The following is a 144179-nucleotide window of genomic DNA, read 5'->3' as shown; positions in this document are numbered from 1 at the left end:
TGTTACTGGCGTCTTACTGTACTGCTGCTACTGAAATATTACAAAAACTGTGCCCTCCCTAAACTGCTGCTACTGAAATGTTAATGTGCTGCTCTGCCTACACTGCTGCTACGAAAATGTTAAAGGGGTCTGTCTATACTGTTACTACTACTGAAATGTTACTGGGTTCTGTCAATACTGCTGTAAATGAAATGTTACTGGGGTCTGTCTATATTGTTACTACTGAAATGTTACTGGGCTCTGCCTAGACTGCTGCTACTGAAATGTTACTGGAGTCTGTCTAAACTACTGCAAATGAAATGTTACTGGGGTCAGCCTACACTGCTGCTACAGAAATGTTAAAGGGGTCTGTCCATACTGTTACTACTACTGAAATGTTACTGGGGTCTGTCTATACTGCTGCAAATGAAATGTTACTGGGGTCTGTCTATATTGTTACTACTGAAATGTTACTGGGCTCTGCCTATACTGCTGCTACTGAAATGTTACTGGAGTCTGTCTAAACTACTGCAAATGAAATGTTACTGGGGTCAGCCTACACTGCTGCTACAGAAATGTTAAAGGGGTCTGTCCATACTGTTACTACTACTGAAATTTTACTGGGGTCTGTCTGCACTGCTGGAACTGAAATTTTACTGGGGCCTCTCCCTACTGTTAGTACTGAAATGTTACTGGGGTCTGTCCCTACTAATACTAATGAAATCTTACTGTGGTCTGTCTGCACTGCTGGAATTGAAATGTAACTGGGGCCTGTCCCTACTGTTACTACTGAAATGTTACTGGGGTCTGTACCTACTGCTGCCAATGAAATGTACGGGGGCCTGTCTGCATTGCTGGAACTGAAATGTTACTGGGGCCTGTCTCTACTGATACTACTGAAATGTTACCGGGGGTCTGTCCCTAAACTGCTGCCAATGAAATGTTATTGGGGTCTGTCTGCACTGCTGGAACTGAAATGTTACAGGGGCCTGTCCTACTGATACTACTGAAATGTTACTGGGTTCTGTCCGTAAACTGCTGCCAATGAAATGTTACTGGGGTCTCTCCCTCCTGTTAGTACTGGACTGTTACTGGGGTCTGTCTATACTTATACTGGAAAATGTTACAGGGGTCTGTCTATACAACTGCAAATGAAATGTTACTGGCTTCTGTCTATACTGCTGCAAATGAAATGTTACTGGCGTCTGTCTCATACTTTTACTACTGAACTGTTACTGGGGCCTGTATATACTTATACTACTGAAATCTTACTGGGGTCTGTCTGCACTGCTGGAATTGAAATGTTACTGAGGCCTGTCCCTACTGATACTAATGAAGTGTTACTGGGGTCTGTCCCTACTGCTGCCAATGAAATGTTACTGGGGTCAGTCTGCACTGCTGGAACTGAAATGTTACAGGTCTCTCCCTACTGTTAGCACCGAAATGTTACTGGGGTCTGTCCCTACTAATACTACTGAAATCTAACTGTGGTCTGTCTGCACTGCTGGAACTGAAATGTTACTTGGGTCTGTAGCTACTGCTGCCAATGAAATGTTACTGGGGTCTCTCCCTACTATTAGTACTGAACTGTTTCTGGGGTCTGTCTATACTGTTACTACGAAATGTTACAGGGGTCTGTCTATACAGCTGCAAATGAAATGTTACTGGGGTCTGTCTATACTGCTGCAAATGAAATGTTACAAGGGTCTGTCCCTATTGTTAATACTGAACTGTTACTGGGGTCTGTGTATACTTACACTACTGAAATGATACAGGGGGCTGTCTATACTGCTGCACTTGAAATGTTACTGGGGTCTGTCTTTACTGCTGCCAATGGCAAAAAAGTTGTCAGCAGCACTATATGACTACCATATGGTTTGAGCAGGTATCCTGCACGCATACTGTGTTTGAGATCCAAGCCAAGCCGCTCTTTAGTACAAATGTTGATGAAGTAGTGGAAACAGCACATCAAGGAGCAAAGCAATGAAGTTTCTTTATTTCTTTCCTTCTAGACAGAAAAACATGACGTTTCGACTTGACAAAGACTCTTGTGGTCGAAACGTCGTGTTTTTCTGTCTGGGAGGAAGGAAATAAAGAAACGTCATTGCTTTGCAACTTGATCTGCTGTTTCCACTACTTCATCAACATTTTTACTGCTGCCAATGAAATGTTAGTGGTGTCTCTCCCTACTGTTAGTACTGAAATGTTACTGGGGTCTGTCCACACTGCTGCATATGAAATGTTACTGGGGTCTGTACCTACTGCTGCCAATGAAATGTTACTGGGCTCTCTCCCTACTGTTAGTACGTAAATGTTACTGGGGTCTGTCTATACTATTGCTACTGAAATGTTACTGGGGTCTGTCCCTACTGTTAGTACTGAAATGTTACTGGGGTCTGTCGCTACTAATACTACTGAAATTGTATTGGGGTCTGTCTGCACTGCTGGAACTAAAATGTTAGTGGGGTCTGTCTTACTGCTGATACTACTAAAATGTTACTGGGGTCTGTCCCTACTGCTGCCAATGAAATGTAACTGGGGTCTGTCTGCACTGCTGGAACTGAAATGTTACTGGGGTCTCTCCCTACTGTTGGTACTGAAATGTAACTGGGGTCTGTCCCTACTAATACTACTGAAATCTTACTGTGGTCGGTCTGCACTGCTGCAACTGAAATGTTACTGTGTCTGTCTCTACTGATACTACTGCAGTGTAACTGGGGTCTGTCCCTACTGAAGCCAATGAAACGTTACTGGGGTCTGTCCCTACTGCTGCCAATGAAATGTTACTGGGCTCTCTCCCTACTGGTTGTACTGAAATGTTACTGGGGTCTGTCTATGCTATTGCTACTGAAATGTTACTGGGGTCTGTCCCTACTAATACTACTGAAATCTTACTGGGGACTGTCTGCACTGCTGGAACTGAAATGTTACTGGGGTCTGTACCTACTGCTGCCAATGAAATGTTACTGGGGTCTGTCCCTACTGATAGTACTGAAATGTTACAGGGGTCTGTCTGCACTGCTGCAACTGAAATGTTACTGGGGTCTGTCTTACTGCTGCCAATTAAATGTTACTGGGGTCTCTCCCTACTGTTAGTATTGAAATGTTACTGTGGTCTGTCCCTACTGTTACTACTGAAATGTTACTGGGGTCTGTCCCTACTAATACTACCTACATCTTACTGTGGTCTGCCTGCACTGCTGCAACTGAAATGTTACTGGGATTTGTCCCTACTGATACTACTGAAGTCTGTCTCAACAACTGCTACAGAAATGTTACTGGGTACAGCCTCCACTGCTGCTACGGACCTGTTAAAGGGGTCTATCTATACTGTTACTACGAAATGTTACTGGGGTTTGTCTATACAGCTGCAAATGAAATGTTACTGGGGTCTGTCTATACTGCTGCATATGAAATGTTACTGGGGTCTGTCTATACTGTTACTACAGAACTGTTCCTGGGGTCTGGGAATACTTACACTACTGAAATGTTACAGGGGGCTGTCTATAATGCTGCAAATGAAAGTTTACAAGGGTATGTCCCTACTGCTGCCAATGAAATGTTACTGGTGTCTCTCCCTACTGTTAGTACTGAAATGTTACTGGAGTCTGTATACACTTCTGTAAATGAAATGTTACTGGGGTCTGTCCCTACTAATACTACTGAAATCCTACTGGGGAATGTCCGCACTGCTTGAACTGAAATGTTACTGGGGTCTGTCCCTACTGTGAGTACTGAAATGTTACTGGTGTCTGTCCCTACCGATAGTACTGAAATGCTACAGTGGTCTGTCTGCACTGCTGCAACTGAAATGTTACTGGGGACTGTCTCTACTGTTACTACTGAAATGTTACTGGGGTCTGTCTGCACTGCTGGAACTGAAATGTTACAGGGGTGTCTTCCTACTGTTATTACTGAAATGTTCTTGGGGTCTGTCCCTACTAATACTACTGAAATCTTACTGGGGTCTGTCTGCACTGCTGGAACTGAAATGTTACTGGAGTCTGTCCCTACTGATACTACTGACGTATGTCTCTACTGCTGCAACTGAAATGTTACTGGGGTCTTTCCCGACTGATACAACTGGAAAGGTACTGGGGTCTGTCCCTACTGCTGCAACTCAATTGTTACTGGGGTCTGTACCTACTGTTACTACTGAAATGCTACTGGGGTCTGTCTCTACTGATTCTACTGAAATGTTACTGGGGTCTGTGTATATTGTTGCTACTGAAATGTTACTGTGGTCTGTCTACACTACTGCAAATGAAATGTTACTGGGGTCAGCCTACATTGCTACTACGGAAATGTTAAAGGGGTCTGTTTATACTGTTACTACTACTGAAATGTTACTGCGGTCTGTCTGCACTGTTGGAGCTGAAATGTTACTGGGGTCTCTCCTTACTGTTAGTACTGAACTGTTACTGGGGTCTGTCGCTACTAATACTACTGAAATGTTACTGGTGTCTGTCTGCACTGCTGGAACTGAAATGTTACTGGGGCCTGTCCCTACTAATACTACTGAAATGTTACTGGGGTCTGTCCCTACTGCTGCCAATGAAATGTTATTGGGGTCTTTCTGCACTGCTTGAACTGAAATGTTACTGGGGCCTGTCCCTACTGATACTACTGAAATGATACTGGGATTTGTCCCTATACTGCTGCCAATGAAATGTTACTGGGGTCTGTCTGCACTGCTGGAACTGAAATGTTACTAGGGCCTGTCTCTACTAATACTACTGAAATGTTACTGGGGTTTGTCCCTACTGCTGCCAATGAAATGTTATTGGGGTCTGTCTGCACTGCTGGAACTAAAATGTTACTGCGGCCTGTCCCTACTGATACTACTGAAATGTTACTGGAGTATGTCCCTATACTGCTGCCAATGAAATGTTACTGGGGTCTCTCCCTACTGTTACTACTGAACTGTTACTGGGGTCTTTCTATACTTCTGCTACTGAAATGTTACCGGGGTCTGTCTATACTGCTGCAAATGAAATGTTACTGGGATCTGTCCCATACTTTTACTACTGAACTGTTACTGGGGCATGTGTATACTTATACTACCGAAATCTTACTGGGGTCTGTCTGCACTGCTGTAACTGAAATGTTACTGGAGCCTGACCTGCTGATACTACTGAAGTGTTACTAGGGGGGTGTCCCTACTGCTGCCAATGAAATGTTACTGGGGTCTGTCTGCACTACTGGAATTGAAATGTTACTGGGGTCTCTCCCTACTGTTAGTACTGAAATGTTACTGGGATTTGTCCCTACTAATATTACTGAAATCCTACTGTTGTCTGTCTGCACTGCTGGAACTAAAATGTTACTGGGGCTTGTCCCTACTGATAATACTGAAATGTTACTTGGGTCTGTATCTACTGCTGCCAATGAAATGTTACTGGGGTCTCTCCCTACTATTAGTACTGAACTGTTACTGGGGTCTGTCTATACTGTTACTAAGAAATGTTACAGGGGTCTGTCTATACAGCTGCAAATGAAATGTTACTGGGGTCTGTCTTTACTGCTGGATATGAAATGTTACTGGGGTCTGTCCCTACTAATACTACTGAACTGTTACTGGAGTTTGTGTATACTTACACTACTGAAATGTTACAGGGGTCTGTCGCTACTGCTGCCAATGAAATGTTACTGGTGTCTCTCCCTACTGTTAGTACTGAAATGTTACTGGGGTCTGTCTACACTACTGCAAATGAAATGCTATTGGGGTCTGTTCCTACTGGTAGTACTGAAATGTTACTGGGGTCTGTCTATGCTATTGCTACTGAAATGTTACTGGGGTCTGTCCTACTAATACTACTGAAATCTTACTGGGGTCTGTCTGCACTGCTGGAACTGAAATGTTACTGGGGTCTGTACCTACTGCTGCCAATGAAATGTTACTGGGGTATCTCTCTACTGTGAGTACTGAAATGTTACTGGGGTCTGTCCCTACCGATAGTACTGAAATGCTACAGGGGTCTGTCTGCACTGCTGCAACTGAAATATTACTGGGGTCTGTCTTACTGCTGCCAATGAAATGTTACTGGGGTCTGTCTCTACTGTTACTACTGAAATGTTACTGTGGTCTGTCCCTACTATTACTACTGAAATGTTACTGGGGTCTGTCCCTACTATTACTACTGAAATCTTACTGGGGTCTGTCTGTTGTGCTGCAACTGAAGTGTTACTGGGGTCTTTCCCGACTGATACTACTGGAAAGGTACTGGGGTCTGTCCCTACTGCTGCAACTTAATTGTTACTGGGGTTTGTACCTACTGTTACTACTGAAATGCTACTGGGGTCTGTCTCTACTGATACTACTGAAATGTTACTGGGGCCTGTCTCTACTGCTACTACTGAAATGTTACTAATACTGGGCTCTCCCTATACTGCTGCTACGGAAAATTTACTGGGGCCTGTCTATACTGCTACAACTGAAACGTTACTAATACTGGGCTCTCCCTATACTGCTTCTATGGAAATGTTACTGGGGTCTGTCCATACTCCTACCACTAAAATGTTACTAAATGTTACAGTATAGGCAGCTAATATAGTAGCTGCCTATACTGCTGCAACTGCTATGTTACAGGGTTGTGGAAACGGAGGCCTCTCAAAGACATGATGGTGGCAAGGCCGCGCTACTAGGTACCCAGTCGCGACAATTTTCCACCAACGCGGTTACTGGGAAGGTGCATATAACCACCAACACGTGGACAGGCCACGTACTGCCTCAAAAACATCCCCCTCCTTCTCCTCCTCCAACAATAAAAACATTCTTGGCAAATGCTTTCGCAGTGGACCGTCTGGCGGCGGTCCAAGAATTTCACCTAAAACGACACAATAAGAAGGCCCACCACCACCCCCCTGCCACGGCCCACTTAATCCTGGCCACATTCCGAAAACTAACTAACTACAACCGTGCTACTAGGTCGACACTCCACAACTTCATCCTGGCCACATTCCGAAAACCAACTAAATAAAACCGCGGTACTAGTCCGTTATCCCTAGTTGAAGCTTTCAGCCGACTAGTAGAGCAATGGTGGTTTCCAACTTGTTGGTACTGCTAAGTGCAAAGATAAGCTTATAGCTGAGGTCGGAATACAGGTGACTATAGAATACAGCATCCCTGCAGGACAAGGGACAGAGTAGCAGCAGCCACCGATCCTTGGTGGAAGCAGGCCAGCTGAGAACCACATGCTCCCTGAATGATTTTGGACTGTCTGATGATGAGGCCTTTACTTGTGATCATCTTTGGTAATTCCTAAGAAAGATGCGTGGTAGTAACCGGAAACTTGGATTGCTAACACTTTTAAATGGACAACAGAAACATATGAATGAAGCCTTTCCATATTTCAGCTTGAGATGAGGAGGAGTGCAGACTTTCAGTACCTTGAATATCCTTTTCATTGCAATCAAATGCCCCTCTCTTGTCTCAGAAAATACTAGCTTTTCCCCATAGGTGTTGTCTATCTGTCTATACTGTTACTACTGAAATCCCACTAATACTGGGCTATGCCTATACCGCCGTTACGGAAATGTTACAGAGGTCTGTCGATACTGTTACTACTGAAATGTAACTGATACTGGGCTCTGCCTATACGGCAGCTACTGAAATGTTATGGGGTCCGTCTATACTGTTACTACAGAAGTGTTAATAGGGCCTCCCTAGACTTCTGAAACATAACTGTTAGTGGGGTCAGCTTATACCTTTGCTACAGGAGTATTACAGGGGTCTGTGCATACTATGGGTGCACTAAGTGTTCCCATCGCAGTGTTTAACATGCATGGCCCCCCAAAAAATAACCCAGACTGACTAGGGCATGCACTGTGGGCCGAAGCCCACCTGTATTTAATGTGACGCTAGCTCTGCTGTCCAGGGCACTGCAATGGTATTTATTTATGTACCGCCGGTGGCTTCCAGGGAGCCACCCATGCTGTGGGTGCACACAGAATTCCCATTGCGGAGTTGTACCTGCCTGTGACTATTTATAGAAAACCCCAGTCTGACTGGGACATGCAGTGTGGGCCGAAGCCCACCTGTATTTAATACGACGTTAGCTCAGCTGTGCAGGGCACTGCAATGGGATTTATTTATGTACCGCCGGTGGCTTCCTGGGACCCACCCATGCTGTGGGTCCACACGGAATTCCCATTGCGGAGTTGTACCTGCCTGTGTCTATTTATAAAAACCTGAGTCTGACTAGGACATGCAGTGTGGGCCGAAGCCCACCTGTATTTAATCTGACGTCAGCTCAGCTGTGGAGGGCACTGCAATGGGATTTATTTATGTACCGTCAGTGGCTTCCTGGGACCCACCCATGCTGTGGGTGCAGACGGAATTCCCATTGCGGAGTTGTACCTGCCTGTGACTATTTATAAAAAAAACCCAGTCTGACTGGGGCATGCAGTGTGGGCCAAAAGCCACCTGTATTTAATCTGACGCTAGCTCTACTATCCGGGGCACTGCATTGGGACAAACTACAGGAGCAATACAGCGCTAATGAGACGTTCACAGCTACGCTAGCATTGGAGTCTGCTCTTGGCCCACAATTGCTGACGGTTTGTGCAGAGGCCTATGTCCTGGGTGCAGTGAAAGTCCGCTTCCTGCCTACGATTGCTGAAGCTGTGGGCCGAGGCCTATGTCGTGGGCGCGGTGCAAGTCTGACTTGTTTGACTGCTCAGATTTATTAATTGTTCATGTCTTGGGTTGCTTAGGACCCACCTATGCTGTTGGTGCCCACTTAGTTCCCATTGCGGTGTTTGACCTGGCTGGCACAAAGACAATGACTGACTTGCTTGGGTAGGGGGCAGAGTGCAGATGGCTTTCCCCTTGCGGTGTCGATTGAGCTATGTGACACCTTGACAGAATTAATACTGTGTGGGCACTTGGATTCCCCATTGCTATGCCCACGCTTGCAGCTCCAGATGGAGGTGGCACAGGATTGGATTTCTCATTGCTTCTGTACAGCATTGTGGGCTATCGCCCTGACCCTTTTAAAGAGGGTCGCTGCATGGCCCTGCCAAACCTCTGCAGTGTGTGCCTCCGGTTCCTCCTCATCGCTGACGCACTTATAAATAGACATGAGGGTGGTGTGGCCATGCAGCCAGCGTGTGGCATGAGGGCAGCTGAACGCTGCGCAGGGAGTGTGCGCTACGTCTCAGGGTTGTGTGTGTGTGTGTGTGGGGGGGGGCAGCATGTAACCCAGGAGAAGAGACAGTGGTGTGTCCTGCAGGCAGTGAATGTGCTTAGTTGGAGGTAGTGTGGTGCTTAGCTAAGGTGTGCCTCGCTAATGAGGGTTTGTCCGAAGTAAAAATTGTTGGGGGGGGGGGGTCTCACTCTTGCCGCTATTGTGGCTTAATAGTGGGACCTGGGAACCTGAGATGCAGCCCAGCATGTTGCCCCTCGCCTGCCCTATCCGTTTCTGTGTCGTTTCCATCACTTTCTTGTGTTTTCCAGATTTTCACAAATGAAAACCTTAGCGGAGCATCGGCGATATACAAAAATGCTCGAGTCGCCCATTGACTTCAATGGTGTTTGTTACTCGAAACGAACCCTCGAACATCACGGAAAGTTCAACTCGAGCAACGAGCACCCGAGCATTTTGGTGCTCGCTCATCTCTAGTAGGGAGACATTTTAAAAAAATGTAATTGCACAATTTTTGATGGGTTTAGTTTTTGCAGCATTCGAAGTGAAGTAAAATTGACATATTACCGTTGTTCTCAGTCTGATTATGGTGATTTCATATTTACATGTTGTGGTTATTTTTTAGGTTTTTGTATTTTTAAAAAGTATTTTTTTTTCTTAGACATGTTGCTTTTCGTCGTTGTTTCTGGGACCCATAACTTTATTTTTCCATTGATTGCGCTAAGTGAGGGATAGTTTTTTTGTGCGGTGAACTCTACTTTTTAATTACCATTTTGGTGTGCAGATATCTTTTTGATCAATCTTTATTACAGATGAGCGAGCACCAAAATGCTCGGGTGCTCGTTACTCGAGTCGAACTTTCCGCGATGCTCGAGGGTTCGTTTCGAGTAACGAACCCCATTGAAGTCAATGGGCGACCCGAGCATTTTTCTAAGGGACCTATGCTCCGCTAAGGTTTTCATTTGTGAAAATCTGGGAAATTCAAGAAAGTGATGGGAACGACACAGAAACGGATAGGGCAGGCGAGGGCCTACATGTTGGGCTGCATCTCAAGTTCACAGGTCCCACTAGTAAGCCACAATAGCGGCAAGAGTGCCCCCCCCCCCAACAATTTTTACTTCTGAAAAACCCTCATTAGCAAGGCATACCTTTGCTAAGCACCACACTACCTCCAACAAAGCACAATCACTGCCTGCATGACACTCCACTGCCACTTCTCCTGGGTAACATGCTGCCCAACCGCCCATTTCAGTAATAGTAGCAGTCAAGACAGGCCCCAGTAACATATCACTAGCAGCAGTATAGGGGGAGCACAGTATAGGGGGATCATGTAACGGACACAGCAGAGCCAGGAAACAATTATGCGCAAGCCTGTAGTCAGACCTAGGTGCGTATGACTGAGCTACTGGAATTCACAGGGCAGAACCAGTCAAGTGGCCAAAGGCCGGTGGTAGGCCTTAAGTATTTTGCTTCAATTTTTTAAAATGGTGAGGTGAAAAACCAGACAGACACCGTATGCAGTGTATATATGTATACCCTTTTTCCTCTGGCGGGATGACGGCAATCATGTAACGGACACAGCAGAACCAGGAAACAATTATGCGCAAGCCTGCTGTAACGCTTAGCTGGGTAATAATGAGCGACTACTACCCCCAGCAGACATGCAGTAAACTGAAGACGGTCACAGGCAGCCCAAAAATAGTTTTTTTTTTCCAATTTTTGGGAAAAAGCCCACTGCCTATATAGCCTGTATATGGATTTCCCTGTTGGAGGATGACTGTGGTTATTGAAAGCTCAGTGCAGCCAGAAAAAATTATGTGCAAGGCTGGGTATTAATGAGTGACTACTACCCCCAGCAGACACGCAGTAAACTGAACACGGTCACAGGCAGCCCAAAGATTTTTTTTTCCAATTTTTTTGAAAAAGCCCACTGCCTATATAGCCAGTATATCTCTTGTATCCCTGTACCACTGTCCCTGCCTCACCAGTGCTGGCCCTATACTCTGTACAATGACTGCAGACTGAGGGCGCTATGGTCTGCACGCCCGATTTACAAAAAAAAAAAAAAAGTGCAACACTGCTAAAAGCAGCCTCAACAGTACTGCACACGGTCAGATGTGGCCCTAAGAAGGACTGTTGGGGTTCCTGAAGATGAAGATAACAGCCTAACACTCTCCCTATAGCAGCTACAGCAGGACGGCACTTTCCCTATTGTCTCTCAGCGTGCATCTGTGGCGAGCCGTGGGCGGCCCCAGTTTATATACTCGGGTGTCACCTGATCTCCCCAGCCACTCACTGCAGGGGGGTGGGATAGGGCTGGAACTTCACAGGAGGAAGTTGTAATGCCTTCCCTGTGTTTCTATTGGCCAGAAAACGGGGCAAACTTTTCTGGGAAGAAAATGAAAGTGACTCGAACACCGCGTGGTGCTCGTCTCGAGTAACGAGCATCTCGAGTACCCTAATACTCGAACGAGCATCAAGCTCGGACGAATACGCTCGCTCATCTCTAATCTTTATTTAAATTTCTTGGGAGCCAAAATTCCAAAAATTAAATCTAAATTCTGACATCCATGTTTTTTTTGTTTTTTTTTTAAATTTGTTTGGATGTTGATGTACATGGGGACACCAGACGTGTTTTTTTAATAATTTTGTGTTCTTTTATAGGCAAACTAGGAAAAGGAGTCTTTTTTAATCAACATATTTTTTATTTAGTTTAACAGAATAAATGCATTCATTACATAGTAACTTGTACAATAGATTACATTGACTAATGAGAGATTAATAGACCTTGAGCCCGATTAACAGAGTGTTGCAGTCTCCTGTACATATTTTACTTATTATCAACAAGTATATAGTTGCAGGAAATTCTGAAATATAACATGGAATACAGGAAGCTAAACAAAAACTAGCATAATTTTAGCAGGTAACGCAGCCAGGGGGTCCACATGGAGTTAAATCCAGGAAGGTTATCATTAGCTCTAGCACCGATCTTCTGGTAGGTGCAATGGTCTGCTACCATGTCGTGGAATTCTTTGATACTAGGGAAAAGATGGATTTCCATTTCATTGGTTAAAGTAAGTTTGGCAGCTAACAAAAAGTGACAAGTCCACTTTCGGAACCGCAGAGGTATTCTATTGCAATCCAAAAGCAGCAAAGCAAGTTTTGGGCTTTTAGGCCCTACTACACCAGTTACATCCTGGAGGGTCTAGAATACATCTTCCTAGTAGGATTGAATTGAAAGGCAATTACAGAAAATATGAAAGATTGTGCCCTCTTGCCCACACCCTCTCTAGCACTTATTACTGGTGTTAGGAAAACTATGTGCCAGTGTAATACCATCTTGTTAAGACCTTAAAATTGGTTTGCAGGATGTTAGCACATATAGTAGACTTGTTTGCCTAATCGAAAGACTTAATTCATTGTTCCGGGTAAAAGCGCTTCCCGAAGACACATTCCAAATTCAATAAGTGTGCTTTCTTTGTGGGCCCCATATTTCTAGAAAAGAGGCTATAGCATCTCCTTGTGAGAGAGCTCTGTGCAGGGTCTTAAAGAGGAGATGTAGTAGAGTGTTCGGGAAAGTGTATTCTTCTAAGCATCGGGTACTTAAAAAGGATTGTATCTGATAATATGGCTAAAATTCGCTAGTGGAGAGATTAAATCTCTCCCTAAGGCTTAATTCCCACGAGCACATATACGGCACTTTTTCACGGCCGGGCGCATATATGCTACCCATGTGAAGCATTGGTTTCCAATGCAGCCATTCACAGGGTGAATATACGGTGCGTAAATAAACCGTCAGCATGAAAAATAGAACATATATGCGTCCGGCGTATATACGCTCGGTCAAACATAGTTCTGGAACTAAGTTTGGCCAATATACGCTGGCAGGTCCTATAGACTCCTATGGGAGCAGGGAAAGAGAAGGGAGGGGGAGGCATTTTGCAGCGTCCAGTGCTGCAAAAAGCTTACAGGTGCCTCTGTATAGGCACTGGAAGGCATTCTGAGAATTTTGGCAGAGCGAGGATTTTTCAGGGTGCGGCGTATTTTTTCGCTGAAAATGACGCTCGCGGTCGTGTGAATGGGTGAGAAAACGTTGGCCGTGATTGCAGAAAAAAAAAGCCCATTCAGGCACTTATATGGAGTGAAAACAGAAAAATGCCGTTGCTGTATATGCGCTCGTGGGAAAGAGCCCTAAGAGTGTGGAATGGAATCATCTTATTGCCAATTATGAGATCAGAAACAAAACCAATACCCTCCCAGATCCACTTCACAATCTTTAGATTAGGAATAAAATATGTGAGTATTTCTAGGGCCGGTTTGAGGGGTTTCCTTTCTGGGGCATGTTTAAGCTTGTAGACACATAGGTTCCAGGGCTGCAAGATCGCAAACATGAGATGCGACAAGCCCTGTATATTTAAGGCAATGGAAGGCAATAGTAATAATATACTGAGCATTGAGGCCTTGAGAAGGGAATCTAAGAGTCTATGACCATTAAGGTGCCTCACTATGTGACTCCAGGCTGCTGTTTGGGATTTACCCAACCAATGAGCAGATTGGTTCATATTTATTGCTTGCCGGTAAAACAATAGATTGGGAACGCCCAGCCTTCCTCGATGAAGGTATAAGATTGAAGCGGAAACCCTGTGTCTTGCTATTCCAAATGAAATTGATTAGCCGCCTCTGGAAGTATGGTATGGCAGAGTGTGGAATCAGAAAGGCTAGAGTACGGAAGACATAAAGAATTTTTGCAAATAGAGTGTTTACATTTTTTGAAACCATATCCAAAAGTGGATGGCATAATTTTCCTATCAATGGCCTTCCACAATACCAAGATAGGGTACTGTGCAGGGACATTGATAGGAAAATTCTCTTTGAATATCTCTCCTCGGAGATGAGTTAACATTTATAACTAGTATTTTGGATTTATTAATATTTAGATTGTAATAGGAAGCCTTACTAAATAGTAGACTGCGGAGAGAGCCCCAAAAATCAGGCATCACAACTCAGAGCAGAGTCCTTGTTCTTTTTCTTCTTGACGATTTAGGATTACTCGCTTTCTGCCAAACCTCTGGGGCAATCAGCCTTGGAAATTTAGGGAGTTCTTCGAGTGGAAGCCAGCAGGGGAGGTCTATTGGACCCAAGTCCAGATGGACCCAGTAGTTTCGCAGATCCTCTGGTGAGTGCATATTAATTCTGCGCCCATTGTGGGTAATTCCCAGGTCAAAGGGAAATAGCCAAGCATACTTTATGTCTTTAGCTCTCAGGGGATCCAGTAGAGGGCGCAAGAGGTGGCGTTTGGCCAGGGTAGATGGGGCTAGATCTTGAAAAACTTGTAAGGGGGCATCCTCATATCTGAGATTTCTGTGATTTGTTGCAGCCTTTAAGATGGAAAAGGCATCCCAGAAGGAAAGCAGTTTGCAGATAATGTCTCTTGGCAGTTCCATGGCAGAAGGTGGGGGTCGAAGCACTCTATGAATGCGCTCAATAGAAATGGAAACCGCTCTATTAGATTCCAGCAGAAGCTCGAAAATCTCACTAGCCACTTTAGATAAAGAGTCTGCAGCCCAGGACTCATGCAAACCCTTCAGGCGCCTATTATGGTTTTCTAAATCCTCCTGCATGATCAGGGCCCTATTCAGGTGGTCATGTTCGTCACTGATTGCCTGAGCCATAGCCAGAGAGTGTGAGGTAGTAGAGGCAGAGGAGGATTCCAGATCTTCAACCCTGCAACCCATGTGCTTAATGTTTTCTTTGATCTCTGCTAAATCAGCCATTACCAGGTGGAGTGCAGTCATTATGAGTTCTTTCATGAACCCCTTAGAGATTTGCTCCCTGTCATCCCCATCAGAGGAGACCTCCTCCCGCTCCTTACTGTGTGATGAAGCAGTCTCGATGTTCGGTGCCATCTTAGAGGCAGCATGCGGTGACCGGGTGCTGCGCTCCTTCAGTTACCGCTGCATGTCCACTTGTCCTTTGTTCGGTCGCAAGGTTCCCAGCTGCTCTGCCCCCCTCTCTCTGCCACTCTTCCTCAATGTAAGCCGCTGTTAACTGCAGAAAAGATCCACTGAATGTGCCGTGCTGATGAAGCTTCCTGCTCAAGCATCCATCAAGCTCAGCGGTCAGACTCCACCCCTCTCAACATACACATTTGAGCAGGAATTATTACCCGCATATTAAGGGAAATGTAATAAAAAGTTTGCCGGACATTCATATAATCATAGACTGGCAGAGTTGGAAGGGACCTCCAGGGTTCTCGGGTCCAACCCCCTGCTCAGTGCAGCATCACTAAATCATCCCAGACAGATATTTGTCCAGCCTTTGTTTGAACACTTCCATTTAAGAAGAACTCCCCACCTCCCGTGGTAACCCACGGGTAATTGGAATAACCCAAGCCAATAGAAGCTTCCCTCCTTCTCTTGGGGATGAGATCACATGGAGAGAGTTGTTCTTATGGACGAGCAGTTTTGTAGGAAATCCCCATCTGTAAGGAACCTTCACAGAACAAAGCACCATAGTGATGGAGAAGGCTCTCCTAGCTTTGATAGTGGCTGAGGATAGATCCGCATATAGCTGAACATCGGAGTATGGGCTAGGCAGGGTATTATGTTTATGTGCGGAAACCATCTGTTACGTTCATGTGGGCAAATAAGCACAAGGCCCACAGAAGGAAATATGACTGCTCACCCTGAACACCAAACAGATACTGACAGGAGCTGGGTATATATGTGAGCAAAGATCCAGGGGATTGGCTAGCAGGAGAACAGCACACCCAGCCAGCACCATCATACCACACCTGTGGAAATGTGTTCCAAGAAACCATAGTACTACTGGTCCCAGCAGCACAACCTAACAACATCAGAGCTTTCTTCACATGAAATAAATGCGGTGAAGACTCTAGGAGCAACTTAGACTTGGGTAACCTTTCAGGGCTGTTAGGAATTAATATGGACACAAGCTTAGTCAGGTAAAATTTTTAACTCCACTTACGTTACATCCTCAGGTATCCCCTGGAATTTTATATTATTGCACGTGCTTCTATCTTTTAAGTTGGCCATCTTGTTTTTTATGGAAGCTCTTTAGTCTTTAAGCGCATAATGGCCATCAATTAAACTATTGTGGGAGGCAGTAAGTTCCCCCATTTTGTACTCAATATGGTTTGTTCGGCCTAGTAACTCTTGTAGGGTTGAGTCCAAGGCTAAAGATATTTGGCTTATTTCACTTTGAATTGAGCCCCTTAGTGCCAGCTCCATATTTTTTAACAAAGTCCTCAGATGCTGGTTGGTTTGAGGAAGGGACTTTAGCAATTGTGTCCTCTTCTACTGTGCTGCAGTATTGCAAGGGGATGGGTGTGGAGAGCCTGGGCCTCTGCTTCTCCGGACTGGCTGAGGGAGAAGGCTGTGCAGGACTGGGACCCCTCTTCGGCTTCACTCACTCTCACATGCTGGGCATTCTCTGCAGTGTGGCTCCATGGAGGATCACTGTATTCTGTGGTAAGTGCTGTGTTCTTTGACAGGCATTGTGAGAGAGGAGTGCAACGAGCTGAAGATAGCAGAACTAACTCGAGTGGATATTCCATCTCAGGCCTAGTCACTGTGGGGGCTACTCTGCAATGATTCATGCAGCAGGCAGATTTCACAAAGGTGATTGATAACAGCAAATGGTACAAGTTCAACGTGACACCAGTGCCTCTGAGTATGGTGCAGAATTAAATAAAGTTAACAGCTGACACCCACCTGCAACAGTTTTAATAAGCAGTGCTGCTGATCAGAAGTGTTGACCCTTTAAATGCCACTGTCAATTCTGATAGCAGAATTTAAATGCTCCAATCAATGTTTTAGAGGTCCCGCACTGCCCCCCGCGATAAGATTGCGGGTTGCCATACAGTTGCCTATCAGGCTGGGGCCTTCTGAAAGACCCCAGGGCTGACAATGCAGCTGCCTATCAAGCAATGCTTGTGGCATGGCTAGATAGATCACTTGTCAGATCGCAGTATGATGTAATGCCTGTCATTACATCATACTGGAGAAGTGATCAAAGCATCGTAAGTTCTTGTCCCCTCTAATGACTAAAAAAAACTGTAAAAATTAGTTTAAAAGTTTTTTAATTATTAAAAAAAAGTAACAAAAGTTTAATAAAAGCCCTTAGACAACTCCGACAATGGTTAAATAAAAGAGTTATGATTTTTTAAATGGGTGGAAGAAAAACTGAAAATGGGGGAAATGGCCATATCCTTAAGGTTTTAAAGACTTTAAAGGGAAGACTTTCAGTAAAAGAACATTTAATAGCCTCCACAGGGGACTTGAACTTGTGCTCATTTGATCGCTTGTACTGTATACTGTAATACTTCCATTTTGCAGTATATAGTGACTTTAGATGTTGCTACAGGCATGGCTTGATAGTCATCTATGTGTGGCAGCCCAGGGATCATTTAGTAGACTCCGGACTGCCATGTGGACCTTTCAGAACCCTCTGATTGTGCTACAAGTGGTGCCGATGGGATGTGGGAAGGGGATGCCCACACTGACTATATAGATGCACGGTCAGCTTTGAAGATGGCCCTTAAACAGTTAGCTGCAGCAATGAGGGCTAATACCAATCACAGCAGTAATTGGCAGCTGTCAGCTATCAGAAACAGCAGATAGCCGTCAGGTAAGGAGTGGACTTGGCTCCCAAGTCGGCTCCACACTTCACAAATGCAGGACGTGTAATCTTTCGGCAGTCATGAAGTGGTTAATCTTCCTATTAGAGGCTCAGAACTGAATGCTCCCCAGGACGGAAGGTGTTAATTCTCAGATGGAAGTCAGATTCTTGTTGATGAGTCTTGTCTGTGACTATCAGCCATCACGTTCTGTTAATGTTAGGATGATATTTGCGGTTTTCCAGGAAGGATGATAGGTTCTTGCCAGAAACGGATTACTCTAATGTCTGTGTAAACCTTCTCATTTACCTTGGCGGTGGCTGCAGGAAATCTAATGCAATTAGTAAAAAGTCAAATTTCTGCACAAATGGCAGCCTGACAGGTGCTGAAGGGTGAACCGCACCCCTGAGACAGGATATTAACTAAAAAAACACAAAAAAGGGGACAAAAATTACAACAAATAGCCATATACTTACCAATGTACTAATACAAGAGAGCAGGTAAATGCACCCCAACCCTCAACATAGAGACAGCCAAACTGCTATATGGAGGAGAAATAGTAGTGATGAACAACCACTCACACACTTGTAATATGGAGGTCGTGGCTGCTTAGTACTATTCTTGCACAAAAAGAGGGCATATACAGGTTGCCAGGCCACAAAGTACATGCAGTGCACCATGCAGGATCACATCCTATGGTACTAGTAACGCCATATTTCAGTCCAGCGGGCTGCCCTGCACCTCATAGGTGAACTGCACTGGCCCCGTGGGCTCCGCAGCGTTCAAAGTGCACTGCATGTTACTCATATGAACCAAACTTTTCTGGCACACAAGTATGATCTGAATCAAATGTGTTATGCAGTTATACAAGGCAGTTCAACAGGGCAGGAGACATACAGCCCACATTTTTTGCTTAAACACCTCCCCTGATTACTGCAACCTGGCTCAGAGACCCATCCAACTGGCCTAAGCCCTGCAGCCACCTCAACCTTCACCTGCTCACCACAAGGGTCCCCTGAACACCAATAGAAGAACAACACCAGCTCTGCTGATCTGCCAACCTTCGAATGGCACCACAGCCTCCCCACAAACTCCTCCACTTTGAACCTCTACTAAGGCTGGATGCCAGGGTAAGAGCCTGCCTCACCATTCAACCTGCATAAACTGCTTCATTTCTCCACTGCTTCCCCATCTGCACCTATACTCCATTGTCTTTGCTTCTGCATGTGCCTCATCACCATTCGCAAAGACTGTCTAGCTCACATCCATGCTTTGCTTTGTCTATGATGTCTATGCTCACCTATAGGGCCTTGTGTGGTGCAGAGTGATAGAGCTCTCACTCATGACCTGCAGGTTCAATCCCTGCATGGTTCAGGTAGCCGGCTCAAGTTTGACTGCAATCCTTCTGAGGTCAGTAAAATGATCTTGCTGGGGGTAATAAACAAATCCACTGAGAGCACTGTGGAAAAAGTTGGTGCTATAGAAATAACAAACCCCTTCCTCCCTATGCTTCATGTTGCCCATGCCATCCTCCGTTAATGCTCATGTTTTATCTTGCTCATGTTCTGTTCTGTCTCTATGCCTAAGCTATGCTCCTCTGTCTGCACCGACTGCTCCCCTCCTCCTTCGTCTCTGCCTTACCACCTGCCAGGAACTGCTCCACACACACCCCACCTCACCTGGCATTCGAGTGTGCCGCGTTCCTTGACATGGCCGCTTGATGGAGCAGGAGGCCTGTACATTAGCAACCTTACTGCCTGCCTCCACCCCTTCTTCCCATACCCAGCCCCAGCACACTATCTACACCATGTCACCTGCTATCCTCACCCATGCACAGCTCTCACATACTTCTCACCTTCCTCAAATGCCTCCATCCCACCTCACCACCAAGAAACACCAGAGCTACCCTCACAAATCCCCCAACCATCTGCTCACCGTTGCTACCCCGTTACTTTTAGCTGTGGGAGACATCTGCCCTAACCCCGGCTCACCCTGTACCACTCACAGCCAATACCCTGCTCAAACTAAAGCCACACACCCCTCAAGCCCACATGAACTCCCATGCCGCCTTCAAATATGCCCTCTTGAACTCCCAATCCACATGCAACAAATATCTATGACTTCTTCACCACCAAGTGCCTAAATTTACTCGCCCCCACTGAAACCTGGACTCAGCAGTCCAATTCTGCCTCCCCCGCTGCATTGTCCTATGATAGCCTGCAGTTCTCCCACACCCCCAGATCAGATGACAGGTGCGGCTGAGGAGTAGGCATTCTCCTCTTGCCAAACTGCACCTTCCAGGTTATTCCCCTGGCTCCCTCCCTCTCCTTCTCATTTTTCGCAATACATACCCTGTGACTCTTCTGTTAACTCCGTCTATGTGCCACACTTATCTACAAGCCCTCGGGCTCCACCCACCTGTTCCTAGAACATTTCACTGCCTGGCTCCCCCATTTTCTGTCCTGCAAACTTCCAACCCTCATCCTCTGTGACTTCAACATCCCCACTAATGTCTCTATCTCCCCATCTGCCTCTCAGCTTCTACCGCTCACCTCCTCCCTTGGCCTAGCACAACTCTGACTCCTCCACTCACAGATATGGTAACATTCTCGACCTAATCTTCCTCCACTTCTGCTCTGCCTCCCACTTTACTAACTCCACCTCCCACTCTCGGACCATAATCTCCTCTCCCTTTCCATTTGGCACCTTAACATCTCCAAAAACCCTCCTCCCATCTATCTCACCTCCAGATCATCCGCACCCAACAGTTTGCCAAGACCCTACAGTTCTCACTGTCCCCCATCTCTCTCCTCTCATGCCCCAAACTGGCTGCCAAACATTACTCCACCACCCTCAGACATGCCCTAAATGAAGCTGCATCCCCTGTGACCAGAGCCATTAACTGCAGACCACGACAACCCTGGCTCATGCCCCAAATGCGCTTCATCTGACGGTGCTCCAGACGTGCTCATCGGCAGTGGCGTAAATCTAAACAGCCTGTGGACTTCATCCACTTTAAATTTATGCTTAAAACCTACAATCTCGCCATCCATCATGCCAAACAAGTCTAATTCACCTCCCTCGTCTCCTCACTATCCCACAACCCCAAAAGACTCTTCAACACTTTCCATTCCCTCCTTAGCCCAATAGAACAGGACCCCATGATGGACATCAGTGCTGGAGAGCTAGTCACACATTTCAAGTGTTGAATTCATCCGCAAAGAATTCCCCAAAGATTGCAAAGCTAGCCCTGTTACTGGCCTTTTCAGCACTGCATCCTCTAGACAGCTTTCCGCTGCTCGAACCACCACCTGCGCTAGCAACCCTCTTCACTCACACCTCTTCCGGTCCCTTTGCCCGGCTGTCATTACCCACTTCACCACCATTTTCAACCTCTCCCTAACCTCTAGTAATTTCTCCTCCTCTTTCAAACATTTTATTATATCCCCTCTTCTAAAGAAACTGACCATTGACCTGACTGATGCTACCAACTACCGACCTATCTCTAATCTCCCTTTCATCTCCAAACTTGAATGCCTGGTCGATTCCTGCCTTACTCACTTTTTCTCTGACAACTCTCTCCTCAACCCCCTCCAATCTGCCCCAACAGAGTCAGACTAGACATCCCCCTAGTATGAACCTCACATGCTTGCCTCCAGGACTTCACTAGAGCAGCACCGACCCTCTGGAACGCTCTACCCCAAGACGTCCAGACAATCCCTTCAAATAATTAGCTGCAACACTCAGGAACTCAATCAGAAGTCCATGTAAATAAAAGTTATACACGTTATTTATTCCATCATTAAAAAAGTGCGACGTTTTGATCTAAACAGGTCTTTGTCGAGCATGAGTCCATGTACACTGCATCAAATATAAATACACAAACCAAATACCCACTAATCAATTACAATAACACCCCCCTCCGCCTATTCCTCCATCATCTTTCCCATTAGCACAGCGGGTGTCACGGCAGATGCATCAACTTCAGCAGCATCACAAATGTGCAAGGCATAAGGACACAATAGGCAACTCACTAGCATCCTGTTAGATCATGAGCGCATGCGCTAAAATAGTAACTCATAGAACCATGAGTCACCTATGTAGAACGTTAGAGACTACCGCGCATGCCCCAACCTCTGGCAATACCACGAGATCTCATGACAAATAGTCCCTTAATTGTGCATGCGCCACTGCCACGACAATAAACCACCATCCTGGTCGCAGACATAAAAAACAGCACAAGGTGCCTACATTATAGAAGCCAGGTAAATCTCATCCACACATAGTGCTAACAGAGACATGCTACCCAACACACAAATTGGACTTAATGCACTGTTACTAAAGTTTCTACCAATAATTAATGGGCCAATAGGTGCTAGCTACTACTACAGCAGCTCTCCACATGTACTCCCTGTTTGTGATAACACACATCCGCATACCATGCACACAATTAAATGTCCATGTATTTTAAGTGCAAATGCTAAGAGCACCACAAAAGAGAGTGATAATTTACCTGTAAAATGATGTCTGTAAACAATGGGTAATACCATATAGGTACACTAGATCATATATCTAAACACTAAGCGCCAAAACCCATGTGCACTCTATATGTGTATCTAGATCGACCTTTGAACCAACTTGTGTATCACATAGATCTGAATACCGAGCTATGACACAATAAAGCCATTAGCAGTCCAAATCATAACGTCCAATCTTTATTTCATCAAGTATTTAAATACATAAGCAATATTATATACTCCAAAGAGTGACTAAAATGACCACATGCCGTCCATAATATAATATAGAGCCATGCAATAAGACCATCTTCCAGCTCAATGGGCCTGTACATGATGGTCCAATATAGCGATAAATGTACGTAAAACAAATGCTGCCATGAGTGCACCCACCACGGGACACGCCATCCTGCCAAGAGAAAAAGAAAAGGGAGGAGAGCATAATTAATCAATCAATAAATAGTACAAAAAAAATAAATCAGAAAAGCATAAAACAATTATGTACAAATATACAGACCGACCGACAAGCTTCCATACACAATATATTGTTACTAGTAAGACCAGGATGTACATCTATTCTCACAATTAATTACACAATGCATACACTTGATAATGTATAAACACAGCTAATACCCTAAAGAAATGACAGACCCAAACAAAGGGCCCGGACTGTACTCTAGATTTAAGCCTCGAGGATACATGGAGTCCAAATTAAATATACATTGTAATTCTAGCCGCTTGAGTTTATTTTCTCTGTCACCACCGATACAGTTTTGGAACTCCATCAATAATTCTATATGTCAGTTGACTTACAGTGTGTCCTGCCTCAATGAAATGCTTAGCCATGGGGAAATCAACATTTTCCATCCTGATGGTGCTTTTATGTTTGGCAATGTGTAATTTATCCTTAGTTGTAGTTCCCCTGATTTTAGTGAGTCCACACGGACACCGAATCATATAAATTACAAACAAGGAAAGGAAAGAGAACCTGTTGTTAATGTGATATATCCGCCCCATACTAGGATGTGTAAATTTATCTTCCCTGATTAGATTGCTGCAGCAAGCACAACTCATAGTTGGAATGAACGTATTCTGTGTCAGCCTACCCGTTTGGTAGGCCATTAGTGGGGGCATTTTGAACTCGGAACGGGCGGAGGAGAGTGAGCGGTTGCGGATGGGCGGAGGTGAGAGAGCTGTTGTGCACGGATGGAGGAATGTGAGCGGTTACACATGGGTGGAGAAGAGTGAGCAGTTGCACACGGGTGGATAAGAGTGAGCAGTTGCACACTGGCAGAGGAGAGTGAGCAGTTGCGAACAGGCGGAGGCATGCTTGGAGTGTGATCTAGCCAATCTTTTCTACTTCCACAAGTGAATTGTAAATCTCCATTAGGATGAGCTCCATGCCTGACAATGCCATCCAGTGTGCTACTGGTGCAATGTATGCAGTCCTTGATCAGCCAATCGAGGGTCCATATTGTTGCGCAGGATGCATGCTCGGCGCACATTTGGAAGACCAAATCCAGGATCTAAATAAGCGACTGGCAACACTGAGATATATTGACAACATGGAAAGGAGTTTGCTGCTTACTGAGCAGTCACTCGCTGGGGTAGAGGCGGCTGGGATTGTAGTATGGAGGAGCAGGGGAGCAGGCAGCTAGCTGGGTGACAGATGGAAGGAGGGGTAGAGGGAAGAGAACAAGGGAGACTAGTCCTGATCTGGCACAACCCAACAAGTTAGCAAAATTGGTAGATGAGGGGATTGCCATTACAGAGCCAGCACCGCTGCAGCACATGTCCTCTGAACACCAAGGGGATGATCCTAGTGGTGGGGGACTCAATTATAAGGGGGACAGATAGAGCTATCTGCCATAAAGACCGGGATCATCGAATGGTGAGTTATCCTCACGGCGTTCAAGTTCAACACATCGCGGATCAGATTGAAAGATTACTGGGAGGGGCTGGTGAGGATCCAGCAGTCATGGTGCACATTGGTGCAAATAAAAGAAATTAGAGGTCAATGGAGGGCCCTCAAAAATGATTTTAGGGAGCTAGGATTTAAGCTTAGGGCGAGGACCTCCTGGGTAGTTTTCTCAGAGATACTACCTGCACCCGAAGCCACAATAGAAAGGCAGCAGAATCTTAGGGAGGTAAAGAAGTGGCTCTGGAGTTGGTGTAAGAAGGAGCGGTTCGGGTTCCTGGAGAACTGAGCTGACTTTGCTGTTGGCTACAGGATCGACTGTAGGGACGGACTGCATCGTAATGGGGAGGGGGCAGCTGTGCTGGGGGAGAAGATGGTTAGAAGGCTGGTGGAGTGTTTAAACTAGGGACTGGGGGGAGGGCAAAAAGACAAACAGTGGAGTAGATTGTGTAGATTCCCAAGTAATGGGAATAGGGGTTGAGCAGGGGGTGGGGTTAGTACAGTTAGAACTGTCAGATCAGCCAATAGTACCATTAGTAACAAAATGAAAATAAAGAACAAAAACAAACATAAATTGCATGGCAACAAATGCAAGAAGTCTGATCGGTAAAGTGGGTGAGCTTGAAGTGGGAACGACTGATGAAAATTACAATATAGTTGGAATAACAAAAACATGGTGTAATGATAAATGCGATTAGGCGGTGAATTTACAGGGTTACAATCTCTTCAAAAGAGACCATGGGGAACAGAAAGGGGGAGGGGTATCTCTGTACGTTAAATCCTACTTAATTCCGAGGCTACGGGAGGATAAAGGGGCAGAAGATGAACACGTGGAATCTCTGTGGGTAGAAATACAGGGAAAAAAATAACAAAATCCTGATAGGGGTTTTCTATAGACCACCAAAAGCAACAGAAGAAACTGAAATCTTATAATTAAGGCAGATAGAAGGGGTGTCAAACCACAATAAAGTAATTATTATGGGGGACCTTAATTATCCAGATATAATTTGGGAAAACGAAACCTACAAATCTCACAAGGGTGATAAGTTCTTGAAAATAATTAAAGATAACTACCTTACCCAACTAGTGCGGGAGCCAACTAGAGGGAGGGCCACTCTGGACTTAGTATTTACTAACAAACTGGACCGAATAATGGGGGTGCAGGTTGAGGAACACTTGGGAAATAGTGACCACAATTTAATTAATTTCCAGCTGTGATTCAATAAGAAGCCTTATCAGGTAGCGACAAAGAAACTAAACTTTAGTAAAGCAAAATTTGATCAGCTCAGAACTACTATCGGTAACATTAATTGGGACAACATCCTCAAAAATAGCAGTACAGATAACAAATAGGAAAGTTTAAAAACATCCTAATTACCTCATGTGAGCAGTTCATACCCTTTAAAAAAAAAAGCTACAAGTAAAAGAAAACCAATGTGGCTCGACAAGACTGTAAGGGGGGCAATAAAGAAAAAAGAAAGTGTTTAAACTACTAAAGAAAGAAGGCGCCGAAGAAGCGCTAAAATCGTACAGGGAAAAAACTAAATAAGTAAAGGAAAGATCAAAATTGCTAAGGAGGCAGAAAGACTGATTGCCAATTATATTAACAGCAAAAGGATTTGCACTGAGAGCACTGGCCCTTTAACAAGTAATGCAGGATAAATCATAGAAGACAATGGGGGAAAGGCAAATCTCATAAATAGTTTCTTTTCAAGTGTATTCACGAACGAAAAATAAATTTCATACGAGATGTAGGGGAATAAAATGAACCCCCTGATAAATATTGCATACCTAACACAGGAGGAACTGCAGAGCTAGTTAAACAGGATTAAAATTGATACATCGCCAGGCCCAGATGGAATACACCCAAAGGTTCTAAGGGAGCTAAGTGATGTGATCGTTAGACCACTATTTCTAATATTTATAGACACTATCAATATTGGGGTTGTACCATTGGATTGGCGCATTTCCAATGTGGCTTCAATATACAAAAAGGGGTCCAAAAGAGAAGCTGGTAACTACAGGCCGGTAAGTCTTTTTTTTTTTTTTTCAAATCCAGATTTTTATTGTATTTTAAACAGGTAAGTGTACAATAATATATTGCCGAAAACATGTATCAAGTAACAGATGATCCTGGCAGGGACAATACCACAAATTAGGCAATAACCTATCTAATGAGAGCCAATCTGTCTTGGCGTGGCATAATCCATCAAAAAGACAGAGAAGGGGGGAAACAGACATCAACAGACAGGTGGGGTAGGGGGGGGGTCGGGAGAGGGGGGTAGGGGTGGGGGGGGGTACCTTGAGAGAGTATCTATTAAAGGTGAGGGGGGGCAGGGGTCCGACGCCGGGAATACTCCCCACGCCGTGAGCTCTCCCAGACTCCCGGTCACCGCAGACACGTCGCAGTCGCGTACCACCAGGTCCCGAGGGAACTCAGGGGCCTATCGAGCCTCGTATTTCGCTCCAAGGGCCCCAGACCTCCACGAATTTTTCATGGGAGCCCATGGCCCATCCGGAGAGTTCCTCCAGGTTGTAGGTCAGATCTATTCTGTCCCTCCATTGGCTCAAGAGGGGAGGGTTCTTCTGCAGCCATAGAAGAGGGATAAGTGCTTTAGCAGCATCAATCGCGTGAGCCAGCAATTTTTGCTTAAAAGGGTTAAAGCTGCTCGAGGGCTTCCACAGAAATAGTATCTCAGGTGAGAGTATGAAGTTCGGGGCTATTTTTTGAAGTGACTCTGTTACCCTTTGCCAGAAGGTGCTCAGTACCGGGCAGCTCCACCAGATATGCAAAAAAGTACCCGTATATCCCTCACACCTCCAGCATTTGTTGCAGGTCGAGAGTTTATGATCAGCGAGCAACTGATGGTTTCTATACCATCTGGCAAGAAGCTTATAGTGAGCTTCTTGTGTGGCGATGCAAGGGGAGAGTCCGTAGGCGAGTTTTAAGATTAGGTGTGTCTCTTGAGATGTACACTACCGTTCAAAAGTTTGGGGTCACCCAAACAATTTTGTGTTTTCCATGAAAAGTCACACTTATTCACCACCATGCGTTGTGAAATGAATAGAAAATAGAGTCAAGACATTGACAAGGTTAGAAATAATGATTTGTATTTGAAATAACATTGTTTTTACATCAAACTTTGCTTTCATCAAAGAATCCTCCTTTTGCAGCAATTACAGCATTGCACACCTTTGACATTCTAGCTGTTAATTTGTTGAGGTAAGCTTGTGAAATTGCACCCCACGCTTCTAGAAGCATCTCCCACAAGTTGGATTGGTTGGATGGGCACTTCTGGCGTACCATACGGTCAAGCTGCTCCCACAACAGCTCAATGGGGTTCAGATCTGGTGACTGCGCTGGCCACTCCATTACCGATAGAATACCAGCTGCCTGCTTCTGCTGTAAATAGTTCTTGCACAATTTGGAGGTGTGTTTAGGGTCATTGTCCTGTTGTAGGATGAAATTGGTTCCAATCAAGCGCTGTCCACTGGGTATGGCATGGCGTTGCAAAATGGAGTGATAGCCTTCCTTATTCAGAATCCCTTTTACCCTGTACAAATCTCCCACCTTACCAGCACCAAAGCAACCCCAGACCATCACATTACCTCCACCATGCTTAACAGATGGCGTCAGGCATTCTTCCAGCATCTTTTCATTTGTTCTGCGTCTCACAAACGTTCTTCTTTGTGATCCAAACACCTCAAACTTGGATTCATCCGTCCACAACACTTTTTTCCAGTCTTCCTCTGTCCAATGTCTGTGTTCTTTTGGCCATCTTAATCTTTTTCTTTTATTGGCCAGTCTCAGATATGGCTTTTTCTTTGCCACTCTGCCCTGAAGCCCAAAATCCCGCAGCCGCCTCTTCACTGTAGATGTGGACACTGGTGTTTTGCGGGTACTATTTAATGAAGATGCCAGTTGGGTACCTGTGAGGCGTCTGTTTCTCAAACTAGAGACTCTAATGTGCTTATCTTCTTCCTTAGTTGTGCAACGCGGCCTCCCACTTCTTTTTCTACTCTGGTTAGAGCCTGTTTGTGCTGTCCTCTGAAGGGAGTAGTACACACTGTTGTAGGAAATCTTCAATTTCTTAGCAATTTCTCGCATGGAATAGCCTTCATTTCTCAGAACAAGAATAGACTGTCGAGTTTCAGATGAAAGTTCTCTTTTTTTGGCCATTTTGAGCGTTTAATTGACCCCACAAATGTGATGCTCCAGAAACTCAATCTGCTCACAGGAAGGTCAGTTTTGTAGCTTCTGTAACGAGCTAGACTGTTTTCAGATGTGTGAACATGATTGCACAAGGGTTTTCTAATCATCAATTAGCCTTCTGAGCCAATGAGCAAACACATTGTACCATTAGAACACTGGAGTGATAGTTGCTGGAAATGGGCCTCTATTCACCTTTGTAGATATTGCACAAAAAACCAGGCATTTGCAGCTAGAATAGTCATTTACCACATTAGCAATGTATAGAGTGCATTTGTTTAAAGTTAGGACTAGTTTAAAGTTATCTTCATTGAAAAGTACAGTGCTTTTCCTTCAAAAATAAGGACATTTCAATGTGACCCCAAACTTTTGAACGGTAGTGTAAGTGTGATGTGTAGCTCTTTTTCCCATGAATACAGGAAGGCTGGTTTTGCGTCTGATGGGGGAGGGAAGCAGGATTTGCAGATGAACGCAATTTTCCTGCTGTGTGGTCTATTTTCTTTCACGGCTCTGTCAAAGACTGTGGGGGGTCTGGTGGAGACAAATGTCTTAGTGAATTCCCCAATCACCCCCTCTATCTGTGCTTGTTGGAGAAACGTCAGTGGCCGGCCGGGCAGCAGGGACCCCACTATCTCTCTAGGGCTTCGGTGTCTTATAGCCTGAAGCTCGCTGAGAGGCTTGTTTCTGAGTGTCATCCATAGTTTCTTTGTGCATGGGTCCGGCGGTAATCCCCGAAGGGCCGGGAGAGAGCTTAGGGGGGTAATCGGGGAGGGCGTAGGAGCCAGTGTCTCCCTCCGCGAGTCCCACGCCTCGCAGGGTCCCCTTAACAAGGGGTTAAACTTTTTGCTTCTATATGTAGCTCTCCTGGTGAACCACAAGTCCTCCGCTGCTGAGGTTCCATACATTTCTGTTATCATCTGATATAGGAGGGGGTCCCCTCCGGGTAAGGTTAATCTCTGCCAGTTGCTAATGTGAGCGGCTATATAGTAGTCGTATATGTTTGGCATTCCTATTCCACCCTCCTCTCTTCTTCTCATCAGTAGGCTATACGGCAACCTGGGGCTCTTCTGCCTCCAGATAAACTTTATAAACAACGAGCGCAGAGTGTTGAAGAAGCTGGAGGGAAGGTGAATTGGGAGAGATCTAATCTGATATAAGATTATGGGGAATATGTAAGTTTTTATTAGATTTTTCCTCCCGAACCAGGAGATGTACGGGACATCATAGTTCTGGAGCAAGGTTCTTATTTTAGCTAGCAGTGGGGGGAAATTTGCAGCATAAAGGTCTCCAACCCTCTTAGTCAATTTTACACCTAGAAAGACGATTGACGAGCTGGACCAGGAGAAAGGGGAGCCCAACATCAAGTGCTCACACCTGGCTCTCGGGATCGAGACGTTCAGGACAGTTGATTTATTAAAATTAATTTTGAAGTTTGAAAGTGTTCCAAACTGTTCCAGACATGCGGTCAGTTTAGGTAAACCTCTCTCGGGATTTGTGATTAGAAAGATGATATCATCCGCGAACGCTGTCGCAGAGAGTGCACAGTCTCCAACGTTTAGTCCCTAGATCTCCTGGTCCATCCTGACGCTCTGAAGAAGAGGTTCCAGGGCCAGTATAAACAGGGTGGGGGATAGTGGGCACCCCTGGCGCGTGCCATTTTTTATCTCAAAGGGGGGAGAGAGGATATTATTAATTTTTAGCCTAGCGTGAGGCTCTGCATACAGGGAAAATATGGCCTTGACAAAGGAGGGAGGGAAGTTAAAGTGCAGCAGAACGGATCTCATATATACCCAGTCGACTCTGTCGAAAGCCTTTTCGGCATCGGTGCTTACCAGAGCGAGTGGGATTCTTTTAACATTGGCATAGTGTATTGCATGGAGAATACGCATGCAGTTGTCCCTTCCCTCCCTGCCCTTCACGAAACCCGCCTGCTCCCTATCTACCAGGAGCGGGATATAGCTCTCCATTCGTTTGGCGAGTAGCTTTGCCCATAGCTCCACATCCAGATTTATCAAATAGATGGGCCTATAACTGCCACACATCTCCGGGTCCTTGCCCTCTTTGTGTATCAACGTGATGTGGGCCTCTTGAGCCTGTTTTGGGAGAGAGACGCCTTTCAGGAGGTTATTGAACATTTCCGTTAGGCGCGGGACAAGGACGGAGCGAAGGGATTTATAATATATGAGAGGAAGGCCATCCGGACCGGGACTCTTTCCGGGAGGAGAAGAGTTGAGAGTTCTGCTCACCTCCGTCACTGGAGCTAAAAGTGTATTGGCTGATTCTGTCTCTAGACAGGGAAGGTGGAGCTTTTTTAAGAAGTCTGCTATCTGGCCATTGGCTTTTGTAGTGTCATCTTGTTCCTTCTGGGGTCGCAGATTATATAGTTGGGAGTAGAATTGCTGAAATTCCGCCGCAATATCGGAGGAGGAGGTGACCTTCGTCCCCGTGCGGGTTTTTATAGCATCTATCTGATTTTTAGTGCAGGCTTTTTTTTATCAATGCTGACATATATTTGCTGCCCCTGTTACCTTGGACAAACACTATATGTTTAAGATGGAGGCATCTTTTGTTAAATCTGGACTTCAAGCATAAATTTAGTTCCTTTCTAAGGGTAGTCAACTTATTTAGGTTCTCTTTGCAGAACTTGAGTTTGGTGTAGTACTCTAATTTGGCGATTTGCCTCAGTAGGCCGTCTATTTCTCTCTGTTGGCTCTTTTTCTTCCTGGTACCCAAAGCTATTAGTAGGCCTCTAATGAACGCTTTGTGCGTTTCCCACACTAGGGCTGCCGACTGGCCCCTCCTGTATTTAACCTGAGGAATTCCTCCAGTTGTTTGGAGAGCAACGCCTTGTCTTCCTCGGAGTCTAATAGAGCGGGATTTAGCTGCCATCTCCACTCCCTGGGGGTGTTGGAGAGCATTTTTGAGTCTACATGCAATGGGGCATGATCAGAGATGGTGGTAGCGGCGATAGTTGAATCCACCAGGAAGGGTAGGAGCTCTGAAGCTATTAGGACGTAGTCCAGCCTCTGAAATGAGGCGTGAACTTGGGAGAAATAGGTGTAGTCCTTAGCGGAGGGGAAACACTGGCGCCAGGCGTCCACCAATCCCATCTCAGAGAGGGCCCGGTGCAGTCGCCTCAGATTGTCTTGTGAGATCTGAGAGCGACCCGCCGACGAATCCATTAGGGGATTCATTGTAAGATTCAGGTCGCCACCCAGTATGATGGGGCCCACCGCAAATTCTCTGAGGGTCTCCAGCTGCCCGACCAGCCACGGAACCTGACCGGAGTTTGGCGTGTAAAAGTTGGCCAGGGTAATCTTAAAAATTGTTGATGTGTCCTCTTAGGAGGATGACCCTGCCCTCCTCGTCTGTATGTTGTGCTTCGCATGTAAAGGGAACAGAGCTATGAAAAAGGATGGAAACCCCCTTGGATGCTGAAGTTGGATGTGAGTTGTGGAAGCTCAGCAAAAAACTGTTTGCCCGGTAGGGCTAAGCACTTACCCCTCTTGTAGTGCGTTTCCTGAAGAAAGGTGATTTTTGTACCGTATTTTCGGAGAAGTTGGGCTACGTTGTGTCGCTTGAAGGGAGAGTTGATCCCTCTCACATTAAAAGAGGAGATGCGGAGGCGCTCTTCCGCAGCTGGCCGTAGAGGCGGAGGCATATCGTGCTACAGAAATAACCTAGAGAAGGGAAGGCTGATACGTCAATAGTTCCTTAAATACTATACAGAAAATTTTGAGGATGCGGTGGGAGAGAAATGGGAAAGAGTAGACACTCAGGGAGGGGGGAAGATACACAGGGGAAGGGTAACACAAACTCTAAATAAAAAAACAAGTTATCAAAAAGACCAATTAGTCCTAAGACAGTCAGTGGGGGTGGTGTGCAAGGCGGTATAACCCTCTAGGGGTGGGAAACTGGTATCAAATGATACCAGGCAGAGATACCGTGTTGCACGAAACCTGCCCTGACAGACACCCTAGAAGGTCTAGAGAGATGCAAAGATATAACATAGAAGAAATATGACTTCAGTGAGTCGGGATGGAAGGGCAAGCAAAGTCCTCCACGGGTTACGAGAAAGTAAATAATAAACAGTGAGTCCAACAAGACCAACGATGTGCTCCCCGCGAGCCCGCGGGGTCCTGTCGTGAAAAATTCCGAACAAAGTCAGCGACCGGCCACTGTCCCATAGCGTTCCTAAATGTGCTGGGACAAATTAGGTCGAACAGGCCCCCAAACCTTCTCTGGGGGTACTGAGGATGATCAGCCAACTGGCGAAACTGTAGGCGAAATTTCAGTCTCCTGACGGCGTGTTGTCGCGGCTTTTCTTTTTTTTGTTCCTGGGTGACTTTGCCGGCCCAGCAGAATTCCAGGTTGTCGGGGATGGGAGCTTAGGCAGGTCGGGCAGCTCCGGGAGCGGCAACCAGCACGGGAGATCTATCGGCTCCATCTCTAGAAGCTGCCAGCACGCCGGCAGGTCCCCGGGGTCTCTGATGTTAATCCTGCGGCCTTTGTGAGAGAAGCCCAAGCCGAACGGGAACAGCCAGGCGTATTTAATGCCTTTTTCCTTGAGTGCCTCCAGGAGTGGTCGGAGCAAGCGGCGCTTGGCTAGGGTAGTGGGAGCAAGGTCTTGAAAGATCTGCAGGGGGGCCTCTGAATATTTTAAGTTTCTATGGTTTCTTGCGGCTCTTAAGATGGCGAACGCATCTTGAAATGACAGCAATTTACAAATTACGTCCCTTGGTGGCTCAGTGCTCGCCGGGAGGGGTCTGAGGGCTCTGTGGATCCGTTCGATCGTGATCGGGGCGGCTCTCTCTGGACCGAGCAAGGATGAGAAAATTTCTTTGGCCACCTTGGGGAGGCAGTCTGTGGCCCACGATTCCGGTAGCCCCTTGATGCGTATATTGCATCTCCTGTTTCTGTTTTCTAAGTCCTCCTGCATCAAGAGGGCTCTGTTAAGGTGGTTATGATGCTCCTGCAATATCTGCGCCATTTCAGTGGCGTGACTGGTTATGGAGGTCGTGGATGTTTCTAATTCTTCCACCCGCCGTCCCAGGTGCCTTATATCCTCCTTAATCTCCCCCAGCTCGGTCATTATGGGGTGCAGGGCTTTCATTATGAGGTCTTTCATAAAGCCTCTTGAAACTGCTTCCCCATCTTCGCTGTCTGAGATGGCCCCCTCCTCCCCCTCCTTACTTTGAGCTGCAGCGGTGGTCTGTGCCGGCGCCATCTTGGCTGGAAACAGCGGTGAGCGGGAACTCTTCTCTTTTAGGAAGCGCTGCATATCGGCTTGTCCTCTGTTCACCCGCGGGGTCCCCGTGTGTTCCGCAGCCTTCTCCCTCCCGACTCTTCTCATATCGGCGCTTCTAGTAGCAGCTGTGACCTTCTGAGGGTGCCTTGCCGTCGGAGCTCTGCACTCACACGGCCATACAGCACAGCAGTCAGGCTCCGCCCCAGGCCGGTAAGTCTTACTTCAATAACCAGAAAAATATTTAATGGGTTTCTGAGAGATGCCATTGTAGAATACCTCAAGGTGAACAACAGAATAACTCCTCAGCAGCATGGGTTCATGGACTGCACAGTAAAATATCAGTATTTGCAGATGACACAAAATTATACAATATAATCAATGCAACTGGGGACAATGTACGGATACAAACAGACCGAGATAAGCTGGGGGCTTGGGCAGAAAAATGAGAAATGTAGTTCAATGTTGATAAATGTAAAGTTATGCATATGGGCAGGAGAAATGGATGTCACCATTATACACTAAATGGGGTACTGCTAGGGAAAAGTGAGATGGAAAAAGAGCTGGGGTGCATTAAAAGAGGCATGGGTGCAAGGGACGATAGCATTATCCTCCCACTATATAAGACACTTGTCAGGCCTCATATGGAATACTGCGCACAGTCCTGGTCACCAGTGCTCAAGAAAGATGTTGCAGCACTGGAGGGGGTTCAAAGAAGGGCAACTAAATTGATAAATGGAATGAGAGGACTGGAATACCCAGAGAGGTTATCAAAATTGGGATTATTCATCCGGGAAAAAAGACGGCTAAGGGGCGACTAAATAACTGTGTATATATACAGGAGGGGACAATACAAGGATCTCCCCCATGATCTGTTTATACCCATGACTGCATCGGTAACAAGAGGGCATCCGCTACATCTAGAAGAAAGTAGGTTTCATTAACAACACAGAAGAGGGTTCTTTACTATAAGAGCAGTAAGACTGTGGAACTCTCTGCCTGAGGACGTGGTGATGGCAAAATCCATATAGGACTTTAAGAGGGGACTAGATGTCTTTTCTAGAGTGCTTTGATTGTTCCGGGTCTTTCATTTAGGTAGGAACTATCAAACATTGATCCAGGGATTATTCTGACTGTCATTATGGAGTCGGGAAGAAATTTTTTCTCCTGAATGGTCTAATTGGCTTCTGCCTCTTTGGGTTTTTTGCCTTCCTCTGGATCAACAAGGGGATTTAAACAGGCTTAACTAGATGGAAATTGTCTTCATTCATCCTAACATACTATGTTACTTTTGAGACAAAAAGATCATCATGTGGTACTGCATGTGCTTTAGAGCAAAGATCACTAATGAGTTGCGTGGTATAACCCCATACCAAAAACTTCTTGCATATCTGGTCTAGGCAATAATCGAGATGATCATCATCAACTATCCTTTTCATTTTGAGCAGTTGGTTCCAGGGCAATGATTTGAAGATACTGAGTGGATGGTAGCTCTTAAAACCAAGCACATTATTACGATCTATTGGCTTTTGGTACAAATCCGTTTTTAGCTGACCATCAGACACCGATACCAATACGTCTAAAAACTGTATCTGGTTCTGTGAGAATTTGACGGTGAACTTAATGTCAGTCAAGATATTAAGTTTTAAATGAAAAGCCAGCAGTTTGTTCTCTGTCCCTTTCCAAATAAAAACATATGTCATCTATATACCTTCACCACACCTGGACATGCATCCAGGCCGGGGACATACATATATTTAATCCCTGAAGTAGACTTGAAGATATGATTGTTCAATCGCTAGGATAGTACACTGCATTACTTAGTGCATTCTAATAAGCCTATGACAGCACTCTATGAGACTGTGGAAGGTGGGGCTTAGTAAACTGAGCTACATGGAAGATATAGAGGCCCTTGTTAGGCTTCTGGTTGCCATGGGAACCCATTGGTACTTTACATTCATACTGGTGAGTGCCAATAAATGACAGAATGAGCCCCCTCCCCTACCATCTGTTTACTTGCTACAATGGCTATTGATTGTGGCATGTAAGCAGTTATACTGCCAGGATCTTATATTTCTCTGTTCCTGGTGGTTAGAGCAGGGGCCTGGCTGTAGGTCGTCAGCCAAGACACCACCTTACAAAGATGTATGTGCAGGTTTTAAGCCCATTAGTAACTACTGTAAAAAGGAGTATTGGATGTTATTATGATCCCCAGCACAATACTGAAAGAAGCGACCTAGAACTTGTGACCTGACATAAGGGCTTCCCTATTGTTCAGGAAAGAAAGCGAAGGGTTAACTGACAAAAGTACAGCCAAGTCTACCAATGTGTACATGTAAGACATGTGACCCTCAAAATATCATGAACAACAAGGTTCCGTTCTCCTCATATGTAATCCCTAAACAAACTGTTATCTAATGATTCAAGGAATATTGGACAACTGCCACGGGGGCATTTACTTAATGGGTTTGAACTTCAGGAATTATCAACACTCTGTAAATACTAAATGACATTCACTCCACAATGTGCAGGAACTCTTCCCATTGTCTTCTGTTACAGCAGCAATGAACTGAATACTATGAAATAGATATTAATCTACACTAATGTCCAACCATCACCAACAATAACCTCCAGATATAACCTATACCAACAGTCACTGTGTATATACATTATTTATCCATGAATCGATCTTCTATTAGAAAAGTAGAAAACATAACAAAAATACCAAAGTAACAATAACATAACTGTATACAGCAATATAAGGCCCTTCACCCATGATCCATAAACTAAAAGTGGAAATCAGTTTATACCCATGTCCGGAGTTCTTCCCACCATTGAACACTCACACATCCACGCATAATCAACATATAAACATATATAACACAATATATCTAAAAGAACATGAAGCTATATGTCCAGCCGAACCATACTGAGACCAAACATAAATAAAATTAAGCAATAGCATAAATACGAACATACATACCCAAAAAGTAGTAACACAAAGACTAAGTCCACCGGCATATAACCAAACTACCTGAAATTTCTCCTTTTTTGGGGATCCTCAGTGCAGCTTGGGGGTCATGCCTGCTACCCAACTGTGACCAAAGATCTAAGTTCAGGATGTGTCAAGCCACACCATTTTGTTTTCTTAAATATAAACCACACTGTGTCCACTGTAGCCTAGGAGCCATGCCCACTCCACCAGTCCATGCCCAGAGTTCAATGTTCAGGATGTGCCAGGCTATGGCTGAAGACATGAATCCCACTGTAATGTCATTCAGAGACATGAGTACTCAGCAGAGTCTTGCCGGCACGTGAACTGTTGAACTATGAACTGGACTCGGAAAGTCGATATAGCTGAGCACAGACATAAAACACTGACTGACACACGCTCAAAACACTCACCAGCACACCCGCACGAATAAACAGATGGAATTGCTACAAGTAGACAAGCAAATATCCGAATCAGAGGTATGCCAGAGACAATCACCAACCTCCGTGAAGCAGCAACCAACTTATTCTCTGTGCTGCTACCATAAGTCTCTCAAGAAAGCCTACGTATAATCCGTATCCATCGGGCCCTGAGTAGACCCAACAACCCAGATCTACCAAAGGACATCATTTTCAAACTCCACTATAATGAGATGCGCGGCCAGATACTAGCAGCCACAAGAAACCTAACAGTACTTTCAGGGGTATCGCCAACTGTCCAGATTTATGCAGATATCGCCCCAATCACCCTGGCTAAAAGAAGGAGCCTGAGACCTCTTACCCCGGCGCTACAAAGAGCAAATATCCGCTATAGATGGAACTTCCCCTTTGCACTGAACGTCAGGATCAATCAACATACATATAATCTCCGAACATTGGAAGAAGGAAGACATGTCCTGGAGGAAGAAAGAATCCCTTTCGACACACCGAATGTCGCGACTCCCAGAGCCCAAAGGCTGACAAGGAACTGGTCAACGACTGAAACTCCGCGTCGAGCCCAGCCTCCTCAATAGAACAGTATCTCCCTCAACAATGAGATTATATGGTACACCTACATGCACCTCGCTGAACCACCAGGGATAGGGAGGGGGTTATATTAACAGACTCTAAACAACTAAAGAGATTTTAAGACTCATCTCTCTGACCCTCCAAACAAAAGAGTCATGACGTTCTGCTCCTCTTCACAAGGGCTCGCATGTAGGGCTCTACGTGCCATGACTGTTCTGTTTAGCAACCCTCAGAATCTACATGACACATAGTTTGGTCAATGTTAAATATAGTTAATGTTTGAGGCCTGTGGATGTGATCGAATTTCTAACCTTTTATTTTCTAGTTATATTTAGCTGCAGGATGGAATGGAGGTATTTGTTGTCCACCTTGGGCCTACAAGCCGAATACATTGTTGTTATGTTACTGTTAATTACAAGTTCTTCCAAACATATATCTTTATCTAAGGCAACACCCACAAATCCCCACTGTGCATACCTATCATATTATGTAGCTTGCTGTAGACCAGCAACCCTCAAGTCGGGACCCCCACAGCCCCAAATAGGCAGAAGCTATGGGGATGTTTACCCAATGTTTGGGCTCTCAATAGCACCTAAAAAACAACAAGATGGTATTTATCCTTTCCCATAACGTCAAGGGTTTCAATTTACCCATAAAATGATGTAAAGCACTGGCAGAATACCTGAAATTCAAACCTGATATTATATGCCTACCGGAGACCCACTTCTCCTCCACCTCCGCACCAACATACTTTCATCCCCAATACTCTAAAATATACTTTTCAACAGCCTTCAAGAAACATCAGGGAGTGACCATTCTTTTGCATGATGCCCTGCCCTCCCGCTAAATGTCACCCATGTAGAAGCTGACCTACAGGGCAGATATCTTATCCTGCAGGGTACCCTCTTTGATAATAAAATAACAATAGTTAACTCCTACGCCCTTGTCACAAACCCAAACAAAATTTTTACTATGGTGGCTAGCAAACTCCAAAATATCCCAGACTCCCACGTATACTGGATGGGAGATTTTAACATGGTGCAGTATCCCCTCCTTAGATCGTTCTCATTCAGGCCCGGATAGACTAAGCCCACCATAGCGAGCCTCATTAAAATCTGCACTAGCAGAACTACCAATAGCAGAAGTGTGGAGGGAGAAACATGGAGCACAAAGAGGTTACACCTTCTTTTCCCCACCCCATAAATCCTACTCGCACATAGACTGGACCCTGGTATCCACCTCGATCCTTCCGGCGTTGGTCCAAGCCCGACACATCCCATGCGCCTGGTCAGACAATGATATAGTCATGACCCATCTCCTAGATCACCTCCTACGCACACACTCGGGAAGATGGAGACTTAAAGAAGCCCTCCTTAAAAATCCAGTGTCTCATTCTAAAATTAATGATCAACTCAAAACCTATTTAACTACCAATGTCACCCCCGATTCACAACCTATCTGGGTTTAGCTACCACACAGAGCATTCATGAGGGCACAGATCATTAAAATTGCGTCACATATTAAGCGAGAGAAAGCTGGAAAAATAGCTGACCTAGATAGACGGATAGACACCCTGGAACAAGCTAATCAACAGCTTCCAAGCCTAGCCTTAATTAAAGAAATAAGAGACATAAAGCTCCAATTAAACCTACTCTATACATCCCAAGCTGAGAGAGCCCTCCAGTGGATGAATGCTCACTATTACCGGCTGGCTAATAAACCTGATAAACTACTGGCCGCCAAGGTCAGGCAAAGAGAGAGGCTCAACACAGTCTACTCTATACGATCCAGCAACGGGGCGTGCACCTCAAACCCCTACACAATAGCCCAGACATTCCGGGAGTTCTATAGCTCCCTTTATAAACATAAGCCACAAAGACACCCATCGGCACCACAATCCTTCTTGGATAGAATCCCCCTCCCCAAGCTAGACCCTAATCAACAATCTGATCTAAACCAGCCTGTTGTGACGGAGGAGGTGGAAGAAACCATAAAAGAACTAAAATTGGGCAAAGCTCCGGGGACGGACGGGTTGACTGCCCTCTACTATAAAAAGTTTGCAGAATCCCTTTCCGACCCCTTAGTCCGTCTATACAACGTCATCCCATCGGGAAAACACATACCCAAAGAATTCCTAGACGCTCACATAGTAGTAATTCCTAAACCCAATAAAGATCACACCACCCCGAAGAACTACCGCCCCATCTCTCTCTTAAACCTTGACTATAAAATATTTACTAGCATCCTTGCCACCCGGCTAAATAAATTCCTCTCCACCCTGATCCACAAGGATCAAGTTGGTTTTATACCCATGCGTCAAGCCCCAGATAATGTCAGAAAAATGTTGAACCTAGTCCACATCTCACAAACTCAAAAGTCCCCACTGCTCCTCCTAGCACTTGACAAAGAAAAAACATTCGATAGCTTGTCATGGGAATATCTATTTGCGGTCTTAGATAGGATGGGTGTGAGAGGCCCATGTGTGGCGGCCCCAAGATCCCTGTACTCCCATCCGTCTGCGAGACTGAAGCTCCCTGGTTCAGAGAACGACTCGATTCCTATCCAGGGAGGGACAAGGCAAGGCTGCCTACTATCTCTAGCCCTATTCGCACTTGCGATGGAACCTCTGGCCTGCCTAATTAGACAAAATTTGAATATATTGGGTCTTAGATGTGGGGAAAAGGAATCCAAACTGAGCCTTTTTGCAGATGACATTCTAATATCTCTTACTAGACCCCTAACCTCTTTACCCAACCTGATTAGATCTCTTGACTCCTTTGCAGAGGTGTGAGGCTTAACGGTCGATATGGACAAGACTTAGGCTCTTTATATTAATATCCCCAATCAGATGAAAAAGCTGAAAGACCTCAATTTTGGGTTCCACATTCCCTCCTATCTTACTTACTTGGGTATAAAACTAACCCCCGATCTAGCCTCGTTATACAGGTGGAACTACCCCCTATTATTTAAATCCTTTAAGGCAGATTTGAGGAGATGGGACCAGCCCACCCTGTCCTAAATTGGACGCATAAATGCTATCAAAATGACAATACTACCACAAATGCTCTATCTTTTCCGATGCCTCTCCATTAACATCCCCGCGGCAGATTGGAAAGAAATCCAAAAGGCGGTCTCCCAATTTATCTGGAGGGGGAAGAGACCAAGAATCAGGCCAAATGTTATGCACTACCACAGACAGGTGGGCGGGTTATCTGTGCCTAAGTTTCAAAAATATTTCACGGCGGCCCAACTGTCTCAGATCCCCCCGATATTCACAGCGTCGGGATCACCAATTTGTCTCAGATCCCCCCGATATTCGCAGGGTCGGGATCACCAATTTGGGCAGAAATAGAGGCCTCTATGATAGCTCCAGTGGACCTCCATACAGTTTTTTGGGATAGGGGCTTCAGGGTCTCGGCCTTGCGATTACTATCCCCATTAACAGTTCATCTTTTAGATATCTGGAGAAAAACTAGATTTAAATATTCCTTGATGACAGATTTCCCGCCCCTATTACCCGTTATCCCTAACCAGGATTTCCCTTTGAGTACCCAACAGGGGGCTTTCTGGTGGTGGAGGAACAAGGGTATAACACACCTACACCGATTCCTACACTTCCAAAATCTCCTTAGCATTCCCCAGATTACTGAGAAATATAACATCCCCAACAATCGATGGCTCGAACTTCACCAGTTCTGATCTACAGTTTTGTTAGAGCATTGCTACCTAGAACTACATCTATACCCAATAACACCACATTCAAAAGGATTTGCCTATGGACCCCCCTTCAACCGGGGACTATCTCCTGTCCATATGCATCTATGAACCAACCCCCTTTAGACAGAAAACATCCGTATATGATTAGATGGGAAAGAGACCTCAATATTTCTCTCTTTCTTCCACGTTGGCATCATTGTTGCACATTTGCATCTAAAAGCAGCCACCAGGTGACATTGGCAGAGACCTCAATTAAGATCCTTCACAGATCATACTTGGTTCCCGAAATAATTAGCAAATACGATTAGAACCGCACATCATCTTGCTTTCGAGGCTGTGCGGAATTAGGCTCTACTGTGCACACCTGGTGGACCAGTCCGAGGGTGACATCCCTCTGGAGACAGGTTGCTGACGTCATCTTATCAGTGATTGGTAAGCGCTTTGACCAATCCCCAGCGACATGTTTGCTGGTGGATAAACAGCTAGGCTACAACAACCAACAGCATAAATTGGCTCAAAACATTTGTATGGCAACCAGAGTATATATAGCCTCACAATGGTTATCGCCCGTACTGCAGATAGGCCCAGTCAAAGCTAGAATCTTGCTAATGATGGCATACGAGAAGCTTTCAGCTATCAGAGAAGACAGAATGGAGTCGTTCTTGAAAACATGGCAGCCGTGGTCGGACTACTTAGGAGCCCCAGGTCTCACAGAGGCCCTTCAGCGATAAGTTCGGGAGAGGAGGGAGATATAAAGTAGCCCTACGGAAGGTATGGATGGCAGCAGAACTAACCCAAAAAATACATTACAAGGTTTGCGGAAGTTGTTGCCTGGATACTTGACTAAGCTTTATTATGTTATGTTTTGTTCTACAAATCTTTTCATTTTGAAATCCCCCTGCGAGGGGTATATCTATAGTTACTACATTGTAATAATTTGAGAAAAATTAATAAAACTATTTGAAACTAGAAAGGTCTCCCCATTCTTTCCCTAATTTGCCTTGGACTGTACTTAATCTACCCCTCAGTCTGACCCTTCATAAAAACTGTCCCTATCCCATCCCTTCTCTCCTTATCTGTTCCTACTCTCTCCATACTCGAGAAATTTTGAAAAAAGACTGTCCATAACGAAAAACAAACCCTTTCCATAGGAGAGAAGCCTTGGACACGCCCAGCCTCTCGTACCCCACAGAACATACCTGCACCAGGTCACCCAAGATGTTCCTACATAACTAATCAATGGGGAAGATTTTCTGTTCCATCAAGATTAAGGACTGTGCATTCTAGATGTGGAATCTAACCACTAAGCTAACTAGAAATAAAGTGCAGCGGTCCCTGCCATCAAGACTTCTGAATGCTGCATAAGCCCACTCTGCATAGGAGAGTAGGAGAGCAGGAGAGGTGCGCCAGCTGAGGCCAGCTTATGGAACCCCCCACCTGTTAGCATACCTCTGTATTAAAGGGGCACCGAAGCAAGAAATTCTCCATCCTTTCCAGCACGTTGCAGCACTCCTGACAGGGGCAACCTCTATCAGTGAGAGGCCTATATTTCAGATTACCTTTTACATACAGTCTGTTGAGGAAGCAGTGCTAACTCAAGTCCCAAAACTTCAAGCGGACCCGGGTTGAATTCTGTAATCATAACCCTCCCTCCAGTGCCCAACTTGGGCAGTCCTTGAGTGCCAGGGGCTTCTGAAAATGGTTCAACAGGGCTCTATCATCGAGGAGCCTCCTCATCAGAATCCTGATCTCCCACATCCCCAGACCCCACTGGCATATCACCATCAGAGCCAAGGTAGTGTGAGCTAGGAGATATCTGCATTTGAAGATCCTTCATTTGCCCTCCTGTCTCCCATTCCTGGAAGAAGGTCCAAAACCATCCCCGGCAGGAGTAGACCCACCAAGGACCCCTCTCTTGCAAGAGGTTACCTGTATTGATCTTTAAAAAAAAGGTGTTTACAAGAAACACCACAGGGTTCACCATAGATCACCCCCCTAGTCTCCTTATGCGGTACATAACATCTCTCCTGATTATGTCCAAACTATATCCCCACAACATTAGGAAGATCAGATTGTAGACCAGGGTCCAGAAAGGTTCTTGCAAAATTCATAACATTGCCCAGGTAGATGAATTAAAGAAGAATGTATTTTTTGAACAGGCTAACTTTTTCCTGAAGGATCAAAGACCATCCAGCCTGCCTACCTAATTTTGCATGGACTAATTCCCCTGGTCAAATTTGATTCTGCAAATTTTACTGAAGACTAGGGCACCCAGGATATCAAACATAGGATCTTCCCTTCCTAACAAGAGACTCTCACACTTATACTTGTTGATCGTGGACCCAGATGCCTCCAAGTAGCGGTCCACCTCCGACACCACAAACTCTGCTTCTCCTCTCGAGGACATGAAGAGCGTGACATTGGCAGCTGAGACTATTCACCTCAGAGTGGCCTGGTCTATCCTGAACCCTGCTATAGCTTCACGATCAAACACACACACACACACACACACGCCTTGAATCTTTAAACTTTGATAGAATGATCAAGGCTGTCATCCTCATTGACCTAGGGAGAGTGAAAAATGAAAGACACTCATTTAATAACTCCATCAAGAGAGGACTCAAAAGGTCCTTGAAGGTCTTATAATACTCAGATGTTAAGCAATCTGGACTTGGTGATTTTTTGAGCCAAAGCCCATCAATCGCCAGCTTAACTCCTCTTCAGTGATCTCTTCTGTCAAAACATCAAGTCTACCCCTGGCTCAGGGAGAGTTTCAGCCAGGAAAGCCAACATCCTGTCCGAAACTAGATCCCTCTTTCCCAAGAGTTGCGAGTAGCAGGATTGGACGACCGCTAGAATCCATGATCTGGATCGATTTAAGGACCCCATCACTCCACTGACCACTTTACTATTCACTGTCATCCTACAGTTTCTGTTAGAGTTGGGCAGTACTTCCCGAAACCCCTATCAAAAACTAAAGATACGTGAGTAAAGATTTCACTCCTCACAGAAACCTCCAGTCAAAACAAGATGTTTGAGTGTCCTTCTCAGGCCCTGATACAGGCAGTATCTGTCCAGGCACCTGAGGTTAGAGAGCTCTCAGAAGAACCTCGCGGTCCTCCTCTTGAACATCTTTCACGACACTGACTTACTACTACAGAGATCCAGTTTTAGTACCTGGCTCTGCAAAAAGTCTGACCGTCTTATTTCTGCTTCAGTCCAGGAGTGACTAATTCAGCCTTCACAGGACACTGCCCATTTGGGCGGTCTCTGTAACATTCAGAGAAAACAATATTAGACAGTGGTCAGAGAATTCCATCTCAATAATGGACCATAGTGAAGAGATGGCTTCCTCCTTCAAATAAAACCTGTATATTCTAGACCTGTTGCTGCCTCTATATATTAATGGTGAATCCCTCATCTCCTGGGGTGTGCTGGATGTGGACATCCACAAGGCAAGCTATGCTGTTAAATGTAACACTGTCAAAAACCCATCTGCTTCTGAAGCCTCCCCTATTCTCATGCACACCCTCAGAGTCCAGACCAGATTTTGGGTCAGGACTAGGTTTCAATTGGGCCTTAGTAGACCTACCAGACTACACTGTTGCCTCAGCTTGTGCAGCTGCAACTACTGCAGTGTCTCCCCATGATCAGCACTCTGTGCACGTTTTTTCTGTAGTTTTTGCTTTATGTTTTACCTTTGTCACAAGCCTCCACATCACTGGGTGTCTGGGACTCAGAGACCCCTGCAGACTGACCTGTCACACAGGAGACCTCCGATCCTGACTCCACAGCATCCTCTGCATCACTGGTCTTATTGCCATTCCATTTTTCACAGAGCCTGAATCAAATGGTCTCAGGGTGGGGATGCCCCTATCTGACTTTTCAGCTAAACTAGCGCTCCCCATCACATACACATATTTCACCTGCTCCTGAGGCTTCCTTTGTTTTCCTTTTTTGTTCCTTATTTTGATTTCCATTTCTGGAATTTCCACACTGAAATGCAGACCCTCAGGGGTTCGGCCACAGCACCTGAGCGCTTCAGGTCGATGGCGGAAAATTCAGTTTTTTTGTCTTTTTCTTCAGGTTGCCGTTCATAACAGTCGGTCAGGGACAGAAGACGGGAGAAGAGATGCCGCCATTCATGTAGGCGGAACAAGTATGGCGGATATCATCACTTGTCTTAACACCCTAAACGAAGATCCGTATGGTCCTCATTATCCTCTGATTTTCGATCAGTCAGCAGTAGAGATGAGCGAGCACCAAAATGCTCGGGTGCTCGTTACTCGGGATGAAATTATCGCGATGCTCGAGGGTTCGTTTCGAATAACGAAACCCATTGAAGTCAATGGGCGACCCGAGCATTTTTGTATTTCGCCGATGCTCGCTAAGGTTTCCTTGTGTGAAAATCTGGGCAATTCAAGAAAGTGATGGGAACGACACAGCAACGGATAGGGCAGGCGAGGGGCTACATGTTGGGCTGCATCTCAAGTTCACAGGTCCCACTATTAAGCCACAATAGCGGCAAGAGTGGGCCCCCCCCCCCCTCCCAACAACTTTTACTTCTGAAAAGCCCTCATTAGCATGGCATACCTTAGCTAAGCACCACACTACCTCCATCAAAGCACAATCACCGCCTGCATGACACTCCACTGCCACTTCTCCTGGGTTACATGCTGCCCAACCGCCCCCCCTCCCCCCCACAGTGCACACCAAACTGTCCCTGCGCAGCCTTCAGCTGCCCTCATGCCACACCACCCTCATGTCTATTTATAAGTGCGTCTGCCATGAGGAGGAACCGCAGGCACACACTGCACAGGGTTGGCACGGCTAGGCAGCGACCCTCTTTAAAAGGGGCGGGGCGATAGCCCACAATGCTGTACAGAAGCAATGAGAAATAGAATCCTGTGCCACCGCCATCTGGAGCTGCACACGTGGGCATAGCAATGGGGAACCTATGTGCCACACACTATTCATTCTGTCAAGGTGTCTGCATGCCCCAGTTAGACCGGGCTTTTTAATTCATAGACACGGGCAGGTACAACTCCCTATTGTGAAGTCCCTGTCGACCGACAGCATGGGTGGCTCCCTGGAACCCACCGGCGATACACAAAAATATCCCATTGCATTCCCCAACACAGCTGAGGTAGTAATGTTGTGCGTAATACAGGTGGGCTTCGGCCCACACTGCATGCCCCAGTCAGACTGGGGTTCTTTACAAGTGGAAACAGATGCATTTATAATTCCCTGTGGACCCACAGCATGGGTGGGTGCCAGGAAGCCACCGGCGGTACATAAAAATATCCCATTGCATTGCCCAACACAGCTGAGGTAGTAAAATGTCGTTCTTAATGCAGGTGGGCTTCGGCCCACACTGCATGCCCCAGTCTGACTGGGGTTCTTTAGAAGTGGAAACAGATGAATTTATAATTCTCTGTGGACCCACAGCATGGGTGGCTCCCTGGAACCCACCGGCGGTACACAAAAATATCCCATTGCATTGCCCAACACAGCTGAGGTAGTAATGTTGTGCTAAATGCAGGTGGGCTTCGGCCCACACTGCATGCCCCAGTCAGACTGGGGTTCTTTACAAGTGGACACATGTAGGTTCAACTCCGTGTGCACCCACAGCATGGGTGGCTCCTTGGAACCCAACGGCGGTACATAAATATATCCCATTGCATTGCCCAACACAGCTGAGGTAGTAATGTCGTGCTAAATGCAGGTGGGCTTCGGCCCACACTGCATGCCCCAGTCAGACTGGGGTTCTTTACAAGTGGAAACAGATGCATTTATAATTCCCTGTGGACCCACAGCATGGGTGGCTCCCTGGAACCCAACGGCGGTACATAAATATATCCCATTGCATTGCCCAACACAGCTGAGATAGTAATGTCGTGCTAAATGCAGGTGGGCTTCGGCCCACACTGCATGCTCCAGTCAGACTGGGGTTCTTTTGAAGTGGAAACAGATGCATTTATAATTCCCTGTGGACCCACAGCATGGGTGGGTGCCAGGAAGCCACCGGCGGTACATAAAAATATCCCATTGCATTGCCCAACACAGCTGAGGTAGTAAAATGTCGTTCTTAATGCAGGTGGGCTTCGGCCCACACTGCATGCCCCAGTCTGACTGGGGTTCTTTACAAATGGAAACAGATGCATTTATAATTCCCTGTGGACCCACAGCATGGGTGGGTGCCAGGAAGCCACCGGCGGTACATAAAAATATCCCATTGCATTGCCCAACACAGCTGAGGTAGTAATGTCGTGCTTAATGCAGGTGGGCTTCGGCCCACACTGCATGCCCCAGTCAGACTGGGGTGCTTTACAAGTGGACACATGTAGGTTCAACTCTGTGTGCACCCACAGCATGGGTGGCTCCCTGGAACCCAACGGCGGTACATAAATATATCCCATTGCATTGCCCAACACAGCTGAGGTAGTAATGTCGTGCTAAATGCAGGTGGGCTTCGGCCCACACTGCATGCCCCAGTCAGACTGGGGTTCTTTTGAAGTGGAAACAGATGCATTTATAATTCCCTGTGGACCCACAGCATGGGTGGGTGCCAGGAAGCCACCGGCGGTACATAAAAATATCCCATTGCATTGCCCAACACAGCTAAGGTAGTAATGTCGTGCTTAATGCAGGTGGGCTCCGGCCAACACTGCATGCCCCAGTCAGACTGGTAATATGTACCTTAACAGTAACCGCGTTGGTGGTAATGTGGTGGTGACTGCGGACCTAGTAGCGCGGTTTTATTTTGTTGGTTTTCGGAATGTGGCCAGGATTAAGTGGGCCGTGGCGGGGGATGTTTTGGAGGCACTACGTGTCCTCTCCACGTGTCCGTGGTTATATGCACCTTAACAGTAACATCCTTGGTAGGAAATGGCCTCGCCGCCATCATGTTTTTGGGAAGCCTCTGTTTCCACACCCCAGAGACATACCATTAGCAGCGGTATAGGCAGAGCCCAGAATTAGTAACATTTCAGCCGCAGCATTAGCGACAGGCCCCACTAACATATCACTAGCAGCATTATAGGGGGAGCACAGTCTTAGTTCCATTTCAGTAATAGTAGCAGCCTAGACAGGCCCCAGTAACAATTCAGAAGCAGCAGTATAGTGGGAGCGCAGTCTTCGTTCCATTTCAGTAATAGTAGCAGCCTACACAGGCCCCAGTAACAATTCCGAAGCAGTAGTATAGTGGGAGCGCAGTCTTAGTTCCATTTCATTAGCTGCAGTATAGCCAAGGCCCAAATTACATTTATGTAGCTAAAGTGCAGGCCAACCCCACACAACTTTTCTGTACCATGAGTGCAGGCGAAGAACATAGAAATTGCTATGATTACACTGTAGGTGAGGGCCCAAAAAAATTGGTGTACCAACAGTACTAATGTACCTCAGTAAAAATTGGCCATGCCCAACCAAGATGGCAGGTGAAACCCATTAATCGCTTTGGTTAATGTGGCTTAAGTGGTAACTAGGCCTGGAGGCAGCCCAGTTTAACAAAAAATTGTTTCAAGTTAAAGTTCCAACGCTTTTAAGAGCATTGAAACGTATAAAAAATTTTTAGAAAAATTATATGAGTGAGCCTTGTGGCCCTAAGAAAAATTGCCCGTTCAGCGTGATTATGTGAGGTTTCAGGAGGAGGAGGAGGAATATTATACACACATTGATGAAGCAGAAATGTCCCCGTTTTGGATGGTGAGAGAGAACGTAGCTTCCATCCGCGGTTGCAGCCTACGTATTGCTTACGTATCGCTGCTGTCCGCTGGTGGAGAAGAGAAGTCTGGGGAAATCCAGGCTCTGTTCATCTTGATGAGTGTTAGCCTGTCGGCAGTGTCGGTTGACAGGCGGGTACGCTTATCTGTGATGATTCCCCCAGCCGCACTAAACACCCTCTCCGACAAGACGCTAGCCGCAGGACAAGCAAGCACCTCCAGGGCATACAGCGCTAGTTCAGGCCACGTGTCCAGCTTCGACACCCAGTAGTTGTAGGGGGCAGAGGCGTCACGGAGGACGGTGGTGCGATCGGCTACGTACTCCCTCACCATCCTTTTACAGTGCTCCCGACGACTCAGCCTTGACTGGGGAGCGGTGACACAGTCTTGGTGGGGAGCCATAAAGCTGTCCAGGCCCTTAAAGACTGTTGCACTGCCTGGGCTGTACATGCTGCTCGATCTCCGCACCTCCCCTGCTACCTGGCCCTCGGAACTGTGCCTTCTGCCACTAGCGCTGTCGGATGGGAATTTTACCATCAGCTTGTCCGCAAGGGTCCTGTGATATAGCAACACTCTCGAACCCCTTTCCTCTTCGGGAATGAGAGTGGGCAGGTTCTCCTTATAGCGTGGGTCGAGCAGTGTGTACACCCAGTAATCCGTAGTGGCCAGAATGCGTGCAACGCGAGGGTCACGAGAAAGGCATCCTAACATGAAGTCAGCCATGTGTGCCAGGGTACCTGTACGCAACACATGGCTGTCTTCACTAGAAAGATCACTTTCAGGATCCTCCTCCTCCTCCTCAGGCCATGCACGCTGAAAGGATGACAGGCAAGCAGCATGTGTACCGTCAGCAGTGGGCCAAGCTGTCTCTTCCCCCTTCTCCTCATCCTCCTCATGCTCCTCCTCCTCCTCCTGTACGCGCTGAGATATAGACAGGAGGGTGCCCTGACTATCCAGCGACATACTGTCTTCCCCCGCCCCCGTTTCCGAGCGCAAAGCATCTGCCTTTATGCTTTGCAGGGAACTTCTCAAGATGCATAGCAGAGGAATGGTGACGCTAATGATTGCAGCATCGCCGCTCACCACCTGGGTAGACTGCTCAAAGTTTCCAAGGACCAGGCTGATGTCTGCCAACCAGGCCCACTCTTCTGAAAATAATTGAGGAGGCTGACTCCCACTGCGCCGCCCATGTTGGAGTTGGTATTCCACTATAGCTCTACGCTGCTCATAGAGCCTGGCCAACATGTGGAGCGTAGAGTTCCACCGTGTGGGCACATCGCACAGCAGTCGGTGCACTGGCAGATTAAAGCGATGTTGCAGGGTGCGCAGGGTGGCAGCGTCCGTGTGGGACTTGCGGAAATGTGCGCAGAGCCGGCGCACCTTTCCGAGCAGGTCTGACAAGCGTGGGTAGCTTTTCAGAAAGCGCTGAACCACCAAATTAAAGACGTGGGCCAGGCATGGCACGTGCGTGAGGCTGCCGAGCTGCAGAGCCGCCACCAGGTTACGGCCGTTGTCACACACGACCATGCCCGGTTGGAGGCTCTGCTCTGTCAGACCCTGCAGCAGTTCGTGGGCCGTGTGCCTCTTATCTCCTAAGCTGAGTAGTTTCAGCACGGCCTGCTGACGCTTGCCCACCGCTGTGCTGCCACGCCGCGCCACACCGACTGCTGGCGACGTGCTGCTGCTGACACATCTTGATTGCGAGACAGAGGTTGCGGAGGAGGAGGAGGAGGAGGGTGCTTTAGTGGAGGAAGCATACACCGCGGCAGATACCACCACCGAGCTGGGGCCCGCAATTCTGGGGGTGGGTAGGACGTGAGCGGTCCCAGGCTCTGACTCGGTCCCACCCTCCACTAAATTCACCCAATGTGCCGTCAGGGAGATATAGTGGCCCTGCCCGCCTGTGCTTGTCCACGTGTCCGTTGTTAAGTGGACCTTGGCAGTAACCGCGTTGGTGAGGGCGCGTACAATGTTGCGGGAGACGTGGTCGTGCAGGGCTGGGACGGCACATCGGGAAAAGTAGTGGCGACTGGGAACTGAGTAGCGCGGGACCGCCGCCTCCATCATACTTTTGAAGGACTCCGTTTCCACAACCCTATACGGCAGCATCTCAAGGCAGATAAATTTTGCTATGTGGACGGTTAACGCTTGAGCGTGCGGGTGCGTGGCGGCGTACTTGCGCTTGCGCTCCAACAGTTGCGCTAGTGACGGCTGGACGGTGCGCTGAACTACACTGGTGGATGGGGCCAAGGACAGCGGAGGTGAGGGTGTGGGTTTAGGCCATGAGACGGTAGTGCCCGTGTCCTGAGAGGGGGGTTGTATCTCAGTGGCAGGTTGGGGCACAGGGGAGAGGCAGGGGTGCAAACCGCAGGCGGTGAACGGCCTTCGTCCCACCTTGTGGGGTGCTTGGCCATCATATGTCTGCGCATGCTGGTGGTGGTGAGGCTGTTGGTGGTGGCTCCCCGGCTGATCTTGGCGCGACAAAGGTTGCACACCACTGTTCGTCGGTCGTCAGGCGTCTCTGTGAAAAACTGCCAGACCTTAGAGCACCTTGGCCTCTGCAGGGTGGCATGGCGCGAGGGTGCGCTTTGGGAAACAGTTGGTGGATTATTCGGTCTGGCCCTGCCTCTACCCCTGGCCACCACACTGCCTCTTGCAACCTGCCCTGCTGCTGCCCTTGCCTCCCCCTCTGAAGACCTGTCCTGAGTAGGCGTTGCAAACCAGGTGGGGTCAGTCACCTCATCGTCCTGCTGCTCTTCCTCAGAATCCTCTGTGCGCTCCTCCCTCGGACTTACTGCCCTCACTACTACCTGACTGCAAGACAACTGTGTCTCATCGTCATCGTCCTCCTCACCCACAGAAAGTTCTTGAGACTGTTGGCGGAAGTCCCCAGCCTCATCCCCCCGACCCCGGGAACTTTGCAATGGTTGGGCATCAGTGACGATAAACTCCTCTGGTGGGAGAGGAACCACTGCTGCCCAATCTGAGCATGGGCCCGAGAACAGTTCCTGGGAGTCTTCACGCAGCTGAGCATGTGTCATTGGAGTGGAGTGAGGAGGCTGGGAGGAAGGAGGAGCAGCACACAGAGGATTCTGATTTGCAGCAGTGGACGGCGCAGAACTGTGGGTGGACGATAGGTTGCTCGAAGCACTTTCTGCAATCCAGGACAGGACCTGCTCACACTGCTCATTTTCTAATAAAGGTCTCCCGCGTGGACCCATGAATTGTGCGATGAATGTCGGGACGCCAGAAACGTGCCTCTCTCCTAATCGCGCAGCAGTCGGCTGCGATACACCTGTATCAGGAGCTCGGCCAGTGCCCACACCCTGACTTGGGCCTCCGCGTCCTCGGCCACGTCCACGTCCTCTAGGCCTACCCCTACCCCTCAGCATGCTGTATTACCAGTGATTTGATTTCCCAGGCAGTAAAGAAATTGGCGCAAGCCTGCAGGCCAAATATACTTTTTTCCCTTTTGTTTAAAAGGAAAGGCACACTCTTATTATTCAATGAATAATAAGTTTAATAACTGTGTTGTGCCCCTGCAAATGTGTCACAGAACTTTTGGGTGTTAGAGTTATGAACTGTGGCAGAGCCGGTATTTCCCAGGCAGGAAAGAAATTGGCGCAAGCCTGCAGTCAACCGTAGGTGGTTGCGTCTGATTTTTTTGACGTTATCCACGCAGCACACACGTACCCAGAGCCCTTAGGACTGACAGAGGCAGGCCAAATAGAATTTTTTTCCCTTTTTTTAAAACAAAAGGCCCCACTGTGTATATTCAATGAATAATAACTGTGTTGTGCCCCTGCAAATGTGTCACAGAACTTTTGGGTGGCAGAGTTATGAACTGTGGCAGAGCCGGTATTTCCCAGGCAGGAAAGAAATTGGCGCAAGCCTGCAGTCAACCGTAGGTGGTTGCGTCTGATTTTTTGACGTTATCCACGCAGCACACACGTACCCAGAGCCCTTAGGACTGACAGAGGCAGGCCAAATAGAATTTTTTTCACTTTTTTTAAAACAAAAGGCCCCACTGCGTACATTCAATGAATAATAACTGTGTTGTGGCCCTGCCTACACAATTCTGTCCCTGTAGTATCAATGCAGGGTGCAATGCTCTGCACAGCCGATTTTGAGAAAAAAAAAAATTATGCAAAACTGCTAATAGCAGCCAGCACAGTACTGCACACGGTTAAATATGGCCCTAGAAAGGACCATTGGGGTTCTTGAAGCCTACACTCACTCCTAACACTCTCCCTGCCTAAGCACCACTTCTGTCCCTAATGCCGGGTGCAATGCTCTGCACAGCCGATTTTGAGAAAAAAAAAAAAAGCAACAGAGATAACTACAGCCTGCACACAGGTAGATGTGGCCCTAAGAAGGACCTTTGGGGTTCTTGAAGCCTACACTCACTACAAACACTCTCCCTACAGCAACTCCAATACAACTAGACTTTCCCTCAGCAAACTTACAAGGCATCTGAGGCGAGCCGCGGGAGGGGCCGACTTTTATACTCGGGTGACATCTGATCTCCCCAGCCACTCACAGCAGGGGGGTGGTATAGGGCTGGAATAACACAGGAGGAAGTTGTAATGCCTTCCCTGTCTTTCAATTGGCCAGAAAAGCGCGCTAACGTCTCAGAGATGAAACTGAAAGTAACCCGAACACCGCGTGGTGCTCGTTACGAGTAACGAGCATCCCGAACACCCTAATATTCGCCCGAGTATCGAGCTCGGACGAGTACGTTCGCTTATCTCTAGTCAGCAGTGATTCTCAGTGTTGGAGAACGAGACAAGCATGTAAGTTCAATTGGTTTGGGAGCGGCAGGAGTGACCACATCAGCAGTGACCATGGGCTATGGCTGGCACAGTCAATGTCATGGTTGAACAGCCCATGGGACCTTTTACTCATTTGACCTCAGGCCTGCTTCCACCATCAAGAGCAACAGAGGATGGAGGGGACTGTGGGTGGGGCTGCCAGCATGCTTGGTTGTCTGTCTCTTTGCAGGTTTCAAAGGAAAGTGATTGAGCTACAACTAAAGTATATTTTGACCAAATTTGAAGAAAATATTAAGGGTAGTTCCCCTTCAACTACACCTGGGGGTGCTCCACGTCCGCCTGACTAGGGGATGGGACACAAATGTTTTGTGGTGTAGCTCCTTTTGTCAGTGGTTTGCCGGAAGAAATAACAGAAAAAAATCGGACTAGGAGAGTACGTTGACATATGCCAAATGCAGGAATCTGGCTATTGTGAAAAACCTTGCTTTTATTTCAATGACTTTGTGCTCATACAGACAGACAGAGTACGCGTTTCGGTTCACAGAACCTTGCTCACCTCTAACTAACAGACATTGCATGGACTTTTAAAAAGCTTAACATTTAATTAGTGAATTAAAAACACATGTAGTTAACCCCTGCATTGATTATCTCAGCTTGATTGTCATGGTCCGTTCCTCCTGCAAGAACTGACACATGTCTATTCGCATATAGAGTATAAAGTATATACTATAGAACAAAAAATGAATATTTGAATGAACATGATGGAAACTGTGATGAAATGATCATAATCTTAAAGGATTTAAGGCAATTTACTTATTAATCCATATGTATGCCGCCGACAATTCATGTAGTAGCATATCAATAAATGCATGGATAATATATTTTGTAAGAAAGGACAATACTTATGGATCATCATATCAGCCACCGACTTAACATAACAGGACAAGGCTATTTGTTTAATATATTATACATATTGTTACATAAACATATAAGAGAAAAAAAAAAACGGAAAAACAAAGCAGTAAATTGTTACTAATTTCGTTAGAACTAATAAATATACATAAGATCTGTTCTATAGTTCATCCCTTTCGGGTATCTGGTATTTAAATTCAGGATCCAAAAGGCTTCCCTTTTAAAAACTTTTTCCGGACTAACTGCACCTTTCTTTTTATTCGTTACCTTTTCTATCCCAAAAAACGAAAAATTATCTATAATACCTGCATGTTTTTCACAAAAATGTTTAGCTGCACCTGAGCTGCTCATATTGCCTTTTTTAATATTGCGAATGTGTTCACTGATCCGAGTTTTTAATTTCCGTGTGGTGCATCCTATATAGTCTACATTGCATTCATTGCAGCGGATTATATAAACCACATTAGTAATACTGTAATTAATATAACTCCATATCTTATACTCTTTCATGTGATTACTGTCAAAAAAGCTTTCCTTTTTGACAGCTAGATGACAGACAGTACATCTTGAATTGCCGCATCTGTAGAAACCTTTGTATTTCAACCAGTGCGGTTTTTCTATATTAGAAGAAAAATTACTTGGAGCTAGTAAGTCTCCTAAATTTTTGTTCTTTTTTGCAACAAACTTAACCCCTTCACTTAAAGCTGTTGTCCCGCGCCGAAACGGTTTTTTTTTTTTTTTCAAACCCCCCCCCGTTCGGCGCGAGACAACCCCGATGCAGGGACTTAAAAAAAAAAATGCACAGCGCTTACCTGAATCCCCGCGCTCCGGTGACTTCTATACTTACCGGTTGAAGATGGCCGCTGGTATCCTCTACCTCCGTGGACCGCAGCTCTTCTGTGCAATCCATTGCCGATTCCAGCCTCCTGATTGGCTGGAATCGGCACGTGACGGGGCGGAGCTACACGGAGCTACATGGAGCCCCATTGAGAAGACAAGAAGACCCGGACTGCGCAAGCGCGTCTAATTTGGCCATTTGACCATTTTAGACGGCGAAAATTAGACGGCAACCATGGAGACGAGGACGCCAGCAGCGGAGCAGGTAAGTGAAAAACTTTTTATAACTTCTGTATGGCTCATAATTAATGCACAATGTACATTACAAAGTGCATTAATATGGCCATACAGAAGTGTATAGACCCACTTGCTGCCGCGGACAACCCCTTTAATATCTCATCAGCTACATCATCCTGTCTGAGTACAGGTAGAAATTTAAAGAAAATTTTTCTAATATTGTAAAAATCTCTACTGTAAGCTGTGGAAAAAACTAATCCTTTATTTTTCTTTTTTCTTTTATCCTTAAGTCTATCTGTAAGTAGCTCTTCTCTCTTTAGTGTTTCCATTTTTGTACAAGTTCTATCTAACAAAGTCTGCCTATACCCTCTTTGATGTAGTCTATTATTGATGTCCATTTCTGCTATATTAAATGTGGAACTGTCCGAACAGGATCTTTTTGCACGGATAAATTCTCCCATAGGGATGGCCTTTAAGGTATGTTTAGGATGGCCACTGCTCGCATGCAATATAGTATTGCCTGCCGTTTCCTTTCTGTACAATTTAGTTCCAATACCTGTGTTACAATTTCCCCTTAGGGTCAAATCCAAAAACGGCACTTCTTCCTTATTGTATGTAACAGTGAATTGCAGATTAACAGAGTTATTATTGATATATCTGCTGAACTGATTAATTTGTTCATGGCATTCGCCTTGTATCGCAGCTTCATCCCAATTTATTATTATATCGTCAATATATCTAGCATACCACACCATGCGGCCAGCAAAAGGATTATCATGGCTAAATATAAAACAATCTTCCCACCAACTCATAAAAAGGTTGGCTATCGCCGGAGAAAATTTGGAGCCCATCGGGGCTCCAGAAATCTGTAAAAAAAATTCCTGATCAAATGAAAAAAAATAATGTTTTAACAAAAATTCAGTAGATAAAAGAATAAATTCCTTTAATTCATTGCTATAGTTGCTGAAATTTTGCAAATGAAAACGAACTGCCTCCAAAGCCGCATGGTGTGGTATGCTAGAATAAAGATCCCTGACATCACACAAAATCCAAAGAAAATTCTCATCCCATTCCAAATGTTGCAATTTCTGTATTACATGTTTACTATCTTTTAGAAAACCTGGAGTTCTACACACTAACAGTTGCAGGGATCGGTCCACCCACGAACTTAAACGTTCACAGGGTGAACCGATCCCTGCAACTATCGGCCGCAACGGGGGTGGGAATACCCCCTTATGAATCTTAGGGAGACCATGAAATATAGCCATGGTTGGGTTTGTAGGAAGTAGATACGAAATTTCTTTATCATCCAAAATACCTAATTCTTTTCCTATATGTAGCAACTTGTCAAGTTCCTTCACACAATCCTGTAATGGATTCGTATTAATTTGTCTATAGATAACCGTTAGTATACAGAACTCCAGGTTTTCTAAAAGATAGTAAACATGTAATACAGAAATTGCAACATTTGGAATGGGATGAGAATTTTCTTTGGATTTTGTGTGATGTCAGGGATCTTTATTCTAGCATACCACACCATGCGGCTTTGGAGGCAGTTCGTTTTCATTTGCAAAATTTCAGCAACTATAGCAATGAATTAAAGGAATTTATTCTTTTATCTACTGAATTTTTGTTAAAACATAATTTTTTTTCATTTGATCAGGAATTTTTTTTACAGATTTCTGGAGCCCCGATGGGCTCCAAATTTTCTCCGGCGATAGCCAACCTTTTTATGAGTTGGTGGGAAGATTGTTTTATATTTAGCCATGATAATCCTTTTGCTGGCCGCATGGTGTGGTATGCTAGATATATTGACGATATAATAATAAATTGGGATGAAGCTGCGATACAAGGCGAATGCCATGAACAAATTAATCAGTTCAGCAGATATATCAATAATAACTCTGTTAATCTGCAATTCACTGTTACATACAATAAGGAAGAAGTGCCGTTTTTGGATTTGACCCTAAGGGGAAATTGTAACACAGGTATTGGAACTAAATTGTACAGAAAGGAAACGGCAGGCAATACTATATTGCATGCGAGCAGTGGCCATCCCAAACATACCATAAAGGCCATCCCTATGGGAGAATTTATCCGTGCAAAAAGATCCTGTTCGGACAGTTCCACATTTAATATAGCAGAAATGGACATCAATAATAGACTACATCAAAGAGGGTATAGGCAGACTTTGTTAGATAGAACTTGTACAAAAATGGAAACACTAAAGAGAGAAGAGCTACTTACAGATAGACTTAAGGATAAAAGAAAAAAGAAAAATAAAGGATTAGTTTTTTCCACAGCTTACAGTAGAGATTTTTACAATATTAGAAAAATTTTCTTTAAATTTCTACCTGTACTCAGACAGGATGATGTAGCTGATGAGATATTAAGTGAAGGGGTTAAGTTTGTTGCAAAAAAGAACAAAAATTTTGGAGACTTACTAGCTCCAAGTAATTTTTCTTCTAATATAGAAAAACCGCACTGGTTGAAATACAAAGGTTTCTACAGATGCGGCAATTCAAGATGTACTGTCTGTCATCTAGCTGTCAAGAAGGAAAGCTTTTTTGACAGTAATCACATGAAAGAGTACAAAATATGGAGTTACATTAATTACAGTACTACTAATGTGGTTTATATAATCCGCTGCAATGAATGCAATGTAGACTATATAGGATGCACCACACGGAAATTAAAAACTCGGATCAGTGAACACATTCGCAATATTAAAAAAGGCAATATGAGCAGCTCAGGTGCAGCTAAACATTTTTGTGAAAAACATGCAGGTATTATAGATAATTTTTCGTTTTTTGGGATAGAAAAGGTAACGAATAAAAAGAAAGGTGCAGTTAGTCCGGAAAAAGTTTTTAAAAGGGAAGCCTTTTGGATCCTGAATTTAAATACCAGATACCCGAAAGGGATGAACTATAGAACAGATCTTATGTATATTTATTAGTTCTAACGAAATTAGTAACAATTTACTGTTTTGTTTTTCCGTTTTTTTTTTTCTCTTATATGTTTATGTAACAATATGTATAATATATTAAACAAATAGCCTTGTCCTGTTATGTTAAGTCGGTGCCTGATATGATGATCCATAAGTATTGTCCTTTCTTACAAAATATATTATCCATGCATTTATTGATATGCTACTACATGAATTGTCGGCGGCATACATATGGATTAATAAGTAAATTGCCTTAAATCCTTTAAGATTATGATCATTTCATCACAGTTTCCATCATGTTCATTCAAATATTCATTTTTTGTTCTATAGTATATACTTTATACTCTATATGCGAATAGACATGTGTCAGTTCTTGCAGGAGGAACGGACCATGACAATCAAGCTGAGATAATCAATGCAGGGGTTAACTACATGTGTTTTTAATTCACTAATTAAATGTTAAGCTTTTTAAAAGTCCATGCAATGTCTGTTAGTTAGAGGTGAGCAAGGTTCTGTGAACCGAAACGCGTACTCTGTCTGTCTGTATGAGCACAAAGTCATTGAAATAAAAGCAAGGTTTTTCACAATAGCCAGATTCCTGCATTTGGAATATGTGTGTCTAACTAAAGCCAAAGTAGCCGGATGGCAATGTGAAGGCGTGTGAGTATACCTGCTTACGGGACCAAAGCTGCAGCGCAAGAAAGCAAGGTGGGACAGTTTATTTTTTGTTTCGTATATACGTTGACATATGGCCGCTTTTGTCGGTGGATCACATTACAGTAGGCAAAGAGAAGAATTTCGATAAGGGGTTCGAATTAAAAAGCCATATGTCGCAAAAATATTCGGTAATTGGCTTTGGGCCTTTTTTCTTTGCTGCATGTTTTATGCCAATGTTGTTTGGAGAAAGGCTCTGAATTATTGGTTATATGTAGACACAATCTTCAGGACCCGTAGGCTGTACGGAGGTACGGCTTGGTGGTGCTATGATGAGGAACTTGGGTGTCACGTTTCTGGCCACCCGGTATCAGCTGGACGTCCAAGGCAATGGACATCTGGATTCAGTTGATACTGGCACAATGTCCACAGCTGTAGCAGTTGGGCAGCAATCGACTATCACAGTTCGAAAGCCAAATGGCTCCTGTTGGTTTTACAATGAAGGTGATTGCTGATTTTGCAGAACCTATAAATTTTGCCATGAGTGATCCATCTGCAGAGGTGCACATGTAAAAATGTGGTGCTTCTGAAGGCAGACTATAGGTGTCCAACAGCATCCAATGAGCCTTCCAGTCCAAAGAGAACTTGCTTTATTTATCCCAAGACATCCATGTACAAAAAAGTACAGCAGCACCAACGTTTCAATCCCAAACTGGGATCTTTATCAAGCTAACTGCACAGTAAAATGTATCACCTTAAACACCAAACTCATTAAGAAACACCCACCTCATTAACCAATCATGCACCTAGGCCATTAGATAACACCTGTCAGAAGAATGGGTAACTGAGATGCTCACCTGGCATTCCACTGGGGCTATGTATGTGTATTGTAGTATAGCATTGTGTAGCGTCCTGTACGTCCTACTGCACATGTCATGGAAACGTAGAATGACCAAACCTAGTGACTAGAGATGAGCGAACGTACTCGTCCGAGGTTGATACTCGTTCGAGTATTAGCGTGTTCGAGATGCTCGTTACTCGTAACGAGTACCACGCGATGTTTGAGTTACTTTCACTTTCATCTCTGAGACGTTAACGCGCTTTTCTGGCCAAGAGAAAGACAGGGAAGGCATTACAACTTCCCCATGCGATGTTCAAGCCCTATACCACCCCCCTGCAGTGAGTGGCTGGCGAGATCAGGTGTCACCCGAGTATATAAATCGGCCCCTCCCGCGGCTCGCCACAGATGCGTTCTGACAGAGATCAGGGAAAGTGCTGTCTTGCTGGAGTTGCTGTAGGGAGAGTGTTAGGAGTTATTTTAGGCTTCAAGAACCCCAACGGTCCTTCTTAGGGCCACATCTAACCGTGTGCAGTAGTGTGGAGGCTGCTTTTTGCAGTGTTGCACATTTTTTTTTTTTTGTATATGGGCCGTGCAGAGCATTGCGCCCTGCAGTAATTATACATAGTGCAGGGCCAGTAGTGGTGGTGAGGCAGGGACAGAAGACATATTTCTTGAATATAGGCAGTGGGCCTTTCCAAAAACTTTTGGGAAAAAAATTCTATTTGGGCTGCCTGTGACCATCCTCAGTGTACTGGGTCTCTGGTGAGGGTAGTTGTCCAAATTCATACGCAGCCAGCTAAGTGTTACAGCAGGCTTGCGCTAAATTATTTCCTGGCTCTGTGTTGGCTGTTACATCAGCGCTGTATTCCAGTCCACAGTGCAACACTCTGCAGTTATTTTACATACTCCAGGGCCAGTAGTGCTGCTGAGGCAGAGAGAGAAGACATATTTCTTGAATATAGGCAGTGGGCCTTTCCAAAAACTTTTGGGAAAAAAATTCTATTTGGGCTGCCTGTGACCGTCCTCAGTGTACTGGGTCTCTGCTGAGGGTAGTTGTCCAAATTGATACGCAGCCAGCTAAGTGTTACAGCAGGCTTGCGCTAAATTATTTCCTGGCTCTGCTGTGCGTTCCGTAAGTGAAGTCAGCCTCCAACCACAGGCCAATAAGCGGCACATTTAATTACAGCGTTCTGTTTCAGCACTACTGGTAATACACCATGCTGAGGCGTAGGGGTTGGTCTAGAGGACGTGGACGTGGACGCGGGCGAGGACGCGGAGGCCCAAGTCAGGGTGTGGGCACAGGCCGAGCTCCTGATCCAGGTGTATCGCAGCCGACTGCTGCGGGATTAGGAGAGAAGCACGTTTCTGGCGTCCCCACTTTCATCTCACAATTAATAGGTCCACGCGGTAGACCTTTATTAGAAAATGAGCAGTGTGAGCAGATCATGTCGTGGATGGCACAAAGTGCATCCAGCAATGTATCGACCACCCAGAGTTCTGCGTCGTCCACTGCTGAAACTCTGAATCCTCTGGCTGCTGCTCCTCCTTCCTCCCAGCCTCCGTACTCCATGAAAATGACACATTCTGAGGAGCAGGCAGACTCCCAGGAACTGTTCTCGGGCCCCTGCCCAGAATGGGCAGCAATGGTTCCGAATCCTCTCCCACTGGAGGAGTTTGTCGTGACCGATGCCCAACCTTTTGAAAGTTCCCGGGGTCCTGGGGATGAGGCTGGGGACTTCTGGCAACTGTCTCAAGACCTTTCAGTGGGTGAGGAGGACGATGACGATGAGACACAGTTGTCTATCAGTGAAGTAGTAATAAGGGCAGTAAGTCCGAGGGAGGAGCGCACAGAGGATTCGGAGGAAGAGCAGCAGGATGATGAGGTGACTGACCCCACCTGGTTTGCTACGCCTACTGAGGACAGGTCTTCAGAGGGGGAGGCAAGGGCAGCAGCAGGGCAGGTTGGAAGAGGCAGTGTGGTGGCCAGGGGTAGAGGCAGGGCCAGACCGAATAATCCACCAACTGTTTCCTAAAGCGCCCCCTCACGCCATGCCACCCTGCAGAGGCCGAGGTGCTGAAAGGTCTGGCAGTTTTTCACTGAGAGTGCAGACGACCGACGAACTGTGGTGTGCAACCTGTGTCATGCCAAGATCAGCCGGGGAGCCACCACCACCAGCCTCACCACCACCAGCATGCGCAGACATATGATGGCCAAGCACCCCACAAGGTGGGACGAAGGCTGTTCACCGCCTCCGGTTTGCACCGCTGCCTCTCCCCCTGTGCCCCAACCTGCCACTGAGATCCAACCCCCCTCTCAGGACACAGGCACTACCGTCTCCTGGCCTGCACCCACACCCTCACCTCCGCTGTCCTCGGCCCCATCCACCAATGTCTCTCAGCGCACCGTCCAGCCGTCGCTAGCGCAACTGTTGGAGCGCAAGCGCAAGTACGCCGCCACGCACCCGCACGCTCAAGCGTTAAACGTGCACATAGCCAAATTGATAAGCCTGGAGATGCTGCCGTATAGGCTTGTGGAAACGGAGGCTTTCAAAAGTATGATGGCGGCAGCGGCCCCGCGCTACTCAGTTCCCAGTCGCCACTACTTTTCCCGATGTGCCGTCCAAGCCCTGCACGACCACGTCTCCCGCAACTTTGTACGCGCCCTCACCAACGCGGTTACTGCCAAGGTCCACTTAACAACGGACACGTGGACAAGCACAGGCGGGCAGGGCCACTATATCTCCCTGACGGCACATTGGGTGAATTTAGTGGAGGCTGGGACAGAGTCAGAGCCTGGGACCGCTCACGTCCTACCCACCCCCAGAATTGCGGGCCCCAGCTCGGTGCTGGTATCTGCGGCGGTGTATGCTTCATCCAGTAAACCACCCTCCTCCTCCTCCGCAACCTCTGTCTCGCAATCAAGATGTGTCAGCAGCAGCACGTCGGCAGCAGTCGGTGTCGCGCGGCGTGGCAGCACAGCGGTGGGCAAGCGTCAGCAGGTCGTGCTGAAACTACTCAGCTTAGGAGATAAGAGGCACACGGCCCACGAACTGCTGCAGGGTCTGACAGAGCAGACCGACCGCTGGCTTGCGCCGCTGAGCCTCCAACCGGGCATGGTCGTGTGTGACAACGGCCGTAACCTGGTGGCAGCTCTGCAGCTCGGCAGACTCACGCACGTGCCATGCCTGGCCCACGTCTTTAATTTGGTGGTTCAGCGCTTTCTGAAAAGCTACCCACGCTTGTCAGACCTGCTCGGAAAGGTGCGCCGGCTCTGCGCACATTTCCGCAAGTCCCACACGGACGCTGCCACCCTGCGGACCCTGCAACATCGGTTTAATCTGCCAGTGCACCGACTGCTGTGCGACGTGCCCACACGGTGGAACTCTACGCTTCACATGTTGGCCAGGCTCTATGAGCAGCATAGAGCTATAGTGGAATACCAACTCCAACATGGGCGGCGCAGTGGGAGTCAGCCTCCTCAATTATTTTCAGAAGAGTGGGCCTGGTTGGCAGACATCTGCCAGGTCCTTGGAAACTTTGAGGAGTCTACCCAGATGGTGAGCGGCGATGCTGCAATCATTAGCGTCACCATTCCTCTGCTATGCCTCTTGAGAAGTTCCCTGCAAAGCATAAAGGCAGACGCTTTGCGCTCGGAAACAGAGCCGGGGGAAGACAGTATGTCGCTGGATAGTCAGAGCACCCTCCTGTCTATATCTCAGCGCGTTGAGGAGGAGGAGGAGCATGAGGAGGATGAGGAGGAGAGGGAAGAGACAGCTTGGCCCACTGCTGAGGGTACCCATGCTGCTTGCCTGTCATCCTTTCAGCGTGTATGGCCTGAGGAGGAGGAGGAGGAGGATCCTGAAAGTGATCTTCCTAGTGAGGACAGCCATGTGTTGCGTACAGGTACTCTGGCACACATGGCGGACTTCATGTTAGGATGCCTTTCTCGTGACCCTCGCGTTACACGCATTCTGGCCACTACGGATTACTGGGTGTACACATTGGTCGACCCACGGTATAAGGAGAAATTTTCCATTCTGATACCCGAAGAGGAAAGGGGTTCGAGAGTGATGCTATAGCACAGGACCCTGGCGGACAAGTTGATGGTAAAATTCCCATCCGACAGCGCTAGTGGCAGAAGGCGCAGTTCCGAGGTCCAGGTAGCAGGGGAGGCGCGGAGATCGAGCAGCATGTACAGCACAGGCAGGGGAACACTCTCTAATGCCTTTGCCAGCTTTCTGGCTCCCCAGCAAGACTGTGTCACCGCTCCTCAGTCAAGGCTGAGTCGGCGGGAGCACTGTAAAAGGATGGTGAGGGAGTACGTAGCCGATCACATGACCGTCCTCCATGACGCCTCTGCCCCCTACAACTACTGGGTGTCGAAGCTGGACACGTGGCCTGAACTAGCGCTGTATGCCCTGGAGGTGCTTGCTTGTCCTGCGGCTAGCGTCTTGTCAGAGAGGGTGTTTAGTGCGGCTGGGGGAATCATCACAGATAAGCGTACCCGCCTGTCAACCGACAGTGCCGACAGGCTTACACTCATCAAGATGAACAAAGCCTGGATTTCCCCAGACTTCTCTTCTCCACCAGCGGACAGCAACGATACCTAAGCAATACGTAGGCTGCACCCGCGGATGGAAGCATCGTTCTCTATCCCCATCAAAAACGGGGACATTTTTGCTTCATCAATCTGTGTATAATATTCATCCTCCTCCTCCTGCTCCTCCTCCTCAAACCTCACGTATTCACGCCGAACGGGCAATTTTTCTTAGGCCCACAAGGCCAAGTCATAAAATTTTTCTAAACAATTTTTATACGTTTCAACGCTCATTAAAGCGTTGAAACTTCCACGTGAACCAATTTTTATTTAAACTGGGCTGCCTCCAGGCCTAGTTACCAATTAAGCCACATTAACCAAAGCGATTAATGGGTTTCACCTGCCCTCTTGGTTGGGCATGGGCAATTTTTCTGAGATACATTAGTACTGTTGGTACACCAATTTTTGGGGGCCCTCGCCTACACTGTAATCCAATTAATTTTTTGCCCACCTGCATTAGAGCTGACGTTACCTCAGCTGTGCTGGGCACTGCAATGGGATATATTTATGTACCGCCGGTGGGTTCCAGGGAGGCACCCATGCTGTGGGTCCACACGGAGTTGTAACTACATGTGTCCACTTCTAAAGAACCCCAGTCTGACTGGGGCATGCAGTGTGGGCCGAAGCCCACCTGCATTAAACATCACATTACCTCAGCTGTGATGGGCAATGCAATGGGATATATTCATGTACCGCCGGTGGGTTCCAGGGAGCCACCCATGCTGTGGGTCCACACGGAGTTGTAACTACATGTGTCCACTTCTAAAGAACCCCAGTCAGACTGGGGCATGCAGTGTGGGCCGAAGCCCACCTGCATTAAACATCACATTACCTCAGCTGTGATGGGCACTGCAATGGGATATATTTATGTACCGCCGGTGGCTTCCTGGCACCCACCCATGCTGTGGGTCCACACAGAGTTGTAACTACATGTGTCCACTTCTAAAGAACCCCAGTCTGACTGGGGCATGCAGTGTGGGCCGAAGCCCACCTGCATTAAACATCACATTACCTCAGCTGTGATGGGCACTGCAATGGGATATATTTATGTACCGCCGGTGGCTTCCTGGCACCCACCCATGCTGTGGGTCACACGGAGTTGTAACTACATGTGTCCACTTCTAAAGAACCCCAGTCTGACTGGGGCATGCAGTGTGGGCCAAAGCCCACCTGCATTAAACATCACATTACCTCAGCTGTGATGGGCAATGCAATAAGATATATTTATGTACCGCCGGTGGGTCCCAGGGAGCCACCCATGCTGTCGGTTCACAGGGACTTCACAATAGGGAGTTGTACCTGCCTGTGTCTATGAATTAAAAAGCCCGGTCAGGTTGGGGCACGAAGTGTGAGCCGAAGCCCACCTGCATTTCATCTGACGTTAGCTCTGCTGTCCAGGGCACTGCAATGGGATACATTTATGTACAGCCGGTGGGTTCCAGGGAGCCACCCATGCTGTGGGTGCACACGGAATTCCCATTGCGGAGTTGTACCTGCCTGTGACTATTTATAAAAAAACGCAGTCTGACTGGGGCATGCAGACACCTTGACAGAATGAATAGTGTGTGGCACATAGGTTCCCCATTGCTATGCCCACGTGTGCAGCTCCTGATGGCGGTGGCACAGGATTCTATTTCTCATTGCTTCTGTACAGCATTGTGGGCTATCGCCCCTCCCCTTTTAAAGAGGGTCGCTGCCTAGCCGTGCCAACCCTCTGCAGTGTGTGCCTGCAGTTCCTCCTCATGGCAGACGCACTTATAAATAGACATGAGGGTGGTGTGGCATGAGGCCAGCGTGTGGCATGAGGGCAGCTGAAGGCTGCGCAGGGACAATTTGGTGTGCGCTGTGGACACTGGGTCGTGCGGGGGGGGGGAGTTGGGCAGCATGTAACCCAGGAGAAGTGGCAGTGGAGTGTCATGCAGGCAGTGATTGTGCTTTGTTGGAGGTAGTGTGGTGCTTAGCTAAGGTATGCCTTGCTAATGAGGGCTTTTCAAAAGTAAAAATTGTTGGGGGGGGAGGCCCACTCTTGCCGCTATTGTGGCTTAATAGTGGGACCTGGGAACTTGAGATGCAGCCCAACATGTAGCCCCTCGCCTGCCCTATCCGTTGCTGTGTCGTTCCCATCACTTTCTTGAATTGCCCTGATTTTCACAAATGGAAACCTTAGCGAGCATCGGCGATATACAAAAATGCTCGGGTCGCCTATTGACTTCAATGGGGTTCGTTATTCGAAACGAACCCTCGAGTATCGCGAAATTTTCGTCCCGAGTAACGAGCACCCGAGCATTTTGGTGCTTGCTCATCTCTACTAGTGACGCCTCCCGTCATTGTTGTGTGCATGCGCGGGATCTCTCCGTTCTCGTGCAACCGACCTCGTTCCATTGCCATAACAATGTGACTACATATACTTGATGTGCATGAGCACAAGTCCAAAAATGTGTCAAAAAAAGGCCATAGAGCAGATGGTATATTGAGTTGGTCTAATAAAAAGCTATGCAATTGTATGTGAATAAAAGTTGATGCACTGAATATACATATTAGACTATATACATACATAAACGGTGTAAACACATGAAACAATAAGAGAGGAGCTGAAGGGCGCCAGAAAGATGTAGATAAATGGAGTAACAGAATAATCAAGATTCATCCCATGAGGACTAAGGGAATCGAGATCGAAAATCCATTGAAGTTCTTTCTTCTTTAGCATCTTATCAAGGTCTCCGCCTCTAACAGATTTGCATACCTGATCAATAACTCGAAATTTTAATTAACTCAGTGTGACCCATCAATGCAAAATTCTTAGTAAGGGGAAGATCAAGTTGATTCGTCCGGATTGCACTTTTATGAGTGGTCATGCGAATTCTCACTTCATTCGTGGTCTCACTGATATAGAGGAGGCCCCAGGGACTTGAGATGGCATGGACCACATAGGAAGATCTACATGTAAACCGATGGTTGAAAGTGTCACCACGGAAGAGATTATTGCAACAGGCACAATTGCCACCAGGGAAATGACCATTTCTCACAGGGGTGAGGTGCGTTTGTCTGGATCGCGGTGAGGTTTTTGTATATGCATGCACCAATTCATCCCTGAGATTTGGGGCTCTCCTAAACGACATAAGCGGTGATAAAAGGAATTTTTCAATCGGAGGGTGACCAATGGAAAGTATATGCCAATGTCCCTTGAGAGTCTTTGAAATGAATTCACTATTTGGACCATAAGTTGAAATGAAAGGAATTCATGGTTTATCTTTAGATTGTTCCCTAGGGGTCAACAATTCACCGAAGGGACAAAAGGTTTCAATAACGACTTATGGAACACCCTGTGAACCCTCCATGTGGCTGGCAAACCCAGTTCGTAGGCGAGCGGGTTTACCACACGTGTCATGGCAAACGGCCCCACGTAACGTGGCGCCAGCTTCAAGGATGGGACCCGTAATTTGAGATTTTTAGAAGACAGATATACCTTCTGTCCCACCCTGTAAGGTTTAGATACAGACAGACTCTTCTCACTACGCAACTGCATACAGGTCCCCGCTGCTTCCAAGTTTCTCTGTTCCTCTTTCAATACTCCCCGAAGCGTATCTGTGGCGACATCAGCTGCAGGACAGACCGGCGGAGTAGGGATTGCTGTAAGGAAGCGAGGATGCTGACCGTATACACAAAAAAATGGAGATACCCCAGTGGAAGAACAAGGGCGGTTTAGTGCAAACTCTGCCAACGGCAGGAACTCTGCCCACTGGTGAGCCTTTTCGCTAGCAAACAACCGTAAATATTGCACCAAATCTTGGTTCTTCCACTCAGTCTGACCATTAGTCTGCGGGTGGAATGCTGAAGAGAAGGAAAGCGACGTTCCCAGGTTTCTGCAGAAGGCACGCCAAAACTGCGACACAAACTGAACCCCGCGATCAGATACAATATTTTGGGGAACCCCATGTAGGCGAATTATTTCTTTTACAAAAATCATGGCAAATTCTTTTGCCGAAGGTAGCTTCTTTAACGCCAGAAAATGTGCCATCTTTGAGAACCGGTCGACCACCAATAAGATAGTGGTGCACTTCTGGGATTCTGGTAGATCAGTGATGAAATCTACCGATAAGTGTGACCATGGACTGGAAGGAACCGGTAGCGGTCTCAGAGGACCCTCCGGATGACGCTGCTGACTCTTATTGCGAGCACAGACTGAGCATCCCCTCACAAAGTTGCAGATCTCCTGAGACATGCCTGGCCACCAGAAGTGTCTGGAACAAAGCTCCTGTAGTTGCATCCTGTAGTTGTGGGACGAAGTTAGACTCTACAGCTGCCACTACCACGCCGGGGGCTAAGAAATTCTCGGGAGTCATGGTCTCACTATCGGGTACCCCGAAACTCCGTGACAGGGCGTCCGCCTTCACGTTCTTCTCTCCTGGGATATACGTCACGACGAAATTAAACCTGGCGAAGAACAACGCCCACCTGGCTTGACGAGCTGTGAGTCTTTTAGCATTGGCGAGATATACCAGATTCTTGTGATCAGTATATACGGTAATTGGGTGTCTAGCACCCTCTGGTGTCGCCACTCTTCCAGAGCCCATTTGATAGCCAATAATTCATGGTTACCCACGTCGTAGTTGCGCTCTGCTGAATTAAACTTCCGCGAAAAGAACGCACATGGGCTATACTCAGACCTCCCACTGACTTCCTGCGACAATACTGCTCCTGTCCCTACTTCAGACGCATCTACCTCAATGAAAAAGGGTAGTCGTGCGTCCGGCTGTATTAGCACCGGGGCAGTCGTAAATGCCCTTTTTAGATGGCTAAATGCCTCAAGGGCTGCAGGCGACCATTTTACCAAGTCAGCCCCCTTCTTAGTCAGATCGGTCAGGAGTTGAGCAATAACCGAGTAATTCCTAATGAATTTGCGGTAAAAATTTGCAAAACCTAAGAACCACTGGAGAGCTTTGAGGTTGTCTGGTCTGACCCATTGGGAGATTGCTGCTACTTTATCAGACTCCATCTAAATCTCCGTGGGTGAGATTACATAACCAAGGAAAGATACTTGTTTAGAACCAAATGTGCATTTTTCTAACTTGACAAAAAGTTGATACTCGCGCAAACGGGTCAGGACCAACCTCAGGTGTCGCACATGTGAATCCCAGTCAGGCGAGTACACCAGAATGTCGTCAAGATAGATGACCAGAAATACCCCCAGGAAGTCGTGAAAGACCGCGTTCATAAAACCCTGAAACACAGCAGGGGCGTTACAGAGTCCGAAAGGCATGACCAGACATTCAAAATGTCCTAACGGGGTGTTGAACGCCGTCTTCCATTCATCTCCCTCTCGAATGCGAATTAGATTGCAAGCCCCTCGCAAGTCCAGTTTGGAGAACCAGTGGGCCCCTACCACCTGATTCAACCAGTCAGGAATCAGGGGCAAGGAGCACTGGTTCTTCACTGTGATTTTATTCAAGGCCCGATAATCCACACAAGGCCTTAGCGTCCCGTCCTTCTCTACAAAAAAGAGACCTTGGCCGGCAGGTGACCTGGACGGCCGGATATGTCGGTTGGCCAGAGCCTCCGAGATATAGGACTTGAGGGCCTCGTGCTCGCGGCCTGACAAATTAAAAATGGCTCCCTTAGGGATGGGACTGTCGGGAATCAGGTTAATACCACAATCCCACTCACTATGCGGAGGCAGAGCCTCAGACAGTTTTTTGGAGAATACATCCTGAAAGTCTGACAAATACTCTGGAATGAGCACAGTATCTGTGGAGCACACAGCTATGGTAGACAGGTGACTATGACAGGATGATCCCCAATGAGTCAACTCCCGGATGGACCAATCAAATTGGGGATTGTGCAGTGCCAACCAGGGCATACCAAGCACCACATCAACCGACATTTTTTCCATAACCAGGAAAGACAGTTCTTCCGAGTGGAGAATCCCCACCGTGAACTGCAATCCTGGGCTCCTCCATCGCACCAGGCCTGTAGAGAGAGGGGTGGCATCAATGCTGGTAAAGTGAATTGGCGTCTTCAGCGCCACAAATTCCGCCATCAGGGAACGGACAAAACACAGACTTATCAAGTTAGCGGCTGCTCCGGAATCAATAAACGGCCGCCCTGATCGGGAAAAATCCCGGAATCTGACCTGACACAGTACCAAAAGTTTAGGAAGTACCTGCAGTCCTAGGCGATCCTCCCTACAATCGCCTAGGACTTGGAGTTTTCCGCCGGTTCCGGCTGCGAGCGTTGAGACCTCAGGGGGCAGGTTATTACCCGATGTCCAGCTTTCCCGCAGTAGAGGCAGAGACGATGCAACAAACGGAACCGGCGTCGCTCTTTGGGGTCCAGCGGATCCACCTCTATCGGCTCGGGAACAGAGACTGGTAAGGAGGAAGAGAGACCAGGGCAACCGACCTCCCTGACTCTACGGGCCTGCCTGTCCTGCTTCCTAGACCTGAGCCTCCTATCTGCCTTCACCGCTAGCTCCATAGCCTCCCTTAAAGACCCGGGAACGGGATGGGAAATTAACAGGTCTTTAACTGCGTCCGAGAAGCCCTGCAGGAAAACGTCTTTCAGCGCGCTATCGTTCCATGTCGTATCCCCCGCATAGTGTCTGAAGTTGGAGCAATAATCCTCCACACAAGACGACCCCTGCTGCAGCGCCAACAACCGCCAAACCACCAACCCCGCTCAGTCCGGTTCGTCGAAGATACCCCCGAGTTCCTGGAAAAAGGAGTCCACGGACTGCAGGCAGGAGGAACCCTCGGGGATGGAAAAAGCCCCGCAGCAGGGACATTATCAGCCCGACCCTCTGAGCCTCCGACCCGGAAGAACGGGGACGCATCCGAAAAAACAGGTGACACGCCTGTCGGAAAACAAAAAACTTGTTCCTCTCCCCAGAAAACACCTCGGGAAGAGGGCACTTAGGTTCTGGGCTGGTTGAGGCGTCCGGCCCCTGCGACACCCCCCCGCTGCTCCTGGGCCACCATGCGGGCGGATAAATCCTGGATCACAGGCACCAGGGCCTGCAGCTGGTTCGCGAGGGAACTGATCGCCTCCATGAAAAAACAGTTTTAAAGGGCCACTTATTATGTTACAGCACTCTGACCCCCGAGCTTCAGGTGGGGTGCCCTGAACTTCCCGCACCCCACTGTCCCTGCCTACTTGCCTCGGCCCTGGCTAACCCCAGGCGGACAACTGAGTGGCGGTCCCTGCTCTGGCTAGGGACCTGGCGACTACCTAGATGGAACTACTAACAGGGGACAGAGTGCCGACAGAAGAGGCAGGTGGAAAAAACGCTCGGCAGAACGACACGATTTTACTTTTGTTTTCAGAGGCAGATTCCTGCATCCGATAGCGGGTTTTAGCGTATCCCATCATTGAGATGGGTGATGAGATGTGCTAAATGTGGAAAAACAGAGCAGACAGTGCTTGAAAATTGCGATGCTAGAAAGCACCGTGATCGAGTGAAATCAATGGGAGCGTTATATAGGAATTATCTTGGTGTTCAAAACTTTATGGTAATCAAGGTAAAAAGCTTATGTGTGAAAGAGCCCTTAAACCGGCAAAAACGTTGTTCCAAACATCAGCCTTCTCCAAGATGCTTACATTAACTGTGACTGTCCCTAGAATCCTCTGCACTGCCCGGCTTTAATAGCGGGCATGTAGACCTCCAGTTCTTAATGCTAGAATGGAAAAACCACCAAGAAGGCCACCAATGTAACTCTACACTGTGCTCCGACCTACCCGGCCAGCCAGCACCAATGCCTTTTGGATGCCATCCTGCACCCTGGACAGAAATATATCCATTCCAATACGATTTAAATGAAGCCCACCCTGTAGTAACAAATAACTCCTTATGCTATATCGCCACCCAACTCAGTCACTCGACAAACTTTGAAATCCTCATGTTCAGCGGCCTTCTTGCCTTCTCTGTTGCAGAATGTCTTCTAGCTCCCCTCCACATCTGTCATGACACCACTTCTGACCATACCAAAATCACGTTTGTCAAAAAGTCCCCAAACATGCCATGTCTTGTTTTATGAGGGCAATTAACTCCCCAGCTTTTACCTTCCCCAAGTCATTACCTCCAGCATGCAGAAGTAATATGACTTTGCCCCACGAAAACCTATTAATTTGGATCACTTCGGGAAGCACTTTTGGCCAGAAACCCAATGACACAGTACATGGATGGACCTTAGTTCTCAGCTCGGCCCAATATATATATATGAGTGACCAAGCAGCCAAATAGTCAGCAGTGCCACAACTAAGAGAAAGAAAAACTAAACAATACATGTAATCTTACAGTCTACCTAACAAACGGAACTACTCCTAACCAGTCGTCAAATGTAGCCTGACACGTGATCTGTAACAGTCTGACTTCCATCTGCCTAATCGCTTGACCTCATATATCCACCATAATGGCAGCGCCAATTTGAGAAGAAAGCGTACCAAACTTCACTGGGTTCAGCCCAAGATGGCGTAATCAAGAATTTAAAATGCATAGTAAATTGTCGGTCCCCTTTCCACATCTTCACGTACTCCTCCACCAGACGGACCAGATGTTAAATATGTTAATAAAGCTGTGGCTTATCCAACTTCATCCCAAGTTAAAGGTGTGGAGTGAATGTGTCTGGGATGCAGCAAAGGTGATTTAGGAGCGCTCATACATGCAGTCTTCTCCAGAGCTGTACTCACTATTCTGCTGGTGGAGTCACTATGTACATACATTACTTATCCTGTACTGCTCCTGAGTTACATCCTGTGTTATACTCCAGAGCTGCACTCACTATTCTGCTGGTGCAGTCATGGTATACATACATTACCTCTGTATTACACTCCAGCTCCTTCTAATTGTTGTGTGACGCCATCACAGGTGACATATAGTAACAGTTGATCTGCGGGTTTAGTGGCAGGAACTCAGCCAAGGTTTTATGTTAAAGGGAAGAGTAAAGAAAGAAATCGCTTGTCATCACCTGATGAGAAATTATAAAGGCCGAGGCAGGAGGAAGACGGAGACAGATGAGCAGGAGCGGCGACATGGGACGAGGTGAGGAACGGTAGACACCATGATGATGTGTTTGCAGTAGAGGATTCACGTAGCGTCGCTTCATGTTCGCTTTCCTCTTATTTATTGTGATTTCTTCCCAAACAGACATCGCCGTATTTATGAACATTGTCTAATATGGCGCCATAGACAGGCAAATTGTGCTAAATTTACATAAGTGGCGCACAGACTTGTGAATTTGGTACGATTTACGCTGCACCAGAAATAGGAAAGATGGGCCAATTTTTGTACGGCAGTTCTGCGTGCGCCAAAAATGCGACAATTTGTTTTCTGAAATATATTTTGCACCAAAAACTAAATTCTGCATCATTTGCTGATAAAAAGAAAATAGTCCGCAGTCCAATTACTGATTTTATCACAAATGGGGACAAAAACGTAAAAAGCACCCCGTCCATGTAGTTTATTTTCCGCCACAAATGCACCAATTCCCATGTAACACCGCTACATGCGCCACTATTCTACCTTGTCATTGACACCAACTGTGATTAGGTTTTATTAGCGCCACTTTTTGCTGACACTTTCTTGTAGTAACGCTTCATAAATGTGTCGCAAAGGCAGACAGAAGCTGGCCACGCCTACAAATCAGGCGCAAAAGTTTGGCGCAAACTATCTGTAAATTTGTCTAAGACTCCCTGCGCCTTAATTTTGGCGCAGCTTTATACACGAATCTCATTCACTAATAACGGACTTTGTGATTCATTTCCCAATATTCTTAAAATCTCTGCTTGCCATCAGTGAATGGTAACACTTCTATTTAGATCTAGAGGCTGAAAGCCCTTCGTGTTCTAAGACCCAATGCATATGGATTTTTGCTGCAGAGTTTCTGGCCAGACGCCCCCTGCTGCGAATCCGGCAGCAATGTCCATCCATAGCACGCAATGTAAAATGATTCTGCCGCTCACACGAGCGGAAATCACTTTGGATCCCCGCTCATGGAGGAAGAATCGCAGCTTGCTCTATTTCTGTGTGAGCCTCGCACGGACGGCTTTCGTTGTAGTCAATGGAAGCCGTCCGTGCCGCAGAGATTCTGAAATGTCAATTTCGAAATCGCCGCAGATCTGTGTCATCGTCAGCGCGTCATTCTCTGCACTGTGTATGTACAGCGTCGCGTTGTCCGGAACATCCGCAGTGCATCTGAGACAGGTACGTGGGGGTCACTGGCCGGCACTGGGTCAGATTTAGCTGTGAGACCTGTGCATGCAGCCTGAATAGTTCTCACAGCTGAGGGTTTGTTACATTGTATCTAGTCTCCACAATGCTGTGTGATATAAACATCCTGGACTCCAGGCTGATACACGTTACCTGCACTGATACACTGTAACAAACTATCAGCACAGGAGATGTGTTGATGTGTTTACTTCATAGAAACCGGTATAAGGGCTTATTTACACTTTCTGCTTAACGCACAGAACTCCTGTGATGTATTAACCCGCTGTTTCCAAAGGGTTAATGTACACCGGCGTTCTTCCTCTCGCGGTGATGCTGGTAATTGGAAGAACTGAAGCAGGTTCCATTTTTTTGCGATATCACCGTAAACTCGGCCATTATTTGCTCTGTATATGGGACTGTGATGTGATTATTATTTTGCTACTATTGTAACAACATGCGATTTTCTTGCGCTTGTACCGCCAAGCCGTTTTCTCACAGAAATGCATCAATCGCAAAAAAATCGCCGGCTTAAGAGAGCGGTGTTGATCCAAGTTTCTTGGTCGGATAACGTGCTCAACAGTGTAAATATGGCCTAAACTGGATACAATTGTAACAAACCCTCAGCTGTGAGCAGTGGTAGGTCTGTACAGGTTGTAAGCCTATAACTACAAATGTTTCTATTCAGTGATAGCAAGCAGAGTTTTCAAGGAGGCGAGAATTTGAGACACGGGGATTGATCATTGGGATTTGTTGGTGGCTGTCCCTGTGATTATAGGATTTGTGCCTTAGACCCCGATCCCCACCCGGTGGGCGATTAAACATGGATGTTATAGATGACTGCTGGTGATGACATGTCAGAGGGACGGATCCGTCCTGGGAGGAGAGAATAAGCATCATGATGGGAGACGCGTGTGCAGGTTGTGATACGGGCAGGGAAGGGTTGGCATAAGGAGAGGAGTGTAATTTATAGACTGCAGGGGGCAGGAATGGTATATACCGGCTATTAGCTATTGGAATATATAGAAGCTAGCAGTAACACTCAGTGTGATAAAATGCCCGGCGCCCCAGAAAACTGTAGTGCAAAAGCGTCTGCAGAATGATAAGCCTTCCGGGCAGGAGACATAGAAGGGTCTGCAGGGGGATGATCCTATTGGGACAGGAGACTTGGAAGGGTCTGCAGGGGGATGATCCTCCTGGGGCAGAAGATGTAGAAGGGTCTGCAGGGGGATGATCCTATTGGGACAGGAGACTTGGAAGGGTCTGCAGGGGGATGAACCTCCTGGGGCAGAAGATGTGGAAGGGTCTGCAGGGGGATGAACCTCCTGGGGCAGAAGATGTGGAAGGGTCTGCAGGGGGATGAACCTCCTGGGGCAGAAGATGTAGAAGGGTGTGCAGGGGGATTATCTTTGGGGCAGGAGACGTGGAAGGGTCTGCAGGGGGATGAACCTCCTGGGGCAGAAGATGTGGAAGGATCTGCAGGGGGATGATCCTCCTGGGGCAGAAGATGTAGAAGGGTGTGCAGGGGGATTATCTTTGGGGCAGGAGACGTGGAAGGGTCTGCAGGGGGATAATCTTTGGGGCAGGAGACGTGGAAGGGTCTGCAGGAGGATGATCCTCCTGGTTCGAGGACCCCTTTCTGTGTGTTCCCTGTGGCTCTGCTCGGTGGGCAGTTTGAAGATTTACACCATTACAGGATACTTTCTTAGGGAAATACATACTTTATAAAGGGGCGGGAGGGAGGAATGCAACTATTTTTGTGGCGCACATACTGTTGGGGGGGGGCACAGACTTTTCATGAGGTGTGGGTACTTTTTGGGGGCGTACATTTTAGGAGTGACATACTTTTGGACAGTGAGCACATTCTTTGTGGGGGAATTTACTTGTAAGGGGGGGCCGTAGGCTTTTAGGAGGGAGGCAGACTAGATGCTTCCTTTTTTGTGAGGCACATGCTTATCTGGGGTGAATACCTTTTCCGGGCACACATACTTTTTGGGATGGGCACAAACTTTTGAGCGGAAGAGACAAACTTTTTGATGGATAACATGCTTCTTTATACTTTGTCAAGCGCTGAGAGCACACATCTTTCCAGGGGGGAACACTTTTAAAGAGGGACATACGCCTTTGGGCAGAATGGATATATTTTTTGAGGACACTTTTTTTTTTTTGCAGTACATACTATTTGAGGTGGGGGTGGATGTGTTTTCCTGGGGCATATCCTTTTCAGGGGGGTTAAATACATATTGGACAGGAGACATACCTATTGGGGGCATATACTTTTTAAAGGATGTGGCAGCTTTCTTTTGGGGGGGGGGGCAAACTATTTAGGAGAGACAATTTTGCAGTGGGGGACACACCTTTTGGGAGAGGGCAATTCTTTTGTGGAGGGTACGTCCTTTTGAAGTGAGTCGTTGCTAACAAGCCTTGTGTATATGAAGGATGTATTTTTGAGCTGACATGTATTTACCCCCCTTTACGTACCGCACCCCATTAAACATCACAATGTGCCGCACGCTCTTGTGTAGACGCCTCTCTTAGTGAGAACCCAGATGAGCCCGCACAGTCAGCGCCAATCGGTATTCTGGGAATTACGCTCTAATGACTTTACGGATGTGGTAACGCGTTTTGCATCCAGACTGCGACAGATTGTTATTCACCTGAAACGCGTCTTCTGCGAGAGGTTTCGGTAATATATATTTGTGTCTCTCCCCAGGAATGGGCTCCAGGATGTGGCTGCTGTGTCTGCTCCTCAGCATGGATGGAATTCTGGTACAGTCCAGCAAAATCCCGTAAGTGCAATCAGTGGCTTCAATATGTGTGAGCGCCTCTACTAAATAAACAAAATGAACCACTGTGTGATCGTTGCCTCAGCCATTTATTAGCTAGATCACACCCAATAGAGCGCCTCTCGCAGCACAGTGAAGAGTGTGAGCTCCTGCGGTTCCCTTAGTATATTCTGTGACCGCCATTCCTGTACATGCAGTGAGGTTGCCAGATAGTTCTGATATACAGGAGACTGCATCCCCACGCTGCACAGACTTGTTTAGGCTCCTCCCACTAAAGATTCCAGCAATATAAGGATGATCATGGATAAAAGGGGGAGAAGCATGCAGAGATAAGATTACAGTGTACAGGGCAGCAGGCTGAGGGGTCTGGTGCAAAGATGACTCTGTAATGTGCAGAGGGCTAAGGGGGTCTGGTGTGGAGATGACCCTGTGATGCAGAGGGCTGAGGGGGTCTGGTGCAGATATGACACTATAATGTGCAGAGGGCTGAGAGGGTCTGATGCAGAGATGGCACTGTTAGGGGAAGAGGGCTGAGGGGGTCTGGTACAGAGATGACACTATAATGTGCAGAGGGCTGAGAGGGTCTGGTGCAGAGATGGCACTGTTAGGGGAAGAGGGCTGAGGGGTCTGGTACAGAGATGACACTATAATGTGCAGAGGGCTGAGGGGGTATGGTGCAGATATGTCCCTGTAATGTGCAGAGGGCTGAGGGGGTATGATGAAGAGATGACACTGATGTGCATAGGGCTGAGGGGGTTTGGTGCAGAGATAACCCTGTTATGTGCAGAGGGCTGAGGGGGTCTGGTGCAGAGATGACACTGATGTGCAGAGGGTTAAGGGGGTATGGTGCAGAGACAACCCTGTTATGTGCAGTGCAGAGCACATGTCAGGGATGGCTGTGGTCACGGCCTCTCTATCCTGAGTCTCTGCTCTTGGTGACTGTCAGGGAATCGCTTGTGTTCTTGTCATTGCAGAAGCTTTGCGCTGTTCATCCCTCCTGACATGTATCACGGATTAAACAACCTCTTCTGCATGCACTCCTCCCCGGACCTGCAGGGGTTCACAAAGATGACAGTGGATCTGAAGACCTCATCTGGAAGTGAGACCCTGTATACAGTGCAGCCGGACAGCCCCACATGGCACTGCACGTCATTCCAGGTACGGAGCCCCATCTGCCCCTCACACTATTATCCTAGGAAATACACTGTAACGCATCACAGCAGTATATGGCGGCTTTATATGGATCTGTACAGTGTATCTGCTCTGTAGATACAATAGATAGACACATATAGACATGTATATAACTGGTGGTCTCACGTCTCTAACACTACTGAAGTAACACCATAATGTCCCGCAGCCTCCTGAACCTTCAGGCTCCACAGAGAAAGTCACCATCGCCGTCCACGGACATAGGAGCGATGGCGAGAAGGTGGAGCTGAGCTCAAAGGAGCTGACCGCACGGAAGAAAAAGATCGCGACCCTCATCCAAACCGACAAAGCTATGTATAAACCCGGGCAAAAAGGTGAGGAGGAAAGATTATAGATACATTATATATATATATATTCAGTGGAGGAGAGAATATTGATACATTATACTATATACAGGGAGGAGGGACTATAGATACATTACACTGTATACAGGGAGGAGGGACTATAGATACATTACACTGTATACAGGGGAGGAGGGACTGTAGATACATTACACTGTATACAGGGGAGGAGGGACTAAAAATACATTTCACTGTATACAGGGGAGGAGGGACTATAGATACATTACACTGTATACAGGGAGGAGGGACTATAGATACATTACACTGTATACAAGGGAGGAGGGACTATAGATACATTACACTGTATACAGGGAGGAGGGACTATAGATACATTACACTGTATACAGGGGAGGAGGGACTGTAGATACATTACACTGTATACAGGGGAGGAGGGACTGTAGATACATTACACTGTATACAGGGGAGGAGGGACTATAAATACATTACACTGTATACAGGGGAGGAGGGACTATTGATACATTACACTGTATACAGGGAAGGAGGGACTATAGATACATTACACTGTATACAGGGGAGGAGGGACTATAGATACATTACACTGTATACAGGGTAGGAGGGACTATAAATACATTACACTGTATACAGGGAAGGAGGGACTATAGATACATTAAACTGTATACAGGGAAGGAGGAGTTATAGATACATTACACTGTATACAGGGAGGAGGGACTATAGATACATTACACTGTATACAGGGGAGGAGGGACTATAGATACATTACACTGTATACAGGGGAGGAGGGACTATAAATACATTACACTGTATACAGGGAAGGAGGGACTATAGATACATTAAACTGTATACAGGGAAGGAGGAGTTATAGATACATTACACTGTATACAGGGTAGGAGGGACTATAAATACATTACACTGTATACAGGGAAGGAGGGACTATAGATACATTACACTGTATACAGGGTAGGAGGGACTATAGATACATTACACTGTATACAGGGAAGGAGGGACTATAGATACATTAAACTGTATACAGGGGAGGAGGGACTATAGATACATTACACTGTATACAGGGAAGGAGGAGTTATAGATACATTACACTGTATACAGGGTAGGAGGGACTATAAATACATTACACTGTATACAGGGAAGGAGGGACTATAGATACATTAAACTGTATACAGGGGAGGAGGGACTATAGATACATTACACTGTATACAGGGAGGAGGGACTATAGATACATTACACTGTATACAGGGGAGGAGGGGCTATAGATGCATTATCCTGTATACAGGGGAGGAGGAGTAATAGATACATTACATTGTATGCATGGAAGGAGATACTATTGATACATTACACTGTATACAGGGGAGGAGGGACTATAGATACATTACACTGTATACAGGGAAGGAGGGATTTTAGATTCATTAGACTTTATACAGGGGATAGGGGACTACAGATACATTTTTCTGTATACAGAGGATAGGGGACTATAGATACATTACACTGTATACAGGGGATAGGGGACTATATATACATTTTTCTGTATACAGAGGATAGGGGACTATAGATACATTATACTGTATACAGGGGAGGAGGGGTTATCGATACACTAGCTTGTCACCTGCAAATTTGTATTTTTTAAACTAATTCATGTTTTGCTGTATATTAAAACATAAAAAGTTTAGATGTGAGAGGAGTATGACTGTAATATTCTGTCAGCAGTTCTGTGTGTCTTTGCTCTTGTCATCTTTTGCTAGGATATAAAGGTTTTGTGGGCTGTATACATCTGACCCGCCACATACTGATGCCCAGGAGAAAAACATGTTTTTTCTAAATGTACACCTGCTACCTTAAGTGTTTGCCCTTGAGCCTTATTGATCATCAACGCAAATGCTGTTTTTAGAGGGAATTGCATCCTTTTGAATTGAAAAGGCACATCCGTTGGTATTATCGGAATGTGTGGAATTGAAATACTTGTTCCTTTTGCTATCCCGGTTATAACAGTGGCTCTTACAATGTTTCACCCCCAGTGTGAAATTTGTAATTGTGTGCTGTTGCACAGTTTTGGTGCATCAGGATTTCGCATTAATAGGACCAGAACGCTAACTTTTAACCTCAGCAATAAATCTGTCTTGTCGCACTCCCTACAGAACTCTTATCAATTTTCGGGATAGGTAGTTGATATACCCGACTTCACCCAAGTTAATTTGGTACTGGTGTTTACGTGTTCTTCGCATGGAAAATTTGATTAAGTCATAGTTACTATAGAAGAACCGAGTAATAAAATATGCATACACATAGAGGAGTGTTAGATTCTCCTCAGGCTGCATGTACCGATGTCCCTCTGCAGAATGTGCCACCCTTCCCACTCCCCTTACTTTTTACCCTTAAAGGTAACGCCCATTTTTAATTTAAATTTACACACAGACTGGAGGTTGCAGCCCCTTGTTAGCCTTAAAGGCTTCATCCCTGCAGTCCATGGCTGCTTCCTTATGTGCTTCACAGCCTTTCAGTATATACACAGAGAGGTCAGTTATATTCTTCTCAGTTTATACACACGGAGGTGAGGTAGATTCTCTCCAGTATATACACACAGAGGTGAGGTAGATTCTCCTCAGTATATACACAGAGGGGTGAGGTAGATTTTCCTCAGTATATACACATATAGGTGGGGTAGATTCTCCTCAGTATATAAACAATGAGGTGAGGTAGATTCTCCTCAGTATAAACATATAGAGGTGAGGTAGACTCTCCTCAGTATATACACATAGAGGTCAGTTATATTCTCTTCAGTATATACACATAGAGGTGAGGTAGATTCTCCTCAGTATATACACATAGAGGTCAGTTATATTCTCCTCAGTATATACACATAGAGGTGAGGTAGACTCTCCTCAGTATATTCACATAGAGGTGAGGTAGATTCTCCTCAGTATATACACAGAGAGGTGAGGTAGATTCTCCTCTGTATATACACACAGAGAGGTGAGGTAGATTTTCCTCGGTGTATACACACACAGAGGTGAGGTAGCTTTTCCTCCGTGTATACACATATAGGTGAGGTAGATTCTCCTCAGTATATACGCATAGAGGTGGGGTAGATTCTCCTCAGTATTTACACATAGAGGTGAGGTATATTCTCCTCAGTATATACACACAGAGGTGAGGTAGTTTCTCCTCAGTATATACACACAGAGGTGAGGTAGATTCTCCTCAGTATATACACACAGAGGTGAGGTAGATTCTCCTCAGTATATACACACAGATGTGAGGTAGATTCTCCTCAGTATATACACATAGAGGTGAGGTAGATTCTCCTCAGTATATACACATAGAGGTAAGGTAGATTCTCCTCAGTATATACACACAGAGGTAAGGTAGATTCTCCTCAGTATATACACATAGAGGTGAGGTAGATTCTCCTCAGTATATACACATAGAGGTGGAGTATATTCTCAGTATATACACATAGAGGTGAGGTAGATTCTCCTCAGTATATGCACATAGAGGTGAGCTAGATTCTCCTCAGTATATACACATAGTGGTGAGGTAGATTCTCCTCAGTATATACACACAGAGGTGAGGTAGATTTTCCTCAGTATATACACATAGAGGTAAGGTAGATTCTCCTCAGTATATACACATAGAGGTGAGGTAGATTATCCTCAGTATATACACACAGAGGTAAGGTAGATTCTCCTCAGTATATACACATAGAGGTGAGGTAGATTCTCCTCAGTATATACACATAGAGGTGAGGTATATTCTCCTCAGTATATACACACAGAGGTGAGGTAGATTCTCCTCAGTATATACACATAGAGGTAAGGTAGATTCTCCTCAATATACAAATCATTTCCCTCGGCTTTACGGTTTCTGAAAAAATTCCTATGTATAGCGGATTTTCACAGCTTTTCATGCTTAGAAATGAATAATCAAATTGTGGCCCCTTTACTTTTACTATTTAGGACCTAAAGAAAAGTTGTGCCAAATTTCACGCTTGTATGACACTGGGAAGTTAGAGAATTAAATTAGGTAAATAACATATGGGGGTCACTTACTTTTGCACTTAGAATTGAATAATCAAGTTGTGACCCTTTTACTTTTCCTATTTAGTATCTAAAGAATGGTTGTGCCAAATTTCAAGTTTGTTCGTCACCGGAAAATTAGAGAATTCGTGGCAAATCAGTCAGTGACGAACTGTAGCTGCATTATACTGTATATGGGGGAGGAGGAACTATAGATACATTACACTGTACACAGAGGAGTAGGAACTATAGATACATTACACTGTATACAGGGGAGGAGGAACTATAGATACATTACACTGTACACGGGGGAGGAGGGACTATAGATACATTACACTGTATACAGGGGAGGAGGAACTATAGATACATTACACTGTACATGGGGGAGGAAGGACTAGAGATATATATACTGTATACAGGGAAGGATGGACTATAGATACATTACACTGTACACGGGGGAGGAGGGACTATAGATACATTACACTGTATACAGGGGAGGAGGAACTATAGATGCATTACACTGTACATGGGGGAGGAAGGACTAGAGATATATATACTGTATACAGGGAAGGATGGACTATAGATTCATTAGACTGTTTACAGCAAAGAGGAGGCTATAGATACATTAGACTGTATACAGGGGATAAAGGACTAGATATACATTATACTGTACACAGGGGAGGGGGGACTAGAGATACCTTATACTGTACATGGGGGAGGGAGGACTAGAGATACATTATACTGTTCACAGGCTGATTCGATTTGCAGAATATGCGTGGAAGATCGGCAGTTCAAGCTGTCCATAGGGAAGCATGCGGTGTCCACACCTCAATTAAACACATGCAGATTTATTTTGCGGATGCCACATGTGGAAAAGAAATCACAGCATGCTCCATTTTACTGCGGATTCTGCGCAGATTGGCTTTATTAATCCCTATGAAAGTGAGCAATCTGCAATTCATCCGCAATTCAATTGCAGATTTGTAGGCAGATACCTCTCTGCTTGTAAACCAAACAGAGAGCTGGGGAGGAGGGGGAAGGCAATCACTTTGGGCTTGTGATTTTTCCCACGCAGATGATCCACGGCGCATCTGCGTACATTTTCACAGAAAAAAAATAAAAAACGGTATCCACGATCGCCGTCAAACATTTAAAAATCATTTCCCAACTGACTCATAGGGAAATCCGCATGTGCCGCGGACATGAGGCCTTACTGAGAACAATCACATATTGTTCTGCTGGCTAACACGATATTGAACGTTCGTTTTTCGATAATGCACTGTAACATGTCATACATACCTGACACACTTCTCATCTACTCCCTCAGTTAATATCCGTATGGTAACACTGGATCAGGACATGGAAGTACAAAAAAAAACGGTAAGTTTAATATATTATGTAAAACTGTTCTTTTGTATTACATTGTGACCTTATTATATCTATTGTATTACATCAAAACCAATTACATTAAAGAGGTATTCCATTTCAAGAATCTTATTTCAATGTATTTGAAATCACAAAATAATGCGCTCACCTATAAGATGTTGTTTTCCACCATTGAGGCATTCTTTATAAAATTACATTCAGATACTTAAATGTCTTCCCAACGTTGTTACAGAAGTTCCCACAAATGTGCTGCACTTGTCAATTTCTTTGCTTTCACCCTTCTGTCCAGTTCACCCCAAACAAGCTCAATGTGGTTTAAGTCTCGAGACCGTGCAGGCCATTCTATTCTTTGTAGCCTACTGGGTTCCTTTTATCTTCTTAAGAAGTTCTGGCATATCCTAGAAGTATGTTTGGTATCATTCACTGTAATATAAAGCCCCGACCAAGTAGATGAACACCAGAGGGTACTGCATGGCATATCAAACTCCATCATGCCTCCTCCTTCATGTTTGACAGTTGGTGTTGGTTATATACTTGATGGTATGAACCCTGATGATACAAAAACCCTGCATGATGTAGCAAAGATATCACATTTTTTGAACAATCTCATTTTTTATGGCAAGCGCGATCCTAGAATCACAGGATTTTGTAAGTTGACACTCAGTAAATAGCTAAATGAAGATAGTTAAGCATTAATGCGCTTAATACCCCTTTATATTCATTAAGTGTGACAGGAATTGCAGCTACTTATCTCGAGTACATACAACATTATTGTGAGTCCCCTGGGCCGTACTGCTCAGTCGGCAAACGTTGCATAGCAGCAGTGCAATATCTATTTTTGGGGGGGGGGGGGGAGGGGGGCCTTATTCTCACCTGTTCGGTGGTGTCTAGGTCCCTAGACCTGCAGATCTCCGGTGGCGATGCGGCAGGCTGCAGTGTCCTCGGTGTTCACACAGAACTCTCCTTCTGGTGACGGGGATTTAAATACCCCACCTCCAGCAAGCAAGTGCAGTGATTGTCTCACAAGCACTATGGCTCAGCCAATGAGAGCAGACGCTCGATTAACCAATCACAGCCATTCATTGAATGGCTGTGTTTGGTTAATCCATCGCCGACTTTCATCAGCTGACACAGTGTTGGATTAACCATTCAGAGCATTAGCTTGCTGGAAGCGGGGTATTCAAGCCCCGCTACCAGGAAGAGCTGCTCTGTCAGCATGCCGGAGGACATGGAAGCCTGCAGCAGTGCCGCAGCCCAGCGAGAGTGACCCGAACGCCGGCTGCTAGTTCAGTATTTATTTTTTTTTACATTTAGCCTATATTTCAAGCCTTCCCCTGAAAATAGGGATATATCTTATTATTGAGGTAGGGCTTATTATCAGGAAAACAAGGTAATAACAGTGAATCAGTGTGAGATAAGTTAGTAATCTTGGCCCCAAGGAATTGAGTTTTGTTCATGGGTTCACTGCTTTCAGTAGTTTGTTAGCCAAGATAGAGGGAACTAAAGATGCAGATGTCATCGGTGCCAGTTTATGGTGGTCGCTCCCTTCTGACCTAATGGAGCATAGAACTTTGATTGTGCCTTGTGTAATTGGGCTCAGTGCTTGTGTTCTACATAATGAGTTATTACTAGAGATGAGCGAGCACCAAAATGCTCGGGTGCTCGGTACTCGAGTCGAACTTTTCATAATGCTCGAGAGCTCGTTTCGAGTAATGAACCCCATTGGAGTCAATGGGCGACTCGAGCATATTTGTATGGGACCAATGCTCCACATAGGGGATGATTTGTGAAACACCTGAAAACATCAGAAAGTCATCGAAACACCACAGAAATGGATAGGGAATGGCAGGGGCAGCATGCATGGCTGCATCTGAGGCTCCCAGGTCCCACTATTAAGCCAAAATGGGGAAAAGAGCCTGGTGGTCACCCCCCTATTTACTTGGGACAGACCCTCATGAGCAAGGCACATGCGCTGGCACATCTTGGCTAAGCACCACACTAGCTACAACCAAGGACAATCACCGCCTGCGAGTGACACCGCTGCCTCCTCACCCGGGTTACATGCTGGCAACCCCCCGCACGATCCTGCATCCACAGTGCACACAAAATTTTCCCTGCACATCGTTCAGCTGACCTCATGCCACAGGCTCGCTTCATAGCCACACCACCCTCATGTTGATTTATAAGTGCATACTGGATGAGGAGGAGCTGGAGACACACACTGCAGAGGGTTGCCAGGGCCAGGCAGCGACCCTCTTTGAAAGTGTGGGCGATAGCCCGCAATGCTGATGAAAATGGATGATAAATTAACGTACAATCATCATTCCAATCCTGTGCCACCTCTGTCACAAAATTGTCTGGAGCCGCAAACGTGGGCATAAAGGGGACTCAGGTGCCAGCACTTCTACACATCTCCACAATGCAGCAGCACATACTAACACCAAAGATTGGTTTGAAGGAGAAGGTGTCGCAAAAGTAGCCACCACAGGTATACAGTGACCCTGTGAAAGTCTCACAAACGCTTCCTGTGAATGCTCCAATCCAGTATCTTGGATAACTGTGGTTACGCTGATCCCCAGACCAATAAGCCCGACAAACCATGACTGAGGTAGGACCCGCAATACTCTGTGTGGGAAGCACATGAGCGGGCCCTGGGTCAGGCTCGGTCCCAGCCTCCACCGTGTGTGACCCAAAGTGCCGTGAGTTAAATAGCTATGAAAAATCCATGTGTCCCCACACACTTCATTCTGTGTATGTGTCAGGCAGCTGAACACCGCAATGGGAAACCTTTGTTCACCCACAGTATAGGTGGACCAATGGAACTTTTCTGTTACAAGAGTATAGGCGAACCCCTCAAACCTTTCAGTAGCAAGTGTGTAGGCGGACCCCAGTAACATTACTGTAGCAAGAGTATAGGCGGACCCCTGTAACATTTATGTAGCAAGAGTATAGGAGTACCCCTGTAACATTTCTGTAGCAAGATTGTAGGCAAACCCCTGAAACATAGGTGTACCAAGAGTATAGGCGAAACCTGAAAACATTTGGTTACCAACAGTGTAGACGAAGGCCGGAAAAAGTAGTTAGATAACAGTCTAGGCAAGGGCCTGAAAAATTGCTGTACCAAGAGTACAAGTGTACCCCTGAAAAATTGCTCAACTGCGAGGGCAGGTGAAACCCATAAACCTTTTTTAAAGATACAGCTCGCTGTTGCTTAATTTGTAACAGAGCTTGGAGGCAGCCCTCCGAAAAAATTGGTTTCAGTTAAAGTTTAAAAATAGAGATGAGCGAATGTACTCGTCCGAGCTTGATACTCGTTCGAGTATTAGCGTGTTCGAGATGCTCGTTACTAGAGGCGAGCACCACGCGGTGTTCTGGTTACTTTCAGTTTCCTCTCTGAGACGTTAGCGCGCTTTTCTGGCCAATAGAAAGACAGGGAAGGCATTACAACTTCCCCCTGCGACGTTCAAGCCCTATACCGCCCCCTGCAGTGAGTGGCTGGTGAGATCAGGTGTCACCCGAGTATATAAATCGGCCCCTCCCGCGGCTCGCCACAGATGCATTCTGACAGAGATCAGGGAAAGTGCTGCTGGTCCCGGAGCTGCTATAGGGAGAGCGTTAGGAGTTATTTTAGGCTTCAAGAACCCCAACGGTCCTTCTTAGGGCCACATCTGACCGTGTGCAGTACTGTTGAGGCTGCTTTTAGCAGTGTTGCACAATTATTTTTTTTTTTTGTATATCGGGCGTGCAGAGCATGGCGTCCTCAGTCTGCAGTCATTGTACAGAGTATAGGGCCAGTACTGGTGAGGCAGGGAAAGAGATATCCAGGCTATATAGGCAGTGGGCTTTTTAAAAAAATTGGGGAAAAATACTATTTTTGGGCTGCCTGTGACCGTCTTCAGTTTACTGCGTGTCTGCTGAGGGTAGTAGTCCTAATTAATACGCAGCTAAGCGTTACAGCAGGCTTGCGCAAAATTGTTTCCTGGGTCTGCTGTCTCTGTTACATCACCGCCATCATCCCGCCAGAGGGAAACAGTATACATAATATTATACGCTGCCTACAGTATCTGTCTGCTGGGGGTAGTAGTCCTAATTAATACGCAGCTAAGCGTTACAGCAGGCTTGCGCAAAATTGTTTCCTGGGTCTGCTGTCTCTGTTACATCACCGCCGTCATCCCGCCAGAGGGAAACAGTATACATAATATTATACGCTGCCTACAGTATCTGTCTGCTGGGGGTAGTTGTCCTAATTAATACGCAGCTAAGCGTTTCAGCAGGCTTGCGCAAAATTGTTTCCTGGGTCTGCTGACTCTGTTACATCACCGCCGTCATCCCGCCAGAGGGAAACAGTATACATAATATTATACGCTGCCTACAGTATCTGTCTGCTGGGAGTAGTAGTCCTAATTAATACGCAGCTAAGCGTTACAGCGGGCTTGCACAAAATTGTTTCCTGAGTCTGCTGTCTCTGTTACATCACCGCCGTCATCCCGCCAGAGGGAAACAGTATACATAATATTATGCGCTGCCTACAGTATCTGTCTGCTGGGGGTAGTAGTCCTAATTAATACGCAGCTAAGCGTTTCAGCAGGCTTGCGCAAAATTGTTTCCTGGGTCTGCTGTCTCTGTTACATCACCGCCGTCATCCCGCCAGAGGGAAACAGCATACATAATATTATACGCTGCCTATAGTATCTGTCTGCTGTATCAGCTCAGCATTTTAAAAAAATAGAAGCAAAATACTTAAGGCCTACTACTGGCCTTAGGCCACTTGACTGCTTCTGCGCTGTGAATTCCACTAGCTCAGTCTTACGCACCTACATCTCACTACAGGCGTGCGCAAAATTGTTTCCTGGCTCTGCTGTGCGTTCCGTAAGGGAAGTCAGCCTCCAACCACAGGCCAATAAGCGGCACATTTAATTACTGCGTTCTGTTTCTGCACTACTGGTAATACAGCATGCTGAGGGGTAGGGGTAGGCCTAGAGGACGTGGACGCGGGCGAGGACGCGGAGGCCCAAGTCAGGGTGTGGGCACAGGCCGAGCTCCTGATCCAGGTGTATAGCAACCGACTGCTGCGGGATTAGGAGAGAGGCACGTTTCTGGCGTCCCCACATTCATCTCACAATTAATGGGTCCACGCCGTAGACCTTTATTAGAAAATGAGCAGTGTGAGCAGGTCCTGTCGTGGATGGCAGAAAGTGCATCCAGCAATCTATCGACCACCCAGAATTCTGCGCCGTCCACTGCTGCAACTCTGAATCCTCTGGCTGCTGCTCCTCCTTCCTCCCAGCCTCCTCACTCCATTACAATGACACATTCTGAGGAGCAGGCAGACTCCCAGGAACTGTTCCCGGGCCCCTGCCCAGAATGGCGAGCAATGGTTCCTCTCCCACCGGAGGAGTTTGTCGTGACCAATGCCCAACCTTTGGAAAGTTCCCGGAGTCCGGGGGATGAGGCTGGGGACTTCCGGCAACTGTCTCAAGAGCTTTCAGTGGGTGAGGAGGACGATGACGATGAGACACAGTTGTCTATCACTCAGGTAGTAGTAATTGGAGTAAGTCCGAGGGAGGAGCGCACAGAGGATTCGGAGGAAGAGCAGCATGACGATGAGGTGACTGACCCCACCTGGTTTGCTACGCCTACTGAGGACAGGTCTTCAGAGGGGGAGGCAAGTGCAGCAGCAGGGCAGGTTGGAAGAGGCAGTGCGGTGTCCAGGGGTAGAGGCAGGGCCAGACCGAATAATCCACCAACTGTTTCCCAAAGCGCCCCCTCGCGCCATGCCACCCTGCAGAGGCCGAGGTGCTCAAAGGTCTGGCAGTTTTTCACTGAGAGTGCAGACGACCGACGAACAGTGGTGTGCAACCTTTGTCGCGCCAAGATCAGCCGGGGAGCCACCACCACCAGCCTCACCACCACCAGCATGCGCAGACATAAGATGGCCAAGCACCCCACAAGGTGGGACGAAGGCCGTTCACGGCCTCCGGTTTGCACCGCTGCCTCTCCCCCTGTGCCCCAACCTGTCACTGAGATCCAACCCCCCTCTCAGGACACAGGCACTACCGTCTCCTGGCCTGCACCCACACCCTCACCTCCGCTGACCTCGGCCCCATCCACCAATGTCTGTCAGCGCAGCGTCCAGCCGTCGCTAGCGCAAGTGTTGGAGCACAAGCGCAAGTACGCCGCCACGCACCCGCCCGCTCAAGCGTTAAACGTGCACATAGCCAAATTTATCAGCCTGGAGATGCTGCCGTATAGGGTTGTGGAAACGGAGGCTTTTAAAGGTATGATGGCGGCCGCGGCCCCGCTCTACTCAGTTCCCAGTCACCACTACTTTTCCCGATGTGCCGTCCCAGCCAAGCACGACCACGTCTCCCGCAACATTGTACGCGCCCTCACCAACGCGGTTACTGCCAAGGTCCACTTAACAACGGACACGTGGACAAGCACAGGCGGGCAGGGCCACTATATCTCCCTGACGGCACATTGGGTGAATTTAGTGGAGGCTGGGACAGAGTCAGAGCCTGGGACCGCTCACGTCCTAGCCACCCCCAGAATTGCGGGCCCCATCTCGGTGGTGGTATCTGCGGCGGTGTATGCTTCCTCCGCTAAACCACCCTCCTCCTCCTCCTACGCAACCTCTGTCTCGCAATCAAGATGTGTCAGCAGCACGTCGCCAGCAGTCGGTGTCGCGCGGCACGGCAGCACAGCGGTGGGCAAGCCTCAGCAGGCTGTGCTGAAACTACTCAGCTTAGGAGAGAAGAAGCACATGGCCCACGAACTGCTGCAGGGTCTGACAGAGCAGACCGACCGCTGGCTTGCGCCGCTGAGCCTCCAACCGGGCATGGTCGTGTGTGACAACGGCCGTAACCTGGTGGCGGCTCTGCAGCTCGGCAGCCTCACGCACGTGCCATGCCTGGCCCACGTCTTTAATTTGGTGGTTCAGCGCTTTCTGAAAAGCTACCCACGCTTGTCAGACCTGCTCGGAAAGGTACGCCGGTTCTGCGCACATTTCCGCAAGTCCCACACGGACGCTGCCACCCTGCGGACCCTGCAACATCGGTTTAATCTGCCAGTGCACGACTGCTGTGCGACGTGCCCACACAGTGGAACTCTACGCTGCACATGTTGGCCAGGCTCTATGAGCAGCGTAGAGCTATAGTGGAATACCAACTCCACCATGGGCGGCGCAGTGGGAGTCAGCCTCCCCAATTCTTTACAGAAGAGTGGGCCTGGTTGGCAGACATCTGCCAGGTCCTTGGAAACTTTGAGGAGTCTACCCAGATGGTGAGCGGCGATGCTGCAATCATTAGCGTCACCATTCCTCTGCTATGCCTCTTGAGAAGTTCCCTGCAAAGCATAAAGGCAGACGCTTTGCACTCGGAAACAGAGGCGGGGGAAGACAGTATGTCGCTGGATAGTCAGAGCACCCTCCTGTCTATATCTCAGTGCATAGAGGAGGAGGAGGGGGAGGAGGATGAGGAGGAGAGGGAAGAGACAGCTTGGCCCACTGCTGAGGGTACCCATGCTGCTTGCCTGTCATCCTTTCAGCGTGTATGGCCGGAGGAGGAGGAGGAGGAGGATTCTGAAAGTGATCTTCCTAGTGAGGACAGCCATGTGTTGCGTACAGGTACCCTGGCACACATGGCTGACTTCATGTTAGGATGCCTTTCTCGTGACCCTCGCGTTACACGCATTCTGGCCACTACGGATTACTGGGTGTACACACTGCTCGACCCACGGTATAAGGAGAACCTTTCCACTCTCATACCCGAAGACGAAAGGGGTTCGAGAGTGATGCTATACCACAGGACCCTGGCTGAAGGCGCAGTTCCGAGGGCCAGGTAGCAGGGGAGGCGCGGAGATCAGGCAGCATGTACAGCACAGGCAGGGGAACACTCTCTAAGGCCTTTGACAGCTTTCTGGCTCCCCAGCAAGACTGTGTCACCGCTCCCCAGTCAAGGCTGAGTCGGTGGGAGCACTGTAAAAGGATGGTGAGGGAGTACGTAGCCAATCGCACGACCGTCCTCCCTGACGCCTCTGCCCCCTACAACTACTGGGTGTCGAAGCTGGACACGTGGCCTGAACTCGCACTCTACGCCCTGGAGGTGCTTGCTCGTCCTGCGGCAAGCGTCTTGTCAGAGAGGGTGTTTAGTGCGGCTGGGGGAATCATCACGGATAAGCATACCCGCCTGTCAACCGACAGTGCCGACAGGCTTACACTCATAAAGATGAACAAAGCCTGGATTTCCCCAGACTTTTCTTCTCCACCAGCGGACAGCAGCGATACCTAAACAATACTGTTATGGAATTCAATGTTCCGTCAATATGCTGTGAGGCTCCAAATCAGAGGTGGTTATGGCGGCCGCCGTGAGAAAGCAATGAAACACAGAGATCAGGCCTGTGTCTAGAAGCAATCTGTGTTTATTCTGTACATTGTCATTTCTTATACAAAAAATAGAAGGAGTATCAGTAGGCGTATCAGTAGGCGTATCAGTAGGCGTATCAGTGCAAAGGCTAGTGTTACAAAGTTCAATCTGTTATACTGAGGTCAAAGTACTAAGGTGGTGAATAATTGCGTTTTCTCAATAAACATGGCTTCTTTTGTTGGAATGTAGACTGACTGTCTAGTACCTTGATTCTTTATCACAATCTACGTTTTAATCACATGCCCTAGACAGCAGTTAATGATCGAAGCATTCCATTATCCTTTGATCATTGTAACGAGATTAACAAGATCTTGGAGACATGATGGACATTTAAGATTACACCTCTACTTAATGTAATTAAGTACTAACCTAAATGTACAAGCATTTATCAGAGCTTTTCATAGGACACAGAATAGAGTGTACAATGTAGGCCTAAAGCCTCCGGAAACGTGTATCAAAGATACATACATATATAAATTAATATGTTCATAACCCTCACAATCCCCCATTTGAAACAGTCCATCTTGAAAAGAGCCTTTGTTGTGGTACTATCAAGGGTGCTAAGCCACCCCTGCCGATCTTTCTATCCTCTTTGCCGGATCCCCACTGTTGGTGCTCTTTTACTCTTTTGACTGTTTTAACGATATCGTAGAGGGAGCGATTCCAGATAATTTGCTTGTCTCCGTATCCCACAGAATGTCCATAAGTTGCAAACACTCAAAAGAATGAACAAAAGAAACAGTATTAGTAATGGGTGAAACATAAAATCCATCATCTTTCCTGCTGTAGGTGACCATCCAGTAAAAATATCATACCAGTTATATTCGGTGTCTATCTGGATTTTATTACCTATGCTGACCAACTTATCTCCTACCCATATAGTTTGTTTTTCTAATTCCATAAGGGAGAGGTTAGTAACATCCAAATGCTTTTGAAGGTGTTCAGTGTCTTTCATTAGTCTTACGATTCTACCCAAGGATATAGTCAGATTTGACATAGGGATAGCATCTCGGTGCCAGTAATACTTTATTGCAGCTTCAGCATCTGGCAAAAAGGTGTAAGTTTCTGTAAACCAATGTATCACCGATATGTTCTGTAAACATCCAGAAAATGGAGTGGTGAGATTATACATACTGGTGGTTTTAGTTTGGTTGGTAACAAAGCATATATATTGGGGGCCAACTTCTATCAGCATATGGAAAGACGCAGGTAGCACCGTCCAATCACATATGCTGACTGAAGGCTGCAGGAAACATGGCTCATATGCGGCTGTACTCCGTCCGCATACTAGGCCATCCAGTGTTTCTTCACAGTTCTCTATGCCATGGGTTTTATTTTCACTATCTATCATAGTACCTGTGAACTTGGGCAACCAATATTGGAAAGCATATAGAGGCGGTCTGAACACCACAGGTAGTACTACAAACTTACACATCAGGCTTGTGTCCTTTACATCATAAAAAGTCATTTCTCCAGTGCAATATTCATCAGAGCATTCTACACTATCAGCCCCGGGCCGTATCCAGGATGCTACTGGAATTACATTCCTGAAAATATTTCTCCACAATTTTTCATTCTTTGTCATCAAATCTGACTGTGCTTTATCCTTCTCGTGAATCATATATACATATTGCAGGCTACATTGTGTATAGTTTAGGAATTTACTCATATTTACAAACAAATCATTTTGAACCCCAAAACTCAGATTAAAAAGCGTTAATACATCCTTATTATATCCTAATGCAAGATGTTGGGGGAGGAATATGGAGGGCATCCATTGTGCCTGAATATTGACCAGATTAGACACATCTCTTCCTTCCCCTGCCATCTTATTTTTCATTACTTCTAAATCTATTGAATTTAAAACCCCTGTGCCTGCTCCTATTCCTCCAAGAAGAGTGTCGTACCATTCTCTCTTCATTCTAGAGCATGATTTCATTACAGGGAAAGATATATTAAACTGCACTACGGTCCTCTGTTGTTTGGTTGAGACATTTTTACATGTATGGGGGAGCCTAACTAAATTGTCAGTGTGTACCACAGGGGTTGTTTCCAGGACGGTCAAAAGGTTTAACCACATTAGAGAGTTGGCTATAGGAGTACCATTAATGCACAGGAGAGTATATGTATCTTTTAAAGATATTGTCTGGTTTGTGCCTCCTCTTCCAACTTGGTCACCCTTACACATTAACATTTTTGAAAGATGCTCATATGTGAACTGCTTATCTATATGAGCCACACATCCTTGGGTTAGTTTATAGCATGAGATATTTACTCTACTGATAATGTTTATCCAAGGATGCTCTCCTTCCTGTATGACATATGAACGACCTTTAAATTTATTGGAGGGGACATATAAGCCACTGGTCTCTCCTAGTGTAAAATTGGCTATTATGCACCTATGATTGCCTTCACATATAAACTCGTCTTGCTGTCTGGCTTTAGTTTTATTTGCCCAACCCCAGTAGCTTCTAACAACACCTCCTTCCTTAGTTTGTGCCAATTTCAACTTTCCCGCTGGCGTCAGGGTCCAGGCCCTGGCGATAAGCAGGAGAATTCCAAGCACCAGGAATAGTCTCATTTCTCTCATATTGTGGTTTCTTAACCTTTTTGCAATGTGAGGCATGTACCCAATTGGTTTTACCCTCTAGTTTGACGGCAGTACTGGTTGTGAGCAGCACTTGATACGGGCCGTCAAACCTTGGTTCCAATGTCCTCCTTACATGTCTCTTTGTCACTACCCAATCTCTGGGCTGCAGATCATGCGTTCCTTCAAGAGAATTTGGATCTGGAATTGAAGAAAACACTTGATTGTGTGTTGCCTTTAGGCGTGCATTTAAGGACATAACATAGTCAGTTAGAGTACCATACTGGGCCTGCAGTACCTGTGGAAAGTACAGACCCAACCTGGGTGCGCACCCAAACAAGATTTCATATGGTGATAATCCTGTTTTTCTGTTACGCACATATCTGACTGAGAAAAGGGCCAATGGGAGGCACTCGGTCCATGGTTTGCCTGTTTCTTTCATTGCTTTCTGTATTTTTAGTTTTAGGGTACCATTCATCCATTCTACCTTCCCACTACTTTGTGGATGACAAGGGGTGTGAAATGCTTGGGAAATACCCAGGGCAGACATGATGTGTTGCATTATTTCACCTGTGAAATGTGTACCCCTGTCTGACTCGATTACCTCTGGTACCCCATACCTGCAGACTACCTCATTCATGAGCTTCTTTGCTGTTGCCTGAGCAGTTGCCTTGGTGATGGTGTAGGCCTCAACCCAACCTGAGAAGATATCAACAACAACAAGCACATATTCATATTTCCCCACACGTGGGAGCTGAATATAGTCAATTTGCAATCTCTGAAATGGGTAGAGTGGCCTAGGCAAGTGTTTTTGCGGGACCTTTACTTTCTGTCCTGGGTTGCTCTTGGCACAGATCATACAAGATTGGACAAATGATGCAGCAGTTACAGAGAACCCAGGGGCCACCCATTCTCTCTCAAGCGTCAGTAGCATAGCTGCCTTCGATAGGTGAGTCTTTCCATGGATCAGCTGGGCCATCATGGGGTACAGGGATCGTGGTAGGCAAGTTCTACTGACTGTTTGCCATACGCCACCCTGTTCTACTGCTCCCATATTAGTCCATTTATCTTTTTCTTCTTTGCTGGCTTGTGACTGTAATGTCTTTAGTACATCAATGTCCATATTTTTATCAAAGTCCAAATCATAGTCTCTGACTTGTGCGGTCAGTATCTTCTTTTCTTCTTTCTTCCATGGTTTGAGGGCCGCTGCCTTTGCTGTGAAGTCTGCGAGGGCGTTGCCTTTTGCTTCTGCAGTGTCGGCTTTAGTATGAGCTTTCACCTTTAGGATTGCTACTTTATCCGGTAGGAGTAGGGCTTTCATAAGGTTCTGTACTGCTGCACCATTCTTAATGGGTTGTCCTACAGAAGTTAAAAATTGTCTGGCCTTCCATATTGGGCCGTAATCATGAGCTATGCCAAATGCATACCTGGAATCAGTGTAAACGTTTGCTGTTTTACCTTCTGCCACTCTACACGCCTCAGTGAGGGCCTTCAATTCCGCTTCTTGTGCTGAGACATGCGGAGGCAGAGCTTCTGCTTTTAGGACATCATGTTGTGTGACTACTGCATACCCGGTATGGAATCGGCCATCCTCACCTTGGTACCGTGAACCATCTACAAAAAGCTCAAAATGTGCATTTCAATAGGCGTTTCAGTAACTGATTCAAAACCTGCAGTTTCTTGCTGCATCAATTCTAGACAATCATGCTGGTGTTTTGAATCAAATAAATGAGAATCATGCTGTACAGAATTTAAAAATAACTGATCTGCAGTACCCAAATCCCCCACCCCCCCATTTGAATCGGGATACTCGATTGGAAGAAGAGTAGCCGGGTTCAAGGTAGTGCACCGTTGGAAGGAGATGTTAGGAGGCATGAGCAAGGCACATTGTAACCTTATTTGACGAGCTAGAGACAGGTGTTTAGGTTGTACTTGAGTGAGTATACTCTGGATGTCATGGGGGGTGAGAACGACTAGGGGGTAGTCCAGGACCAACTCAGAAGATTTGTCAACCATTGCTTGTACTGCTGCTACCGCACAGACACAGGAGGGGGCTCCTCGGGCCACCGGATCCAATCTCATGGAGTAATACCCAAGTGGCCGTGGACGTCCTCCATGTTTTTGTGTCAACACTGCCGTCGCATGACCAGAAAGTTCAGTGCAGAAGAGAGTGAAAGGTAGAGTGTAATTAGGAATTCCCAGTGCTGGAGAACTGAGAATAGAGAGTTTTAGTGTATGGAAATTGTCAGTTGCTTCAGGAGTGAGAGAGAAAGGAACACTTGGAAGACAATCATAGAGTGGTTGCATCAGGGATGAGGCAGAACGGATCCAAGGACGGCAGTATGAGACAAGCCCCAAAAAGGTGCAGAGTTTGGCAGCAGAAGAAGGTACAGAAATGGCTTGAACTGCAGCTTTTCGTTCTTCTGTGAGATGTTTGGTTCCTTGAGCTAGGCAATGGCCTAGAAACACAACCTTTTGTTTACAAAGCTGTAATTTTTCCTTTGAAGCCTTGCAGCCATTTTCTGCTAAAAATTTTAGAAGAGAAATGGATGCAGATTGACATGTTTTCAGATCCTCAGCACAAAGCAGAAGGTCATCAACATATTGCAACAGCACAGTTCCATCAGGCGGAGTCCAGGCCTGCAAAACAGACTGGAGTGCCTGGGTGTACATGTTTGGAGAATTCTGCGCACCTTGTGGCAGGACGGTCCAAGCGTATTGTTTACCCTTGAAGGTAAAAGCAAAAAGGTACTGGCAATCCGGATGGATCGGTACACTGAAAAACGCATTTGCAAGATCTATCACTGTAAAAAAAATGTCGCAGTGGGCGGGACTTGTGCTAAAAGCGTATGTGGATTTGGCACTACTGGGGTGTCGAGTACAGTTACTTTATTAATTTCCCGAAGATCATGTACCATGCGATAAACATCTGGTTGTCCCTTTTGTGTTTTCTTTTTAACTGGGAAGAGGGGAGTATTGGCTGGTGATGTTATTTCCCGTAGTGCCCCCATTTGAATTAAGTCTGTAATTTGTGGGCCTATAGAATCCTCTTGGGCCCTACCCAATGGATATTGTTTTACTTGGGGGGCTACGCATCCTGGTTTTAGTGTGACTACCATGGGTGTCACATTCATATGACCAATATCTGTTTTGGACTTGGCCCAGAGTTCCTGTGGAACTTCCTGTAATATTATTTCCTCTTCTGTAGTTAAGAGGAAAATTGGCTGTGGATCATCTAGAGAAGCCACCATCTGGCAAAATTGTTCTGCGTTTGTTTTTGCAAAATCAATCTGCACTGTTCCTTCTTCAGTAAACTGAATGGAAGCTGACAGGGCAGAGAGTATGTCTGTGCCCATAACTGACAGTGGAATATCATCACTCACCAATAGTTTTGTTAACACTGTCTGGTCTCTGAATTTTATGGGGAGAGGCTCTGTTTCCTGAAGTTTCTTAGGAACTCCTTCAAGACCTACAACAGTTTGAGCTGTATTTTGCCGGTATGCTGGAGGAATTAGGTGGCTTTGGATGACTGAGGTTGCTGCCCCTGTATCAACAAGGAAAGGAATTTCCTTATTGAGTACTTCCCCTTTAAGAAAAATGGCCACACCCTCTTTTACATTGCTCATGGGGAAGAAGGGCAGAGGGTCGCCGACTATTCAATCTTGGTTTTCTATTTCTCCCTTGGCGACTCGTGCTTTTGTGGGTTGTTCACTACCCCTCTGCTGGAGGAATGTTCTACACTCCCGTTTAAAGTGCCCAGGCTTACCACAGAAATGGCACTTAACCCTTTCCAGTCCAATGTCGGGCCTGCCCCGACATCATCATTTTCCTCCACAGCTCCGATGTCGGGGCAGGCCCGACACTGCAGTGCAGGAGTGGATCTGCACCCGATCGTCAGACACATCGGGTGCAGATGCACTCCTGCACTGGTCGTCATCGAGGACCCCCGAGGAGAAGGCAGAAAGGGTTTTTAACCCTTTCTGCCCACTCCTTTACACATTACATAGCGCTCAATTAGCGCTATGCAATGCATAGATTCCGGCCGGCGATCATGTGACCGCCGGTGTTACCTGACCCCCGGCGGTCACATGAACGCCGAGCCGGGAGCCTGCACCGTGCAAGGACCTGCTTACCTGACCGGCGTCTTGTGCATTCTCCTTCTGTCTCCCGACCCGGCGATCATGTGACCGCCAGGTGTCACCTGACCCCAGCGGTCACATGATCGCCGAGCCGGGAGGCAGAAGGAGAATGCACAAGACGCCGGTCAGGTAAGCAGGTCCCTCCCTGCACCCTCCTGAACTCTGTCAGATCAGGAGGGTGCAGGGAAAATGTATTTTTTCTCACCCATTCTCCCAGCTCCAATTTATTTGGAGCTGGGGAGAATGGGTGAGAAAAAATAAATGGATTGGAAAGGGTTAAGGTTATGTTTGGGATGGGTGCCCCGTTTTATTTTGTTCTCTCCTGTGCTGTATTGTGCTATCATAACAGAGCTATGTCCTTTTTTGATTTTTAAATTTAGTTCAATGCCCTTGGCTGCTTGCACCAGGCCTGCTGCTTCATATTGTCTCCACTCAGGCTTGTTATCCATGAGTTTAGACCTCAAGGGTTCTCGCAACCCCTCTACAAAGGCCATGCTAAGTACATGGTCACCCAATTCTTGTATGCCCCTATACCCCAGATCTGACCAACGTTGTTGAAGGCGGGCATAAAATTGCTCTACACTTTCATCCTTCTCTTGTGTGACATTAGAAAGAGACAGGGAGGATTCTTTTAATTTTTCTTTTGCCCAACGTTCTAGACCAATTAAAAATATCTTACCACTTTTTAATTCTCTATGTTTAATTTTATCCCAATCTGTGCCACAATAGTCTTTCACATAATTTAAAATTATAGTTCCCACTGCCTCCCCTGTTTTTAACATAATCAAAGGACCCAGATCAGCTGATGTTGCAGAGTATGTGTCTTGTATTTGTGCTATCTGTCTAAAGAAAGGCATAGGTCTGGTCATGGGGTCTGGTAATTGCTGTATAAGTGACATATGCTCTTGAGGTGTCCATGGTCTATATTTAACTTTTTGTGAGGTCATATCATATTGGCTCCTTCTGCCTTCCCCCTGTGTTACATCAGCTCCTATACCACTCTCCGCTCCCTGCATCTCCTCCTTGTCCTCTTCTCCATGCTTCCACTCACTAGCCTTGGATCTAGTGAGCATAGGCATAACCGGTTTGTGCCGAGGAGCTCCGCAAGCAGGGCAGCTCTCTCTCCAATCCGGGTTTTGTTGTCCACAATGCCAGCAGGTCCATCCCTCCTGTCCAGTGTTTGACCTTGGAGTGGATGGCTTGGCATAGGGTGGGGGAGACTGTTGGAATTGAGATGAAGGAGGGGGTGGAGGTGGAAGAGGGAACTGACCTGGCAATGGGGGAGCATAATATATCTGTCCTTTGAATTCTTTTCTCTGATATCCTGCATCTTCTATATCTCTACTTGCCTTTTTCCAACTATTCAACATTTCCTGTAATCCATTATCTTTTGCCCACCCAGCATGACTGTCTGAAAACCTTTCCCACTGCTGGAGATCTAATACTCCTGTCCCTTTATATCCTATGTGCTTAAACAATTTATCACATCCTCTACCAACTGCAGCTCTGCCTTCTCTTTCTTGTACAATTTCTTTAGCTGTCTTCCATACCTTATCCTCTTTACCAGCAGTATTGCCCATGGCTGGCGGTTTATGTACACCAAGAGGCTTATTATTTTATCCTTTCACACACATAAAACAATCCCCTGACCGTTGAAATATACAAATGGAACTACAGGGGGCCCTGTCCAGAATCGTGGCCTTGTTAGGGACTCCTTTCAGCGTCACTGATCAGGTTCCTGTTAACACGGGACACAGAGATTTATATTTGCACCCCGGAGGTCAGGTTCCGTCGATCAGGTCAACTCATCAATCACTCACTCGTGCATAAACAGGCACACATAAAGACAAAAACATTTGAATGTCAGTTACTACTTTTTTTTTTAAGTGTCAGTACTTCCTCACTTGTCTGTAAGTGTCGGTACCTCCCAACCCTGCTTATTTTTCCCCCGTCTCAACTACTTCTCTTATACCTATAAGAGGCTCCCATCAGGGATTTTATCCCCTGAAAATTTTAGGCTTCCCTGGTACAATTTATACCATGCCTTCCAGAGATCGGCAAGAGGGTTTCATATTCTGTACACTGACCATGCAAAGTAACAAATAAAGACAATAACAGTTAAAGAACACCTGCACAGCATATTCAGCCCACCATATGAATTCTTAAAAAAAAAAAGCTTGAAGATTTATAAGAGGCATGCACTTCTTACCCCTCGGACAGGAAAGGAGCAGCCAAGAAGCACGGATAGATTGTGGCAAGATAAAGCCTTACCTTACTGCGCAGTTTTTGTAAATCCGTGGTTCCGAGTGGCTCCTTATCCCATCTGGGTCCGGGGGGGTTTGAGGTGCAGGTGGTCCTCTTGTTACTTCAAGCCCCACGTTCTGGGCACCAATTACTGTTATGGAATTCAATGTTCCGTCAATATGCTGTGAGGCTCCAAATCAGAGGTGGTTATGGCGGCCGCCGTGAGAAAGCAATGAAACACAGAGATCAGGCCTGTGTCTAGAAGCAATCTGTGTTTATTCTGTACATTGTCATTTCTTATACAAAAAATAGAAGGAGTATCAGTAGGCGTATCAGTAGGCGTATCAGTGCAAAGGCTAGTGTTACAAAGTTCAATCTGTTATACTGAGGTCAAAGTACTAAGGTGGTGAATAATTGCGTTTTCTCAATAAACATGGCTTCTTTTGTTGGAATGTAGACTGACTGTCTAGTACCTTGATTCTTTATCACAATCTAACTTTTAATCACATGCCCTAGACAGCAGTTAATGATCGAAGCATTCCATTATCCTTTGATCATTGTAACGAGATTAACAAGATCTTGGAGACATGATGGACATTTAAGATTACACCTCTACTTAATGTAATTAAGTACTAACCTAAATGTACAAGCATTTATCAGAGCTTTTCATAGGACACAGAATAGAGTGTACAATTTAGGCCTAAAGCCTCCGGAAACGTGTATCAAAGATACATACATATATAAATTAATATGTTCATAACCCTCACAATACGTAGGCTGCACCAGCGGACAGCAGCGGTACCTAAACAATACGTAGGCTGCACCCGCGGATGGAAGCATCGTTCTCTATCACCATCAAAATGGGTACCTTTTAGCTTCATCAATCTGTGTATTATATTCATCCTCCTCCTCCTGCTCCTCCTCCTGAAAGCTCACGTAATCACGCCGAACGGGCAATTTTTTTTAGGCCCACAAGGCTCATTCATATAATTTTTGTAAACAATTTTTATATGTTTCAATGCTCATTAAAGCGTTGAAACTTGCGCCTGAACCAATTTTTATTTTAACTGGGCTGCCTCCAGGCGTAGTTACAAATTAAGCCACATTAACTAAAGCGATTAATGGGTTTCACCTGCCCTCTTGGTTGGGCATGGGCAATTTTTCTGAGGTACGTTAGTACTGTTGGTACACCAATTTTTTGGGGCCCTCGCCTACAGTGTAATCCAATTAATTTTTTGCCCACCTGCATTAAAGCTGACGTTACATCAGCTGTGCTGGGCACTGCAATGGGATATATTTATGTACCGCCGGTGGGTTCCTGGCACCCACCCATGCTGTCGGTCCACACGGAGTTGTAACTGCATGTGTCTACTTCTAAAGAACCCCAGTCTGACTGGGGCATGCAGTGTGGGCCGAAGCCCACCTGCATTAACCTGACTTTACCTCAGCTGTGCTGGGCACTGCAATGGGATATATTTATGTACCGCCGGTGGCTTCCTGGCACCCACCCATGCTGTCGGTCCACACGGAGTTGTAACTGCATGTGTCTACTTCTAAAGAACCCCAGTCTGACTGGGGCATGCAGTGTGGGCCGAAGCCCACCTGCATTAAACATGACATTACCTCAGCTGTGATGGGCAATGCAATGGGATATATTTATGTACCGCTGGTGGCTTCCTGGCACCCACCCATGCTGTCGGTCTACACGGAGTTGTAACTGCATGTGTCCACTTCTAAAGAACCCCTGTCTGACTGGGGCATGCAGTGTGGGCCGAAGCCCACCTGCATTAAACATGACATTACCTCAGCTGTGCTGGGCACTGCAATGGGATATATTTATGTACCGCCGGTGGCTTCCTGGCACCCACCCATGCTGTTGGTCCACAGGGACTTCACAATAGGGAGTTGTACCTGCCTGTGTCTATGAATTTAAAACCCCGGTCAGGTTGGGGCATGCAGTGTGGGCCGAAGCCCACCTGTATTTAATCTGACGTTAGCTCTGCTGTCCAGGGCACTGCAATGGGATACATTTATGTACAGCCGGTGGGTTCCAGGGAGCCACCCATGCTGTGGGTGCACACGGAATTCCCATTGCGGAGTTGTACCTGCCTGTGACTATTTATAAAAAACCGCGGTCTGACTGGGGCAAGCAGACACCTTGACAGAATGAATAGTGTGTGGCACATAGGTTTCCCATTGCTATGCCCACGTGTGCAGCTCCTGATGGAGGTGGCACAGGATCGGATTTCTGATTGCTTCTGTACAGCATTGTGGACTATCGCCCCGCCCCTTTTAAAGAGGGTCGCTGCCTAGCCCTGCCAACCCTCTGCAGTGTGTGCCTGCGGTTCCTCCTCATGGCAGACGCACTTATAAATAGACATGAGGTTGGTGTGGCATGAGGGCAGCTGAAGGCTGCGCAGGGACACTTTGGTGTGCGCTGTGGACACTGGGTCGTGAGGGGGGGGGGGGGGGGTTGGGCAGCATGTAACCCAGGAGAAGTGGCAGCGGAGTGTCATGCAGGCAGTGATTGTGCTTTGTTGGAGGTAGTGTGGTGCTTAGCTAAGGTATGCATTGCTAATGAGGGCTTTTCAGATGTAAAAATTGTTGGGAGGGGGGGCACTCTTACCGCTATTGTGGCTTAATAGTGGGACCTGGGAACTGAAGAGGAGGAGGAGGGGGCTCTATTGCCGTCTCCATTGAATGCAATGCGCTGGACAGCTCCGGCCCGTTTCTAATGAAACGCGACTAGGAGCACATTTTCGGGCGATTTGCGGGCGACTTGCGCGCACCGGTCACGCGATTTGCGGATGCGCATCCGTCATGCGATCCGCAAATCGCGTGAAAAAACGCCCGTGTGACTAAGGCCTAAAATGTAACTTTTAATCATCAATAAAAAATAAAAAGGAATTTGTATCTCAAAATCCTGAATTTCAGACACACAAAAACACTATAAAAACTGCACCCCTATATTTTAGAGAGGGGAAAACAGTGTATAATTCACCTAGGAGACCGATATTTTATACCAACGGTATCGGATTTTTTATCCCTATACCTAGTGGTATACGTCCTAGAGCTAGAAAAGAATCTAGGTCGGCTCACTGAAAATGATGTTCCCAGCTTGCTTAGATTGCTGCAGCTATTCAGTAAATGAGAGACATAGAAAATACTCCCGTTTTTTGAGCAGGTGTTTTTTGTTTTTTGTTTTTTTGTTTTTGTGTGTCTGGAATTCAGGATTTTGAGATACAAATTCCTTTTTATTTTTTATTGATGATTAAAAGTTACGTTTAAGAGATACAATAGAACCCTTACTGTGACAAGTTATTCTACATCTAGGTGTTCTTCCTGCAACTGTGAAACCCTTATCTTAGTATCTGGTTTTAGGCTAGATTTTTCAAAATTTATAAGCAACCCTAGCTTGGTGATAAGTTTGCGCATCTCCCCCAGGTGTAGCTCCGCCATGTGGGAATTGTGTGAGGCTATTAACAAATCATCTAAGTAATTATATTAATTCCTTCACTTTTGAGGAAACCAATTGGTTCACTCATGACTTTGAAAACATTTTTAGTAACCATAGGGACCAAGATGTTAGATTTTTTTCATTTTTTTATTATAAATATCGAAGAGCATTTTCTGTAAAAATTAAATGAAACTTTTTAAAACTTATTTTTAGTCCTTATTGGGGATTTGAACTTGTGATCGCAGGAACACTCATAGAATATAGTGCAATACTATAGTACTGCAGTATACTGCATTCTGACAGGCAGTCTATCAAGCCATGTCAGAGGTATTGATTCATAGACAATTAGCCATGGTGGCCTTCAGAAGCCAAATAGAGGCCATAGCAGCCAAATAGATTGCCTGTCAAGATGTGGTATAATGTAACACTATGGTATTACATTATACTGTATGAGTGATAAAATAAATCACAAGTGTAAATCCCCTCTGGGGACTTAAATAAATTTAAAAGATAAAAAAAAGTATCAATTAGAAAAAAATAAAAGGTGTTAAAAAATTTTTTACGCCCCTTCCTTTCCTATATATTTATACATAAAAATATTCTAAATAAAAAGCATATTTAGTATCGCTGCATCCATAAATGTCTGATCTATCACAGTAACAGTACTTATCCCACATGGTAAAAATCATCAGCAAAGAAAAAAAATACACATCAGAATTGCGATTCTTTTTTTTTTTAGTCACCGTGTCTCCAAGAAAAAAAAAATTAATAAAAAACCCGTATGTACTCCAAAACTGTACCAATATAAATTACAGGTCATCTTGACGAAAAATGAGCTCCTCACAACTATATTGATGAAGATAAAGTTATGGCAGCAGAACATTATATATATATATATATATATATATATATATATATATATATATATATATATATATATATATACTAGCTGATATACCCGGCTTCGCCCGAGTTAATTTGGTGCTGGTGTTTATCTGGTGTTCACACGGAAAGTCTCATGAAGTCGTGGTTACTTTAGAGATACTGAGGAAAAACATATGTTCCCCATTTTGCATAGTTCTCTGCGTTACCCAGGAAACACCACGTGGAGGTAACCATGCGACGCTTCCTTTATATAAAATGACATCAGGAAGTGAGAGAATTAGATTACGTACATAAAATTTGGACACTAATTCTTTTGCGCTTAGAATTGAATAATCGAGTTGGGACCCATTAGCTTTTCCTATTTATGACACAATCAATGCTTGTGCCAAATTTCATGTTTCTATGACATTGGAAAGTGAGAGATTTGGATTCTGTACGTAAAATTTGAACGCTAATTCTTTTCCGCATAGAATTGAATAATGGAGTTGGGACCCATTAGCTTTTCCTATTTATGACATAATCAATGCTCGTGCCAAATTTCCCGTTTCTATGACACCGGAAAGTGAGAAAATTACATTCCGCACGTAAAATTAGGACGCTAGTTCTTTTCCGCATAGAATTGAATAATGGAGTTGGGACCCATTAGCGTTTCCTATTTATGACATAATCAATGCTCGTGCCAATTTTCCCGTTTCTATGACACCGGAAAGTGAGAAAATTACATTCCGCACGTAAAATTTCGACGCCAATTATTTTGCTAGAATTGAATCGAGTTGGGACTAGAGATGAGCGAACGTACGTGTCCGAGCTTGATACTCGTTCGAGTATTAGCGTGTTCGAGATGCTCGTTACTCGTAACGAGTACCATGCGATGTTCGGGTTACTTTCACTTTCCTCTCTGAGACGTTAGCGCGCCTTTCTGGCCAATTGAAAGACAGGGAAGGCATTACAACTTCCCCCTGCGACGTTCAAGCCCTATACCACCCACCTGCAGTGAGTGGCTGGGGAGATCAGGTGTCACCCGAGTATAAAAAATCGGCCCCTCCCGCGGTTCGCCTCAGATGCGTTGTGAGATAGCTGAGGGACAGTGCTGTTGGTGCCGGAGCTGCTATAGGGAGAGTGTTAGGAGTTAGTGTAGGCTTCAAGAACCCCAACGGTCCTTCTTAGGGCCACATCTAACCGTGTGCAGTAGTGTGGAGGCTGCTTTTAGCAGTGTTGCACATTTTTTCTTTTTTGGTATATCGGCCGTGCAGAGCATTGCGCCCTGCAGTTATAGTCCAGGGACAGAAGTGTGGAGGCAGGGTGAGCGTTAGGAGTTATTGTAGGCTTCAAGAACCCCAACGGTCCTTCTTAGGGCCACATCTAACCGTGTGCAGTACTGTGGAGGCTGCTTTTAGCAGCGTTGCACATTTTTTTTTTTTTGTATATCGGCCGTGCAGAGCATTGCGCCCTGCAGTAATACTCCAGGGATAGAATTGTGTAGGCAGGGCCAGAAGACATATATTATAGATTGAATATACGCAGTGGTCCTTTTGAAAAAAATATTTGAAAAAAATCTATTTGGCCTGCCTGTCACTCTGCTCAGTGTTCTGGGTCCATGTCTGCTGGGGGTAGTATTTCTCCAAATAAATACGCAGCCAGCTAAGTGTTACAGCAGGCTTGCGCCAAATTATTTCCTGGGGTTCCGTAAACGAAGTCAGCCTCCAACCACAGGCCAATAAGCGGCACATTTAATTACAGCGTTCTGTTTCTGCACTACTGCTAATCCACCATGCTGAGGGGTAGGGGTAGGCCTATAGGACGTGGACGGGGGCGAGGACGCGGAGGCCCAAGTCAGGGTGTGGGCACAGGCCGAGCCACTGCGGTGGCCAGGGGTAGAGGCAGGGCCAGACCGAATAATCCACCAACTGGTTCCCAAAGCGCCCCCTCGTGCCATGCCACCCTGCAGAGGTCAAGGTGCTCTACGGTGTGGCAGTTTTTCACAGAGACGCCTGACGACCGACGAACAGTGGTGTGCAACCTTTGTCGCGCCAAGATCAGCTGGGGAGGCACCACCACCAGCATGCGCAGGCATATGATGACCAAGCACCCCACAAGGTGGGATGATGCCCGTTCACCGCCTCCGGTTTGCACAACTGCCTCTCCCCGTGTGCCCCATCCTGCCACTGAGATCCAACCCCCCTCTGAGGACACAGGCAGTACCGTCTCCTGGCCTGCACCCACACCCTCACCTCCGCTGTCCTCGGCCCCATCCAGCAATGTCTCTCAGCGTAGCGTCCAGACGTCGCTAGCGCCACAGTTTGAGCGCAAGCGCAAGTACGACGCCACGCACCCGCACGCTCAAGCGTTAAACGTGCACATTGCAAAATTGATCAGCCTAGAGATGCTGCCGTATAGGCTTGTGGAAACAGAGGCTTTCAAAAGCATGATGGCGGTGGCGGCCCCGCGCTACTCGGTTCCCAGTCGCCACTACTTTTCCCGATGTGCCGTCCCAGGCCTGCACGACCATGTCTCCCGCAACATTGTACGCGCCCTCACCAATGCGGTTACTGCCAAGGTCCACTTAACAACAGACACGTGGACAAGCACAGGCGGGCAGGGCCACTATATCTCCCTGACGGCACATTGGGTGAATTTAGTGGAGGCTGGGACAGAGTCAGAGCCTGGGACCGCTCACGTCCTACCCACCCCCCGAATTGCGTGCCACAGCTCGGTGGTGGTATCTGCGGGGGTGTATGCTTCCTCCACTAAACCACCCTCCTCCTCCTCCTACGCAACCTCTGTCTCGCAATCAAGATGTGTCAGCAGCAGCAGCACGTCGCCAGCAGTCGGTGTCACGCGGCGTGGCAGCTCAGCGGTGGGCAAGCGTCAGCAGGCCGTGCTGAAACTACTCAGCTTAGGAGAGAAGAGCCACATGGCCCACGAACTGCTGCAGGGTCTGACAGAGCAGACCGACCGCTGGCTTGTGCTGCTGAGCCTCCAACCGGGCAAGGTCGTGTGTGACAACGGCCGTAACCTGGTGGCGGCTCTGCAGCTCGGCAGCCTCACGCACGTGCCATGCCTGGCACATGTCTTTAATTTGGTGGTTCAGCGCTTTCTGAAAAGCTACCCCCACTTGTCATACCTGCTCGGAAAGGTGCGCCAGCTCTGCGCACATTTCCGCAAATCCCACACGCACGCTGCCACCTTGCGGACCCTGCAACATCGGTTTAATCTGCCAGTGCATCGACTGCTGTGCGACGTGCCCACACAGTGGAACTCTACGCTCCACATGTTGGCCAGACTCTATGAGCAGCGTAGAGCTATAGTGGAATACCAACTCCAACTTGCGCGGCACAGTGGGAGTCAGCCTCCTCAATTATTTACAGAAGAGTGGGCCTGGTTGGCAGCCATCTGCCAGGTCCTTGGAAAATTTGAGGAGTCTACCCAAATGGTGAGCGGGGATGCTGCAATCATTAGCTTCACCATTCCTCTGCTATGCCTCTTGAGAAGTTCCCTGCAAAGCATAAAGGCAGACGCTTTGGAATCAGAAACGGAGGCGGGGGAAGACAGTATGTCGCTGGATAGTCAGAGCAACCTCATGTCTATATCTCAGCGCGTTGAGGAGGAGGGGGAGGAGCATGAGGAGGAGGGGGAAGAGACAGCTTGGCCCACTGCTGAGGGGACAGATGCTGCTTGCCTGTCATCCTTTCAGCGTGTATGGCCAGAGGAGGAGGAGGAGGGGGAGGAGCATGAGGAGGAGGGGGAAGAGACAGCTTGACCCACTGCTGAGGGTACAGATGCAGCTTGCCTGTCATCCTTTCAGCGTGTATGGCCAGAGCAGGAGGAGGAGGAGGAGGAGGAGCCTGAAAGTGATCTTCCGAGTGAGGACAGCCATGTGTTGCGTACAGGACCCTGGCACACATGGCTGACTTCATGTTAGGATGCCTTTCTCGTGACCCTCGCGTTACACGCATTCTGGCCACTACGGATTACTGGGTGTACACACTGCTCGATCCACGGTATAAGGAGAGCCTTTGCACTAGTGGCCGAAGGCGCATTTCCGCGGCCCAGGTAGCAGGGGAGGCGCAGAGATCAGGCAGCATGTACAGCGCAGGCAGGGGAACACTCTCTAAGGCCTTTGACAGCTTTATGGCTCCCCAGCAAGACTGTGTCACCGGTCCCCAGTCAAGGCTGAGTCGGCGGGAGCACTGTAAAAGGATGGTGAGGGAGTACGTAGCCGATTGCAGCACCGTCCTCGGTGACGCCTCTGCCCCCTACAACTACTGGGTGTTGAAGCTGGACACGTGGCCTGAACTCGTGCTGTATGCCCTGGAGGTGCTTGCTTGTCCTGCAGCTAGCGTCTTGTCAGAGAGTGTGTTTAGTGTGGCTGGGGGAATCATCACGGATAAGCGTACCCACCTGTCAACCGACAGTGCTGAGAGGCTTACACTCATCAAGATGAACAAAGCCTGGATTTCCCCAGACTTCTCTTCTCCACCAGCGGACAGCAGCGATACCTAAGCAATACGTAGGCTGCACCCGCGGATGGAAGCATCGTTCTCTATCACGATCCAAAACGGGGACCTTTTTGCTTCATCTATCTGTGTATAATATTCCTCCTCCTCCTCCTGCTCCTCCTCCTGAAACCTCACATAATCACGCTGAACAGGCAATTTTTCTTAGGCCCACAAGGCTCAGTCATATAATTTTTGTAAACAATTTTTATACGTTTCAATGCTCATTAAAGCGTTGAAACATTCACCTCAACCAATTTTTATTTTAACTGGCCTGCCTCCTGGCCTAGTTACCAATTAAGCCACATTAACCAAAGCGATTAATGGGTTTCACCTGCCCTCTTGGTTGGGCATGGGCAATTTTTCAGAGGTACATTAGTACTGTTGATACAGCAATTTTTGTGGGCCCTCTCCTACAGTGTAATCAAATTAATTTTTTGCCCACCTGCATTACAGCTGACGTTACATCAGTTGTGTTGGGCACTGCAATGGGATATTTTTATGTACCGCCGGTGGCTTCCTGGCAGCCACCCATGCTGTGGGTCCACAGGGAGTTGTAAATGCATCTGTTTCCACTTCTAAAGAACCCCAGTCTGACTGGGGCATGCAGTGTGGGCCGAAGCCCACCTGCATTAAACATGACAATACTACCTCAGCTGTGATGGGCAATGCAATGGGATATTTTTATGTACCGCCGGTGGGTTCCAGGGAGCCACCCATGCTGTGGGTCCACAGGGAGTTGTAAATGCATCTGTTTCCACTTCTAAAGAACCCCAGTCTGACTGGGGCATGCAGTGTGGGCCGAAGCCCACCTGCATTAAACATGACAATACTACCTCAGCTGTGAGGGGCAATGCAATGGGATATTTTTATGTACCGCCGGTGGGTTCCAGGGAGCCACCCATGCTGTGGGTCCACAGGGAGTTGTAAATGCATCTGTTTCCACTTCTAAAGAACCCCAGTCTGACTGGGGCATGCAGTGTGGGCCGAAGCCCACCTGCATTAAACATGACAATACTACCTCAGCTGTGATGGGCACTGCAATGGGATATTTTTATGTACCGCCGGTGGGTTCCAGGGAGCCACCCATGCTGTGGGTGCACACGGAATTCCAATTGCGGAGTTGTACCTGCCTGTGACTATATATAAAAAAACGCGGTCTGACTGGGGCATGCAGACACCTTGACAGAATGAATAGTGTGTGGCACATAGGTTCCCCATTGCTATGCCCACGTGTGCAGCTCCAGATGGAGGTGGCACAGGATTGGATTTCTCATTGCTTCTGTACAGCATTGTGGGCTATCGCCCCGCCACTTTTAAAGAGGGTCGCTGCCTAGCCGTGCCAACCCTCTGCAGTGTGTGCCTGCTTTTCCTGTGGCAGACGCACTTATAAATAGACATGATGGTGGCGTGGCATGAGGGCAGCTGAAGGCTGGGCAGGGACAGTTTGGTGTGTGCTGTGGACACTGGGTCGTGGGGGGGGGGGATTTGGCAGCATGTAACCCAGGAGAAGTGGCAGCGGAGTGTCATGCAGGCAGTGATTGTGCTTTGTTGGAGGTAGTGTGGTGCTTAGCTAAGGTATGCATTGCTAATGAGGGCTTTTCAGATGTAAAAGTTGTTGGGGGGGGCCACTCTTGCTGCTATTGTGGCTTAATAGTGGGACCTGTGAACTTGAGATGCAGCCCAACATGTAGCCCCTCGCCTGCCCTATCCGTTGCTGTGTCGTTCCCATCACTTTCTTGAATTGCCCCGATTTTCACAAATAAAAACCTTAGCGAGCATCGGCGATATACAAAAATGCTCGGGTCGCCCATTGACTTCAATGGGGTTCGTTACTCGAAACGAACCCTCGAGCATCGCGAAAAATGTGTCTCGAGTAACGAGCACCCGAGCATTTTGGAGCTCGCTTATCTCTAGTTGGGACCCATTCGCTTTTCCTATTTATGACATAATCAATGCTCGTGCCAAATTTCACGTTTCTATGACATTGGGAAGTGAGTGATTTAGATTATGTACGTTAAATTTCGACGCCAATTCTTTTGCGCTAGAATTGAATAATCGAGTTGGGACCCAATCTCTTTTCCTATTTTGGAGATAATCTATGCTTGCGCCAAATTGCATGTTTCTACGACATCGGGAAGTCGGAGAACTTTTGGCGAGTCAGTCAGTCAGTGAGTCAGTCAGTGAGTCAGTCAGTGAGTCAGTGAGTCAGTCAGTGAGTCAGTGAGTCAGTCAGTCAGTCAGTCAGTCAGTCAGTGAGGGCTTTCAGCTTTATATATATAGATATATGCCTGGCTGCGGGGTACTTATCGCAACAGGACATACACTTACATCCTGTGGGTAGCGTGAGATCAGCATAGATCCTGTGCTATCCGACAATAGGGAGCCAGCTGTCACCGATAGCCAACCTCCCACTGCAACAGCGGGGATACATCGGGACGACACATCTATGTAGATCGCAGCATGTGAAGGGCTCACAGAGGGACGTCATTGGACCCCCGCAAAGTAATCGCGGAAGGCTGACAGATACATTACAGCAGAGGACACTCACCATGAACCCGGGGGGGCTACCAGACATGTCTAACACAACAGATCAGAGAACACTACCTCTGATGGTCATTGTGCCAATCGGAAGAAAAGAGTCCAATTTGCTCGTCAGTATCGAAATCGGACCACCGCTGATTGGTGAAGGGTTGCCTTCTCCAATGAGTCACGTTTTCGGCTTCCTCAAATGGATGGACGTTGGCGTGTCTGGCGAGCAACATCAAAAAACAAAACACCCTGCAATCATTGCTGGAAGACCACAAGCCAGTGGTGGCAGCGTTATGGGAGGTTTTCCCTAGTATTTAATCGGTCGGTCATGCGGCGTCTGAGCGGAGGCCGGCCATTATGGGTGAGACCATGGGATTCTCAAGATGGATTGTCATGGGTGGCTCTGTGATCCCTTTCTCAGCAATGGCGGAATGTGGCCCAGCCCAGCTGTGCGCGGTGCAAAAAAAAGAACAGGCAGATGTAAATAATAGTCCCAGACACAACACTTCTAGCAGGCTTCCTTTTTGACTCAAGCCTGTTACACGTTCTTCTAGGAGGCACTTTTCTTCCCATAATCTAGGTGTCCTACGTTATCTGATTGACGATCTTCGGGGGATAAACACTCCTGACACCGTGGATCAACACACAATTATTGCCTTTTCTGGCTTGTTAGTTACTCCTTCTGACTTGTCATAGCAGGAGCCATTACTCAGTGCTTCAGTCCCCTGAGGGGAAATTATCCCATGGCAAATGAGAGAGGCCCACGGCTACAAACAGGCAGAAGCAAGAAGGAGCTTCAGCCTCTCGCTGACACGTCCTCTTACATCGACTACATATCTGTTCTCTCTCCTGGCTACTCTGAACTCTGCCCCCAAACTTCTCCTTATCTCCCACAATACCATACTCAACAACTAGTTAGGGGGAGACAGTTTGCCCCAACAAAGCTTGTTAGCATTTGCACAGAACAGGAACCAAAACAAGAGCACACAAATATGCACAAGACAGTTTACACAAAACGGGCATGCATCTAGTCTATAGACATCCCAACTCTGGGCCACTACACTCACCTATGTGGAAGGCACTGAACCAATTTGGTTATGGATCCATCCTTGCAGATCACCTATACCCATACATGCTGATTGTCTTCATTGGAGCAGAGGAGATCTTCCAACAAGACAATGCAACATGTCAGCAGCTAGAAATGTCCGACAGTAGTTGGAAGAGCATGACCAAGACTTCCAAGTACTTCCCTGGCCCCCTAATTCCCCAGACTTGAACCCAATTGGGCCTCTATGAGACCTCGATCATCGTGTTCGCTCTATAGACCCTCCAGCAACTGTGGGATGCAGTCAGCATGGCTCCAGATACCCGACACCACCTACCTCCACCTTACTGAGTCTCTCCCAGCCTGTCTAGCTGCTGTCCTTGCGGCACACGGTGGTTACTCTGGATACTAGCTGGTGGTCATAATAATGTGACTCGGCTCTGTATAAAACCTCTCTGTACATTGTACATAATGACCTCGTTGTCTGTTTGAACACATTATATATGACTCTGCTGCATGCAATTACTCATTGTCTCATGTTTAATGTGATTTTTATATTTTGTCTCCTCAGTATCAGCTGGTTGAGCTCCAGGTAAGTTATTATCAGTGGAGTCTTGGCTATGTCATCACACATAAGGCAATAACACATAGAAGGCATAGAGGGGGCCGCACTCAGGAGATCATGCAATAGAGGGGGGGCACTGAGGAGACATAGGCTTCATAGATTCTTTCCTGTGATAGTTGTAGGCTCCGCCCCCTCTGTACACAGAAGGCAAGATTTATTGTGTATGATTTTTCAAACTTTTCTTTGTTGGACACCATGTTGCATTATTTGCACCAATTATCACAGAGTTCATTTTATGCTTCCCAATTACTGGATTGTATTTATGGTTAATCTTACGACTTTTTAAAAGATTCACCATTCTTAAATACATCTAAAAATTACACCACACAAACCATATTCCTTGTTCTCACCCCCGAAGTGAAGAACAGCTAAAAGTTGCTTATTATTAAGCAAAAACCCACAAACGTCAAACCGATGACTTTTCTGAGTCAAAAAAATTGGTGCAAAACCCTTCATAAATTTGCCCTATAGAACCTTGGGTTTACAGACAGCTGAATGGTTGTGATCGTGTGTTGGTGTTTGTGTCTGACAGGTGGTTCAGGCCATGCTGGGATATACTGCTCTGAGAGAGGCAGACAGCGCTGCTCCTGGGCTGAGAGTTGTCTCCGTAGACTGCGGGGGGGGGGGGGGGGGGGTGTTAGTTTTATTATCTTGGTAGGGGGCAGTTGTTCCATCTAAACACCTCAATATTCCATTTGTTCTATCATTATTACTGATCTACAGGATCCCCAGAAAAACCGTTTGGCCCAATGGAAAAATGTCAGCGATGATTCGGGGATTACAGACATCTCATATCAGCTGTCCCCTGATGCAGCGCTGGGAAAGTACACTGTAAAGGCTGATGATGAACAGATGGTGTTTTCTGTGGACAAATATGGTAAGTACACGTGGATCACAAACGAAGCAGAGCTGATTGTGTCTGACGGTGGAGCTGAACTATTTGCGTTTCGTCATAATCCCTTAACCCCTTAGTGACCAAGCTTTCTTTTTCTATTTTCGTTTTTTCCTTCTTCCTTTTAAAAAGTCGTAACTCCTTTATTTATCCATCGACGTTGCTGTTTGAAAGCTTGTATTTTGCGGGTCGAGTTGTATTTTTAAATGCTGCTATGTAATGTACTGAAAAACTTATTAAAAATTCTAAGTGGAGAGAAATGGAAAAGAAATGAAATTCCGCCATTTTCTATGGTGCACAAACAGCAACAAAAATGACACAATAACTTTATTCTATGGGTCAGTGCGATTACTACGATCAATTTATATAGGGTTTTTTTGCTGTAGTATTTGGATATTTTTTTAAAAAGAGATTCCATGTTTTGTAATTCTTTTCTGCCGCCATCTACGCACAATGGATTTTTTATTTTTCCATCAACACAGTTGTACCAGGGCTCATTTTTTGCGGGACGTCCTGTAGTTGGCTTTGGTACCATTTTGGAACACATACAACTTTCTGATTGCTTTTCATTGCTTTTTTTTGGAGACATGGTAACAAAAAAAGGACATTTGTAGCGTTCTTTCTTTTTTTTCTGACGACGTTCATGACGACGTTTTTTCTGACGATGTTACTTTGATAGATCGGACTTTTACGAACATAGCGATACTAAATATTAGAGATGAGCGAGCGTACTCGGAAAAGCACTACTCGCTCGAGTAATTTGCTTTATCCGAGCATCGCTGTGCTCGTCCCTGAAGATTCGGGTTCCGCTGCGGCTGACAGGTGAGTCGCAGCGGGGAGCAGGGGAGAGCGGGCGGGAGAGAGGGAGAGAAAGATCTTACCTTCGTTCCTCCCCGCTCTCCCCTGCAGCTCCCCGCTCCGTGCCGGCACCCGAATCTTCAGACCCGAGCACAGCGATACTCGGATAAAGCAAATTACTCGAGCGAGTAGTGCTTTTCCGAGTACGCTCGCTCATCTCTACTAAATATGTATTTTTGTTTTATTATTTAGATTCTTTTATTAGAAATATGGCAATCCGGTGGCTCATCAGAGCTGTTGCCACCGGGTGTCGGCTGCAAGAAACGGCAGGCACCTGCGATGTATGGAGGGAGATCACTGTGAGATCTCTCTTCCTACAGGCCCCAATGCCACAGGCTGTCAAAAGGCGTTAAGAGGTTAATGCCAGATAATGTAGTAGATGTGACCGATAGTCCAATGTAACACCACAGACAACACAGTAGATCTTTTCATTATAAAAGTAAAAAAACAAAAACATAAAGGTATATTAACAAAGGATAACAAAATAACAGGTAAATTGCCAAAATACAACAGCCAAAAACACAAATACAAGTATATATTTACAAAATATCGCAGAACAAGAGGAGAAAGAAAACTGGCCCGCTGCATCCCCATTCAAAGTTAGAGAAGTCACCTCTGCCTCCCCATTGGAGACGGACCATATTCCTCCTGGACCCCCCTGCCCAGCTGTAGGAAGCGACTATGCCTCTTCTCCACGCTTCTGCTCTCGGAAGGCCCCTGTACTAAACCTAGCTATCCAAACAGTGACCAACCTCTCTCCTTTCTTTAAGACCGACAGGAAAAGATGATGTGACCAGGGTTCCGGAAGCAAGGAGATGAATGTCACCCCTTTACCCTGGTGACAACACTCGCATAGGTCCTAGGAACTGCCACTACCGAGTGGGGAAAAGGTGGCCTAGGGCCCACACTCCTCCCCAAATCACCAGACACAACACCAAGCACTCCTGCCCCACCTTCCTCACTCATTACTCTTGTACTCTCACTACTTTTCCCCTTACTTCCCCCAGATACTCTTCCACCAGCAGACATGCCAACATTTAATACTGCATGATTTAGATTTACGACCCCCCCATACCCACACACCACATCTCCTTCATACATACCATTCCATATCACGCTCCTCCCTTTATCCCATTGACACAACTCCATGTTTTTTATATTCTCACTCTCATCATTCTCTTTTTTCTCTGCAACCAGACCAATAAAATCTCTCCTTTTGGGAGGGGGAGTAAGAGGCATACCCAGTACCCAGTGTAACCCTGTCGAACGAATTCCAGCGGGAAATTTCACAAATACCCTGATGGGAAACAGACCAACAAAACCGCATTCAGCCTCACTACCTGTCACCATATTTACAACTTCACTACCCCAATGTCAAACAACCCCCCACATCTGCCATCTTTGCAATGTGGCCATCTGGCACCAGGCAACCCACTTTCTTTCGGCCCAGCACAGGGCCCTTTTTGGGGCCACCTAAATCTAGGTGTCCCCCTCACACCTTTTCCTCCACCTTCCTGAAACACTTGGGATCACCCGATGCTGGGCAACAGCACTTCCCTAGGCCCACGTCAGGGCCCTTCTGGCAGCTACTCGATCCTGAGTAACCTCCTACTTTTTCCACAACCCTTCCTGTGCTCTGAACCCACATTAGCAGGGTCCAGGCTGGGTCATCAAAGGGGGCTATCCAGGCAGCTACCTCCTTTCCCTGGTTTAGAGACTTGCCCCGGGAGGTTGACGTATTGTAATACACTTGGGTGATCTTTTCAAAACTTTTTTTCTTCATTTTAGCCCTTGACTCCTATTTAGGGAGGGCATTCCCTTAGCAGAAACCTTCCAGGCCTCCAGAAAAATCTAGGTGCTTTATGTATGCCATTAGTTTTCCTACCAGGCTGCTGTCCTCACCCTCTTCCCTAGAGGAGTCTGAACTTGAAATGACAGTAACGTGCCTGGCTGGAACTCACTGCAAAGTGACCGCCCGCTTTCCACTGTCTGCAGTTCTCTGGCAAAGGCCTGCTCTACATTGGACATTCAGTCCCTCATATCATCACATGTCTTAGCCAGACCCCCCTGCAACCCTTCAAACCGGTCATCATTCCCCAGATTTTCTGCAAAGGGATCTGCGCCCTTAAATATGGTCATCCTTCTGTCAGCCAGGGTGTGGATCTTTAACTTTATTTCTTAGATGTCCTGGTTGTATTGGGTCCCCCTTGTCCCACCTGAATTGTTGGCCAGGGACATGGCTGCCTGTAACTCCTCCTGGAGCCTCTTGATGGCGCCACTGGCCTCACAGTACTCCTGGATTCTTGCAGTGATACTGGAAGCAAAGCTGCTTACATACTCCAGGGGCTACACTGTCCCCCCGTCTCCCGCATAAGCACTTGGCCTGGCTTCAGGAGAGCCATTACTGGAACTGCTTGCAGCCAAGGCACCGGAGGGCCGCTGTCCCTCACTCTGATTAGCCTGATGGCCACCTTGGGTGGTCTCCAGGAGACACATCACTGTGCCTATGGCTTGATCTCCTGAGACTTTCCAGGGTAGCCGGTTGCAATACATCCCCACCCTCTTCTGGCTTGCCCCAAAGAGTGGGGGTAGTAAGCCTCCCTCTAACCATAGTCCAGGACCTTACTTTCCCCTGTAAGAGAAAACAATTGTCCCAGGCCTTGGAAGTAACAGAGAGAGGCTTGAAGTTGCAATCGACCAATACTGAACCACACATGCCCAAAGGAAGTCAGAGGGTGGATACAGCAGCTTAGCAGTCCTATGTGCCACCACAGATAACCCACAGTAATAAGTCTCTGAGTACAGATAATGTGGTGGATGTGTCCTGCAGTCCTATGTAACACCACAGATAACACACAGTGATACCTTTCTGAGTACAAATAATGTAGTGGATGGTTACTACAGTCTTTTGCTTTGTTTTCTATTTAACTTCCTTCTTTTCTCCCCTCAGTCCTTCCTAAGTTCGGTACACATATTGATTGTCCATCTTCCCTCTCGATTATGGATGAAAAAGTCCCCATGTCGGTGTCGGGCCTGTAAGTTGTACATTTTGAACTCCAGTCCAGAAAATGTCATTTCTCCAGATCCTCCTTCTGTGTATTTCCTTATGTTCCTCCAGACTATTCTCTGTGTTGTGTCTTCAGGACTCCCATCGTTGTCCTCAGCTGTTATATTAATGGTTGTCCTTTTCCCTCTTCCCTCTCATCTATGTTATAGATACACATACGGAGAAAGAGTGCCGGGAAATGCGACCATTAAAATCACTCAAAAGAAGAGACCACGGTGGAGGTATTGGTGGAGATCAGAGGAGAAGGAAGACGGCAAGAAAGGAGACCTTTCTTATACTCATACTGCCAAGGTAAAGGGGCCAAAGAGTGAGCCGCTATACTGTAATGGTTGGTTGGTACCTGCCCAGTGGCAGGTTAGGTGATAGTGATGATAGACGGGGCGACACTTTTTACAAATTAACTTTTCCTAAACGTAACCCGCATTTTACTCTCTTAAAGTGACAGTACTCTATCTACTGCAACCCAAAATAACCATCTCACACTGACACATACATCACCTTCACTTCCTGTTGGCAGCCTCAAGGCAAATGACGTTTCCCATGACTATGCGGCATCTCTTGGCTGCAACATAAGGCCTTATGCACATGGCCGTGACGATCGCCGCAAGCGGAATACCACAGCGGAGTCTGTCACGGCGGCCCCCAGAGACCCCATACTTACCTCCGAATCCGCCGCCTGACATCCCGCCTGACGCTCCCGCACACATGCGCAGTAGAGCGCATGATGCGCCGGCAGTGTCATGAGACGCGCGGCCATGTCACATGGCATGCCCACCGCGTCATATGACGCGGCCAGCGGTAGGCGGGGAAGCGTTTTCACACTATCTTCCGCTGTGCTACACAGCGAAAGATAGCGTGAAGGACGGCTTCCATTGAGTGCATTGGAAGCCGTCCACGTGTACGCCCGTGGCAAATAGAACATGCCGCGGGTGAGTACGGAAGAATTCACGGGGCAGAATTCCGCATAGGAATTCCACACCGTGAGCATTGCACTATTAGGTTCAATAGAACCTAATAGCTGCGGGGCAACGCGGCGGAATTAGCCCTAACTGTTACATCTGGGGTTATTGGCTGGCTGACATGTATCAACCCAGCTGGTAATTAAGTTGAAAGGCCGGTTTCTATTTTAAATTAATGGGCAGTAAAATATAATTGGTGGCTTAGATCATCTCCAGCCATGCAGGAACCCCACAGCATCTAGTATATCACTCACCTTCTTTCTCTCCAATTCAGCCGATGCTGCAGTAATCAATGGTTGTGACCCCTGACTCTCCTCACCGCTGTTGAGAGCACTATTACTATTGGGGGCATTGTTACTATTGGGGGCATTGTTACTACTGGGGGCACTATTACTATTGGGGCCACAGGGGTTACTATTACTGTTGGGGGCACTGTTACTACTGGTGGCACTATTACTATTGGGGCCACAGGGGTTACTATTACTGTTGGGGCCGCTACAGGGGGCACTGCAGGTAGAGAGATTCCCAGTGGTTTGGCTAGTCCTATATTTGGCACCACAATTCCAGGGCTCTCTGACAGTCTACTAGGGGGGAAAGCATGCAGAGCTTCCTAATTACACTACAATGATGAGAGCCAAATATAAAGGCCAGGTAGAATTCATAAGAACTTGACTGCCATTGGTAACCTCTCAGGTCACCTGAAAATTAGGTAGAGAAGGGTCCTTCCTAGGAGGGTCTAGCCTGTCAGCTGGTAATCCTGGGGGAGCACCAAGAAAATGCCCATTTTCCCGTAATTGTAAGGGCAGGGGCATACAGCTGCAATTAAAGGAAAAAACTATGAGTTTTAGTTGTCAGGATCACATGACTAATGCTGCAGTGCTTCCATAAATACCGAATCTCAGAAATCATTGCTGTTGATCGATCCAGATCAATCAGTGCAGAGGATGGACTCTGAGGTCCTGACATCATTCCTTCTCTCCACAGATCGACAGCTCTGGGAAGCTACAGTTAGTGGTGGAATTATCACATTTTGACCTGCGAAGTTCAGACTACGTAAGAGAACTTCAGGTGGAGGCATCCGTGGAGGAGGAAGGGACAGGTAATAAGTTACTATTGATGATCAGAGGGTGCATGCCCCAAGTAATCCTACAACTTTTTGTATTTTAAGTACTCCCTTATGACACAAGGTGCCTCTCATATGTCCTGGCAGCCAAAGGCCTTGTGAAGTTTTGCATGGCTGCCATGAATGTTTGCCTATTAAACCCTGCCTATGGCACAATTTAATAAGTTGCCTGCAGAAGTAGAATACATTATATTGCAATACTGAAGTGCTATATGATATGTTATAAGAGATCAAATGATCACAACTTCAAGTCTACAGTGAAGGCTGAAAAAGATGTAAAAATAAGTAAAAATGTTTTAGTTTTTTTAACAATTACAGACAATAATATTAAACTTTTAACCCCACATTTCATATATTTATAAAACAAATATAGAAAAAAAAACATCAACATACTATATTTGGTAACTCCGAGTCTGTAAAATTCTGATTTATTAAACCACATTAATTATCCTACACGGTCAACGCCATCAGAAAGAAAAAATAGCACTTGAATTGTCTTTTTGGTCACCCCCATCTACATGAAAACATGTAATAATAAGCGATCAAATAGTCATATGAACCCCAAAATAGGACCAGTAGAAATTACTGCTCATCTGGCCAAAAAATACAAGCCTTCGCACATCCGCACCAACTGAAAGCTAAAAAAAGTTTTTGCGGTCTGATGATTGTGGCAATGATGTTTTTTAAAGATATTTCAATTTTTTAAGTAGTACAACAAAAAAACAATATAAGTTTGGCATCAACATAATTGTGCTAACTAGAGATGAGCGAGCACCAAAATGCTCGGGTGCTTGTTACTCGAGACAAAATTTTCGCGATGCTCGAGGGTTTGTTTCGAGTAACGAACCCCATTGAAGTCAATGGGCGACTTGAGCATTTTTGTATATCGCCGATGCTCGCTAAGGTTTTCATTTGTGAAAATCGGGGCAATTCAAGAAAGTGATGGGAACGACACAGCAACGGATAGGGCAGGCGAGGGGCTACATGTTGGGCTGCATATGAAGTTCCCAGGTCCCACTATTAAGCCACAATAGCGGCAAGAGTGGGCCCCCCCACCCCCCAACAACTTTTACATCTGAAAAGCCCTCATTAGCAATGCATACCTTAGCTAAGCACCACACTACCTCCAACAAAGCACAATCACTGCCTGCATGACACTCCGCTGCCACTTCTCCTGGGTTACATGCTGCCAACCCCCCCCCCCCCCCCCGCGACCCAGTGTCCACAGCGCACACCAAATTGTCCCTGCCCAGCCTTCAGCTGCCCTCATGCCACGCCACCCTCATGTCTATTTATAAGTGTGTCTGCCACAGGAAAAGCAGGCACACACTGCAGAGGGTTGGCACGGCTAGGCAGCGACCCTCTTTAAAAGGGGCGGGGCGATAGCCCACAATGCTGTACAGAAGCAATGAGAAATCCAATCCTGTGCCAACTCCATCTGGAGCTGCACACGTGGGCATAGCAATGGGGAACCTATGTGCCACACACTATTCATTCTGTCAAGGTGTCTGCATGCCCCAGTCAGACCGCGTTTTTTTTATATATAGTCACAGGCAGGTACAACTCCGCAATGGGAATTCCGTGTGCACCCACAGCATGGGTGGCTCCCTGGAACCCACCGGCGGTACATAAATATATCCCATTGCAGTGCCCATCACAGCTGATGTAATGTCGTGCTTAATGCAGGTGGGTTTCGGCCCACACTGCATACCCCATTCAGACTGGGGTTCTTTAGAAGTGGACACAGATGCATTTACAACTCCCTGTGGACCCACAGCATGGGTGGGTGCCAGGAAGCCACCGGCGGTACATTAAAAAAAAATCCCATTGCATTGCCCATCACAGCTGATGTTACGTCAGCTGTAATGCAGGTGGGCAAAAAATTAATTGGATTACACTGTAGGCGAGGGCCCACAAAAATTGGTGTACCAACAGTACTAATGTACCTCAGAAAAATTGCCCATGCCCAACCAAGAGGGCAGGTGAAACACGTTAATCGCTTTGGTTAATGTGGCTTAATTGGTAACTAGGCCAGGAGGCAGCCCAGTTAAAATAAAAATTGGTTAAGGTGAAAGTTTCAACGCTTTAATGAGCATTGAAACGTATAAAAATTGTTTAGAAAAATTATATGACTGAGCCTTGTGGGCCTAAGAAAAATTGCCCGTTCGGCGTGATTATGTGAGGTTTCAGGAGGAGGAGCAGGAGGAGGAGGAGGAATATTATACACAGATTGATAAAGCAAAAAGGTCCCCGTTTGGATGGTGATAGAGAACGATGCTTCCATCCGCGGGTGCAGCCTACGTATTGTTTAGGTATCGCTGCTGTCCGCTGGTGGAGAAGAGAAGTCTGGGGAAATCCAGGCTTTGTTCATCTTGATGAGTGTTAGCCTGTCGGCACTGTCGGTTGACAGGTGGGTACGCTTATCCGTGATGATTCCCCCAGCCACACTAAACACACTCTCTGACAAGACGCTAGCCGCAGGACTAGCAAGCACCTCCAGGGCATACAGCGCGAGTTCAGGCCACGTGTCCAGCTTCAAGACCCAGTAGTTGTAGGGGGCAGAGGCGTCACCGAGGACGGTCGTGCGATCGGCTACGTACTCCCTCACCATCCTTTTACAGTGCTCCCGCCAACTCAGCCTTGACTGGGGACCGGTGACACAGTCTTGCTGGGGAGCCATAAAGCTGTCAAAGGCCTTAGAGAGTGTTCCCCTGCCTGCGCTGTACATGCTGCCTGATCTCTGCGCCTCCCCTGCTACCTGGGCCGCGGAAATGCGCCTTCGGCCACTAGCGCTGTCGGATGGGAAGTTTACCATCAGTTTGTCCACCAGCGCCCTGTGGTATAGCATCATTCTCGAACTCCTTTCCTCTTCGGGAATGAGAGTGGAAAGGCTCTCCTTATACCGTGGGTTGAGCAGTGTGTACACCCAGTAATCCGTAGTGGCCAGAATGCGTGTAACGCGAGGGTCACGAGAAAGGCATCCTAACATGAAGTCAGCCATGTGTGCCAGGGTACCTGTACGCAACACATGGCTGTCCTCACTAGGAAGATCACTTTCAGGCTCCTCCTCCTCTGGCCATACACGCTGAAAGGATGACAGGCAAGCTGCATCTGTCCCCTCAGCAGTGGGCCAAGCTGTCTCTTCCCCCTCCTCCTCATGCTCCTCCCCCTCCTCCTCAACGCGCTGAGATATAGACATGAGGTTGCTCTGACTATCTACCGACATACTGTCTTCCCCCGCCTCCGTTTCTGATTCCAAAGCATCTGCCTTTATGCTTTGCAGGGAACTTCTCAAGAGGCATAGCAGAGGAATGGTGACGCTAATAATTGCAGCATCCCCGCTCACCATCTGGGTAGACTCCTCAAAGTTTCCAAGGACCTGGCAGATGGCTGCCAACCAGGCCCACTCTTCTGTAAATAATTGAGGAGGCTGACTCCCACTGCGCCGCCCATGTTGGAGTTGGTATTCCACTATAGCTCTACGCTGCTCATAGAGTCTGGCCAACATGTGGAGCGTAGAGTTCCACTGTGTGGGCACGTCGCACAGCAGTCGGTGCACTGGCAGATTAAACCGATGTTGCAGTGGCCGCAGGGTGGCAGCGTCCGTGTGGGATTTGCGGAAATGTGCGCAGAGCAGGCGCACCTTTCCGAGCAGGTATGACAAGTGGGGGTAGCTTTTCCGAAAGCGCTGAACCACCAAATTAAAGACATGGGCCAGGCATGGCACGTGCGTGAGGCTGCCGAGCTGCAGAGCCGCCACCAGGTTACGGCCGTTGTCACACACGACCATGCCCGGTTGGAGGCTCAGCGGCGCAAGCCAGCGGTCGGTCTGCTCTGTCAGACCCTGCAGCAGTTCGTGGGCCGTGTGGCTCTTCTCTCCTAAGCTGAGTAGTTTCAGCACGGCCTGCTGACGCTTGCCCACCGCTGAGCTGCCACGCCGCGTGACACCGACTGCTGGCAACGTGCTGCTGCTGCTGACACATCTTGATTGCGAGACAGAGGTTGCGTAGGAGGAGGAGGAGGGTGGTTTAGTGGAGGAAGCATACACCCCCGCAGATACCACCACCGAGCTGGGGCACGCAATTCTGGGGGTGGGTAGGACGTGAGCGGTCCCAGGCTCTGACTCTGTCCCAGCCTCCACTAAATTCACCCAATGTGCCGTCAGGGAGATATAGTGGCCCTGCCCGCCTGTGCTTGTCCACGTGTCTGTTGTTAAGTGGACCTTGGCAGTAACCGGGTTGGTAAGTGCGCGTACAATGTTGCGGGAGACATGGTCGTGCAGGCCTGGGACGGCACATCGGGAAAAGTGGTGCCGACTGGGAACCGAGTAACGCGGGGCCGCCGCCGCCATCATGCTTTTGAAAGCCTCCGTTTCGACAAGCCTATATGGCAGCATCTCTAGGCTGATCAATTTTGCAATGTGCACATTTAACGCTTGAGCGTGCGGGTGCGTGGCATTGTACTCGCGCTTGCGCTCAAACAGTGGCGCTAGCGACGTCTGAACGCTACGCCGAGAGACATTGCTGTATGGGGCCGAGGACAGCGGAGGTGAGGGTGTGGGTGCAGGCCAGGAGACGGTACTGCCTGTGTCCTCAGAGGGGGGTTGGATCTCAGTGGCAGGTTGGGGCACAGGGGGAGAGGCAGTGGTGCAAACCGGAGGCGGTGAACGGGCATCGTCCCACCTTGTGGGGTGCTTGGTCATCATATGCCTGCGCATGCTGGTGGTGGTGCCTCCCCAGCTGATCTTGGCGCGACAAAGGTTGCACACCACTGTTCGCCGGTCGTCAGGCGTCTCTGTGAAAAACTGCCACACCGTAGAGCACCTTGACCTCTGCAGGGTGGCATGGCGCGAGGGGCCGCTTTGGGAACCAGTTGGTGGATTATTCGGTCTGGCCCTGCCTCTACCCCTGGCCACCGCACTGGCTCGGCCTGTGCCCACACCCTGACTTGGGCCTCCGCGTCCTCGCCCGCGTCCACGTCCTATAGGCCTACCCCTACCCCTCAGCATGGTGGATTAGCAGTAGTGCAGAAACAGAACGCTGTAATTAAATGTGCCGCTTATTGGCCTGTGGTTGGAGGCTGACTTCGTTTACGGAACGCCAGGAAATAATTTGGCGCACGCCTGCTGTAACACTTAGCTGGCTGCCTATGAATTAGGAGGACAACTACACCCAGCACACACGGACCCAGAACATTGAGCACAGTGACAGGCAGGCCAAATAGATTTTTTTTTTGCCCAATATTTTTTTGAAAAGGACCACTGCGTATATTCAGTCAATAATATATCTCTTCTGGCCCTGCCTACACAATTCTATCCCTGGAGTATTACTGCAGGGCGCAATGCTCTGCACGGCCGATATACCAGAAAAAAAAAATGTGCAACACTGCAAAAAGCAGCCTCCACAGTACTGCACACGGTTAGATGTGGCCCTAAGAAGGACCGTTGGGGTTCTTGAAGCCTACACTAACTCCTAACACTCTCCCTATAGCAGCTCCGGCACCAACAGCACTGTCCCTCAGCTATGTCACAACGCATCTGAGGCGAGCCGCGGGAGGGGCCGATTTTTATACTCGGGTGACACCTGATCTCGCCAGCCACTCACTGCAGGGGGGTGGTATAGGGCTTGAACGTCGCAGGGGGAAGTTGTAATGCCTTCCCTGTCTTTCAATTGGCCAGAAAAGCGCGCTAACGTCTCAGAGATGAAAGTGAAAGTAACCCGAACATCGCGTGGTGCTCGTTACGAGTAACGAGCATCTCGAACACGCTAATACTCGAACGAGTATCAAGCTCGGACGAGTATGTTCGCTCATCTCTAGTGCTAACCCATAGAATATAGTTATTGTGTCACTTGAACTTCAGTGTATACGCCATTAAAACAGGATCCCCCACAAGAGATGGTGAAATTGCATTTTTTCCCCATTTGACTCCACTTAGAATTTTTCTTAAATTGTTCATTAGATTATACGGCACGTTAAATGGTACCATTAAGAAATACAAGTTGTCCTGCAAAAACCAAGCCCTTAGGGCTTATTCCTATGAGCGTATATTGTCCCCTCCCCACCCCTTATCCGCCCCTTGTCCGCAGCTGGACCCTCCCTCCCACTCCCATTACAAACAACCGGAGGGGAGGAGAGAGGCAGAGAGTCAGCAAGCGGGAGCGAAGACAGCTTAGATGGTAGCGTATATCGGCCGGCAGTGAAAATGCCAGCCAATATACACTCATGGGAATAAGCCCTTAGTCAAATAGATCAATGGAAAACCAAAAAAGTTATACATTTTTTGAAAGTGGGGAGTATAAACAATAATGAAATAACAAAAAATGGTTGTTTCATCAATGGGCTAAGTCAAGATTCTTAGCTTTAAACAAAGACCAAAAGCTTGTTTTTAGCCCTGAAGCTACAGCTGGCTGTGTGAGAAGAGAGCAGGAATACTGAATTTATGGCTATGACTTCAGCCTGGGTGCAGAGCAGAGTGAGGGAGGGGCAGCAGAAAACGACCGGTGATTCTTTCCTTTCTGTCATGGAATTATTATTATTTTGTTATCATATCCCTTATCAATCAGAGGGCATATTTACTCTCTGATGGTTACACATCGGGTCTATTTCATTCCCAGGAAAGGAGTAAGAAGCGAAGTACTTGCTAATCCAATCACTCCTCTAGGTTTTTAACCCTGCAGATGCTGCATTCGCTGCTGACTGCTGCATCTAAGTGTTTGTGTAGGAAAGGAAAAAATAAAAGCTTAAAAGTTTTTTCCTTTACGAAATGCTTTGAAGGGAACCGGTCATCACATTTTACAATGCAATCCACAAAAATAGTACGTTTAGATGGAGTGATTATTGTACAAAAAATCATTCAAATGAGTAAAAGTAAACGGATTGTTCAGTCTAAATGCCAGACAACAACTGAATGACAAGAATCGTTCCCTTTCCGTTGGCTGCATGGTTTCTGCAGGCATAAAAATCGTCGCTGGTTGTTTAAATGAGCCAACAATGCATTTCCCTGTCTAAACAGGCTGCACAAGAGTGAATGAGAGCGCTGACATCACTCGATAACTCAAAAGAGAATCAGCTCATCTAATGGGACCCTAAGGCCTCCCTCACACTGGAGTTTGTCCCTTATCACCGAAGAGACAAAAGGTTTCAATAACGACTTATGGAACACCTTGTGAACCCTCCATGTAGCTGGCAAACCTAGTTCGTAGGCGAGCGGGTTCACGACATGCGTGATGACAAACGGACCCACGTAGCGTGGCGCCAGCTTCAGGGATGGAGCCCTAAACTTGAGATTTTTAGAAGACAGGTATACCTTTTGTCCTACCTTGTAAGGTTCAGATACAAACAGACTCTTCTCACTACGCAACTGCATACGGGCCCCCGCTGCCTCCAAGTTTTTCTGTTCCTCTTTTCATACTCACCGAAGCGTATCTGTGGCGACATCCGCTGCAGGACAGACCGAAGGAGTAGGGATTGCTGTAAGGAAGCGAGGATGCTGACCGTATACACAAAAAAATGGAGATACCCCAGTGAAAGAACAAGGGCGGTTTAGTGCAAACTCTGCCAATGGCAGGAACTCTGCCCACTGATGAGCCTTTTCGCTAGCAAACATCCGTAAATATTGCACTAAATCTTGGTTCTTCCGCTCTATCTGACCATTAGTTTGCGGGTGGAATGCTGAAGAGAAGGAAAGCCACGTTCCCAGGTTTCTGCAGAAGGCACGCCAAAACTGCGACACAAACTGAACCCCGCGATCAGATACAATATTTTGGGGAACCCCATGTAGGTGAATTATTTCTTTTACAAAAATCATGGCAAATTCTTTTGCCAAAGGTAGCTTCTTTAACACCACAAAATGTGCCATCTTAGAGAACCCGTCGACCACCACTAAGATAGTGGTGCACTTCTGGGATTCTGGTAGATTGAATCCTCCCTCTCCTCTATGGTATTAGTTATCCCTCGTGGCTTTGTTAAACAACACTGGGCCTAGGACAGAGCCTTATGGTACCCCCTTACTTAATAAAAATGGCTGCTGCTTTCTCATAGACTTTATAATATCTATTCTTTGTCATTTTAACCCTTTCCAATCCAATTTGTATCCAGATATTCCTAGGGGGCTTACTCTCTTTCTGCCATTACACAACAGCGCTAGATGCTGGCTAAAGTCAGTACTGCATGAGGTGACACGTTGAATCAGAGCTGTACAGCCTTAAATCATAATGTCTTTAGACGTCAGACAGTGGATTGGAAAGGGTTAAGATCTCTTTCTGGCAGTGGAAAATAATTATTACATACATCCAGACTCCACTCTGACCTAGTCCTGCCTACAAATGTGCAAGTCTCATTAGATGGCAGAGCTGTGATACAAATCATGAGCTGCCCATCTATGTTGGCAGGACAGTGATCTGCATGAAAATACTCTCATTATTCGCTTGCAGCAAGCAAAAATCTTGAAAACGGTTTGAAGCTGAGACAGAAAGTTACAGAATGTTTCATTTTACAATGATGAAGCTTTGTTTATAGGAAACTGAACACTGGCGGTGTCTGAACCTTGGATAGGACCTTCCATCTAATCATAGGACCATCACATTATTGAGCCGGCAGCGTAGGGGGGGGGGGGGGTGGAGGGGTCTGAGGAGGTCTCAGGTGCCGGGCCATCTATCCATATTATCTTAGTTGACGCCATATGTAAAGTTTGGGTTGTTTCATCAAGTTTCTTCTTCTTTTCCTCAGAAATAAAATTCAGCGCTCCTAAAAAGACAATCCAAATCCAATCCCAGCTCACCAAGCTGTCATTCAAAGACTGCAAGAAGTACTACCAGCCCGGGGCCCTGTATTCATGTAAGGTGAGTGCACAGCGGCTACAAAGAGCATATCCCATGCATATCCAATGCATATCTTGTCCTGCATTTCACAAATAACCCACTGATGTGAATGAACACTATGTAATGCTTCATTTTTCTTCTGGGGAAGCCACAGGGAACTTAAACTTTTACTGTCCCACAGTTATAGCTGATTGGTGGGGAGCCCAGCAGAGGGCATATTGTCAAGAGTCCTTTCTAAGATGTAGGGATTGTCTTAATATCGTGTTTGTACTTTCTTGACCACAGTTGGTGCTGGAGTCGTATGATGGAAAGCGTCTAAGTGGTAAAAAGGTTCATCTCAGCATCCCCAAGAAAGAAGGCACTGGGAAAGAAACGTACATAACTGATTCTGCAGGGGAAGTCTCATTCCAGCTCCCTACGTCTGAATGGAACAAGGCCCACATATCATTACGGGTAAGTCTAGAGCACCCACCCTAATCTATCAATCTGACAGTGGCTCACACCTCACAGAAGGCTCTGCACTAGGGGCCACCTTTCTGTGACTCTACACCTTATTTCCCTATAGTTTTGTAAAAAGCAACTGCAAGTGATAAAGATAAGTTTATGACAGGTGGGAATTTTGGCAGCTTGCTTTGTTTGGACCTGCAGACATTGTTGCTATCACTGTCAGGGTGTTTGGCTTTTGGGGTGGCAGATAGTCTAGGGGACGTAATGTTTCTCCTTGTGGAGAGCACCACAAGGTTGTATGGAGTCTTAGACATCGAGCAATGTTTTTGGGAAAAGTCTGTGCAAATGAGTGATAAAATAATGTATCACAGTGCAACCTTTTGGAAGGTAGTTACCTTATAAGTCAATGTCCGACCTTCTAATAGGCTTTACAGCATGCCTAGGGTGTAAGCCAATGACTTGAATTAGAGGATGGACAAATTCCTGAGGCAAAGGGGTGTGATAAGAAAGGACAAACTTAAAAAAAGTTTGGTACCGTGTTAGCCACTAGAGCAAAGTGTGATTGTTTTCAGTGAGAGAAACCAAGTAATCTTGTAGATATGATACCTTTTTTGTCCTCTCTGCATTTGTATGTTATATTTGTGCCCCAGCCAAACCAGTTTCATTTCAGCCTGATGACGGGTTGATAGAAGAACTCAAAAGCTTGCTGAAACTGGCTAGGATCTGTTGTGCTACATAGGTTTCTAACAGCTTAGCCTCACAGGTGTGGAATGATTGAGCTGGCTGGGTGTGGTGTTCTCCTGCTAGCCAATCACCACCGGTCTGGTTCCAGATAAATATCCTCCCTCTGCAAGAGGATACTGGTATCCCTTCACTCTATGTGTTTGAACAGGGGCTGGTCCAGTGTTTGTGCAGGTGGCTAGACATTAGGCGTGGATAGCCCTGTTCTGGGTATATGGTGTGAACAGCATCATGTTCTGTATGTCTGTGCTGGTGGCTAGACATAAGAAGTGAACTGCCCTGTTCTATGTGGGTGTGTGTCTGGCATGCTAACCCTAGTGTGTTGCTATGTGAATTGTGTCCTATGCTGCCAGTTTAGCGTCTTACTAGAGTAGGAAATGCAAAACACGAGGAGCCTTGTCGTGGCCTTAACGCTTAAGATCATTGGCCAATATACAAACTAATCCCTCACTTTTGCATTCAGTTTTACCATCTGCTTTAGCGTGCGAGGTTGTGTGGTAAGTGTGTTTGTGCATTTAATGTGTCAGTTCTGCCTGGTTGTGAGTATCACCCTTTCATGGAGAGCAGGGCCGAGGTTCTAGTGTGAGGCTGCCTTTATAGAGGAAATCTCTCCGCTTGTTAGGTAGGACCTCGCCATCTTACCTGCAGCATAGGGTCAGTTTCCCCAAACCCGTGTCTTTGACTCACGTTCGTCTAGGCCCAGTGCTTGTTTGCCCACATGAACATAACATATGCTATGTTGGTATGCAAATGCTGTATGTTGACTGTGTTAGTATGTTGGCAAGCAATATGTTTGGTATGTAAGCAGGGAAGGTTATGTGTATTATGTTGTATGGTATGTTATGGAGTAGGTTCCTATGGATTATGTTGGTATGTTAGTGTGTGTGAACAGTGACAGGTCCAGTGTCTGTGCAGGTGGCCAGACATCAGGTGTGGATAGTCCTGTTCTGAGGATGTTGTATGTGAACAGTGACAGGTCCAGTGTCTGTGCAGGTGGCCAGACATCAGGTGTGGATAGTCCTGTTCTGAGGATGTTGTGTGTGAACAGTGACAGGTCCAGTGTCTGTGCAAGTGGGCAGACATTAGGTGTGGATAGTCCTGTTCAGAGGATGTTGTGTGCGAACAGTGACAGGTCCAGTGTCTGCAGGGGGCCAGACATCAGGTGTGGATAGGCCTGTTCAGAGGATATTGTGTGTGAACAGTGACAAGTCTAGTGTCTGTGCAGGTGGCCAGACATCAGGTGTGGATAGTCCTGTTCAGAGCATGTAGTATGTGAACAGTGACAGGTCCAGTGTCTGTGCAGGTGGCCAGACATGAGGAGTGGATAGTCCTGTTCTGAGTATTCTGTGTGTGTGAACAGTGACAGGTCCAGTGTCTGTGCAGGTGGCCAGACATCAGGTGTGGATAGGCCTGTTCAGAGGATATTGTGTGTGAACAGTGACAAGTCTAGTGTCTGTGCAGGTGGCCAGACATCAGGTGTGGATAGTCCTGTTCAGAGCATGTAGTATGTGAACAGTGACAGGTCCACTGTCTGTGCAGGTGGCCAGACATGAGGAGTGGATAGTCCTGTTCTGAGTATTCTGTGTGTGTGAACAGTGACAGGTCCAGTGTCTGTGCAGGTGGCCAGACATCAGGTGTGGATAGTCCTGTTCTGAGAATGTTGTATGTGAACAGTGACAGGTCCAGTGTCTGTGCAGGTGGCCAGACATCAGGTGTGGATAGTCCTGTTCTGAGGATGTTGTATGTGAACAGTGACAGGTCCAGTGTCTGTGCAGGTGGCCAGACATCAGGTGTGGATAGTCCTGTTCTGAGAATGTTGTATGTGAACAGTGACAGGTCCAGTGTCTGTGGAGATGGCCAGACATCAGGTGTGGATAGTCCTGTTCTGAGGATGTGTGTGAACAGTGACAGGTCCAGTGTCTGCAGGTGGCCGGACATCAGGTGTGGATTGTCCTGTTCTGAGGATGTTGTATGTGAACAGTGACAGGTCCAGTGTCTGTGCAGGTGGCCAGACATCAGGTGTGGATAGTCCTGTTCTGAGGATGTGAGTGAACAGTGACAGGTCCAGTGTCTGCAGGTGGCCGGACATCAGGTGTGGATTGTCCTGTTCTGAGAATGTTGTGTGTGTGAACAGTGACAGGTCTAGTGTCTGTGCAGGTGGCCAGACATCAGGTGTGGATAGTCCTGTTCTGAGGATGTGTGTGAACAGTGACAGGTCCAGTGTCTGCAGGTGGCCGGACATCAGGTGTGGATTGTCCTGTTCTGAGAATGTTGTGTGTGTGAACAGTGACAGGTCTAGTGTCTGTGCAGGTGGCCAGACATCAGGTGTGGATAGTCCTGTTCTGAGGATGTGTGTGAACAGTGACAGGTCCAGTGTCTGCAGGTGGCCGGACATCAGGTGTGGATTGTCCTGTTCTGAGGATGTTGTATGTGAACAGTGACAGGTCCAGTGTCTGTGCAGGTGGCCAGACATCAGGTGTGGATAGTCCTGTTCTGAGGATGTGTGTGAACAGTGACAGGTCCAGTGTCTGTGCAGGTGGCCAAACATCAGGTGTGGATAGTCCTGTTCTGAGAATGTTGTATGTGAACAGTGACAGGTCCAGTGTCTGTGCAGGTGGCCGGACATCAGGTGTGGATAGTCCTGTTCTGAGGATGTGTGTGAACAGTTTCAGGTCCAATGTCTGTGTAAGTGGCCAGACATCAGGTGTGGATAGTCCTGTTCTGAGAATGTTGTATGTGAACAGTGACAGGTCCAGTGTCTGTGCAGGTGGCCAGACATCAGGTGTGGATAGTCCTGTTCAGAGGATGTAGTATGTGAACAGTGACAGCTCCAGTGTCTGTGCAGGTAGCCAGACATCAGGTGTGGATAGTCCTGTTCAGAGGATGTAGTATGTGAACAGTGACAGGTCCAGTGTCTGTGCAGGTGGCCAGACATCAGGTGTGGATAGTCCTGTTCTGAGAATGTTGTATGTAAACAGTGACAGGTCCAGTGTCTGTGCAGGTGGCCAGACATTAGGTGTGGATAGTCCTGTTCTGAGGATGTGTGTGAACAGTGACAGGTCCAGTGTCTGTGCAGGTGGCCAGACATCAGGTGTGGATAGTCCTGTTCTGAGGATGTTGTATGTGAACAGTGACAGGTCCAGTGTCTGTGCAGGTGGCCAGACATCAGGTGTGGATAGTCCTGTTCTGAGGATGTGTGTGAACAGTGACAGGTCCAGTGTCTGTGCAGGAGGCCAGACATCAGGTGTGGATGGTCCTGTTCTGAGAATGTTGTATGTGAACAGTGACAGGTCCAGTGTCTGTGCAGGTGGCCAGACATCAGGTGTGCATAGTCCTGTTCTGAGGATGTATGTGAACAGTGACAGGTCCAGTGTATGTGCAGGTGGCCAGACATCAGGTGTGGATAGTCCTGTTCTGAGGATGTGTGTGAACAGTGACAGGTCCAGTGTCTGTGTAAGTGGCCAGACATCAGGTGTGGATAGTCCTGTTCTGAGAATGTTGTATGTGAACAGTGACAGGTCCAGTGTCTGTGCAGGTGGCCAGACATCAGGTGTGGATAGTCCTGTTCTGAGGATGTGTGTGAACAGTTATAGGCCCAGTGTTTGTGCAGGTGGCCAGACATCAGGTGTGGATAGTCCTGTTCTGAGAATGTTGTATGTGAACAGTGACAGGTCCAATGTCTGTGCAGGTGGCCAGACATCAGGTGTGGATAGTCCTGTTCTGAGGATGTGTGTGAACAGTGACAGGTCCAGTGTCTGTGTACGTGGCCAGACATCAGGTGTGGATAGTCCTGTTCTGAGGATGGTGTGTATGAACAGTGACAGGTCCAGTGTCTGTGCTGGTGGCCAGACATCAGATGTGGATAGTCCTGTTCTGAGGATGTGTGTGAACAGTGACAGGTCCAGTGTCTGTGTAAGTGGCCAGACATCAGGTGTGGATCGTCCTGTTCTGAGGATGTATGTGAACAGTGGCAGGTCCAGTGTCTGTGCAGGTGGCCAGACATCAGGTGGGGATAGTCCTGGTCTGAGTGTGTTGTTGTTGGATTATGTTGGTGCTCAGATTGTGCTGTGGGTTTTAGGTCTGTTTCTTAAGCCTTAAGCCTTGTATCCAATCCTGTGTCTCACCCCACCAAGTTTCCGTGATGCCGATGACATCATATTTCTCTTCCTGTGTTCGGAGCTCCAATTCTTCTTGTTTGTTTCCCATGCTCTGTGCATTTGTGTAAAAACATTTACGTTTGTGATCGGGGTCTTTTGCTCCTCTACTTTCCTGAATTTTTTGTCTTTGTTCTTTCTTTCCACTTCTAATAGCGAGGTTCTCAAATGTATTAATTAGCTGTATATTTTTACCTTTCCCTTCCCATATTATTTTAGTTTAAAGCCCTCCTAATGAGTGAAGCAAAGCACCTGCTACATATATGCTTACTTGTCTTTGTAAGGTGCAACCTGTCTCTAGCAAGCAGTCCATCGTACAGGTAATTAACTCCATGGTCTAGAAATCCAAATCTTTGCTGACGGCACCATTGACGTAGCCAGTTGTTCACCTCTAGAATCCTGTGCCATCTTCTTATTCCATGGCCATCCACTGGGAGGATGGAAGAGAAAAACTACCTGTACTCCTAGTTCCTTCACCTTCTTTCCGAGGTCTTCAAAGTCTCTGCAGATAGTTGGAAAGTCCTGATTTGTGCACCTGGAAGACAGCACCTCTCTCGTGAGGTGTCAGGTCTGCAGACAGCGGCCTCTGTTCCTCTTATAAATTGTGTGCCCGCTGGGCAGAGCTTCAGTAGACTTTGCACGCAAATGACATTGTATAGTAATAACAGACTGGTAGACATGAAAATCAAGGACTCCATTGGCAGCTAATTTTCCCTAGTGGTGACGATGGCAGAAAAATACTTTTTGGGGCTCATTTAGCAAACTGTTCAACAGTAAGACTGTCATTGTTGCCTATAGCCACCAATCACAGCACAGCTTTCATGTTACTTCCGCAGTTTGAGAAATGAACACTGTGCTGATTGGTTACTATGGGCAACAAGGATGTCTTACTGTCAGACAGTTTTGCTAAATGGAAATTAAATGGGAGGTATGAGGGACATCAGGGAGATGATAAGTAGATGCATAGATTTTCTTGATGAAAACACAATCCAGTATTGTGGCCATATTTCCCCAGGAGAGAAACTATGACCGCCTTATTTCATAGCATGAGTTTATCAACAAATAGACACCAACCACGGCATTTAAAGGGTTTTTGTCTAGCGTGTGTTAGATTCCACGTGTCCCGGGGATCGCACAGTGATGGGACAGGATGCATTGGGTTACGTCTGACTCCCAGTTCAGAAAATATAACTTGTGTTGCACTAAAACTTCCAGAAGATTCTTGATCCCAGTTTGTCTAATTCCATTAGCGAAGTGTCCAAGACGCTCAGTCTAGGGAATGTGTCCTGTGAGGACAGGAGTAAAAATGCTTCCCCCTGTGACTTACTAATGTTACTGTCATGGGACAAAGGACATCCTGGTCTGTCACTAATGGGCAGATGGGATCAGAAGCTCTGGCTTCAGGTGTGAATTAACATACCGATGGATATTGATTGAGCTTTAGCCTTGGCAGGATGTATTCCTGAACACCCATTCACCCAGCTTCCACAGGCATGCAGACTAACTGATAGCAGAGAACACTAGCTGACAAACAAAGATGGGTGAATCTCCCGATGTCACACTTCATGACAATGGCCAGCTGATTGAAGATGAAATGGGTGGCATGGTGTAGAGACTTTATTATAGTGGTGAAGATACAGCAATGATAGTACATGATGGTGTATGACATCACCAGACCGTGCGCTGACATGCCGTGTGATGCGTAATCGTATTAGATGCCTCATTGGCTTCTATTTTTGATTGCCATAAGGATTATGTTCTTTTTTTATTTCAGGCCACGACTGATGAGGTAGATGAACCCTACAACTCTAACAAGGTGCCCGTCCGCTATGGCAGCGCCAGTCTCTACCTTCAAGAGCTACATATGACAACCAAAAGCTCCTTGTCTATCCGCTCAATTGACAGCTCAGCGATCACTTTTGGGCCCACCACCGTGAGCTTGGATTTCATCATTAGGACAGACGAACCACGCGATCTTGAGGTTCACTTTTTGGTGAGGAGAGCTGACACAATCGAATGAGATATATACAAGAGAGAAAATCCCATGTGTTCTGTGCGTTTGCGCGACACACAGAACTCGTGCGATGTATTAACCCACTGCTTCCAATGGGCTAATGCCCTATTATTTGGTGATATCGTAGAAAACCTGCCAGTTATTTGCTGGGGGTGAATGTACACGCAAGCTTCATGCGAGAGCAAAGCAATTTAAAAAGCCAATTTGTAATTTTTTTAATCGCGCATGAAAGCTGCACGCAGCGCAGTGGGGTATTCTTACTAGAACACGTTGTACTCACATTGAAATTTAAGTGTGATGTTTGTCTGAGTTACTGAGACTGTTATCACCCCTGGAAATACGGCCATAGGACTCAATCATACGACTGTATTTCTGTCAACCCAATGGATCGCTAAAGGTATCGTCTTCTGTTTCAAATCAGAGGTTCAATATGAGCCGCTCAGAGAATCACCGACATGTCGCACAGCATTTGTGGAATCACATCTGAATCTGTTTAATTGCTAACAAGCACAAGTACTTCTAGTCCTCCTAGACAAAAAACATTGAAAACGAGCAAGAAGACACCTGACCTCTACATATGTGTAACTTGTTAGGATTCTTTATTTACTTAAACTAAGCGCATGCAGGGAGGTCGGTCATGGGCTAAACTCTTCTCTAGTCACACCCTGTTTGCTAACTAATTCTAATCTATAAGCATTCCTGAGCTTAGTTAAGGCTTACATAGTTAAGTATATGTATAGAAGATCAAATGAAGAACTCCGTCTCATTTGTTTTACTATTTGCTAAGCAGATATAGGAGTACATTTCTAAAACAAAGTCCACCTTTAATCAGCCGTCTTTCCCTGATTACACACTTGTGTGAGCCAAGGGCAATCACAGCTTTCCTTCTTTAGGACTTAAAAACTTCTGATTGTCCTGTTTCTATGCCAAAATATCTGAATATGTGTGTCAAGTAAGTTATACGGATTCTGTGTGGTTTTCTGACTATTGGTGATTGATACAGCGTATTCACGTGCTTAAAAAAATGCCATTGACTTCTTACGGCGGCTTCAGACGACCGTATATCGGCCGGGTTTTCACGCCCGGCTGATATATGGTGTCCCTCTCTGCAGCGCACTGAGCTCCCGCCCCTCTCCACCCCTTGGCACTATATGCAATGGAAGGGGGAGGGGGGGTGGAGCTAAGTTCTGGGACTTAGCTCTGCTCCCGCCCCGCCCCTCCCACTGCAAATAGTACGGAGGAATGGAGAGGGTGTGGAGTGGGGGGCGGGAGCGCAGTGCACTGCTCCCTCCTCTTCCAGGCTCCTCCCCCTGCAGACAGGGACACAGCATATCGGCCAGGTGTGAAAACCTGGCCGATATGTGGTCGTCTGAATAAGCCCTTAGATGAGCATACAGCAAATACCCCAGTTTCCTGCATATTGCCCATGCCCATTCATTTCTATGGACTATTTCGATGCGTAACATAGAAGATGTTGTATTTTTTTTCTTGCGCAGCTGAAAATTGCATGAAAAGTAAACAGCTATGAGTTGTTTAACTATTTCCTAAGCAGCGTAGATTAATAAAGCAAAGTCCACCTTTAACTCTTTAAGGACACAGCTAGAGATGAGCGAACGTACTCGTCCGAGCTTGATGCTCGGGCGAATATTAGCGTGTTCGGGATGCTCGTTACTCGTAACGAGTACCACGCGATGTTCGGGTTACTTTCACTTTCATCTCTGAGACGTTAGCGCGCTTTTCTGGCCAATTGAAAGACAGGGAAGGCATTACAACTTCCCCCTGTGATGTTCCAGCCCTATACCACCCCCCTGCTGTGAGTGGCTGGGGAGATCAGGTGTCACCCGAGTATAAAAATCGGCCCCTCCAGCGGCTCGCCTCAGATGCGTTGTGACAGAGATCAGGGACAGTGGTATCGTGTTGGAGCTGCTGTAGGGAGAGTGTTAGGAGTTAGTGTAGGCTTCAAGAACCCCAACGGTCCTTCTTAGGGCCACATCTAACCGTGTGCAGTACTGTGGAGGCTGCCTTTTGCAGTGGTGCACATTTTTTTTTTTTGCTATATAGGCCGTGCAGAGCATTGCGCCCTGCAGTAATACTACAGGGACAGAAGTGATGGTTAGGCAGGGAGAGTGTTAGGAGTTAGTGTAGGCTTCAAGAACCCCAACGGTCCTTCTTAGGGCCACATCTAACCGTGTGCAGTACTGTGGAGGCTGCTGTTAGCAGTGTTGCACATTTTTATTTTTTTCAAAATCGGCTGTGCAGAGCATTGCGCCCTGCAGTAATACTCCAGGGACAGAATTGTGTAGGCCGGGCCTGAAGACATATTTTATTGATTGAATATAGTCAGTGGGCCTTTCCTTAAAAAAAAAAAAGGGCAAAAAGTTCTATTTGGCCTGCTTCTGATAGTCCTCAGCGTTCTGGGGACGTGTGTGCTGGGTGGAGAACATAAAAAAAATCATACGCAGCCAGCTAAGTTTAACAGCAGGCTTGCGCCAATTTATTTCCTGGCTGGGAAATCACCGCTCTGCTGCAGTTAATAACAGTGCAAGTCTGCAGTTCTGTGACACACTGCAGGGCCACAACACATTTATTATTGATTGAATATAGTCAGTGGGCCTTTCCTTTAAAAAAAAAAGGGAAAAATTCTATTTGGCCTGCCTCTGACAGTCCTCAGCGTTCTGGGTACGTGTGTGCTGGGTGGAGAACTTAAACAAAAATCATACGCAGCCAGCTAAGTTTAACAGCAGGCTTGCGCCAATTTATTTCCTGGCTGGGAAATGACCACTCTGCTGCAGTTAATAACAGTGCAAGACTGCAGTTCTGTGACACACTGCAGGGCCACAACACATTTATTATTGATTGAATATAGTCAGTGGGCCTTTCCTTTAAGAAAAAAGGGAAAAAATTCTATTTGGCCTGCCTCTGACAGTCCTCAGCGTTCTGGGTACGTGTGTGCTGGGTGGAGAACTTAAACAAAAATCATACGCAGCCAGCTAAGTTTAACAGCAGGCTTGCGCCAATTTATTTCCTGGCTGGGAAATCACCGCTCTGCTGCAGTTAATAACAGTGCAAGACTGCAGTTCTGTGACACACTGCAGGGCCACAACACATTTATTATTGATTGAATATAGTCAGTGGGCCTTTCCTTTAAAAAAAAAAAGGGAAAAAATTCTATTTGGCCTGCCTCTGACAGTCCTCAGCGTTCTGGGTACGTGTGTGCTGGGTGGAGAACGTAAAAAAAATCATGCGCAGCCAGCTAAGTTTAACAGCAGGCTTGCGCCAATTTATTTCCTGGCTGGGAAATCACCGCTCTGCTGCAGTTAATAACAGTGCAAGACTGCAGTTCTGTGACACACTGCAGGGCCACAACACATTTATTATTTATTGAATATAGGCAGTGGGCCTTTCCTTTAAAAAAAAAGGGAAAAAATTCTATTTGGCCTGCAAGCTTGCTCCAATTTATTTCCTGGCTGGGAAATCACCGCTCTGCTGCAGTTAATAACAGTGCAAGACTGCAGTTCTGTGACACACTGCAGGGCCACAATACATTTATTATTGATTGAATATAGGCAGTGGGCCTTTCCTTTAAAAAAAAAAGGGAAAAAATTCTATTTGGCCTGCAGGCTTGCGTCATTTTATTTCCTGGCTGGGAAATCACCGCTCTGCTGCAGTTAATAACAGTGCAAGACTGCAGTTCTGTGACACACTGCAGGGCCACAACACATTTATTATTGATTGAATATAGGCAGTGGGCCTTTCCTTTAAAAAAAAAGGGAAAAAATTCTATTTGGCCTGCAGGCTTGCGCCATTTTATTTCCTGGCTGGGAAATCACCGCTCTGCTGCAGTTAATAACAGTGCAAGACTGCAGTTCTGTGACACACTGCAGGGCCACAACACATTTATTATTGATTGAATATAGTCAGTGGGCCTTTCCTTTAAAAAAAAAAGGGAAAAAATTCTATTTGGCCTGCCTCTGACAGTCCTCAGCGTTCTGGGTACGTGTGTGCTGTGTGGAGAACGTAAAAAAAATCATACGCAGCCAGCTAAGTTTAACAGCAGGCTTGCGCCAATTTATTTCCTGGCTGGGAAATCAAATCACTGGTAATACAGCATGCTGAGGGGTAGGGGTAGGCCTAGAGGACGTGGACGCGGCCGAGGACGCGTAGGCCCAAGTGAGGGTGTGGGCACATGCCGAACTCCTGATCCAGGTGTATCGCAGCCGACTGCTGCGCGATTAGGAGAGAGGCACGTTTGTGGAGTCCCCACATTCATCGCACAATTAATGGGTCCACGCGGGAGACCTTTATTAGAAAATGAGCAGTGTGAGCAGGTCCTGTCGTGGATGGCAGAAAGTGCTTCGAGCAACCTATCGTCCACCCACAGTTCTGTGCCGTCCACTGCTGCAAATCCGAATCCTCTGGCTGCTGCTCCTCCTTCCTCCCAGCCTCCTCACTCCACTACAATGACACATGCTCAGGAGCAGGAAGACTCCCAGGAACTGATCTCGTGCCCCTGCTCAGATTGGGCAGCAGTGGTTCCTCTCCCACCAGAGGAGTTTATCGTCACTGATGCCCAACCATTGGAAAGTTCCCGGGGTCCGGGGGATGAGGCTGGGGACTTCCGGCAACTGTCTCAAGACCTTTCAGTGGGTGAGGAGGCCGATGACGATGAGACACAGTTGTCTATCGGTGAGGTAGTAGTAAGGGCAGTAAGTCCGAGGGAGGAGCGCACAGAGGATTCTGAGGAAGAGCAGCAGGACGATGAGGTGACTGACCCCACCTAGTTTGTAACGCCTACTCAGGACAGGTCTTCAGAGGGGGAGGCAAGGGCAGCAGCAGGGCAGGTTGCAAGAGGCAGTGCGGTGTCCAGGGGTAGAGGCAGGGCCAGACCAAATAATCCACCAACTGTTTCCCAAAGCGCACCCTCGCGCCATGCCACCCTGCAGAGGCCAAGTTGCTCTAAGGTCTGGCAGTTTTTCACAGAGACGCTTGACGACCGACGAACAGTGGTGTGCAACCTTTGTCGCGCCAAGATCAGCCGGGGAGCCACCACCAACAGCCTCACCACCACCAGCATGCGCAGACATATGATGGCCAAGCACCCCACAAGGTGGGACGAAGGCCGTTCACCGCCTCCGGTTTGCACCGCTGAGCCTCCAACTGGGCATGGTCGTGTGTGACAACGGGCGTAACCTGGTGGCGGCTCTGCAGCTCGGCAGCCTCACGCACGTGCCATGCCTGGCCCACGTCTTTAATTTGGTGGTTCAGCGCTTTCTGAAAAGCTACCCACGCTTGTCAGACCTGCTCGTAAAGGTGCGCCGACTCTGCGCACATTTCCGCAAGTCCCACATGGACGCTGCCACCCTGCGCACCCTGCAACATCGGTTTAATCTGCCAGTGCACCGACTGCTGTGCGACGTGCCCACACGGTGGAACTCTACGCTCCACATGTTGGCCAGGCTCTATGAGCAGCGTAGAGCTATAGTGGAATACCAACTCCAACATGGGCGGCGCAGTGGGAGTCAGCCTCCTCAATTATTTTTAGAAGAGTGGGCCTGGTTGGCAGACATCTGCCAGGTCCTTGCATGCACCAGTCTGACTGGGGCATGCAGTGTGGGCCGAAGCCCACCTGTATTGTATCTGACGTTAGCTCTGCTGAGTAGGGCACTGCAATGGGATATTTTTATGTACCACCGGTGGGTTCCAGGGAGCCACCCATGCTGTAGGTGCACACGGAGTTTAACCTACATCTGTCCACTTGTAAAGAACCCCAGTCTGACTGGGGCATGCAGTGTGGGCCGAAGCCAACCTGTATTAAGCACGACATTACCTCAGCTGTGATGGGCAATGCAGTGGGATATTTT

General features: G+C 46.9%; 1 protein-coding gene across 1 annotated transcript; it reads left to right on the top strand.

Moving 5' to 3' along the window:
- Positions 1–73847: 73847 nt before the first annotated feature.
- On the top strand, positions 73848–138324 carry LOC136626790 (alpha-2-macroglobulin-like protein 1). Its single transcript, XM_066601795.1, has 13 exons — positions 73848–73918; positions 77796–77871; positions 78843–79026; positions 79226–79391; positions 84753–84805; positions 115191–115211; positions 115968–116121; positions 119945–120029; positions 120211–120352; positions 122005–122119; positions 130871–130983; positions 131248–131415; positions 138079–138324. Exons 1-13 carry the CDS (start codon positions 73891–73893, stop codon positions 138322–138324), a joined length of 1551 nt encoding a protein of 516 aa, XP_066457892.1. The 5' UTR covers positions 73848–73890.
- Positions 138325–144179: the final 5855 nt, after the last annotated feature.

Source organism: Eleutherodactylus coqui, chromosome 4 (assembly GCF_035609145.1).
Source record: "Eleutherodactylus coqui strain aEleCoq1 chromosome 4, aEleCoq1.hap1, whole genome shotgun sequence".
In the NCBI taxonomy this organism is placed as follows: domain Eukaryota; kingdom Metazoa; phylum Chordata; class Amphibia; order Anura; family Eleutherodactylidae; genus Eleutherodactylus; species Eleutherodactylus coqui.
Note: the sequence above shows the minus strand (reverse complement) of the source record. Positions and strands in the feature narration are given on the sequence as shown.

Coding starts and splice junctions, on each gene's coding strand:
- LOC136626790 (XM_066601795.1), top strand. CDS start 73,891: ATGAGCAGGAGCGGCGACATGGGACGAG. Junction 79,027..79,225: donor GGCACTGCACGTCATTCCAG/GTACGGAGCCCC, acceptor AATGTCCCGCAG/CCTCCTGAACCTTCAGGCTC. Junction 130,984..131,247: donor GGGCCCTGTATTCATGTAAG/GTGAGTGCACAG, acceptor TCTTGACCACAG/TTGGTGCTGGAGTCGTATGA.